At 38.6% G+C, this 124,818-nt stretch overlaps 2 protein-coding genes and 1 pseudogene across 19 annotated transcripts; 1 reads left to right on the plus strand and 2 right to left on the minus strand.

Moving 5' to 3' along the window:
- Positions 1-35,843: 35,843 nt before the first annotated feature.
- Positions 35,844-100,149, minus strand: BRD1 (bromodomain containing 1). 6 transcript variants are annotated; one of them, XM_087764567.1, is made up of 14 exons: positions 99,760-100,146; positions 96,201-96,287; positions 94,058-95,438; positions 80,532-80,688; positions 75,279-75,410; positions 71,431-71,559; positions 70,297-70,609; positions 69,211-69,471; positions 65,828-65,932; positions 50,527-50,662; positions 48,704-48,831; positions 42,367-42,476; positions 40,504-40,658; positions 35,844-37,749 (listed from the first exon to the last, which is right to left on the minus strand). In XM_087764567.1, the coding sequence occupies exons 2-14, from the start codon at positions 96,220-96,222 to the stop codon at positions 37,566-37,568; spliced, it is 3,213 nt and encodes a 1,070-aa protein (XP_087620693.1). In that variant the 5' UTR covers positions 96,223-96,287; positions 99,760-100,146; the 3' UTR covers positions 35,844-37,565. The 6 variants fall into 6 exon arrangements, with proteins under 6 accessions (XP_087620693.1, XP_087620691.1, XP_087620692.1 ...); XM_087764565.1 differs by having other exon boundaries at positions 65,828-66,316; XM_087764566.1 differs by lacking the exon at positions 96,201-96,287 and having other exon boundaries at positions 65,828-66,316.
- Positions 100,150-100,503: 354 nt separating this feature from the next.
- On the minus strand, positions 100,504-119,574 carry LOC148054520 (uncharacterized). 13 transcript variants are annotated; one of them, XR_015706923.1, is made up of 6 exons: positions 119,378-119,574; positions 113,196-113,290; positions 108,162-108,265; positions 107,485-107,684; positions 106,415-106,581; positions 100,504-104,867 (listed from the first exon to the last, which is right to left on the minus strand). XR_015706923.1 is itself a non-coding variant. In XM_087767643.1 (4 exons), the coding sequence occupies exons 1-4, from the start codon at positions 119,509-119,511 to the stop codon at positions 107,344-107,346; spliced, it is 432 nt and encodes a 143-aa protein (XP_087623769.1). In that variant the 5' UTR covers positions 119,512-119,527; the 3' UTR covers positions 106,600-107,343. The 13 variants fall into 13 exon arrangements, 1 of the variants encoding a protein (XP_087623769.1); XR_015706925.1 differs by having other exon boundaries at positions 107,485-108,416; positions 119,385-119,568; XR_015706924.1 differs by having other exon boundaries at positions 107,485-108,265; positions 119,385-119,566.
- Positions 116,237-118,637, plus strand: LOC148054521 (uncharacterized; annotated as a pseudogene).
- Positions 119,575-124,818: the final 5,244 nt, after the last annotated feature.

Below are 124,818 nucleotides of genomic sequence, written 5' to 3' on the forward strand. Positions count from 1 at the left end.
GCAATCTCCAGTCTAACTTTTCTACCCAATCTTGTATTCTGAACATGCACTTCAAGTATTTATTTTTCACTTTTTTTTACCAAATTACTTTCACCCATGTTCATGCTACATTGTTCTGCTTCCTCAGTTTTAATTCCAACAGACATTAGCAATGTACCACAAATTTGTTGTTAAGATGTCAACCATTGCCTTACTGAAAAAAAAAAAAAAACATTCTCAGATATGGAAGTCAAACATTTAGGATGATTAATATTCATGTTTTCAGCATGACAGAGCAACTGAGGGAAGGATCTTAAGCGTATCCTATTAAATATCAGCAATTTAGAAAAAAGATCGTATTCTTTACTTTTACATCTGTGCAACTGCTTGCTTTTCACTCAGTTCTCGATTTGCACATACATGACCTTGATGACTTCAAAAGATGCAGGTCTACACTGCGTATCAGTGCCCAACACGTAGCTCCCTGGTTTTACGGCGACTGCCACATTACAGTGAGGTGACAAGTGGGCAAAACAGCTCAGGTCTGGAAGCAGTAGAACTATGTCTGGGCAGTGCTACATCTGACTAAATAAGCCCCATCCTCCTTGCATGATTGAGCTACAGAATAATACAGTTACACTTCACTTCTTCTGGGTCCCAGGATCCCCTCTGTTCTCTCTGACACTGCTGGAAGGTTTACCTAAGCCAAGTGTCTCTATACCCATGATGCAATTAGGCTCTTAAAATGACAAAGGACAACCACTCTTGTGCTCTTCTTTGGCAGTGTGGCTGATGGGCTTTTGTAACCTGAAAAGAAGCAAATCTGAATCCATACCAATAGCATTGCTGTAATTTTGCAATATTTTAATAATATTTACTTAGGTGTTAAGTGTGTGTGTATATGTGTGTATATATATATATAATTTTTTTTTTACTATTGGTATGTAACATGGATTTCCAGGGACCTTGAGAAATATGTGAACCCTAAAATAAGAATGCCTGTATGACAAGGAATGTATCAGAACAAGGAATGTATCAGAACTGTATTGAATTCCACCTGGAAAAATATCACTGAGATGCCAAGGCTTAAAAAATGTCTTAAAGAATCTATAGCTGAAGAAAATTCACTGAGTTATCCTGATAAATACCTAAAAAGCTTTAGCTGTCTGTGAAAGGTTATCCACAGACAAGCAGCATTAATGCAGGCAAGAATCTTTGGTAACAAAAACAACTAACCATTCCGACAGCATAGGTGGAATCACCTCTGAGTTGCATATGCGGGATGCAACAAACATTGCAGAAATGTGCAGGGATCCCTTTTCTTCAAGAATTGATTACTGTATTGTGCTGTGCTGCACTGTACTGCTGCTTATGCTCAGTACTGTCTTATCATAAAAGGGAAATGTAATTCTCATATTTGGTATCCACTTTACTTTTATGTTCAGTCAGTCTGGTTATCATCTGTCCTTGAGGTTTAGCTGTAAAATTTTGATGCAGAAGACTGATCTCTTTCTGGATAATATTCAGACTTCTGTGCCTCAGCGTCAAGACTCATCAGCCCCATCCAAGGGAGGTAGTATTATTTGCAACATCCTTCTATGTCAGAAAGCTAATCTAGCACATCAAACACAGGACTACCTCCCACGCTTGTGCTCCACCACAGTGCTGACTATCATGTAGTGCCTATCCAAGCATAGTCTATGTGCTATGTCAACACAGTACTGCCCCACAGGACAGGAGAATATCCCTAATTCAGTACCGACTCACATAACAGCTGTTTCTTTTTTCACATAAAAGAAGCACAATCACATAAACATTCCTGTGTGTGGCAGACAACATGCAGCCTTGATCTATGTGAATCCACTATTCCTGTAATTACAGCACTTTGCAACCTCCACCTCATTGTTGTGGTGGATTGACCTTGGTGGGCTGCCAGATGCCCATCCAGCTGCTCTTACTCCCCTTCATCAACAGAAAGGGGAGAAAAATAAGATTAAAAAGCTCATGAGTCAAGATAAAGACAGGGAGATCCCTTATCAGTTACTCTCATGGGGAAAACAGACTTACCTTGGGGAAAATTAATTTCGTTTATTGACAGTTAAAATAGATTTGGATAGTGAGAAACAAAGACAAATTAAAACAACACCTTCCCTCCACCCCCAAACATTTTTCCCCAGGCTCAACTTCACTTCTTCATTGCCAACACTTGTACCCATCCCCAGCCCTCAAGTGGCACAGGGGAGATGGGGGGTTGTGGTCAGTCCATAAAGGCTCCTCTATGCTGCTCCTTCTTCCTCACACATCACCCCTGCTCCAATGTGGGTCCTTCCATGGGCTACAGACCTTCAGGATAAACCTGCTCCAGCGTCTCACAGTCTCCCCTGCTCCAGGGACTGCAGGGGAATCTCTGCTCTGGTGCCTGCAGCACCTCCTCCTTCTCTGACCTTGGTGCTCACGGGGCTGTTTCTCATGCTTTTTCCCTCAATCTGCACTGCTTGTGCAGCGTTTTGCCCTTTCTTAAATATGCTTTCCCCGAGGAGCCACCATCTTGGCTGAGGGGCTCAGCCGTGCCCTACCCTGGCTTGGTTGGAGCCAGCTGGAACCGGTTGTGTCCAGCACTGGGCAGCCCGGGCCTCTCCTCACAGGGGCCTCCCTGCAGCCCCCACTGCCAGCACCTGGGCACAGACACCCAGAACAATTTTTTTCATCGCATGAGCCCTGTGGTGGAGGAATGTGCCATTTGCTAATGTCTAGATTTGAAAACAAAGACACGGACAGGTTAAATGAGTTGCCCCACATCTTAACTTTAGAGTGTGACAGAGCAACCTCAGAAGGTGATTATAGCTTGTTGTTAGCCAGAAATTTCTGTAGGGTCTCTCAGATGATGTGATTTGTGCTAGCTATGGCTGTGGACTGTGAGCAGCAGCCACGTTAATTCAGGGTTATGCACAAACACAGCTGAGCAGAATTTTCTTGACATTTATTTAAGCATCTTTAGATGTTTTTGTCATTTTGCCCATGACCACAGAGAGATATACTTATTATTTGAAATGTTGCATTTTTTACATTTTCATCCCTTTGATTTGTTTAGCTCGCTACAAGGTCAGTACAATGTTTTAGCTCAGTCCTGTTTCTTAGATCAAAAATACGCCATGGCATATTCTGACAAATGTACCACCAAAATTCTTGCAGCTTTCCTTACTGTAATATCCAAATGCCTTACAGTAGTGATGGCATTTATATTTTGATACAGGCCATACAGTTTTAGATGCTTTTAACAATGTTTTAGGGACTGTATTATGTAGATCCCGAAGGAATCTGATCTGCAGAGGTTAAGAGGTATCTGTAGTGGGTCCATGCATATCAATGCATTCTTCAACAGCTCTGACTTCAGTAAATGTTTCACTTCAGGTGCTCACATGAAGAATTAGCATAATAAGTCAAGGACAAAAAAGAAAAAGAAAAAATAGAAATGCATTTAGATGAGTTGAAGAGAAAATGAGACAGGGAGGAGAGGAGAGGAGAGGAGAGGAGAGGAGAGGAGAGGAGAGGAGAGGAGAGGAGAGGAGAGGAGAGGAGAGGAGAGGAGAGGAGAGGAGAGGAGAGGAGAGGAGAGGAGAGGAGAGGAGAGGAGAGGAGAGGAGAGGAGAGGAGAGGAGAGGAGAGGAGAGGAGAGGAGAGGAGAGGAGAGGAGAGGAGAGGAGAGAGGAACAGAAGAGAAGAAAGACAAAATACAAAAGACCTGCTGACTGTGTTGGGAATTCATAGAAGAGGAGGAGAGCAACTGAAATGACCACTTACCCAATCAGAAGAAAATCCTCAATTATAACAAAAATCAGCTTTTTGTGTATAAAAAAAGTTTCATTATTCATCTGTTGTGCATAGGTATATCAGGTGGAAAGTGAGTTAGGTGTGCAACAGATCATCAAAGTTGCCCCTGGTCTTCGCGGAAAAAGGTGGGATGAGGATGACTTTAGACCTCCACAAGCATCTTTGACCAATGGCTGCCACAGGGACACAGAGAAGTTAATACAATGTAAAGCAACTTTACCCCTAATTTGCACCACTTGGTACTAGCCCGTCCTCTGGATTGTAGGACCAGCCAGGGACTGGAAAGTACTATACCATCCTGATACACTTTCTTTGTACTCCGCCAGATCACCCCTGCCACAGCAAACTCTCAGGTACCTACATAACAGAACATTTTGTCCCTTTGAACTGCTCTGAGAAAAGACCAAAAGCTAATCTAGACTATTCAAAAATGTATATTTGCTTGTCCTCTGAAACTAGCATCAGGCACATGAAGTCACTTAGTCATAGAGGTATTTGCACAGTACTAGAATGGTTCAGAAATGTATTGTGGGTGAAATAAGTTATAAACTCCTTGTGACTGAATATATTCAAGAGTGATGTACTATAGGTTCTTCAGTGGACTGCACCGATGATAACAATGATCTTGAATGTAGGAACTATAACTTTCTAGAGCTATGCAGCTGCCATTTCAAATATTTTAGTTTGTTTTCCTCATCTAAGATTTACAAAAAGCATCAAAAAAAAAAAAAACCCAAAACGAAAACCAAATAGAATCCTTGAGTAGGTTTCCACTGCTGAAGTTCTTTGACTAAATCTGAATATTGGGTTAGATGCCATTCACTTCCAAAGGATTGCAAAAGGTCTTCTCTGAATATAGCAACCTTCAAATGTCTGTATAATACTTAAACTACCCTTAATTTAGTAGCTGGACTGAACTAATTATCACGAACATCAAAAGGTTTCCAGAAATACAGTCATTAAATATTTTTCCTTTTCCTAGCATTAAAAAGCAACTCCTGGCTTTATTAGCATAAGTTTTCTCTTTAATTGGGTGCTAATGATGGTGCTTTTTCAAGGATTTTTGTGGCTAGTACCTTGGGGTAAGTAAACATATAAATAGGTCTGGTAAGCTTTGGGGCTGAAATCTCAGGTTAACAGCATCATTATAAAGAGGATATACAGTTACAACACTAAGTATTTCCTTAAATTAGCTTTGGCGCTTTACATTTTAAAATGACTCATAACATGACCAAAGTCATTAATATATGCCCAACCGTTAAAAAAAAAAATAGTGATTTTTCTTACAGCTTGAGTCAACCCTTAAACAACCATTTACTAAATTTCAGTGATGCATTATTTAACAGTATCCTTGTTCACTTTTTTTGCTTTAAAGTGAACTCAAAATGGGGAAGACTCCACTAGCAGCAGGAAAACGCCTCTCAAGCAACTGGAATGTGAAGAAACAGGATCTCAGAGCAACATTCTTAATACACATTTTGTTTTTCCAGATATTTAATTAAAGACCATTTGCTCACTGTAGTCACAACTGGTGTTTATTGGTACCTTGAGTCCTTCTATAATTTACATTACATGCTACTTTGTGCCCAAAGATTTCAGGGATCTGAAAAAGCTCAAGCTTCATTCCTTCTTCATGATTCAAATGAGTTCAGGCCAAGGCTCTTTCTTTTATCTTTTCATTCTGGTAGTGCAGGAGGGTATGGAGGAGTGAAGGCTGTCACTGATGACATTTGAGGTGTGAGCTTTGTCAGTGATGGAGCGCCATAAACCCCGGTCCTACCCTCTCTCGGTCTAATGGTAACACAAGTGATTATTCTTTAGAAAACCCATAACAGCCTGCTGTCACCAACCTCCAGTGTGCAAAAGCACTGTCTTACACCAGAGATGGTCGCTATTCCTGTTCTCAAAACACAATGACTTCTGCTTTGAGATTCTGGGAAAAGAACAAATCAAAATATTATTAATGATGTGTTTTATGCACTGACCTTAGCAGTAATGACTTTAGCTGGAAAAATATTACTTTTTAGTAAATATTCTTTCCTACAAAAATGTTTCATTCTGTGTAGCAGAATTAAACCTTCCCCCAATCAGACAAGGAAGAATAGAAACTGGCTGCAAGTGAGCTATAATTCAGCTATTCTCCAGACTTTCTAGGTCAAATTTCCCTTTACCTGAGATTTTAAAATGCAAAATAACTGCCATTCACATGAACTGGAAACTCTATTCTGCAGGAATTCTGATATTTTGATCAAGATGATAAACTGATTAGCCTAGAACAGGGAAAAAATAAAATAGAAAAGTTAATATTGAATAAGTTCATCTTCAAATGTTGTATTTGTTTATAGTATTTTATGGTCTGCTTAAAGTATTTAACATTTTCCTCATTTAATGAAAAATTGAGGATAATTCTTCTTTTATTTCTCATCAAAAACTTCACTGAAAGAAATAAATTCATCTGAAGCATCTGAGAGAGATGACTGTTGTCTCTGAACACATCATTAGTTGTTAAGAGTCAGTGGAGTACCCAGTGTGTACATGGACTGAAATAAAGGCAGCCTTCATCAGAAAAAAGCAGAATGAGACTTTCTCTGCACTGTGGTGTCTTGGCATTTCCAAGGCCACTGCAGAATATTTCCTATGCTATTGAATCACAGAAATGGTATGCAAACTTATTCCCTGTCCCATGCAACCTTTTTCATTTTTTTACTCTGTAAGACATACATATAAATTTAGCTTCTGAACATAATTATTGCAGGTCATTTTCCTAGCATTCCTGTGGAACTACTAACAGTATTACCCCCCCAGTGCTGAAAATCTTCCCATTCTAAAGACAAAAAAAATCACAAATTCTAATGATTTCACTAAACAAATTCACGTTGTTTTTTTTTTAGTATTGAAACAAGGCAACATTTCATTGTGACTGAAAAAATCTACTTCTAACAGATTTCCCTCTATCTTTCAAAAAGGTGCAACTATAACAATTTGATATGCCTGACGGAGACCTGGACCTTATTCTTTACAACTGAAAAGTTTGCTCACTAGTGTCTTTGTGCTTTTAGCTATACGAATGCATCACCTTCTTTAACAATGCCCTCTGGTCAGTTGGGTTTCTGCACTAGGCATTCAGCTCCAGACAGATGTGGGGAATATTAATCATGCCAGTGTTTTACCTCCTACTGCCCTGACCTTCACTGGGGAAAGAGAAGATCTCAGAAATAGAATATCTGAAAGAGCAGATTAATTTGGGATGTCCTCTTCATTTTGTGCCAGATCCCAAGCCAGAATCAATCTAAAGACTCTGCTGAAGCCAACAGAATTATGTTATTGAAACCAGTTGAATACCTTTTGCCACAGCAAACTCTGTACCCCTCAGGAGAAATTTTTTCAGTTGATCCTAGGCTGCCTGAACTATTAAAAACACTAAAGTAAGTATATCCATATTATATGTAAATGGTCTACTTTAGATTCTTTGGGAGCCAAACTAGAACTATCATGATTGGCAACTTGCTAATTTCTGTATAAATAATAATTAATTTCATTCTTTCAGGCTATTTCTTATAGCTTTGCAGGCTATCTTCTTCTGATAATTGCTGGATTTTTTTTCAGCACCTTACTAGTACAGTATTATGAATATATGAAAATATTCAGTCTTGATTTCCTATTTTCAAAGATGGTTCTAGCCTTCAAAGCTACAGCAAAAGGCAAAAAAATATGTCTCCAATACTTGAATGGCATAAAAAGTCTACACAGTAAATTAATTTAAAAAAAAAAAACAAAACAATGACAAAACCTCTGAATATTGAAAACTGGTAATACTCTGGAACACTGTTCATCATAATTCAGCTTTTGAGACTAGCAATGCAGCTGTTAGTCCCATTTCACAAATGAAGAAACTGAAGTAGGGTTTTGGATGAATTGGGGTGAGCCGCTTTTGAAAAATGAGCCAAGTGTTAGGGTTCAGAGGCAGCAGGGAGCACTAAGGTTCCCAAAAGCCCCAGGTAAAAGCTCAGACTGTATTCATCTACCTATTAGACCGTGCCATCATGTAATGAGCTAAGGCCTCAGAGAAAACTAATCAATCCTTGTCCTTTCAGGGTAATCGTAGTGACAGGCTCTGTTTTGGAAAGCCAGAGACCCTAGCTTCAAACCTGCATGTAGTTCTCCAGGCTATGTAACCCAGTGCAACATCAGAGCAACTGTTGATTAGGCAAATTTATATGAAAGTAATATCATTTATTGCAGTGTAAATAATGTAACAAATCCTCACAGATTATTTAACTAAGCGTGATACTGGCAGTTGGCAAGAAGCATTTCTGAGAGGGGGGGGGGAAATCTTTTAATTGGAAAGTGTATTAATGGCCTCTATTTTTAACAAGGAATAAAGTTCATGAGATCTACCACGTCAATAATTCATAACTTCCTCCAAAAGCAGCCACAGCTGGGGCAGGAGCTGAACAAGCTACCCCACTAATGACACCAAGCCCTGTTTTGAAGAAATAGCAATGCCAGTGACAGGAGGTCGATACAACTCTGACATATGGGATGGGAGAGGGGCTGCATGACCAACCAACCGTAGTCACTTCTCAAGACGGAGGAACACTTACCCTCTAGGGCAAACTCACGCACTGGCATGAGCTAACACTTGCCATCGGAGGGTCTCTGGTGTGCCAGGAGCCCATGGCCCAGGAGCAGCTCCCACGCTGCTTGGGAGTACAAGGAGTGCCAGATTCTACCCTCCCTGTTTGATGAGATCTTGTCACCAGATCCTGACTCAGCCATGGTCCTGAAAGGGAGCTGCTCCACCATTTCCATATGGTGAACACATCAGATGATACACATTTACACTCTCCAGGGTTTGCAGATTATTAGAAACAAGAATACCGAACTTGGGTAAGGTAACTCCTTCTGCAGGGGTAGCTCAGCTCTGCGGGATGAGATGAATTGCAGGAAAGGTTTGGAAACCAGAAGTACCACAGCCCTCAGGGTCTGTGTGCTGCTGTGGGTGCCACCATGGGGGGCTGACAGCTCCCTAGCGAAAGTCACTGTCAGGACGGCACAAGTGCAGGTTTCCTGTGGGCTCAGCCCCGGCCCTGCCTGGGAGTCACAGTGGGGGCACACGCATGGGCAGTGTGCCCTCTCCTTACCAGGCACACCATTTCGGCAACTGTGCAGCACCCATCCGGCAAACACAAATGAGCCAGGCACCAGCAAGGTTTTGGACAGAGCCTAGAAGAATGATAATCACTTATTAACATTTTTTCTTTGTTTTACTTTGTGAAGACAAATGCAATAAGCTTTGAGAGAAAAAAAATAGATAACTAAATGTTCTTTTTTTTCCCCCTTCCTCCTTGCCTAGTGAAACATCCCACTGCTTAACAGTGGGAACTAAGGTCCTGTAGGGAAGAACCGCCAAGAGGTGCTTTGAAGCAGCAGCGCAGTATGATTATCCAACTGCATCCAACTCTGCTTCCCTCAAAGTAAAACAAAGTGGTATTACAGTTTGAGTTTAGAAGAACAAATGATTTCCATGTTGTTCTTATACAAATCGCAGTTTGCAATACGATGGTTTTTTTACACAGTAATTAATTTTAGAAAAGGTTTTTTTCTTTTTTTTTTTTAAATTATAATGCTTTCTGTAACAGTTTTTTTGTGATAACCTACAAATCCAGTCAGTTAGGAAGTTCATGCCCTCTGAAGTGATTTCTCTTTTAGTGTGTTTTTATTTTAAGGATAATTTATCTTATGCTTCTTTGTGTATGCAATAAATGAAAAGGTAATCTTGATCATGCATGTGTTTACTGCAGAGAAATATTCTTCCTTTAATTATTCTGCAAATAATACAGCTTCATTTGTAGAAATACAGACTAGCAGTGTACACAAAGTTATCAGAAATGGTAGAAGAAGAGATGAAACTCAGCTCATGTATACACACTATAATGTTTCTTCAGGCAGTTTGGATTAAAAAAGAGCTCCTGCTGGAACATTTTAAGAATAAAAGCAATTAACACAAATAACTGTTGACTGTTTATATTCTCAAGACCTGATGTCTCTCTTATTAAAAGCAATTGAAAAACTCCCCACTACATAACAAGACTTAAATGAGACCTTTAATTTTTCTGTCACTTTCTACACTGTTAAGTGTGTTGTTTTTTTGCTATCACTAGAGATAAAATGAGAAATTACATGGGTAGGTTTTCTTAGTGTTTAGATTACCTTTTTTATGAGCTTTATACACAGGATCAGGTCTAACCTTCCTACTAGTATTTCTGGATCAGACCTTTCTTTAATAAGCATGAGATACTAAGGGAGAATTATTGTAGACTATTCTAAATTCATTTCACAATCAACTCTGTCAGTGAAACACACTATAATTCAGTAATATTACATTCTAGTAAGCTTTTTTTTTTTTTCCCAGAAATACTAACTGAAATGTGCAAAATACAATTTTTCTTATACATGCATGATCAAAAAAATATTGCAGGTCATGAATAGAGGTGAGATAGATTTATTAAAACACTTTGTATAGTGTTTCATAAAACCTTAATATCTCCAAAATTAACTTCAATTGGAATAGTAATAAAGACAATAGTACAAAGTGGAAACTATCTGAATAGCCATAAATACACATCAGTGATAAATATCAAAGTTTTGATTTGTGGACAAAAGTATTGAAGATCAAGTTTTGTTTAAAATTTCCCTGTCAGATCTGGAAAGTAGGAGTAAAACATGATGCTAATAGAAGGAAGTTTGAGAAATAAAACAAAGATATCAATGGAAATTAGAAATGTGATTTCAAAAAGTGGTACAGCTTAAGGAAATACAGCCTCATACCTGTGAGTAAGACTAATGTAGATCAAAACTTGAAAAGAGGAGAAGCCAGGAAAGCAATTACATCAGAGGGGGTCAGGCTGATGGCAATTTCCTATAGCTATGTGATAGCATCAGCTCCTGCCAAGCTGCGTACACCACTATTTTCTGGACAAAGCCTAGACTACAGCTGCCCAGATGAGCTCTTGTCCATTTGCACAGAGGAAGAGCACAGGGTCAGAGGAAGGCCTCAGCTAGTACAGTTCTCTATGGCTACCTTAGCTTTCGTCTCTTTTCTGAAGGACATGGAAGTCCATGTATACATAAAATCAAATGCAAGAAAAGAGAAAGTTGTTGATCTTATTTTTCTTGGCTTTCTCCCAGATAATTTCCTTTTTATACTTAATTCTGGGATTTTTTCATTTCCATATCCCAAATTCAAGCCTTGACAAGTTGAGATGCCCTGAACAGTAATGCGTAGATACAGCTTTTTCATTGAATGAATGCAAATAAATTACAAAATGAATTTTTTTTTCACTAAGGCTAGTAAATGAGAGTTTGTCATTCTCCAGGTTTTGAAATCATATTTTAAGCTGGAGGAAACAACTAGACAACCAGAACTCCAGGGATGATACATGACTGTGACACTCATGCTCTGCATGGCCTCCTCCAAAAACCTTCTCAGCGTCTTCCGCTGCCCATTTGTGAAACCATTTGCAGAAAGGCTGAACTATCACCTAGGACTACACTAACATCTACACCGTGTTAAATAGTCTAATATTCAAATTGGCATAATGCCTTTAAATCTTTGAGTGCCCCATGAGATGGCAACTTGTTCCAGGGTGTACACCACGGTGATTATGCTGAATTGAGTCAAGCCACGCTAGTTCACAAAGTTGACAAGCAGCAACTGTGGTGACTTGCTAATACCAATGGTCTTATGTTAAGTCAGTACAGCTCTACTGCAGACTCTTACAGCTCTGGTTACTCCAAAAGTGCATCCTAAGTGAAGCTGTGGTGGGAGTTAGATACTTTAATCCATGTTTCCTCATTCTGTGAAGTGTTAGGTACCTAACAACAGTGGGCAACCATGCTGCTGTTTATGCTGCAGAGCTGTACCCAGTGCAGAGCCATCTGAATGATACAGCAGTCTGCAGTATAAAAATCCCTGAATATCTTGTCTGTGAAGAGTATTATATACCTGAATTGATGTTTCTGACTACTCTTCAGCCATTTTCACAAGACTAGAAGGGCTGCCTGCCACCAGGGCAGTGACTTGTCAGGTGTTTCTTCCCTTACATCCTTGGAGAAGCATGGCTGGACAAGCGGACCCGTACACGATGAAAGTCTGCAAGGAACCTCTGTCCATATGGGTCTCTCCTAAGCTTTCCTGAGAAAGAAAGACCACTTGTAAAAACAAGCAACAGTACTTCCAAGTTCATAACTTGCTGAGAGGATACATGTTTTCAAATAGATTGACAGAAGTTCTAATGCTGTGGTAGGAACAGGGTGCGGAAACATTTACATCCAGCTGTTAATGTACAGTATATGGTTTTGTTTGAGGCTTTTGTTTGCATTAAATGTACAGAAGCCATTAAGAGGTATTCACACTACTAAACAGCCTCTATACTTTTAAACAGTTTATTTCAAAACTGGCTGCTTGAATTAGAGTGAGTATCACTGGAACCTGGTTAGAGCAAAGGAGCATGTTTTTGCATTACTTGAGCTGCCAGTTTTGAGGATACTGAGGCCCAAGTGCCTCGGGGTTGCTTGCAGTACAGCACCAGCCATGAACACAGCACAGCACGCTTCAAACCTGCTCCCAAAGTTGGAAACAGCAGCAAGACTATTAACAGAATAATTTGTGGAGGCACTCTCAGTCCAAGATTGCCATCTTGTGGACTGCAATTGGAGAAGAAAGTTTTTAAAATCTAGGCTTGCCATCCTGTGATCAGTGATGAAGAGAAATTTTGTATACCTCATTTATTGCACTCCAAAAAAACTGATTATTTTTTTAAAGACTCTTTAATGAATCTTTAAGAGCAAAGTAAGGATGTTAAGTACTCCTGAAACAATCAGAGAAATTGCAGTTTACAAAAAAATTAATAATATCTAATAATAAATATTTTACAGCTGCAATGTTTTACAATTACAGGGAACAGTTTTATGTGCAAGAATTTTCAATATAATTTAATGGTTTATAAATTCAGACATAAAAATTTAATTAAATCTTTTAGAGAGAGAGTGGCTTGGTAGAGAAATCTGCTTTCCCAACAGACGTTAGCTAGGAAAGCAGCTTTAATATAGGAAAACTTCTCTCTTACTGAGTTACCCAGATAAATGTGGTTTCTTTGAAGAGGTTAGTGGGCATAAAGTATTTTACTTACTCAATATTTTGATCTAAAATATTTTAATATATCTGCATCTTAGTTAAAAATATTTTAGAAAGCTGATTTTTTTAAAAAAACATTCAGTGTTGAAAGACAGACAAGCGTAATAAGGGAAAATTTTAAGCACCATTGTCTGGATCAGAGAGCATATATCCAATATATATGATGCAGCACTGTGTGTATGATTTACTTAGTTTTACCATTGCCACACTTTTTCAAACTGCCTGCTTTGTAAGCACAGTGTCCTCCTGGAGTCTGATTGCTGGGCTTGGAAATCTCAGGCAATCAGATGCTCCCAACAGCAGGGCACATCTGGAGAACGCAGGTTCATTATGGGGAACGATGAGCCCTGCTCCCTGCTCTGTCATCTGCTATCAAGGAGACTATTTCATCCAAAGATAAAAGCTAAGAGCATTGTTTTATGTTTTCCAAAGCCCTGCAGTATGTGTGGCTCCTTCTTTGTACTGTTAATATGCAGCTTACTATGAGACCTCAAAATGCCAAATTCATTTGAGAACTCAATGAGCACATGTTGAAAGCGCTCCTTGATCAATATTAACAATATATTGGAGATACGTGACATAGAGGGTATCAAACTGGGGCATTAATAAAGACATACTATTTTTCTTTAAACATTTTGCATTTTAGTTCGGACATACAAATGAAAAACAATAAGAAGTCTGAAATCTAATCACATAGTAGCAATCCATTAATCAATTACTATCGGCCTGCTTTGCATTTCATTTACAGGTTCATTTTCTTAAATGGAAACTTTCCTTTAGTATTTTGTACTGTATTGCAGTCATTTTAAAAGATGGGTTAAATAGATAATATCAGCTAGTTAACTCTAAGAGTGTTCTGGTGCAATTTTCTATAATATTTTATATAATAATCACTCATTCTCACTTAACTTTGTCTCTGCTCTATTTAATCTGCTATTTATTTGGTGTAGTAATACATGGAGGACACTCTAAGTTAACACACACAACTTCTATCACAGAAGTTGAAAAAATGCAAATGTGTTCAACCATTTGTGTCCATAATAAGCAGATTAATTTTAACAGTGAACATTCGTTTTGACTTTCCAAGTTGAAATTATTCATACCTGATTTTCAGAAGCTCTTAACTTTCTCCTGTCTAAATTAAATGAATAGAAATGTTGCTCCACTTTTGAAAAAAGAATCCTGAATGTCTTGAATGGGGCATGTAGACCCATTGTATTTGAAAACATACAACATAATGCCTCAGTGAACATCAGTGCATGTCTAAAAGGCTCAGGTCTATAATGGCACTCTCTAGAGCAAAGAACAGGGTAGAATATTTCAGCCCTTTAAAACAAGACAGACAAGCAAACAGGCCAGCTCCCTTCCACCAGACACTAAGGTGTGGATTTGGCTAACAAAAGGCATTCCCATGCTAACATAATCATATCTCAGAAGAATAAAAGTCACAGACCTCCACTCAGCTGTTACTGATGCTGTAAACACAGAATAGAAATGCCATAAGCAGAGATAAGACAAAACCAACACCCATCTCTTTTTGGTGTTTGCTGTTACAGTAAGCTTGTCAGTTTTATTACTCGATCTTTTTTTCAAATTCTGCAACTTTGCAACTTTTTACTGTCATCAAATTTCTCATATGAAGTATGGGAGTAGAAACATATTTTGAGTCACAACAATAACAAATATACATCTCCTCATGTGATATATTTTTATGTGTTTACATTATCACCTTTCTGTTAAATCGCAATTTTGAAGAAAACATCAGATGTGACACCAGACATCATAAAAAGGAAAATATAATTGTACCTATAGAAAATAACTGAATATAGATAGCTAAAAAGTCCATCTACTCTTTAATGTCCCTGGATATATCAGCTGACAAAATCCAAAATTTTAAAAGTGACTTCTAACACTACAGACACAAGCATTTAATCTGCTCCAGTGCTAATCACTATTGTATCAAAATGGACATAGGCATAGAAAATTCTACGCTAATGAAAATGGTGGCCCTTTTGCCTGGTGCTGCAAAGAGAAATATGTAAGGAATCCTGCTGTGGACCACACTTAATAGTTTCTCAATTAAATTAATAGGAAAATGAGGGCAGAATTACTGTTTGTACATGTGAAAAGTAATTGGCAAATGTCAAAAGTTTAAACTATTACTAGAAAACAATTTAGGCGGTTTTTAGTCCTTTGGAAAAAATCAAACATCAATAGAAATTAGACATGTGTATCTTGGTCATCAACAGCATACACCTATGGTATTTTACCTTTCAAGCAAGGGCTAAACTTCTCCAGGCTGAAATCAATAACGTTAATTCTAAGGCTGTGCACATCAACAGTTACAGCTTTCTAGGGCTAACATACTTTATTCATGCAAATTGATCTTTTTAAAAAACTGATTTTAGCATAGTTTAGAACCTTGTGCTCACTGGGAGTCATTTTCATCTATCAAAGCAATAGGGATTTCTTGGGAAATTCTGTATGCACATATTAATCACCTGCTGGTCCATGTTTGCTGCAGCCATATGCTGAAATTCACTTTAAAATTTCCTTTGATTAAAAAGAGTCACAGCCATTTCTCAGAAATCTACTTTTCTGGAAAGACAAACTTAGTCTGCTTCATTTTTAGTTTAACAGAGCCCCTGTATTCACAAGGACACTGAGCCATCATTGTGCAGAAGCCAGTGGAGCAAAATCTCTTTGCAAACCAGCTTTAAGGTGTAGTGGTTTTAGAACAGGCTTGAAAAGACATTTCTATACCAGAATACAAGATCTAAAGAGCTAAAGGCTGTGATGTATCCACACATGCCTATGAAGAAACGTATTTTCAGTCTCTCTCTCTCTTATGATGAAAATTGAGCTCAGATATTTTTGTACCTACATTCTCTATCTATACAAGTAGATAATCCTGGTGGAAATACAGAGGTAATTTTAAGCAATGCAACAAAATGAGCCTTGCTGTTATTACCCACAGGTCTACCACATTATGGGAATTCTCCATAACCCAAAGATGAAAAGATGTTAATCCTGCATGATGATATACATTCTTTGTACTTTGTTGCTAGACATTCTTATGACTCATTTGCTGGGCTTTTCTGGGGAAACAAGATTTTGGTCTCCTCTCAATTGCTGTAAGTCACTTCACAGAGAAAAGAAGTTAAAGCTGTGAGTGTTATTTTCCATCATCCTTTTGGGGCCAATAATATGAGTAAGCTGACCAGAGCCCTAAGGCAAGTGATTTCTGTCATAGCAATGGTTATCAGCTGCATTCCCACAGAATTAACTGTTACGGGAAGCCTGCTCCCATAGACCCCATTTCTGATGAAGGGAGGAGCTGAAGGATGAGGAACTGCTACAGTGTCTGTGAAAGACTGCATGAAACGGCAAGGTGTGACTACAGCATCGGCCCAGCAGCAAAGCACATGTGCCTCTGCCAGAGAAACACAGCTGAAATGGAGGGATTTGCTGTCGCTGTGTCAATGCTGCTGCAGAAGAGACCTCTGCAGGTCTGCTTCTCTTTGTCTGTGTTCTGTTCACGATGGATACCCACATCATACAACATGCTCAAACAGCAGCAACTTTGCAGAAACTTTCAGGCAGTGAGTCAGTTGTACAAGGACCACTTCAGCAGTGCCCGAGATGTCTCCAGAAAAAAGGTAGATATGTGTAATGTAATGTGATTAAATTCTGCTGTTTTTCCCCTAAAAAACCTAAGTTCTGTCCTCAGCACTTTGTATTCATTTTTCCTTGAAAAAGGAAATTAATTTCAAAGTCCCAAGTAAACCATCTTTGGAAGGTGGATAGTGGCTTTGCACCCAAAGAGCCCATAGTTCCATCTTAAAATCACGTAAATATTTCAAACCAACAGACATATTCAGAGATCTCTGAGAAGAGCTGACCACCTGTCAGGAATAAGAAGAAATCCCTCCAGATCTTATTTTGGACAGGAGGCTGTGTTAACCACCTGTCTGTACATATGTCTATAGGGACATTTGGGACCAGCTCAGTATGACCTCCGTGTTCTTTTAGATTTATTTTAACACCAATATGTTATGTTAAAACAAAACTGTCCCTGTGGCATCATCCATCAAAGAGAATATCTGCAGCATAAAAAGCAAGCCTTCATGGGGGAAAACACACAATTCTTTTCAAAGTTGACAATATTCTTTTTATTCAAATAATAGTTGGAATTTTCTCCGGGTAAAAGTTGGGTGCAATTAGAATGGGCATGTTCATTAAAAGGATTAAAATAGGATTTGGATGTGAAGTTAAATCAAGACTGACACAGGAAGAAAACCACAAATTATTACATTGTGCTGATTTCTGATACAAAACAGAGGAACCTCCTGGTTTTAAGATATGGATGTTAAGATGTAAGAAATTTCCTACAAAGGAAAAGGTTTGATAAGGTTTTGGTGATGCCTAAACTAGATTTGTAGGACATTTTGGCTCGCCTTTGTCTGTAAGCCTCCAACATGTTTCTGGGCACATTTTTTATCACATTTATAATCAGAATTACAGTATCAAGTGAGGATAAAAAGACTTACACCTCAACCACTCACAGCTTTCCTGTTCACAGCACTTTTATGAGAGTTCAGATGATAGCAAACCCATAATAAAGAAATAATTTTCTATTAAAGTTATAATAGAGTGCGCTACACAATGCTACGGTAGAACAAAGATGTTCTTAAAGTTTCAACTACTCTATTAGTTCCAGTATTGTTAATTCTAATATTGATAATGTAATTTTAAATGTCAGTACTGTTAAGTATTTCACATTTAAAAGACTAAGAAATGTGATGAGACTCATTATAAATACTTATACCAATATTATAAATATGGATAACATCAGGCACATGCAAAAATTGTTCAAGTTAAAATGTATTTGTGTTTAATAAGTCACATGAAACATCTTGAGCATGAATAAATGCAGTTTCAATAGACTAATTTAGCTTTTCTGGTTTCATTTTTTTTAACACAAACAAAAAACCCAGGAAAAATAAGAAAACTACTTGTTTGTGTAACTCTCCACTGATTACTGAAATGTTGATAACGATTTCATCTCATAAAATGGTTTGTCTTTTTTTTTTTACAACAAAAATATTTGTGAACTCATATAGACTGAAATTTCAGCTGGAAAATTTTAAGAACTTTGAATCACTTTTAATGTGTGCCATTTCAGTTTTCCACTTGGAAACATTTTACTTCAGAAACTGTTATGCTTATTTTTAACTCCCTGCAAGTGGAAAAATATAAAAATGGTTTACATCACAGGTAAAAGTTTTAATCACAATGAAATTTGCAGAAAAAGGGGATTAAAATATTGTTGTACAAAAAGAAAAAAAGAAAAATCCATCCTGAAATAGTTTAAATTAATTTCTCTGTTAAGATAGAAAATTACAAAAATTCCACAAAATCCATCAGCTGTCTAAACCTGAGCTGTGAAATTATTACTATTAGGGAGCTTTTTCCCCAATGTCAAACCTAAACCATCCTGACTGCTATTAAAACCCATTATTTCTTTTCCTACAAAAAAGTTTTTGCGGAAAGAAGCTCCCTTTTTTAGCTACTTTTTACATGTTGAAGGCTCACTTTTCCCTTCTCGGAATTAAACACCACCAGCAGCACGTACTACTAGACATTTCTCTTTAAGTTGAAAATGAAATCCGTCCTGTTGTCTGAAAATAGAGCCAGCTTCACCCTGCCTGAAACTTCCCGAACAATGAAGGTGCTTTGTCTTTTCTGTTGCAGATGTTAGAAGAATTAAGAGCAGGAAAGGGACAAGAAAGAAATGACTAGATGAGTAACATCACGAGAGGAAAATAGTCTTTGGACCCTTCTGGGGTCCAAACGTTTCTCACCCACTTGTTACTAAAAATGTATGTGCTAAGCATGTACCTTTTGTTTTTGTAAATCTTATTTACATGAGCCTGAATCCTGCAGTCAGACTTGTCCTGTAATCACATTGCAAGAGTAGGACCACGGCCATCATCCAGACCAGCAGCGTCAAAACCCTGCAAAAATTGTCAGGTGTATGCAGAAGTCTTAGTAGAGCATGAAATGATTAAACTATTCCTTGCTGGCTTTTCTCTGTAGCTTTGTGTCTTAATACACACTTCCTTACTGCAATGTGCAAGGAGGATAGGGAACAGCAGCAATGCTTCAGCCTCATTTAAGGGTCCTGGGACATGGCTAGAGATTGCCTGAATCATTTGTTAACTTTGACAGACTTCAGATGCCTGTGCAACATAAAGAGCACTTAGAATGAATGAATGGTCCCTGTGTGAACTGGATTACATTATACAGGTTTACCTATACATGTATACAGACACATAGAAGCTGAATTGTACAGCTGGACTCATCATAATGTTTCCTGTAATTAATTAGATACTGTTTCTTATTCCTCGACCTCAATGAACTGTTTTAATTCTTTGCTGCAGACTCATATCAACAGAAGAGCTGCAAATAATTGCAAAAAACTGTATTGTATAGATTCATTTGGTATATACTCTAAAGATATCTGAAATTGTTGCTTGTTCTGTGCCCTTTGAAGTAGGAATCATTTTTACACTACCTATTTCTGTAGCCTTGTGACTCCAACTGATTATTCAAATACAAAAGAGAAGCTGTACTTTTTTGAATCTGATGAAACAGTCACTGCTCATCCTTTGAGGTTTGCTGTCACTTTAAAGCACTCATTAACAGTAAAACAACTGTCTTAAAATACCTGTTTTAGCATCAGATTCCTCTAAATTGTGCTATGTTGGTCATATATACTCCAGACTGATGGATCTGCAGCCCATCACCCCAGCAAATACTGATTTAATGGAAAGTCACTCAATAATTTCAGTAAATGTTAGAAGAAACTCTAGCCAATGTATTTTGATATGTTGGACAGGCAGTGATGAATCAGCATGTAGAAAGAGCAGCTTAATGATCAGGAATCAGGGAAAATGAGAAGTTAGTTCTAGCTAGTCAGATTGTGGACAGCAGGGAATAATAGCGCTCTGCAAATGGTCTAAACAAAAGAAATTTGGAAAACACACAAAAAAGTTACTAAATAGCATCCTCAAACTATGCTAATTCTGCAACAGGAGTGATCCAGCAGGGATGAAAATATACCATAGCATTTAGGTAACTGGCTGTACATTTAAGGTGTAGCAGCTTAGAGTGTTAGATTCTAATACTTTCATAGATACCTGGACGGGACTTCTGTTGCAGGGAAAATGACAGTTAGGAAGAAAACTAACATTTTTAAAATAAATAAATTTAGTTATTTCAGAAGAAGATTGAAATCTTTAATCTGAGATAAAAATTGCCTTTTAGTTATTTACTCCAAGACTCTGGAAAATGTAAAAGAAATGAAAACAATGAACATGTCTAAATTACATGTTTGATTTAAACCCAAGTTTTTCACCTGAAGTCCCTTAAAATCTATAGAGTTAATTGCTTAGCTGGAGCCACGCTCACCCTGGAAACCCTCAGAAGGTCTGCAAGGAGACCTGTCCATTCTCAGCATGCTTTAGGCTCTCCAGTATACAATACATCACATAAAATAAGGACTGAAAGACAGAAACGAACAGCATTTGCCAGCTGAGCAGAGGATCTGTCTGGGTCAGCACTGCTGCCTTGTTCCAAAGCAAAGTCACACAGCTAAGCTTAAATCATCATGGTTAACTATTTTGCCTATAGGTCTTTCTCACTGCTGCTGAAGCTATCCGATTTTAAATAAGCAACTGAATATTTATCAGGCAGGGAATCTGAATCCAGACATCTTATATCTCATGTTTGTTCCCTGGCCTATAGAGTGAGCCTTTGCAGAAACAATTTAAAATTTGCCAGATTTGAGCAGCTCCACCAGAAAACCAAACCAAAACTATCTGCTTGCACTATAGCCATGAAGTCAGCGGTGAAGACATCTGCAGTAGATGCAGCACAACTGCATTCAGATTCCTCAGCAAACTCAAGCAGGGCACAGAGTTGATGTCACATATCCATCCTGGATTGTTACTGCCAGCCCACTGGGACCACAGGAGTTGCTTCCTTGATCGGTGTGGTGGGTTGACCTTGGCTAGATGCCAGGTGCCCACAAAGCTGCTCTATCACCCCCCTCCTCAGCTGGACAGGGGAGAGAAAATATAGTGAAAATCTCATGGGTTGAGATAAGGACAGGGAGAGATCACTCACCAATTACTGTCACGGGAAAAACAGACTCAGCTTGGGGAAATTAGCTTAATTTATTACCAATCAAATCAGAGTAGGGTAATGAGAAATAAAACTGCATTTTAAAAAACACCTTTCTCCACGCCTCCCTTCTTCCCAGGCTCAGCTTCACTCCAGATTTTCTCTACCTCCTCCCCCCGAGCAGTGCAGGGGGACAGGGAATGGGGGTTGTGGTCAGTTCATCACACATTGTCTCTGCCGCTCCTTCCTCCTCGCTCTCTTCCCCTGCTCCAGTGTGGTGTCCCTCCCACAGGAGACAGTCCTCTATGAACTTCTCTAATGTGAGTCCTTCCCACGGGCTGCAGTTCTTCATGAACTGCTCCAGCGTGGGTCCCTTCCACAGGGTCACAAGTCCTGCCAGCAAACCTGCTCCAGCGTGGGCTCCTCTCTCCACAGGTCCACAGGTCCTGCCAGAAGCCTGCTCCAGTGCAGGCTTCCCACAGGGTCACAGACTCCTTCAGGCATCCACCTGCTCCGGTGTGGGGTCCTCCATGGGCTGCAGGTGGATATCTGCTCCAGCATTAGCCTCCATGGGCTGCAGGGAGACAGCCTGCCTCAGCATGGTCTGCACCACGGGCTGCAGGGGAATCTCTGCTCCTGCACCTGGAGCACCTCCTCCCCCTCCTTCTTCCCTGACCTTGGTGTCTGCAGAGTTGTTTCTCTCACTTATTCTCAATCCTCTCCTCTGGCTGCTGTTGCACAGCAGATTTTCCCTTCTTAGATATGTTATCACAGAGGTGCTATCGCTGTTGCTGATGGGCTCGGCCTTGGCCAGCGATGGGTCTATCTTGGAGCCGGCTGGCTTTGGCTCTATTGGACACAGGGGAAGCTTCTGGCATCTTCCCACAGAAGCCACCCCTGTAGCCTCCTGCTACCAAAACCTTGCTACACAAACCCAATACAATAAGTTAACTAAAAAGTCTGTCTTGGACTTCAGAATATTCATTTACAAAACCAGTGTTAAAATTTCTCATGGAAGTTTGAGGTTCAGAAAATTGACCTTTTTGGATAAAATAAACTTTTTTAAATGGAAAAGTTGTTTAATACTTAGGCCCTAAAGACTTATCCTTTGCCAGCGTATCTTCCTTGGAGCACAAGTCAGGATTTAATTCCGTCACACCCTAGGGCTTCCCATGATCTTCTAAATAGTTAACTTTCATAACTTAGTCTTAGAACATTACCAGCTTTCTCTGCCAAAGGCCTATAGACATTGCTATTATCTATATGATTCTTAGACATCGTTAGCAGTAAGTCCACTCTGTGATTTCAGTTAAAGTTGAAGGACACTGCAAACTGCCTCTCATTTCTGGACTGCGTGAATTAAACCATGGCAAATAGTAATAAGTTGAGTGAAAGACAACTGGTTTTACATAATATAGTATTTTCATACAAGTGTTCCATAATCCAAAAAGAGCTGTTAATCTAAAAAACCAAATTTACCAAAACAAATTGAACATGAAACTGTTCTACTTTGAAGATTGCAGGCATATTTACTGAATAATAAAATGTTTTAATTACCTTTATGTTATTTGTGTATATATGTTGTGTTTGAACTCATAGTTGTAGTATATTGTCTGGAAATCAGCATCTTTCCAGCCTAGTATTTGTCTGTAATATTTTTTAAAAAGTTAATACAAGAAATCCAATCAAACTGCTACTTTAAAACTTCTTATTTGATATGTATTTTCATGCAGTTGTAAATGCCTTAATACAAGAAATCCAATCAAACTGCTACTTTAAAACTTCTTATTTGATATGTATTTTCATGCAGTTGTAAATGCCTTAGGGTTAGTCTTAAAAATTAAGACCTCTTACTTCAGCAGGCCTGTTGTGGTGTACAAAGTAGGATCTAGCTAAACTGTCTCTTGTGCACCTTCTTAATCTCACATTGTGTAATGGCAAAAGTCCCATGCTGAAGATTTGCTCAGTTTGTTCACCTCCCTCGGAGTTAACATTTTCATTTCCTCTCTCAAAGTGGAGAAGAAGAAAGAAAATCAACCAAAGCAAAAACTGAAAATGCTGGACACTTAAAGAGAGACCCATAAGAGATCTAGAAGATTTAGGAAGATAGACAAAATGGATTCTTTTCATGTCCCTCTCTAGGCAGTTACCTTTCACTTCCACTCTTGAGAAAGACTGTCAGAAATTATAAGGGATGAGAGGAGGGAGGGGGAGCAAGATCATATATAACCTATGTCCAGACCAATCTTCATCTTCAGGCCTGGGGAAGTGTGATAACAGCAGGCATTGGAGCAGCCCAGCAGTGGCTCTGTTTACCTGAGAGCATCTCCACAGTTCAGTTCACTTATATCAAGCAAACTGGCTGAGAACAAGTTTCCCGTGCTTGTATTTCCGCAACTACTGTAAAACAAGCAAACAAACAAGTAAACAACCTTAACAGAGTAAAAGAGTTAGATTTAGTCTTTTGTTGTCAAAAATTTTGGTCCATGGCTGTAATTTTTCAGTACTAATATATGAATTTTAGTCTAAACCTTAAGTTTGGGCAAAATTCAGACCATGAAGGTATTTATATCTTACATCTGAGGGAGAACTATTTAACTAAGGTTGTACTCATTTAGTGAAAATTAATTATGTTTGTGAAAGACATATAAGCAGTTTATAATTTTACTATGTTTTCACAATAAGCTGGTCTTAATGAGAAAAGTTTTCCACAAGAAAAATTATGCCTCCCATAGTTCTCCTACGTCTTTGTAATATATTTGTACTAAATGAGCAGCTCATCCATCAGGATGAAGTATTCAAATCCCTTAAAGACCACTGTGCTAATTTAGTGCTATCATTTGATTAATACTCAGTGTCTCCACTTTTCCAAAATAAGGCTTTTTTTTTTCTCTTTTTACTACTTTAGCATACATTTCGGGAATCATACTTAACAACCTGCCATCTTTTTGTGTACAGATCTAGCAGTATAAAATGAACTTACACAGAAAGCTAAAACATTCATATTTCAATCAGCAGGTAAAGAAATGGAAATAAAGTTTCTAAATGAAGCAGCAGAGAAGAGTAAAACCCCATAATTTTAAACACAGCACAGATGAATTTAAACTCTTTAACTACATGAACAAATTATGTGTTTTGGTAGTCCCCAAATGCATTCCCAGGAAGCACAGTAGAACTACTCTTTATTTCAATCCCGTCATGGCATACCTGTATAGATTGTATACTGGGGACTGCTAATACCAATAGTCAATATAGTAGTAAATAGATTAGGATCAATTGGTATCTGTTTTATAAAAAATGTTTTATATTGTGCCTCACATCTGCAGCACAGGAGTAGAGATTAGGTAGAGTCAAGATTTATGGGTAGATAAGAGGCTGACATAAATAATTATACTGATGAGAAGCTTTTCGATAAAAGTATTAAGCTACTTTTTGTAACAATTTTAATTTTTCATAGAAGCATATTCATTTCAACCAGGCTTTTTTAGAAGGCTTCCCATTTACAGGATGGATAGTTGGGGTCACAAGAGCCCAAGTTCAGTGTCCGCAGGATGCGCATGGGACACAGGATTCACAGGTAAGTACCTGTGCCAAGTTCAAAGCGGGGCCTTAAATCTGAGTGTCCCATATCCGATGGTGTTGCTCTAACTACAGCACTATTGACTATTCTGACAGGAGGTTAGAGGACTTCTGCCTTAAAAATAAATTTAAAAAGTTGTCATGACAAGACCTTTGATGCTGATGTAAGATGAAACCAAACTGAAAAACCTCAAACTTTTTGTACTGGGTCTGGCTGGAATGGAGTTAAGTTTCTTCACAGCAGCCCGTATTGTGCTGTGTTTTGGGTTTGTGACTAAACCAGTGCCGAACACACCAGTGTTTTGGCTATTGATGAGCAGTGATTGCACAGTGTCAAGGCCGCCTCTGTCTTTCACTCTGTCCCTCCAAGTGAGTAGGCTGGGGCTGGGCAAGAGGCTGGGAAGTGACATAGCCAAGACTGCTGACATGAACTGGCCAAAGGCATATCCCATATTCACTTATTAAACTGTCTTTATCTCAACCCATGAGTTTTCTCACTTTTGCTCTTCCTATGCCCTCCCCCATCCCGCTGGGAGCAGGGAGTGACCGAGCAGCTGTGCAGGTGCTTCGCCACTGGCCAGGGTCAGCCCACCACACTTCTTTTTCTAACAAAATTCACTGAGCAGCTGAGATAGTGATTAAGTTCCAAATTTACCAGCTGATTAAAAAAGAAGGCATAATTTGGCAGTTGAGGCAGAAGTGTGTTCAGTTCAACTCCTAGCTCTGTCCCAGGCTTCCTCTGTGGCCTTAGACAAGTCACTGAATTTCTGCTGTCCTTGGACAACTCACTGAATTTCTGCTTCACTCCCTTATCTGTTAGCCAGAGATAACAACACTTCCTGTTATGTTCTTCTCTCACATCTAAATTACAGCCAAGCCCCCAGAAGGGTGTTGGTCATGGTACAATACCAGATCAAACACAAGCAAGAGATCAGAAGATGAAGCAGAAGGGTAAGCAATACCATATATAACTGAACACAAGCAGTGGAAGTGCATTTCCCTTCATTAAATCATTAAAAGTACCTTCATAATACACACATATTTGTCTATGCACACATCAAGTATACATGATACTCTATTGATTAGTTCTGCATACGTGACTCAAGTATGGGGCCATCCCAGCCAGTAATTTTTGTGGCAGACTTACATACACAATGTAAAGAGAATTTCACCTGTGCTGTCAGCTACAGGCAGTATTCATAGGTTGTTGCACAGTTCTATATGTGGCCAACATGTGGCCATGTGATCCCAATTAGGAGGCTTTTTTCATAAGTTTTTTTCTTCCCATCCTGTGAGATGCAGATTTTCCCTCAATCCTTTAAACTAAATAGTTTTCTACCAACAGGAGGTTTCTATTTTTACCAAAACTTAATGTCAGCAGCAGCACCAAGCCATGTATTGCTTTTGTCTTTCCCTAGAACTGGTTTCCCTCCTGTTTGCATTCAAATTAATAAGTGGTCATGTAAGCTTATAGCCATACAGTCTCTGGCTTCATTTTATAACAGATCCTATGAAGACTGGAAAAGATAGTGGTAATTTGATTATGTGTGCTTGAGTGGACTAACATCTACTGCAAAGATTTCACATGTTCTCTCACTGCAAACACGACGGCTAAGCCGGCTCATCTTCAGCTTTGTAACTGTTTTTTGACTTCCCAAGGCCGTTTGTTCTTTAGCTGGTAATTGTACGCATATGGCTAACGTTAAAGAGACAGTTGAATACAAGAGCTAATATGAACTTCAGACTGTCCCCAAAACTAATTTTAGACAGACAGTTAATAAAACAGACTTGTATAGTTCATTAACTACACCTAACCCTAGGACTGATTGAGTATATCACTGTCAGCTCTAGTAACCTTGGACATAGAAGATAGTGTCACACTAACTAAGATTAACGAAAATACTGAATGTTAAATATAAAACAAGACCAGAGTTTTCAAAGCCAAAACTTTTTATTGCTGAGGTGTTAAAATGTTAATGGTTTATTTTTACGTTAGTAGCGGATATAAAGCATGGAAGATTTGATAGGCACTTTGAGCAATTGCAATAATAAGACAGCAGCATGAGCAGGGTCCCTGGCGTACAAGGCTCTGGAAGAGGTGTCATGCGACTATCCACTGCTGCTATTGTCTTTGACCTTATTTATTTTTATTCCGACTTTAAATTGAGAACTCTGCCCTCATTTTCTATGCAGCCTTCTTTGCCGTGCCTAGAAGTTAGGACTTGATTAAATAACAACTGTTCTATTGTTGTCAAATTCAGTTTTATTTGTCTTTTTTTTACTTTCTGGTTGACAGACATCATCTCTGATAAATCAAATAATTCATTAACATATCTAACTGCTAACAGTTCTCTTTTACTGCTTATTTTGATGAGAAGTCTTCTTCACTCTGTTCCAGAAGATCTTCTGGAAAACAGAAAAAAACACAATATTGACTTATACACTTTTATTTACCTAAAATATCATTATCTTTAATAAATTAGAGCTTTTGTACCTTTTAATGATATGCCTTGTATAAACACCGCTGCAACCACCCTTGGAAGAATGCACAATATTATGAAGTAAATAACAAAATGAACGTGAGAGTAAATAAACAAAAAGGAGAGCAAAAAAACCAGCATGTTTGCATTTCTCATCTTGGGAACATTAATTCTGATGACTTATTCTGGCTTTATTTTAACATATGAATTGGGGGAGAGGGTGAAAATCTTTCACAGTAGAATTAGACTTATGAAAATTAGCTAAAAAGCCAAAACCAAATCATATTTACCTGTCATGGGGCAGCTTAACAATTAGGAAGTAGCAACAAAGCCTTAAAGAGACCTTCTGGGCCATCAAGGGCAATCATCTGATATTGCAAGCAATTGAGTTGCATAATTCCTGTCACAAAATTATTAAGCTACCTTTTTTGTTGATTTGCCCGGTTCAATTTTAATACTCAGTTGCCTCTAGCCTACTGCTTCAATGGCCGCATGTCAAATCCATTGTATAAACCTTTTCTTTCTTTGCCCATGCGTTAATGCACTGCGTGAATCCACACTGCTGCACAGAGCACCTTGATAGCAGTTGTCCAAACCCCAGGATGTCTACCCTCTTCTGTGTAACATCTTGTGATTTGCTCTGTTTTCAAGCTTCCTAACATATATTGGTTTGCTATTATAATACTCATTGTCAGTGAAAGAGAAACAGCTGAGGAAGAACAGATTTTGATGGTAGCATTAAAAATCAGAATTATTGTAAAAGAAAAACTTGTGGTAAATAAAGCTGGCCCCTTTTTTTTTTTTCTTTTTAAGTGATCTTTGCTTTAAAAAATAAAATTATATTATCTGTCTTAATGATTTTCATTATAAAATGGTACATACAAATGTGCTAAAGAAAACCTTTAGAAGCAGCACTTTAGGAACACCATCATAATCTTTAATTAATTTTTTAAATGAGTGCTAAGAAAAGAACAGAAGACATGATTGGTTTCCTCACAACTTCCTACCCTCCCCAAGGTGCCTCATAATTTATACTAATCTAAAGTGTTACAAAACCTCTGCGAACTCTGCACACCGAAAAATGAGATGATCTTCAGGAAGGAGGCTAACTGTATCCTGGGCTGCATTAACCAAGTATTGCCAACAGGTCGAGGGAGGTGGTCCTTCCCCTCTACTCAGTGCTGGTGAAGCCACACCTGGAGTACTGGGTCCAGTTCTGGGCTTCCCACTACAAGAGAGTCATGGACATACTGGAGAGAGTCCAACAAAGGGCCATAAGAATGATTAAGGGACTGGAGCATCTCTCCTATGAGGAAAACCTGAGAGAGCTGGGACTGTTCAACCTGGAAAAGAGAAGGTTCAGGGGGATCTATCAATGTATACTCATACTTGAAGGGAGGGTGCAAAGAAGGCAGAGCCAGGCTCTTTCCAGTGGTGCCCCATGACAGGACCAAAGGCAACGGGCACAAACTGAAATACAGGAGGTTCTGCTTGAACATCAGAAAACACGTTTTCACTGTGAGGGTGACCAAGCACTGGCACAGGTTGCCCAGGGACGCTGTGGAGTCTCCAACCTTGGAGATATTCAAAAGCCATCTAGATGTGGTCCTGGGCAATTCGCTCTAAGTGGCCCTGCTTGAGGAGAGGGGTTGGACCAGACACCTCCAGAGGTCCCTTCCAACCTCAACTGTTCTATGATTCCGTGACATCACAAGCACCTACCATGTTTTTAGCAGTACAACACAATCCTCCACTTATCATACATAAAACCCTCAGAGTCAACAACCCAGGCTCCAAGAAACAGGACTAATCTTGTGCACACTAATATGTAATATCCAGGAATTTAAATCTGCTCTACAGAGGTCCATCCTTCACTGCCAGATCAACCCTCTGTCAAAGGCCAAAAATGAAACATTGTTAGTGTAACTACTTAGTACTAGGTGCCTCAAATTTGCCTTTCATAGAATCATAGAATGCTTTGGGATGGAAGGAACCTTTAAAGGCCATCTAGTCCATCCCCCCTGCAATTGGCAGGGACATCTACAACTAGATCAGGTTGCTCAGAGCCCCGTCCAGCCTGGCCTTTAATGTTTCCAAGCATGGGGCATCTACCCCCTCTCTGGGCAACCTGTTCCAATGTTTCACTGCCCTCACTGTAAAAAATTTCTTCCTTCTCTCTAGTCTGAATCTACCCTCTTTTAGTTTTAAACCATTACGCCTTGTCCTATCACTATTGGCCCTGCTAAAAAGTCTGTCCACATCTTTCTTCTGAGCCCTCTTTAGGTATTGAAAGGCTGAAATAAGGTCTCCCTGGAGCATTCTCTTCTCCAGGCTGAACAACCCCAGCTCCTTCAGCCTTTCCTCATAGCAGAGGTGTTCCATCCCTCTGATCATTTTTGTGGCCTTTCCTTACTTTACATTGCTCACTTCCCACAGTCAGGGAAGTGGATTGAATAGCAATTATCATGGGCATGATTTGGAAATTTGATGGTCAGCAGAGGATTGTAAAAAAGCCTTCGTAATCATCAGAGTATGTATGGTGGCAGACAAAATGAAAAGAGGTAAAGGCTCAGCAGTGCTGTCTGTCAACAAACTAGAGCTATGAAATATAACATTATGCTCAGAAGATTTTGAGAAGGAGCCTATTCTGACCCAGATTAATTTGCCAGCTGAATAAGATCTGAGAATGCTTAAGAAAAATGAAGAAGTCTGGGATAGGTTCACTTAAGAGATGCCTTTATGCATTCTCTTGGATGAAAGTATTACTCTTTTCCCCAAAACAACTACCAAAGAATATGGATGAAACCTATTGTGGTACAGGAAGCCATGCACAGGGCTGCTCGATCCTACTCAGTACCAAAGACTAGGAACGTCTTATTACCTATTAAAGACCAACTAAGCCTATAATTTATTTACATACACTTCAACACTTTTATGTCAGTTGAAGTATTAAAACCAAATAACTAGTAATAAATCACACTCAAACACAGGAATTTTAAGAGATCTTATGGTACAAAGTAAGTTGTTTTAATGATCTTTGATTGAAAAGGGAGTAATGGAAACTCAGGAAAAAATATACCAATTCGTGAGTTTCAAGACCACCACACAGAATGTATACGTACATTTCTTCTTCTGGTCAGACACTACAAAAAGCCTTTTTTCTACACTGCTGAAATCCCCTTTTAGAGCAACATTTTCCTTAAAAGTTAGGACTATTTTCTAATGTAATCAACAATGCAACCAAGACCCATATTTTTCTCAGCTGGAAACACCTTCTGACAAGTACTGTATTAGCCATTTTCAGAAGAAATGAACATCTGTGGAAAGAAGCAGACAATTATGCAGCAAATTAGATTAGCTTGGTTCAAATTATTTGATGAAGCTGATCCGAAAAATTGATCTTCATGGTTCATCAGCATCTTACTGGCATCTTGTATACATTATCCCCATGATCAACATCTGGCAGAAGTGCAGAGGAGTAACTTCAATTTCACTTTTCTTCTAAAATGTAGAAATTAAAAATTACTTAGTTTCACCATCATAAATATGGAAGTTACAGAAAAGGCATAAAATTTAGATTGCCAGTTAAGTTCATGTACAACCTGACTGTAGTTTTACTTGCTTTCTGTTTATCTTGTAAGAGTCATTTTCCTTGTGCACAGACAGCTATTTCCACCGAAAGGAAAAAGAAAGATGACACCTTTAATACCAGTCTTAATTTTACTTTCTAAAGGAACTGCTGCCCAAATACATCATCTTGTCCTGGTTTGGACAAATAACACTTCTTTAATTCCAAGTCCCCCCTGTGCTGGGAGAAAAAAACCCTACTGGTATTCAAGCGCTACATTTATGGCTCATTCAGTGAAGTCTACATATCAGTCTGTAAAGAAACTAATTCTGGGACATACATATCATATGTAGAAAAGCCACACCAAGTAGGAAGCAAAGTATGTTCCAAAGAACTACTGAAGTTCATTCAAAACATAGATGTAGATAAAAAAAAAAAAATCTGGACTAGCACTTTAGAGTTTTGCAGTGCTATTTAGCATGAAAGTATTAAATACTATTCACTAATGTGCAGACCCAAAAGGCAGACTACTGAAAACGTTCCCCCAGTTTCGCATCAAACCATTGACAATTACTTTGTGAACTGCTGCAGTTTTTCAAAAACTTGTTTGTTCTAGGTGATATTTTTCTTATACGCCTAAGAAAATATGATGAAGAACATCAAAAGCATTGGTGAGGTCAAAAGTAATTCCAACTGTTACCTCCCCTTTTATCCACCATTAAGACTGTTATCCTATCCTACACAAGTAATAAAAATTTTTTAATTAACTAAAAATTAATTAAGTTCTCCATATCCTTTAACTGCTTGTAAATCCACATAAATTGTATCTTCGTAAGTAGGAAAGTAGGAAAATACTGTTGCACTCTTTCTGCCCATCTCTCAGCTATTACCTTTCCACCTAAAATCCAGCCACCATTGCTTTTCTCACCATGTCCTTGCAGTGGCTTTATCTTTCAGCAAGACTGGTGGACAACACTCCAAATCTCCCTTTTTAAATGAAGACACTACTTTAGCACTTCTCTAGTTATTCAGAAAGCCCAAAAGTCCTTCATAAGTTCACGATGCAAATTGCTAATATTTTTCCTGTAGTTCCCCATTGTCTTATTGACAAAAATTGCTAATATTCTTCCTGTAGTTCCCCATCTACTTGAGCATGAGCATCAAGCTCCTACAACCCTAAAGAAGAGTCAAGGAAGATATTCTCAATTTCTTTTTATCAAGGACTAGGAGTATGAAAAAATGAACTCTCATGATCTCAAAAGAACTCTTTGTGAAGAATGAAGCAAAGAAATCAATCAAAACAACTCCAATCCTTCATCATCTTTGCATCATCTATTAGCAACTGTTTTCCCATTAAAATGACAGGCGTAGAATTTCCTTTGCCCTCCTTGTATTTTCCATGTATTTAGATAAGCTTTTCCTGTTTTGTTTTATGCTATAGAAATGTGAAAATTCCCATCCTCATAGAGCCAAGTATGGCGGAGTGAAGGACATGATAACTGAACATAGATGAGAAAGACGTGTGAGCTCTCCTAGCCCATCTTCTTAGGCTAAACCAAATTTTTATTATTTTGGGCTGTTGCCAGGCAAGCTGAACAGAGAATTCAGTTAGGCTTCCCTTGGGTTCACAGTAGAGAATAGCTCAAGACAGCTTAAGTAAGACCGAAAACGTGCCAAAATGCAGATTAATGGGGGAAATGGGAAAAGTAGTGTTAATACTTAGGCTCATTGTATAAAGAAGAGCAACCAAAGACTGGACATGGAAACATTACCACAGACCTCTGTACATCCAGACATTAGCCCAGGGAGCTGAGACTTGCCTGTTTTGCTGGCAGTGCTGACTTGCTGCAGTGGAGACATCAAAACAGACGAACAAAAAACCAGCGGAGCTTGGAGGAACTCTGCAAACAATCAACACAGGCAACAAAGCAGCAGTTTGACCAGAGGACTGTTTTCTAAGAGATGTGATCACACTGGGATTAATTTTAAAATTTTAAAGAATAATTAAATTTAAATTTAAAAAAACCCACAAAGTTAAATTTTCCTTATTCTGTCTCCTCTCTCCATGTAGTATTAGCAGAAGATAGAACGAGGTGACTGCAGTGTTAGATTTTTAAAACTACGGAAACAATCTAAGAGAAAAGGATCCCGAATAACCTTAAAGTACAGCTGCTGAGATCTTGCATTTTCCTCCCTGACCAGTAGAGATTTGATAGCAGTTTCTGTGCAGAGGCAATGAAAACAAGGTGAATAAAGTAGGCAGATAAAAATAAATTTACAGCCCCCTCCCATCAAATACCAATCTCCAAAAAAGTTTTTAAAAAGCTTATTTATCAATTTCATGCTATTCTAAAAGAATATTTTCAACTTTATAAACTTTCATTAACTTGAATTTGCTCTTTTTCTACCTTGTAAGAGAAGTTTTAGAGGAAATAAATCTTTCAAGGAAGAACTTAAAAAATAGGTAAGTCATAATAACTGAATGATGCTATACAAAAATGTGAACAAGATAACCAAAAGGTGTTAAGTAGAATGCTTCCTCCATTTACATTTAACTTCTATATTTGTGTTATAGACTTACAAGTCAAAAAAAAAAAAAAAGTATTTTCCTTCTATAGATAACAACCTTTACCCACACGATCACACATCAGAGCTAAGTTTATTGAATTCCCTTGCGAATATCCTCACGACAACCTTCCTTCGCCCGCCTGCAGGACAGAGCAATTGTCTCATCTCGCACCTTCACCTCCAAACTCGAATATTCTTACTGGTGACTGCAGCATGTTTTACTTGTACTGTGTTACTAGCAGCAAGCAGCTCTGAGACATTTTCTGTTTGTAACACTACAGAATGCACCCGCAGCAATACACCTGTGAAAAGAAAATCAACAGCTAAATAAAACACAGTGTAAGAAGTAATTCGCCTCTCACTAGCAATTAGACAGAAAGAGAGCCAGAAAATCCAGAGTTGTTGTTCTATGTACTAGCTCTACAATTAAAAATAAGCATTCCCAAAACAGCCCACTTGCAGCAAGAAGTTTTAATAGGAGCATTTTGAAAATAAAATATTAATTTTGTGAATGTTGATGGTCTGTGTGTGTATTGCTCCCTCTAGTGTAAAAAATACAAAATCACAATCAACAAACATTCAAAAAAATCACTGAGTTTGGTAACTGTTTTTTAAAAAAAGTCATTCTCTATCCACATTTTTTCCCTAAATATTTATAACATGATTTCTCACATTGTAATACAAGAGAAGAAACATTTTAATTTAGTTTCAGCTCCTGATCCGGGATTCTCACACTTTATTAGCAGGAAATTATCACAGCAGAATGGAGTAGGGAATACGCAAATCTACACTCTGTATTTACTGCAGTAATGCTCCGCAAGAAATAACTAAGATACGTGGTGTTCCCTTTTTTGTCCCCTCCACTAAAAAAGTAATTTCCAATCTATGATTATGTTATAGTTATTAATGGTGCCATAGAAGAACTTGGTCTGAAATGTGGTGAAGCAGATTCTGAAATACACAGTCATATAACAGTCAGATGACTGCTGTACCTGGTTAGGCCCTAGAATTTGGAAATAAAGCAGTTTTAGAGCTCAAACTTCCTTTCTTAAATAGGTATGAAATCCCTTAGAAACACACAAGTTGCACTGAAGACTGACAAGTGTGAGAAATTATTTTAGACTTTAACCCAATCTGAAGAGCCACCGGATGATCCTTGACTTCAGCATAAGAGAGTATGGTAACAGCCGTAGCCACTGCTGCAGCCTCCTCTCTGACAGAACCTGGGAAGAATTCCCGGGACAGTTTCCATCACATTCACAAAACAACGTAGCCTTTCGTGCTAGTTTCATCAAAAGAATATGTGGTGTGGTTCGCTAGGATGCTTAACAGGTCTCTTTTAATCAGTAAAGTTTTCCAGCTCAGAATTTTTCTTAAGTGCATACAGACACCTGTGGGATCAAGGCAGTACATCTACCTTCTCCAAGAACTGATGGAGCAGTCTCTGAAGATAAAAGCCAGAAAATGAAACTTTGAAGCCTGAGCAAAACTCAAACTAAAGCTTTCACTGAAGACATGATCAAACAATTTGTTACAGAATAATGAAATTAATGCTCTGCTCTTATTTTCAAGAAGGGAGCTCTTTTTTCCCCCTCCTATGCTGCTACCATCAGAAGCAGTTGAGGACTTGGGAAGCCTTCCAATGAATAATTTTGCAACTGTGTGTATACTTTTTTTTTTACTGAGACTTCATACTTTACAGAGATCAAAATTCTTATTGTACAAGTACCCAATTATCATCTTCCTACTCCTATTGTAACTGCAATTTCAGCTCTCCAAGGTCTGACAGATCCAAAAAAAACATTTTCTCTGCTTGCCACAGTGAGGCTGTGAATCATTATCCAGTTCCACACACACCAAATTTGAGTATATTTGGTGGAACAAGTCTGAAATACAATCTGATGCAGGCTATTTTTTTGAAGACTCTTAATAGGCATTCCTAACAGATCACAAGTGGTTCTACTGTCTCAACTGCACAAATTAAGCTACATCCCCTTCAAAGATGAGCATGGTTATATTCCAGATCCTTCAAGTCATTACACAAAAGTTCTATTTAAGGCAACCAACCAAATTTTCGTTTTATTTTTCTGCCTGATGTAGCTGTTTCTATCACAGCAGCACACCTCAGTGACAGTCCTTACAGGACACCTGCCATCACTACTCCCCACAAAGCTGTATTTACTGCCAAGACTGAGAAAACTATTTGCATGATCATTTGTGAAATTTATCAAACTAATCTTTGTAATTATTAGAGTCCATTATAGGCAACTGGTCTCAGCTAGCGTGACATAACTAGAATACCTACCTTGCAGAGTGCTCAGTAAGGATGATACTGCATGCCACAGCAAGAAAACCACCAGGTTCTTGAACTAGCGCCTCTGTAACAGCTCAGTCATGGAGTTAAGAAAATGGGCACTACAGCAAAATCTCAGGGGCTGAATTCAGGACAAAATTAACAGTTGAGAAAGAAATTTTATTTCAAGCTTCTAAGGGGGTATTACAAACAATAGAGAATAAAAACATTAAAAACTATTTAAAAAGTAATTGTCCCTTTAAAATAAAGATTCAAGCAGGTTTAACAATGAAGTATGCTATTCAATGAAGTTTTAAAAAAAGGTTTTAAAAGTATTGGTTTTGCTGTATTTGCTAATCCTTTATAAAAAAGCTGGGCATAAATACTTCGTGCATTCATATGCATTATTTGGTGTTTCATATTATATAACTTGGTACAGTATTTAAGATATCACTGCAAAAGAGTTCAAACACAGTGCATTTATAAATAATGGAGTCATTATAAATCACATTGCAAACATACCTTGCCATTTTCATTGTTACAAATTCAGTAATCTCAGTGAAGGTAGGAATAAAGTAGCTACAACAATCATTATCTTGACTTTATTTTTTTTCTTTTTAATATAAAAATGCAGTTCTGGAAACCCACCCTCCTTCTTCCCCCTGCCCAAACATAATGCTTTACTTCTTAAAAATAAAAATAAAGTACTAATTCTATATACATCACATGTACCATACAAAAATGTATCCAAAGTTTCTATTGCTACCAAAGTGTTCTAAATTAAAAGTTACATAAATCCCCTCATTGGAAACAAAAGATTACAAGTTACAAAAAAATCAAATTACACACAAACCATCAAGTTATTTTATACAATTTCCAATACATTTTTCTCCCAAAGCAAGTTGTCTTCTCATGTGCCTGTATAAAAATGCATATCAATATATTTGTCAATTTTATTTTTCATTATAAAGCAAATTAATACATTTTCTACAATAAATAAAACACGGGAGGCACACACATCAACAAAATTAAATCAATGGGAGATAAATGGGATATGGTTTTGAAAGAAATAATGTGCTTGCAGGCTTTAAAAGCCAGGTTTGTTTAAAACAAAAACAATCTTAAGTTATTTTGGGCAACAATGGAGTGTTTTTGGTGATTTGCAAGTGATGTACATAGTATAATTTTTTTTCTTGATGTCTTTCTCACAAAGTACCCTCCAAAATAATGCAACTTCCTTTCTTAAAATACATATTTGTAATTGTAAATTTACATCAATCTTAAATATGTGGTACTTTGTGCAAAGAGCAACGATTTACACAAACATTCAGAAGTCTTCTTCAGAAGCTACAGACCAAGGAAGAAATGATACAAGCAGCACCATATTGTATATGATTTAGGCAAACATATATTTGATGCCATTTTGATATTAGGCTTTAAGATCCGCTAAACACCTTAAGCTGGAAGATGGTGCTTAGGTAACTTAACCTCAAAAAGAAAGAAAGAAAAAAAAAAAAGTAAAAAGCATGGAAACAAAAACCAACTCCCTCCCCAGCAAAATTATAAAAGGAATTAAGGAGCTACTTCTAAAATCAGAATAAGTTAAGTGTTGAATATACATTTATGTACAACTATGAACACTATGAACAAGACATTTTAACAGGTTTAGTGGAAAATCCTCCAAACTACAACACGATAAAATCATTAATCAATATGGCAATGGTGATTTAGAAGAATTGCTCAGCTATTTCAAGTTTGCAGAACTCAGCCACTGAATCAACAATTAAGGGGTTGTATCTTCAATACATTCTTTTAGACAAAGAGGTTCATTAGTAGAGTTCAAGTCTGTGTGGTATTTTTCATGCCTTGGTAGAATCTCTGTTAGTCAATATCACTGAAGTCACTGACTGGTTCTCCATGGACTCGACTCAGGTGATTCATAGCACGATCAAAAGCAATTCTTACTGCTTTTCGTATGCTTGAGTTACGGCCTTCCATCATTTTTAACTTGTCTATGGTCTCATCTATCCCAAGGGGAACCATTTTGGATTTGGGAAGCCACTGCCTGTAAGAAAGGGTAAAATAAGTATGTTAAATACAGAATAAAATCAAGAAGTTTGTCCAGAAATGACAGGGTTGCTATAGTGTTTCTCATATAGCAGATCAGATTTACCGTCTTAAATAAAGTGACAAAATGCCTTTTAAGATAGTACTTACTTGCCTTAAGTATTTTAAGAACATGAAATATTAAGAAAGCCTCTTCCACAAAACAAAGAATACACTCCAGTTCAATGATACTTATTTAATGACTGGTATTAAGTATCAACTGAAAAAATTTTGCATGAAATACTGATACAGTTTAGTTTAAGAATAGGCAGCAGCAACTAACAGTGAATGTGACTTGAGATTCACTTGACACAGCATTGTTTCACTTCGTTCTTTCCTTTCCGCTATTACAAAGAATTTGAAGATGGTGAATTTTCGTCTTACATTTAAGACATCTCATCTTGGTCTTTAGGGGAAAAGCTAAACTGTCAAGGAAGTTCTGCTTAGTATGCTTTTACCCTGCAGTATGAAATCCCATGAACTCTGTATTCAGAGTACTTTTCCATTTTAAGCTCCATGAATGTCATTAATTGCTGGGCACAGAGGAGTGATAATGAAAAAAGCTCTAACTCCATTTTTCTAGTTAAAGGAAAAGCATTCTAAATATTTAATTAAAAAAGTATGAAGTAAATTTACTTTATTTCCACAAATGTTTATCTTAATCCTGTTTTCTTAAGTTACAGGTATTAAGGAAAATAAAAATTAGGTAAACTAATTAATATCTATTAAAGTATGTTATCGTAGTCTGCAATCCCAGCCCTGCAAGTGGCAGAAGCCATGCTTCTGTTTAAAAACTTCAGTTTGGCAGCCCATTTGGAGCCAAACCAACTGCAAATCAGTCAGTAAAGTATGATATCAAACATTTTCATCAATTTTTTTTTAACCGAATAAAATTGTCTCTTGAAACATTTTTTATTAAAGCACTCTAAACCACAACCCCATTGTACTGAGCACACACACTGAAATTAAAAAAAAAAAAAATTTGTAAAAAGTCAGTACAAGGATACAGACAAAACAGTAAAGAATAGTAACATCAGTGACCAGCATGATAAGCAGCAGTCTAACCATTATCAGATGGATACAGATGAGAGGGAAGTTTTAAGAAGGTATTTTAACAGAAAGCTTGCCAAGTTCTCCAGATGCAAGCGGCGAAGGAGAAGAAACAAATGTGACTATTTGAAAAGGCAATCTATAGGTGATAGAAGCTGGTATCAAAGACTGAAGATGACATATACCCTGCGAGTGAATGAAAATTATAGATATGAGTTCAGGAGTAACCCAGACAAAAGTGTGTGATGAGTGCCAAAATAATCAGGATAAAAGAACCATTACCAAAAAGGGGGGGGAGGGGGCTGGCAAATATGTAGCCTTTCCTGTTCACTTATGCAGACTATCCATTAGAGGCAGCTTTGGATAATATTTGTAAGGTTTAGGACCACCTGCATCTGGTGATGAATCAGAAAGGTTTAGCTGCAGAGGACTCCCAAGATCAAGAAGCAAATCCCAGCAATTATTAAGAAAGTGGCTAGACAGAGCATGCATTACACTTGTGATTCCAATGAGAGAAAAAAGAGAAATAGAATACTGAATATGTTTAAATTTGGATGTTCTCCACGAACAAACGCAGAAGAATGCAAGATCTCATGAAATCCTGCTCAACTGAACAAAGATGATTATGAAGAAGTACCAATTAATTATGAAAAGAATCGAAGAACAGAGAGAGCAAGCCAAAGAACCGTGATTACGCCAAAGGATCTACAGGGACAGAAAAGCAAACACCAATTCTAAATTTCAGGCAAGAAGTTATTTAGGTGATAGTATACTGGGACAGAGAGAGAGAGTGAGGAGAATGGCAGCATTTCTAGACATCATGTTTAATCAGCTAAAAAGGAAAATTATATCTGAAAGTGTAAGCAAATTCAAGAGTAAAATAGAGATATAAGAAGATTTAAAGCTAGCTTGACCTGTGTGGAAATCCGGAGAGAAGAAGGATTAAGAACAACACAGGAAAGAAATACATAACTTGCTGAAAGGAAGAGAGAGGTAGATGAAAAGCTTCCATATCTGGCAAAATAATAACCCAACCAAACAAAAATACACTAAAAAAACCTAACAACAACAACAAAAAAAGAACAGCTAGTGGAAGGGGAAGAGAATGTTTTATTACGTGACTTATCCCTTCAGGCTTCACACAGCATATTGCTGATACTGAAAGAAATGGAAAAAGGGAAGGTTTCATGAAAAAAAAATATAGAAAGGGCTAAGAACTAAATGAGAGTATTAATAAAGCATTTAACTAGAGAGGATAAAAATTTAAAGAAAATGTCCTGGAGCAGACTGGGGAAAAAAAGTGTTGTCATTTGGAAAGCAATGATGAAGGCTGATACAAATAAAGACTATTACCTTTAAAAAAATCTGTTTAACCAAAGAAGCAATTTTATCAGGTCAATAAATGAAACCAGCTTGTAAATCAAACCAAAAGACTATTTAGAAACTTATATTATTTTCTTCCAAATTGACCATAAGTACCTTCCAACGATGATACACACTGGTCCAAGAATAGACTAAAATATGAAATTTTAATATTACAGTTTATACTTTCATAGTAAAGATATCAGTGGAACTATAATGTTTCAACTTTCTTTTAGACTAAAGGTACAGGCTTTTAAAATTTTAAGTCACTGCCATCAAACAATACATTTCGGTAACATACCAACTTCTTTTATTGTCAAAAAATAGCACTAAGAATAGTTTCTCGTCTGATTTGGTCTGCATTTGTTCTCCAATTTTCAGTACATCCAGAGGCGGCACTGGTATAGTAACACCGTTGTGATGGCCAGCAACACGAGGCATCTTAGGGTCAATAATCTGTAAAAGAGAAGAAAGGACAGTTCCCAATTTTTAAAACTACATGATTTATTTTAAGGAGGTATTACAAATAAAGTTAATGGGAAAAGAATCATAAATTTAACAGCCACTGTGTATAAACTGGCTTTGTGTTACACACTTACATAACTTCTTGACATAAGCTGAATAGGCAGAATGGAGGCATGGTGGTAAATTTAACTGAAAAAAAACTATCCCTAGAGCATTTTTTCACCCATATCAGTTCTTCTTAAAGTCACAGCTTTGCAGACTGACAAGCAGGTTTCAGAATGAGAAAGTTGAACCAGGATTTCTAAAAGTAACTACTCATAACTGGCCTCAAATTCTGGGTTTTGAATTTCAGATACCTTAAAGAAACAACCTCTATTAAGGTATGAATATTTGCTTCTGCAAAATACAAGCCCCACACCCAAAATCTGAAGCAAAACACCCTCTAAACAAGCAAAAACCAACAAAACAGAAAAAAAAATCCTTCCTAAACAAAGGTTGGAGGAGGGGGGAAGATGCTGCTAACATTAAACTCATCAGGCTGATGGAAAAACTCCTTTGTAGGCAGATCACAGGATTATCAAGTGCTCAGCTTCCACCAAAGAGGGGTTATGTTATTCCATGTCTGTTCCACCCATCTCCTACCCTACAAACTCCTGTTGTTTTTCTAGCATCCACGCTGGCACCAATCTTAATCCACAGTACACTGATTATGGCAACTAAATCAACAGAAAGCTAACACTGTGGGGAGTTTGTAGAAATCAGGAGAACAACTTTCTTCTCTTGACTGAGGTTTAATTCCTCAATCAACTCATCACACACTCAGAGAAACACCAGTGCTGACATAAAGGAGGGGGCAGAGAAGGAGCCCTTTGGTCATGATCATCTTAAATGTAACACTAAAGTGCTAACACCATTCAAGAGACAAGCAAATCATTAAATTTTCAGCATCTGACCCAAGAGTGTTTGGGTCACCCACTGAGGGCACTTAAACTCAAGTGCTCTGAATCTCACCTCCACAGGTTTTAACCTGACTCTCCATGATTACGTTTCCTGATCTCCCTAGTGACATATATTAAAACAGTCATGATTATCCAGTCTATTACATAAATCAAGCCATAGAGTATGAACTGTTTCTATAACCCCAATTGCCTGAAGCCAAACACTTTACCAACAACATTTTCTCTGCAAGCTTTGATTTAAGTAGAAATGTGTGTATTTCTCCTAAAATAACATGGGCACAACAGCTTTCAGTTTCCAGTACATCATTCACAACTGGATACAATCATTCAATTTATTCCAACTCTACCAAGATTTTTGTTTCTTTAATGAACCGCAGAATCAGAATATCCTTATACTCATTTTGCAGCAAAAAATATTTTATAGTTCCAACACTAACAAGATGTCTGTTAAATGCTTTGATTGTTAAATGTTGATCCTTTGAACAATAATATATGTTATAGAAACAAAGACTACTGAGACAGGTGTTGCACATATAAAAGATGGGTAGGGTAGTAGAGATTATTGACTCAACATCTGATATTGCAATAATTTTACAAACTGGACACATGGTAAAAAGGGCAGAATAATCCACCTTTATTCAACCGGAATGGAAATTTATCAGTTACCTTAAGTTCACGCACCAATATTCTCAGACCAGAGACAGTATCGCTAGTGTACTGGTGGGAAGCGGTGTACTTACCAGAGCTGGGTAAGAGGGATATCCACTGCATTTGGCCCATACTACTTTTAGAGGCTCAAGAACAGATGTTGCAGCATCAGTTGAAATCCACATACTGCTATGCCCAACTTCTAAGAACAAATAATAATTAAATATAAAATTAATATGTTAAAGAATGAAACCTCAGACAAATCTTCTGCAGTTCTTCGTTTCCTCATCAATATCTCATGATCACTGGAATCCAAATACCAATACCACCTTTCATGCACATCGCAATAAAAAGCAGGCAATGTTCATAACAGCTCTTTAAATGATACTAGTACTTTAATCAAAGCCTACAGATAAAGAACAAGTTTTTAGACACTTCTAGAAACAGCGTGCCTTAAAACACCTTAATTCTCAGAAAGCAAGTGTTTGCCAAATTCTAATAATCCTTTCCCTTTGAAAAAGCTCAAAAGAAAACATAAAATTATGGTACTCCAAATAACCAGTTTCTTTTGAAACTACGACAACAATCCTGTCAAGGAGGTGATGGTATTAAAGATGCAAGTTGCATGGATGTTTCCAAAGTGTTGGATATAACATAGTAGAATTAGTACCTGACAACTTACAACGCTTGTCTGGTATACCTTTCTATTCTTATGCGTAAGTTCTAATCTGCATTTTAATTTCCATTTATTTATTTATTTATAATCAGCCCTCTTGGTCTCTCTGCCCAGCCCTTTCCTGCAGCAAAGTTCAAAAAGACCAAAAGGGTTCAAGGAAGCAGCTGCAATAGTGGTTTTTTTCCTTCTCAGGAGGCAGCATAACAGAAAACGGAGTTTATGTTACTGCTTGGTTCTACCAGAATCCTCTGTTGTCTTCTTTGTTGCTCACCACTGGACTGAAGCATGAGACAGGTTTAAGCCTTTCAGTCAACCAGAATCACAACTGACCCCCTAGACACACAGGGATATGATCAAGAGACTGGGCAGAAGACAGTGAGTTATCCCCTCAAGATAGAACTGGGGGTGAAAAAAGGAGGAAGAAGGTAATGAAAGTTCACAAGCTGTGAAGATGAGGAGGCACTTCTTGTATGGGAAATGTGGTACCGTAAGACAGTTCAGAGGTTGCAGCTGCACTTTCTTTTAGCACCAAAGCAATACTTGATAGAAGTAGCTCTCTACTTGCCAAAATATAATTTATTCCTCAGTTCTTCTCCCATTTAAAATAGGTAATGCTTATTGATAATCAGACGTGGTGTGCAGATATACGTTCCATCTCAACATCACAAAAAGTACTGGGAAAAAAATGGTTTCAAACCTTGTAAGAGTAGAAATAGCAAGGGAAAAGTGTTTAAGGTGATCACAAAAAAAAAGGGGGGGGGGGCAATTGTTCTCCACAATATATTCTAGGTCAATTTTCAGCCATAGGCTATTCATTCAATTATAATTCATTTTTAATCTATAATGCTATCAACATTTCAAGAAAATACTTCATTGGGAAGTCTAACTTTAGAGAGTCACAACTATGTAACATCAGTTATCAAAATGCAATAGTTCATAATAACTTGCCATCACAGCATAATGAAGAAATTAGATGTTTTTGGAGCTGGAAGTTGTTACAGGTTCTATTATAGGTGTGGGTAACATAAAAGAAAGAGAAACAAATGCAATTTTTCCAGTGTCTTTAAGACCTAGAACAAGTCTTCTAAAGAAAACAGAGATCTTTGCCATCAGTCCCAGCAGGCTTTACAGAGGAGATCTTTAACCAGTGGATTCCATTATACAAAACCATGAAAATAATTTAAATCTTATTTACATTATTTCTTACTGAACTACATAACCTTGGAAGAACAGTTACTAAATCTATTTACTGGTTTATTTGTTTGTTCCTTTCTGTATATTTTTAGAGAGGTCATTTTAGGACTTTCTTCACTTTCTCATTAAAAGCCGTAATAATATTCTTCAGATTTATAAATATAAAATACACACAGACATAATACATACAGGCATTCTTATACTTCTAAGAGTATAGCTGAATACATACAATACTGGATATTGTGGAAAGACATGTTAAATTCAGAGGAATCATTTTGGTAGTATCTCAAAATAAAACAAACAGAGCAACTGCTAACACAACAGAAAAAGCAATATGGGCAACTTCTTTATTTCTCTGCTCTGCTAATACCAGTATGTTAAGTCTTCACACATCAGTTATAAAGAGTCATGAAGGTTTAGATTAATGTATCCTTCATATACAGACTATTTTGAAATATATATATAGAACTGGATCTGGTACATAAAACCCATACAAGTCCTCTTCTTCAGGGGAGCTAACAAGAAAGAAAAGAAACCTACATTATTCTCAGCTGCAGAGCTGATACGAAACAAAGAAAATGATATTTTAATGCTGAGTAGAAGGTCATATACAATCTGACAGGATGCATGCAGCCAGACTCCCTCAGAGACTTCTCAGGTGTATACGTAGTAGAGAAAAGTTCCAGAATTTTCCCTCATGAGAATTTATTCCATGTGGTGACAGGGGGTTAATACACTAGCACGTATGGTTAGTAGTTTTCTTTTACAACATAAAACCCCCTTTACTTCCTCAAGCTATGAAAGACAATGAATTTGAGCTAGCAGTCAGGACAACATACTGCTTAAGATTTTAAATAACAGTACTCCCACTAGCTGAAAACCAACAGTAACAAAATACCACAAACCAGACTTAAGATTCTACATAGTTTAGGGTAAAGATGTCTCACCTTTTCTCCCCTTACAGACTTTTCACTTCTTACAATATTTTTAAAACAACTAGTGCTTTTTTCAGTATCATTCTCATAGTAAAGTCAACATGTTTAATTTTTTGTGCGAAGTTGAGCAAAACACCCATTAGGTGCCAGCGTCACAAACCTCAAAACTTTAAGGCCCTTCTATCTTCAAAAACAGAGCTAAGAACTTCAAACCCAGTATCTGCATAGTTTTCAGCAAGAAATGTGAGTGTTGCAGAAGTCACTTTCTAGCTCAAATAGAATCCAATACATAGCGTTAGCAGCAAGGCCTGTTGAAGACTTAAACTGCAAGCTGTGAACTTTCACTTAGATACGCTGACAGGATGCTGAATTCCCACATAGCTACATGAAGGAAGGCCCTGAAACTGGTGCAAACCAGAAAGATAAGGTAGCCACATCTGTCAGCAGAAGATGCAACTATTAAGATAAGAAAAGGAATATCCTGCCTGGAGACAGAGAAAGGATCCAATAAGGAACAAGAAGACCCCAGACCCAAATATTACTATTGAACCAAACCGTTGTGTGAGGGGAAGGGAATTTAAATTGTAAGGGGTATAATTGCCCAGGGATTTCTTTGTTCAGGGTCCCTCTCCAGAAGCACTGAGCTCAAGCTGTTTTTCACCACTGTACCACACAATAAATTCATCTGGTATATGTCGTGTTGGAGACTCTGCTTCAGGGAAACCTAGGGTCAAGCCTGAGGGCAGAGAAAGTGCCCGAGAGTGAGTATGTGTGTGAGCGAGGAGTTGGAAAGGGGCACCTATCAGCTCAATGGAGCTGCCCATTGCGAAAGGACTCTGGTCCTTGGAGTTGAAGTCTCAGGTGGGGTGTGTGTGACTCCCTGAATGGTGTGTGAATGCTCGGGCAGCTGCTGCTCCTTTAACAGTGAGCTCTTCATAGGCTAATTTTATTTTAAACCAGAAACTTCAGCCACAAACAGGAAAGTCTGTTTTACTGAAAGATGACCAGATTACAATGTACAGTGTTGTTTTCTTCTTTTTTTTTTTTTTTTCTTTTCTTTTTTAATTACATAGAGGAAACTTTACCACCTAAATCTGCAGACAAATCCACTGACGCTAAGCATATTAAAGCTCCAAAACTACTATCATCCAAGAAGTAGTTGTGCTATCAGCAGAGTACATGGATCATTCTTTAGCACAAATGATAAATTGAGACTTTGCTTTTACTGTGTAACTCTTGGCTGGACAAAGTGTTCTCTCTGCTGTCAACATTACCTGTTGAAATTAAGACCAGGTGGAGGGGAAAGCTATGTGAGTCAACTGTAGCAAAATGTTCCCCTACAACCTTCCCCCTACCCACACTTGCTCACCAATCTGATGTGACTGAAGGAAAAGACAGCATCTAGATGCTGCTGGAAAAAAATACCGTCACTAAGGTTTACTGAGAAAAAAAAAAAAATCTGAGAAGAAGGTGGAGCAACTGACTGCACAAAGATGGGGACAAAGAATTGAAAACTGGGACAAAAAGCATGAGAGAGTATAGAACAGGAGAGCTAGACAAGAATCTTGGATCAAGGAACAAGGAATAGCCAGGCGAAAGGATTGGGGCAAGGCTCAGGACAGGCAGAAGAACACATTGCCACTTTGGCACAGCAACTTCCTGACCCTATAAAGGAATCCAAGACCTACAAACCTTAGCACATCTCTGTATACAACAGTTATTAATAAAAACCACTCATAGTACATGTCTATTCAACTTCCAGTGCCCTTGCACACCAAGGACAACAAGCTGTTACATACAGATAATTCTACTTGAAAACCAAGAAAACCATATTAAGCCTACAAGTCCCAGCCCCAAAAGTTAGACAGAATTCTGAGTCACTTTTGAAACTTTAATTCATCCTCTGTATTTATATCTCAGTATAATCTTCGTATTTCAATATAGAACATATTTTTCCATAATAGTCTTAACTTGTCCAGTACACTAAGTGGACCTGGTTCTAAAGCATACCTCAGTCTCCCAAGTCAAAAATGCTGAACATGGCAGCAGTGTTACAGAAAACAGCATGCCCCAACTTGCGCACTTGGTTTTGCGATTTCAATAGCACTCTTGTAACATTGTTTGCATTTGAACTACCATGTTTCAGTGTGTGTGCGTTACAATGATTACATCTATTAATCAGTGAAAAACTGCATCCTATCATAATTGCAGTATTACAACATACCTTACCACAGGTTCTGAGACAGCATCTTGTAAATAGAAACAAGATATTCCTTGGACCTAAAGAAAGCGTAACTAAGCACTGTGTGTGTTTCTAAAGCACATATACTCTGTCAAACAGAACTGTTTGAAACATTTTGCCAAGAATGAACAACCGTTTATTTTAGTTTCTTTGTAAAATCCGGGATTTTACTAATAAAAGTAAATAATGATAAAGTTCCAGTTATGCACAGAATGTAAGCAGGAGATTTCACTTCACTCCTATGTATTTCCTCTTCTTGATCTGCTGAGGTAACAGGGTGCAGAAGGCAGCCAAAAGAGCTCCATTAGACAGAATGTATAGTAATATATAAAATAATGCTGTTAAATGTCATTTGCTCCTCCTTTTAGGCAGCTGTAGAATGTATCTGAGAACAGAGATGGAATTAAGAGAGAACAAGAAGACTTCTGAAAAAACAGGTACAGGAATTCTAAGTGGAAAGTGTTGAATATAAGACTACCCAGGACAGAGTCAGAAAAGCAAACGAAAAAGGTTCAGTCCTGTATAAGAGGTTACCATGCAGATAATAAAGTTACTAAACCCGAGAGTAATGAAGCCATAGCTGAAAACAGATTAGGTGCAAGAAAGAAGAACAAAAAACTGATCATACGGGGAGGAAAGAACAGACTAAGGGAAACAAAGAGTCAGATAAAAGCACTAGAAAGACAAGAGCGAGCCCTCGACAAGGAACACCCAGGACGAGGGGACAAAGAGTTGCAAGGTCAGAAACTAAAGACAGGCCTGCTAGACACTGCAAGGCCGATGCCTAACATCAGTGTGGGAGCGCTGCACTACACAAACACAGTTCTACTTACAGAAGAGATGACCTACTTAAATCTTGTAACGCAATTAAAATATTGAAACAGGTGGAAAACTTATGCCCAGAACATAGTTATTTCCTTAAAATTTGGTAAGTTATTATCCTCTACATTCCTAGAAATTTCCACTTCTTTCCAATTTAAAATTTTTCCTGAATCAAAGCAGACCGTGTCTTACCTGTTTGTCAACATGTTTATGCATAACAGTATACAAGGAGTAAACCCTAAACCAAAAAGCCCAACAAAATATTGACAGAACCATAAACAGTACTTCAGTCCAAGTTTTGCTTGTATTACTAGATTAGCTTGATCACTTTAAACACCACTTTTTAATCAAAAAAACCCAAATCAGGTACTATGCTTTTCTCTTCGAAGTCTTTAAAGAGTCAAAAGCAGAAACCAGTAGTTTCTGCAATGCTATCAACACCACTTTCAGAACGCTTAGGCGTATTTCAGCAGCAAAAATAAGAATGTGTTAGACTGTCAAATAAATGGACAAAATTATAGTTATGCAATATTATTAAGAATACAATTATTTATAGTTACCAGCTGCAATTCTTGCTGCTTTGGCATAGTTTCCATTTTCAATGCATGATATCAATTCGCTTCGGTCTTCCAGTGTGTGTCTTCGTATAAGTGCTGGTTTACCTTTACCACACTTCGGTAGGCTGAAACTACAAAAGCATTAATATTAAAACCATTACTTGATAATTAACATTGTTCACTCTAAATCAAGACTTTAAAAAAAGAATTTAAAATTCATCAGTACATAGTAAAATCAGAGCAGCAAGCTCTAACAGATTTTATATAACTAGATAAAAGCTAAAACCCCAGATTATTTTCATGCACGGAATTTCCTGGTTATCAGCAAAAGACAAACAGTATGCAACTGCACCTCAACTGCTGTACCGGTTATACATGCACAAATGAGAGAAGCTGCTTTGTCTCCAGTGTTACAGTGGATACTGGCCAAATAGAAACATGTTCCCTCTGCTCCAACAGTTCCATTACACAGGAAACACAATTATTTTCTCTTTCATTTTTCACTACAAATTCAAGTCTTTCAATTGTGGAATGCTTATACACAAAATGGGAAATTTGTTCCCTGCACACTTGAGTTTTCTTTAAGAGATCAAAGAATCTGAACAGCATTTATTCCAGATCAAATCCTCAATATATCACATTTACAAGAGATGCAATATTAAATTCTCTTTGTTTCTGAAGGCCTGTTTGGCATGGGTGCATTAACACCATTCCCTTACACAGTTTAATACAAATCTTGAACACATGAATAAAGCCTTTTTTTAAAAAACCAAACAAACAAAAAAACAACAACAAAACCACCCATATTTACCCTATGCTCCTGTATGCCCCACCCTCATAGCCCAGGACTGGAGACAGCTACCTTTTACCCAGAGATTAGTGTGCTTTTGGAAGATGTGCACCATTGGTGATGGAGAAATACTTACCAATGGTGGCAGAGGTAACCATTCTGACAGTCCCACCTTCCACAGAATCATAGAATCATTGAGCTTGGAAAAGACCCTTAAGATCATTGAGTCCAACCATTACCCTATCACTGCAAAGTCCACCACTAAACCATGTCCTCGAGCACCACTTCTACCCTTCTTTTAAATATCTCCAGGGATGGAGACTCAACCACTTCCCTGGGCAGCCTGTTCCAGTGCCTGACTACCCTTTTGGTGAAGAAGTTTTTCCTAATATCCAACCTAAACTTCCCCTGGTGCAGCTTGAGGCCGTTTCCTCTCGTCCTATTGCTTGTCACTAGGGAGAAGAGACCGACCCCCACCTCGCTACAACCTCCTTTCAGGTAGTTGTAGAGAGCAATAAGGTCTCCCCTCAGCCTTTAACAACAGACTTCACAAAGAGAAAGTCAATAGTTGGTACAGAGGTACTATCATCACTGCAGTAACTAGCCACTAATCCAAATCACAGACTGATAATCTAGAGTTTCACAGCTACTGAATTTACCTTCCCTGTGTATAAGACTCTGCTTTGGAAATTGCTTCTCTCCTCCCCTCACCAAGAATAAAAACACCCATTTTTAGTGTTCAGGATAGGATGGTAATTAAAACAAGATAACACACACACAAACATGTGTATGTATCTATACAGAGTAAGAGAAGCATAGTCAAGTATAAAGTGTAACTGCTCAGATCTGCAATAACCTGAATTCAACAAAAGAATACGAGCAAACCTGAAAGGTGTCTCAGATTTGACACAGAACTGAGAAAACTGAAATATACTCTTTTTTCTAAAATATATGCAATCCTCCGATGTAGGTCACAAGCAGTATAGAAAACTGATATATTCAATCTCAAATACATATTTCAGATTTACAGTTTTACCTTGAGTTACACAAAAGACTGTTACTAGATGAAATACTAGATTCTGATGCACAGCGACGACGAGGTTCAACTTTTCTTCCCGGAGCATCATCTAATGCTCTCTCTTTACTTCCATCTCCAAAACCATTTGACAGACCTACAGCATAACACAAAAATAAACTGCATCAAACTGGAAACCACATCATTTTCATTAACAACTTTTTATATTCACACATTGTATCATTATTGTTCTGTACTTCAAGTATTTTGATGTGAAGAAAAAGGAAGAACATGAACATTAACAAAGTATTTCATTTCAAAACACAGTATTATAAATAGGAGGTTCCTGTAGCCCAGATTTTAAAAGATAGGATGGAAATTTAATTTAGGTAACATAAAAAAAGGTGAAGATTATAATATGGGAAATGCCAAATGGAATATCAAATAAATCTCTGTATGTAACATTTCCAACTATTAAGGCAGTCAGGCTGCAGAAGCTGGGTAGAAAAAAACAAGGGGGGGGGGGACGGACCCAAACGTTACAAACCAGGCAGATTTACCAAGTCAACACAAGACTCATTTGAATACAATGTTACAACCATAAGTCAGGAAATACTGAAAATCCTTTTCAAGCACTGGAAGAGTGGTAGGGATTCCCTCCTGATGCTATCTGGTTCTTCCTGAAAGTCTCTCCATTTTAGTAAATTCAGACTGACAACATCATATCTGTTTTCTGGGATCAACAATCAATAATATGCACACTACTATTTTTGACTATGCTTCCCCGGCACAAGTATATATGTTCAAGGCTATTATATTTTAATTTCATAATTGTAATGAAAACATAACAGAAGGCTTTTATATTACAAGCTACTGGTTTGATGGGCTGCCACCAATCCTGCTCTGGGTTTGCTAATTCACAAACAGCGTAGTTCTTATTAAGCCATTTCCATATTTGATTAAAGATACAAACAAAGAGGTTTAAGATAGCATTCTTAAGACTATCCCAAAGAGGGGGGTGGGTGAGAAATTACGACTGAAAAAGAAGGAATGCAACACAGATTCCAGAGTATCAACAGAAATGAACTGGCTAAAGACAATGGTACTAGCCTGCAATCAGCTACTGCAAGCTGTAGACTGAAAAGAGAACAAAATTTTAACACAAATTCAATTCTGAGCACACTTACTTCCTTACAGTAAATTAAAGTTTTTACTTAAGTAATGTGTTTAAGTACTTTACTTAAGTAATGACCAGCATGCTTCTCATAATGCAAGAAAGAGTTACCCTTCCCAGCCATCCTATTATCAGAGTCTTAAAGGTCATCATGATCTTTGATCATTCAGACATAGTCAAACAAGCTTAGGTAACTTCACGTGCCTCTCCACAGAGCATTATACCATAAGACAACTATGGCAGAACTCCCTTTCTAATTCTAAGAATTAGAATTCTAAGAATTTCTAATTCTAAGTTCCAATTCTTCCAGTCTGTCTGCTACAAAGACCTCTGCAAAGAAGGCTGACAACTAAGGAACTTGAGCTTAGCAAGTTATTTTGTACGATCCAGTCGTATTTCAAGGCATTTCCATACAGTGATTTAAGGGATTTCCTCCTCCACCTGCAGGAGACCTTCCATTTGGATTATCAACACAATTTTATATTTTTAAGAGAAAAAGGAGAATTTATTCGATTCAGTGGTCTGAAAGATTTAGATATAAGCATTCTCTTTCATAGTCATTTAGTTAACATTGTAGAACATTCATTTAAGAGTGTCTGTTTTGTAACTCCTATATTTGCCTTTGATTTCCTATACAAGGAAAAAAAAAGATAAAGGTAGCATTGTCTTGAGTGTTCAAGCACCAAACTACATGCTATTTATTAATCTTTTTCTCATTCTCAGCAAGTCAGTACAAATGGCCAGAGATTAAGTAGGAGTTCGGTTCTAGACTATGCTGAAAGACCTGTCAAAAAAGAGTATCCTTTATGAGAAAGCTTAAATTCCCATAGAAACTATCACAGTACTTCACATAGCATCTGAAATGAAAAGCTGAAAAAACATTCTGCGAAGATAAAAAGGAGATCTCTTAGGTCTCTGCAAATAACTATTTTTCTTTCTTAGATACCCTGTCAGACCTATTTTTCAAGTAAGGTGTCGAAATTGTTTTGTTTTCATCCTGCCACAAGCCAGAGATACATTTCTCAATTATCATTCAGGCATCTAGCTAATATAAATCAGCTATCAGCAGAAACAAATCAGATCACAGATTAAATTTTAAATTTAAAGACAGATCAAGTAAATATTTCTACCAGAACCAGAGCACCATTCAGGTTCCCAATGGACTGAGAAAGTGAAAGGAAATATCTGTTTATTCTTGTAAGAGTATGCATAAAACGTTTAACCGCATGTATGCCAAATATGACTTGGCTATGTATCTCTACGTACATGGGTTCCGTATGTATATGTATACCCAGGACAAAAAAAAGTAGGGAGTAGCTTCACATTTTGATTGCTTCAATCGGTTTATGATTGTGCTACTGCTGAAACGGACATTTTGGCTCTCAGTCCCTTGCAATGGTTTCTGCTCATCATCACCATGTCAGTACCAAGAAATATGTAGTCACGTAATGAAGTAGTTTTCAGCCATGCACTGGGCAAAGCAACCATACGATTGCCTGACTGATGGATGTTGAGAAACAAGGGAAGCAACAGAAATGTGTAACTACAGCAATGGAAACTGCTCTCTGCAGTGGTAGTCCAGTCTTATACTAGTTTACACATAACCCACATTATGAGTTTAATGACTCATTTAATTCACTAATTTACAATAAGCAAAGTTTTTTCAATCTGTAGAATGGTCACTACACTAACAGTAAAAAAAAACAAAAACCAAAAAACAACCCAACCTTTTTCTGACAAATAAGGAATATTAAAGTGCAAAAAAATTTAGAGCTTCTCAGACACATTTCCTTCTTGCTTGTGGAAGTATGAAAAACAAAGAACACGCAGGCTATAAGCAGGAGCAATTTTCCTGAATGACATGAGCTTACACAGTCCATGAGACTCAGTTTATACAGTCCACTTCCAGAAATTATAAGTAATAGGCATTATTTTAAGAAAGGAAGAGACCTCAATGCTTATTTTAAACAAAACACACTCATATCTAGTCACAGATGCAACAGTTCCCAAGTGACCTCATTACTCGACAGAAAAATCCAGGCAATAAAATGTAAGTGCTTTATGATATCACTGATGTGCAAAAAATAAAGAGATATAAAACATTTACATGCTATAACTCGGAATTTGTTTTTTTAGATCATTACAAAACTCTTTCTCCCATGAATTAAGAAACACACAATCTCCTGTAGCTACTAGAATAAGTGAGATTAAAGAAGATCCCCATCTGCTTTAAGGAATTTGCTTTTTATTGGCTCAAAAGATATTACTAAGAAGGTCAAATAAAAAAAATCCATGGGAGAAGTAACTCATCCTGCTTTTGCGGCTTAGTAGCCTGCAACAAAGCTATATGAGCCATTTACATTTTCCAAATGCTCATGATTTTGTTAGATAAACTGAGCTTTCTCTACAGTCATGGAGAGAAACTTCATCAGGTCACGTTCTGAACTTCTTACACATACCCCCTCACCAACACCCTTGACTGAGAAAACCTCCATCCCCACCCCCAAAATCCCAAACATCAAACTAAAACTTTTCATTAGTGGATGATTCCTTTTTATTTTCCCCCCTGTTCTTAAGTTTCTTCTTTCTGAAGAGAAGACTGCTTTTTGCAGTCCACTCTCAGAGGCAGAACTCAACTTTTTTTCACTTAAAGAAAAAAAAAAGGAATTCACAAATAGTGAAGCCTGCTATCAATCTTAAATGCAGGGCTACTGCCATTTCCAATCTTCAGCTCTAGACTTCAATTTACATAGAAAGTTTCCTGCCATGTCATTCATGGCATATAACACATGTAACCATTTTAAAAATAAAGAAATGCTAACAAACAACTGTAAACTAAGAAAGAAAAAAAAAAAAGTAAGCCAAAGATGATCAGCTTGATACTTTTTCACAGGTTTCTCACTGCCCTGAAAATTGTATTTATCAGGGAAAGTTTCAACTTTTTCTCAACAGTAGCAGTTTGTTTTTAAACTGCAAGTAGAACTTTCACGGACTACCTACATCAAGCAAGTTAGAATCCTGTTGCCCATACCAAATTAATGGAAGCAGGAAAAGGTAACTCTGGAAAGACAGCAGAAGTTTGGAAAAAATGAAAGAGGAACAAAACTCAGGATAGTCCAAGGAGCAGCATGCTCCATGAATGTACAAATGCTGCCACAGAATACAGAATTGTGCATTTCAGACTGTAATCGCATCTTGCAGTTCTGCTGAAACAAAAATAAAGAAGCAGAACTCGTGTAAAATTATTCTAAAGCAATTAAAACTTTATTATGCATAGCTTGATGCAAAACCAAGCACATCCAAATGTAAAGTGAAGTGCTGTATTAAAACTACAGCTGAAGAGCTGAGAAATAATGAAAACTGTTAAATAATTTCAACCACTAAAAAAGTGGGAGCATTCAAAAAACAACTGCACATGGCACACCAGCACTTACATAACGCTATTTAGGTTCATTTTACCAAGCAAGGGCTAATCAAGTCCTGACTTGTGCACTTACCCAGCACCAGTGACATTAGTGTTCATTAAAATATATATATATATATAAAAGAAAATTGTGTATTTTATTAAAAGTACATAAATGCACAAAAATAGGTAAAACATTTTTTTGTACACTTCTCCAAGGAATATTAGACTGTTTTTTGGGGAAGGGAAGAGGATGGAGATGGAGCACTCTTAACTAATCTGCTCTCACAGAGCATGTTCTGGGAATAAGAACGCTGGGACTGGTAAAAATCTGCGACCAATTTGTGTCACATATACTACAACATGTACAACTTTATAACTTACGGAAATGGGGCAATATATTGAATGAAGAGCATAGTTTCATATATGTCAAAGACTTCCTCCAACAGTGTTCATATTTTTTTTTGTTTTAAGGATGGCTGGTGTCTCCAACATGATCCAAAATAATTACTTCAAATGTAATTGTCTTTCTGCGTTCCAAAATGATCATTTAATTGAATTCCATTCCATGTTGAGGATAACAGAAAATAATTAGGATCCAAAGAGATAAATACCCAGCATGATATTAGTTAATATGAGAACCTGGAAGACAGTGAAAAAGCCATTAAGTCTCTCTGAAAGGAAACAGAGCTTTCAAATAAATAAGCCATCCTTACAGCAGTGTCCAGAGACAGTGAGAATGATACAAGTGTTCCATGTATTCTAACACTAATACTCAGCTAAAGTTTCAAAAGGGGCAGAACTAGATTAAAAGTTTCACTTTGATTCAGTCCTCTTTCTTGAAAAAGAAAATATATGCAAGTCATTGAAAGCATAGAATACAACTTCCACATGCATGATATGCATCAAGAACATGGTTTTGAAATGTATCTGAAAGTCCCTCCAGTAAGAGTAAGAAGGGGGATGACCCTAATTTAAGAGGATTTATATATACAGGTATGCACAGACAGGATAAAGGAATACTTTAAGGTAATAAATAATCAGAAGTTATTGTATTCTTAAATACGCAAATCTTGAAAATGGGCGTATTGCAGCAATAGGAAGGCATCCACGAAGTTTTTTAAAAAGTGAACCTTAGACTAACCCTATAAATGTCTGCTTCCAACAGTAAATTCTGAAGTGTAGTAAGAATATTAGACACAATCCTTTACAGAATACACAGACGAATATCTGAGCACATCAAAGTTTACAGTTCTTAAAACAGCCTTCAGTATGCAGACAACATGGGAGCCAGTTACCCACAAAGACGATAAAGTTTGGTGTGAAGAGTCTCCTTGGAAATAAAGCTTTTAAAACTTGCTTAAAATTTGGTCAAGGCCAAAGAGAGCAAAGAAAGCTCAGTGTGAGCCCATGACATGGCACCTACGCGCTGAACAGCAGCAGCTTTCAAGATCCTAAACAGAAAAATTTCGTCTTTGTCCATTTAAGTAACACATAACGAATACAGTCTGGTGGCTCACCGAATAGTCAAAGTTTGATATGGTTCAAAAGAATGCTTAAGAATTCATCCTGTAACTACTAATTTTCTTTGAAATCTGGAAATAAGAAGTGTCTATGGCTAATCAGATGAGAGTCTGCTAAAACAGCTGAATCTGAATTGCACAACAGAAAGGAAAACTAATCAACATTTAATAACTACAACTTCCACAAGATAAGGATTGTCTGTTGCTCTGTGCACTACAACAATAGAATCGTTGTATTGTAGGACGATTGTTCAAGACATATTAAAATATATAAGTAGGAGGCAACACTAGTGGAGGAGTTTGAAAACATTCCAGAAAAATCTGAAAGGAAAAAAAAGAGCATACAAGCAGAAATGTTTCTCAAAAAAACGTTTTACAACTTCTTCTAGAGAGTACCAGCTGTTCCAGTGGTATGGAAAAGACTGATGACAGTAATAGTATAGTAGAAAATGCTATTAAAAAGTGGAAGCACAAAACTTGAAGAATTTAAAACTAACTTTACAAATTGAATTCTTTAGTCAGGTCTAGTTTATATGATTTATGACATGTAAAACACACACAGATGATTGTAAAATACAAGATTTAAGTGCCCGAGTCACACATGGATCAATGGTATGTCATTCAGGATCCAAGAAATATGACTATAGAAAGTCAGTAATATTTAGGACCATTTGCTTCTAATTATCTTGGCAAAGACTACTTATGAGTGTTTAAGATCAGAATCTTTTTTCCAAACATTTTTTCTGAATTATGCAGTAAAGCTAACAGTAAAGACCCTTTGGAAAAAATACTTTCTTACACATTTTCCATTTGAAGATTTCTATTTTCTCACCTACTAAATCCTGATATAAATTAAAAGAAAACTTAGGAGTTATTAAAAAGTTAAATCAATAAAGATTATTTTCGTTCTCAACTTCTATCATGAAAAAGCATGATAATTATCTATCAATATATTGCATCAAAAACCTAGTGCCTAGCAGTCTTTCAGAGCAGCCCCGCAGGACCTACAAAGGCAGGCTATTCCATTTCCTAAATGGAACTAACTTCTTTTTCTTAAATTACTATCTAAAGGATGTTATACAGAGCTTTTACCAACACATTTTTTTTTTCTTCTTTGAAAGTAAATGTTTCCCTGTAATTGTGAGAATACAACTGCTGGGCATGGTATCCAAAGAAAAGGCAACAGGTGGACAGGTGAACTTCAGGGCTCTCTTATGTAAGCATGTCCAGCAATCCTACTCTATTAAAAAGGAAACAAATAATTTACCATTTATTTGCCTTTTACAGCTATTTAGAAAAATCAGTTCTTAATTTGTGCCCCATTCTAAGACAGGGAACAGAAACTGAAACTGAAATTGCCATCTGAAATGATGAAGGTAGAAATATTTACCAGAGATCTGCCACTCCTGAAATGACACACAGGACAACACCGTAAACTGCATGTCTTTGAATTAGCTAGTTACTTAATTAAGTTACACGGCTGCATTTTTGGACCTAATTTTCCAGGCTTTTTGTACCTTGAGAGGTATTTCACACAGGGAGATGAACACTTCAAGTGATTCAGTATAAAAGACCCAGTGCATACTAAAGGCATGCAACAGCCTCCTTCTATGATAGCTTGTACTGTACTTGAGGAAGAGCATGATCTGAATCCTTTTAGAGACCATAATATCACACTAAAAATTTATTCCAGCCTAGCAAAAATTAACAGTGCTTGCAATCCTAAGAGTGTCTTCCTGGCTTCAACAAAAGGAGCTGCAGAGACAAAACAAGATGCTTCACTGCTCATGCAGTCAAGCTGACAGCACTTGAAGTGTCAGTCAAGTGAAGATAATCAAGGGCTGTTAAACACCAACCCAGCTTTGTTATTTTTAGGCAGCACTGAACACAAAGAGTTAAAATAAAGCTGACTTGCATATTCACATCTTTGTATCTAATCAGATGAATCTATAGTAAGTTTTTTCCCCCCCTCAGAACTGAAATACTTTTATCTTCAACAAAAAAAAATATTTTTATAGAACTCAGAAGTACTTAGCCATTCTTACCAGCCGACGGTTAGTTCTCAACATCTGCTTTCGTCTCCATTTTTTTCCAATGACATGTTGTTAGAAAGTCATTGCTGAGTGACAGCTGTATTATTACAGCTTTGGAGGGACGGGAAAAGGGAAAAGTAAAGGAAGAAAAGATGAAAAAAAGGAAGAAGGAGAGAAAGGAAAATGAAAGTGGGGGAGCATTACCATGTTACGATAGCATGGCCTCACAAAGTCCAAGTGACAGTATGACAAATGAACACTGTTTTGGTACCAACAAAATAAAAGCAACTACTTTTCAAGTATTTTACCTATTCTTGAGTAATACATGTTTCTTTGTATAGGATACCTTCTTATGTGTACACTTCTACACACACCAAAGAAACTATGTCTGTGTACTACAATGGGAAACAGAAGAAAGCTATCAATTAAAAATGTCCCAAATTATTGGACTGCATGTATGATACAGTAAAAGAGTACACACTCCCGTAATTGTTCTTTATGGAGGACCTCCCTCTATGCATGAAACTACATAATCTATTCTCATCTAGGGGGAAAAGGGGGGGGGGGGGGGGGGGAGAGAAAACATAAACAAACCCCCCCATAAACCTTTTCTGAGAGACATTCACCTTGCAGTCAATCCTATTGTGGAAACTGTCTCCCTCTCTCTCCACTCACAGAAGAATGAGCCCTAAGTCACCTGTATTTTTGACTTCCACCTTTAGTGCCTGAAGTTAGTGCTGGAGTCACTGGATTCATTTTTATGACCATCCATCTCTTAAATCAGACCTGTAGGTGAGTATGTGGGGGTTGGTCTTGATGACCTTTAAAGGTCTCTTCCAACCCAAACTATTCTATGATTCTGTGATGTTCCAAACAGGTCAAATGCAATGGTGATTTGATCAACTCTGGTACCTTATGAACCTGATACAAGGGACTTCACGGTATCTAAGCCTGTGAATTTGAAGGTAGGTCATCTATACTTAGCCCCAACACCATGGCAAGTGTGTTCTTATTTATAAGCATAGTATGGATCTCCAAATTCACTATTTTTTTAATACCTTCAATAAATTCCACAGTTCTCTGTTCATCATCTGCACCACACAGAAAAATTAGTGTTAAATGCCATAGATTAAGCACATAGGGGACTATGACATTTTATTTTTTAGAAAGCCAAACCTGGGCCAAGAAATGAGCTAAGCATTCCAAAAAAATGAAATGCCAGAATACAGTTAAAGGCTCCACAATTCCTACAGCATCAAGAAAAACAGAAGGACATCTAGAAATATTTTTTTATTATTACAGAAGATTCAGTTATACTGATCTTAGAAAACACAGCAATTGTAAGCTAGGTGCTAATAATGAATATCTTAAAAATAACCCTAAAGATAGTACTTTCAAAGAAATTAAGAGGTTTAAGACCCAAGAAAAATTTCTGAAACATTAATGTATATTATATCTTATGCATGCACACACTTGACAAGCCTTGAAAAAGAACAAAACCCCCATTTACCTAGCTGTTCATCAAGCCCCATCGTTCTTGACTATGTTGCTCAAAACTCCCTCTGTTCTAATAATATAAATCAAGAAATAAGCGAAGGATTTTTAATGGTGAGGAAGTTAATACTATGGTTCTTTAGATGAAATAAAACAAAAAGGAACATTTATTCTCTTAAATGTCATTGCAATTGCTGACTGGTATAAAATAGATTTCTGCCCCTTCTTTCTGCTTTATGCACTTATTTTATTCCACATGTATTACAAAAATCCTCAGTATTTCTCAAATTTTTTCCAGAAATTAAATTGGCAAAAATTTTAGTAGCGCTGCCAGAATTCCTGTCTAAAGCTTGAGCGGGCCAAATACAAATAGAGAAACACAGAATTCTTTTTTTTTTTTTCAAATTGCTCTCCTTAATTTTCCTGATTTTCTTAGCAAATGGTCAAAGTTTCTCAATGGCCTATCGTCCCAATAAAAACCAAACCAAACCAAAAACCAACCAAACTTGTCAAAAACAAGCAAAAATGCACTATTTTTTTGGTAGTGTTCTATCCAACCTTCATTTTCTCAGCCTCTTCGGTGCTTACGGGCTACTGTGCAGCCTGCTGTTATCCTGACAACTCAGCAGTCGAGCTCCTGTAGTCCCCGTGTGTCTATACTGACAAATTTAACAAGCCAGAGGATAATTCCTTTTAGGCCTTCACAATCTCCATTGCTTTGTTTGTTTGCACATGCACCTTAAAATGTTTTATGTTTTGAAACTTCCTGAAGGAAGGCATGCAGCTGAAGTTTTCAGACATCGCTAAGTGCTTAAATAACTAAATTTCACATCAGATTCTACAGGAAACAATCACTATGCATCTAAAGAAAAAAGAAAACAAAAAAATAGTTTTAATTCAAAGTATAAGAACTCCAGATCTGTCAGTCGATTTAGTCAAATTACTGCATTTTACTCGTGAATATATGTATATGCTATCATTCCTGTCTTGTATTAACCAGAGGAGTGATTATGCCAATTTGTTTTTTCACTGAGCAACCTCTAGTTTAGTTTGTTATTTACTTAGAGGACATAAGTTATGTCCTTAGATATGCATGTTTTACTTTCATTTTTTCCATTTAGAGAATGGTAATTGAATGCTGGACATATTAAGCTTAACTTTTAATCAAACTGGCCTCTGCTGCAGAAAGCCAAATATTTATTAGACCCCAGATATAATGTCTGTCCTTATCACACCAAATAAAATTAAGCAAAAGTGGTCATCGCTACAATATTAAATTATATCAAATGCAAGTGGAATTCACATACAGGTTACTTGCGGACAGTTCTTAAGTGTCGCCAAACATTTTGTAGTGATCAGGGAGAAACGAGGTCAGCCCAACATTTACTGATAGATTTAATAAAGTATAATTACATTTGTTGTATATTGACAACTGCATGCAAAGTATATATTAGGAAATGATAAATTCCCCTGCCTCCCAAAAAACCCTGTGCTTTTTATTGTATTCAATACTCTAATTCAGTGATCCATGTTATAAATATTTGTTTACATCCATTTCAGTGCCTGGAGAAAATCTGTGTAGCTGGAAGCAAGAAGAATATTAAGCAAATGATATGTTTCACTGAAATTTTCTATTACTGCTATCTAGCTAAGAAACAACAGAAAACCAACACACTGCACTATAATAATCACTATCTGCAATCCTAATTCTATGATAAGTTGAAGTGATTGCTCTAGGATAGTGTATTCTAAATACTTAGTTTCTAATTAAAATAGAGGGTACCAACACAGTAACTGTGAATTACTACCCTAAATTTATGAAAGCTTAAAGGTGACTGATAAAACCAAGAACAACATGAAAATTTAATCTGAACCTAGTCTAGTATTTTGCAATGCTCAAAAGGTTCTTAAAACAGTCATTTGTTCCAGGAGTTTATCTTACCTATACACAACTGATAGAGGCAAATTTTTAAAAGGTCGGTAAAATCTACCTTCTATCCATTAATCAGCTTTATTTTTCTCAGATGTAATAACTGCACCAACTAATTTCCTGACAAAAAAGGATTAATCTTTGTAACAAAAGAGCAAGGTAAGTATACGATGGATATTTTTAAAAGGTCATTGAACTTGTTGCAGTTAAGATTTGACATGCCTGAACTTCAAGAATCATACATCAATCTCTGATGTGACCAAAAGTAAAAACAACCTATCTTCTTTTTGAAATTGCTAGATACCATATGAAGCAAAACCAGGATACATCAAATATCTATAGGAAATTTTTAAACTTGTCTCTCCACTATGTAGTTGTCAGTTTCCACATAGCAAGTATGGAGAAAGATGTGCTATATATGTAAGTCATAATGCCCTAGTAGAACACTATGAAATTAAAATTTAAGGTTACATTACACTATTGCTTCCTATTTTTTAAACGAAGATTCACATATGAAGGGAGGTCAGAGTATTAAAGTGAACTGCTTTCAGTCCTCTTCGAAGGTTAAGTCATGCTGTGCAACAGTCCCCTATTTCTGATAAAAGTTAGTATTTCAGCAATTATTTTCTGTATGAAAACCAACAATATATGGGACACCATACTTACAAAGCAGTGTGCCAATGGATTCTGTATGTGTCTGTCTTGAAACTAACTGGCAAACACACCAATCTCAAACGTAATTCAAGAGAGCATAATAAAAGGCGGTCTATGAGAATAATGAAACATCAGACAAAGTAGGTGTGGTTTTACTTAACTAGGTAAGCTTAGAGTCTTTCTTTGAACTTCTTCATATAACAATACATATGAGTGACATGAAAGGGAGAAACATTGAGGAGACTGAGTAAGGTGAAGGACAAAATAACAACGCATCCATAAGTAACGGCAGAAAACCCATATTGGTTATGAATAGCTAAGGAAGAAAAAAAAGATGTGACAGCCAGCTCTCAACCACTTAAAAATTTCAATGCTTTGTGTATTAAGCAAAGTCCCTTTTAATAACTTTTTTCTTATACCCACTAGAATTGAGGATATTTAACATTCATACCAGTCAAAGAAAACTGTGCCATAATAATTCATTTTCAATTACAGTGATTGCTCATGAAGTTGCTAACTCACAAGAACGCGTGTAAGAAGCCTAAAGCATGACTTTTCTACCATGGTATGGCTTTGGAGGGAAAATCTCATGCCTGCTGAATTCTTTTGAATAAAAACACTTTTACCATCAGCATGAAATTAAAATTTTGTGAAAAATATCCAAATAGAAAAAAAAAAATATCTATATTACTGTATACCTCATCTCATTTATTTTTATCAGAACACAGACATCTGCATGAATCGTCACCAGCTTGCATATCCAAAAGTAAAACAATTAAACTCATTTTAAACCTTGGAAAGCATCTGAGGTTTGTGCTGGTTTCCTGCTGAATCGTAGCTCAAAACAGCTGCCAATTGCAAATTGCTTAAATTAGTTCAAACACAAGTTTGAAAATAACACGAGGAGTAAAATTTCCAACGTGAAAGCAAAATGTTTGGTTGCAAATATAAAAAGAATCACAGGAATAAGATTTGATAAGCTGACACATCTGTATGAACCATATATGCTTAAAAAAATACACACTATTAAAGAACAACTGGAACACCTTCAGGTGAATTTAATTTGGCTAAAACACTTCAATTCACATACACAGTCTCTTCTTGAACAAACAAATAAAAAGTTTAAATATAAAAGCCCCCTAAGTATTAGTTCCACATAAGTTTAACTCTATGCATATCTTCATTAGCTTCAGGAAGAAGCTACAGAATTTTACTTTTAAATTTTACTTTAAAATTATTCTTAAAAATATTTCTTTTAACTTCAGATTTTATTCCTGTTATTAACCTACACATTACATTAAAAAAAAAAAAAAACAAAACCCACACCTAGAAATTCTGAAATGGGAAAAGTACTGAAATTAGAAGAAACTATTCGTAATTGTTTGGGTTGTTGGGGTTTTTTTTTGTTTTGATGATAATCAAAAGCATATTTGCCCCACATACACCTAATTCCACAGAGAAAAAAAGGAACAAAATGACAGATTTTAAACATATTCAGAAATCTGCTGGTGGTTGGTTTTTTTTTTTTGGTCAAGAACTAAGTCAGTTTTCCTATATAATAAAAACATTTTTTCCCCAAAGAATCAATTCACAATGCTTAAGATAAAAATTTCAAGGAATTAGTACTAATTCCTGGTGTGATCTAGCACAAAATGACTCACTGTGCATGTGATAAAATGCAATCTGGATAAAGGTACATCATGAAATTATCTAGATTAAAGACTGGTAAATTGGAATATTTGGAACCCAAAGCTTTTGACATCATTAATGAAGATTAAGTCATTCCTATCATCATACTACCTTCACACAATTCCTACCTCAGAACGAAAGTACCAGATCAAACCTACGTGCTCTTTCCAAGCTGTTATGAAAAGGAATGGAAACTGGGGCTTTCCAAAGCAGCAAAACAAAGAAATAAAAATACGAACGAAAGACATCCCCCCCCATACCAAATCTTACTTATCATTTTCTTATGCTATGATTCCAGCATTAGAATAATTTTCCTCCTCACTTGATCATTCAAGAAAAAAACCACACACCCAAAAAAACAACCAAACAACAACAACAAAAAGCCAATCAACCCTCCTCCCCCCTCAAACTGCAAAAAAAACCCCACCAAAACCACAAACAGCTTTTGGAACACATCTTCATAATAAATGTTTAAATGAAATTCCTGTATCTTTCATTCAAAAACTCAAAAACCCATATGCTGTTTTCATACCTGCATATGGGTTATCAACATGACAATGAAACAGAGTATTTATTTCAAAGGCAATATAAAACTCATAGCAACGGCCATGAATAATGTTAAGGAAATACACTTAAGTAATTTTCTTATGCTACTGTTCTTCCTCAAAGAGGGTTTTATTCAAACTTCTCCAATAAATAGAACTTCGCTAAGAAAAGGTGTAATTAACGTGTACTGCATACTGTAATGCACCAATGTATCAAGATAACATTTTTTTAAAATGTTCTTTAGAGAAGTCTCATTAAGAGCGTAATCTTACACTTAGATTCTTCAACTTTATTTAAAGTACACAGACTAAAGAAAAGAAACACAGGAAATGTAATTATACTTTGGGATTTTAACACCTCCGTAACATACATGTGTATACAAAGCACCTCATACACAGTCATCAATGTGAAAATATGCTTGGAGTAACACTACAGCAAAATGAAGTCATACATAGAACATGTATCTTCCATGCTCCTCCTTATAAAAGTTCTAGTTTTGGCACCATTTATGAAGTTTCCATGTAATTTAACAGGGAATTTCCAAAAAAGCAGCTGATTCACCTTTCCTATTGGTTGCCACAAAATAGAAAACATCTTAAAAAAAAAAAAAAATCACCCACCCATACATGTAAACTTGAAGATTCCACTGCTAAAGTGAAAACTGTGAAAAAAGTAAAACTTGGTTCACTAAGTCTAATTCTATAGGGCCAACACAAAAATGAATCAGTAATTTTCTGAACTCTAACTGCTCAACTATGAGAAAAAAACTGTTCAAGTGCTAAAATCTAAAGATTAACAATTACAAGTATGTCAAAAAATTAACAGGTATGTTAACTTTCGAGATGCATCCATTCAAATAAGTTTTGTAACATTTACCTGTATCCAAGCGCTTTACAGGGGACTCATCATCAACCTCAGAATCTCCACATGCACTCCTTGATCTTTTCCTTGGGTGCAGAAGTGTCTCCAACCTTGGAAGGACTACAGACAAAAAGGTTTTGGTCCCTAGCTGTGGAGAAGTTGGCTGGGTTTCAGTGTTCTTTGCAGACTTTTGGGGGCTTATACTTTTCGATTTGCAGAAGAGAATGGATGTACGTCTGTTTACATCAGTTGATGACTCAGCTACAGAAGAAACAGTCGACTCATTGAGATTACTGTCAAGTAAGTGTTCTGGAGTGTGTCCATTTATTTCTTTCTGAATGGAAGTGCTATATAATTCATTATCAAATTTTACTCTTTTGTAAAGCTTACTCTGCTCTGGATTGAGTTCTACTGGTTTGAGGGTTGGTGGTTCTGAATTAGTCTCCAAGTTTGAAGGAAGAGGTAATGCATCTGATGGTTCAAGTTTAGGGGGAGATTTATCTCCTGAAAAAATTATAAATAGAGTGTGATTTTTGAAAACCTGTAGTTATAAAGTCTATTATAAAACTCACTATAAATGTGCAGCCCACCAAATAAATTGTTGTTTGGAAACAAAGCATAACATTTTAAAAACAAACCTTGTCTAGCAACAATCTGTCCTAGTTAGTAGTTCCTACTTTTATACTGGGAATGTAACAGGGATAGAAAAGTAGGTGTTTATAGTTGGTGTTAACAATTTACACCTGGATAAATACTTTTTACTTTTCATGCAGTTAGGTTAGTTTCATTAACTAAAAACTAAGAAATCTATTTTTTTAAAATAGAAATTTGGGGTGGTGGATGATTATCTGTTAAATGCAATTGCACTGCCATTCAAGTAAAATTTTTGATAATATACATTTTTATGTATTTCACCTTATCAATATTCACCTTATTTGCCTAAGACAAATTTTATCAGATAAGCATTAAAAAAAAAAAAAGTATTTGTAACCTGATCTGCTAAAGTCAGCTAAAATGTGTTATAAAATTTACAGAAAGGCAAGATTTGCAAATCTGTTTTACAGTTGTGGCTAGAAGTTTTATCTATCAAAAAGAAATAAAGAAAGGGGAGAAAAAAAACACCACCCCCAAATTCTTGCAGCTTGATTAGTCACTAATTGGCCAATACACACTTGACAATGAAGACTTGTTAGGAGAAATCAGAAAAACCACCCTCTAACATTTTTTCTTCCTTCCCCCTCCCCCTTTTTTACAATTTCTTTAGTTAATTTTTCTATGCCACCTGAAAAAAAGGTGTAAAAATCCCAAGGGTTTAAACCCAGTATCTGTAGTGGATTAAATATTATCTCTACATTGTTTTGGTTTTCGCTTAGCAATGCTTACTTGAAAATCAATGACTTCTAAGTGCAGAAAAATATCTGCCCCATTGTTTAAGGTTTAATCAAACAATAGCATAGTTGATATTAAAAATACATTGTTAAAATAAAGTGTGACTATGCTCACATACTTTGAAGGTATATAAGTATTACAACTCGTAAATAATATTGCAGGAAGACATTTAGAATGAAATTTACAGTCAGATAAGCACATTTGAAGTACTACCAATTAAAAAAGCCAGTAGTTTAGAATGTCCAAGGTGACTGTTCTTTGTGAACAAATTCTGATTTTCTTACAATTGATTGGAAAATATTCACAAAAAGATTTAAGCACAGAAAAACACCTGAGAACCATTTAGACACCAAAACCTAAATTTCACAGTGTTATTCTGGTACCATATATTTCACATGATCAGAAACTGAAAACAGAATTGCAAGGGGGTAATTCACAGCTCTTCTAAAGCCAGCTCCTGTAGAGATCCTGGGCACAGGATTCTACTACTTTCCTCATCCTTTTTGGCAATTTGTTGTCTTTACTCCTCTAAGTGCCTTCCATTTCAGAATGGGAATTTGAACTAAGGACTACTACTCTTCACTAGATTAGAATTGTAACAACAATGCCAATCGACTCTGGATCATGCTCTTCATTATGCTTCTTTTAAAAAGCGTACTGTAAATATAAAAAAACAGCTACTGCTTACTTTTGGACTATTTTTTGCACAACAGCTGCAGTGAAAGGCTGTGTCATAAACATGTTAAGCTACAAGTAAAAAAAGTTAGTGTATTCATTATCTGCCAGAAACTACCTTCCTAAAGAACTATATTCAGCATCATCCCTTGAAAATTAAAAAATAAAAAAACCCTCCCAAATTTAAAAAAAATCTCTGAACGTTTTAAGAATACTTAACAGCGTCAGAACAAGCATGCTGATTCATGTACACTTTTTCTGCTATTGTCGTTCAAATCTCAAGCAAGTTATATGTTTAAAAAGCATTCTCTTAGTCACACTAAAAAATTAAACACCAAGTTCTGTTTGAATGGCAGTTAAGGGCAGTCATTTTATTGACTTCAAATTTCAAAAATTTTGATAGCATCAAGCTGCAGCAGACACAGACTGTTGTATTTATTACCATGCTTCCACTTTCCCTTGAGCTCTTTACTCCTCCCATTCAATGCACTTATTCAAAATGAAACATGTCTCTAACTCTCCTAAAGAAAAACAGGTTAGCTTTTTAGAGAAGAGCTGATCATGAAGCAAACTCAATAGAACTTTTTTTGGGTTTTTTTTTAGAGACTAGATTTTCTTTGCATCATTTAAAAATGAGCAATAAAGACCTCAGTCACTGATTTAAAAGCTAAAAAAGTAAATACAATATTCAACTGAAATATAAAGTTAGGTCTTTCTAGTATATTGCTCTCATTGAAATCAATAGGAACTAGCTAAGAGTACATGGAGTTCCGAGACCAATGTTTTGAGGAGGAAGAGAAGAGCAAGGGGAAGGGCTGGTTAGATACAGCTGACTTGATTCTACAACATGAAGTTTGTTAAGTCCTATCAATAGTTAGCTTTATTTAAAAAAAAAAAGAAACCCAACCCAAAGCTACCCTCCACCCTCCCCAAAGTCTGGAGCAGAGATTAAGAAAAAGTTAGGAAAGACAATGCAACAGCCAGTTTTCAGCACCATTGACCTAGGCTCACATGATCCCTAATACATATTTTGGCATTTAAGTGGATTTCCAAAAGTACAAAGATCTTTTCCACTCAGGCATTTCCGATTCCTTTTTGTATGAGATTGATTGTACTTTCATAAGTCTTGCTACTGTGAAAAATAATGGAGCGAGGTTTTGTTTTAAAAGATCTTTCTCATATTCTTAAAATATTTGTTGTGATTTAAGTGACTATTTGTCCATTTAAAAATTAAATATAATACTCACTTATTACACTCTTTAATTCAGATGATTAAAGCACCTGACTGAAGAGGTTCAGAACAGTACTGATTTAAACATGGTTTAAAATCTTACCTTCTTCTTCTCCATCTTGTTCTAATGTCGCACTTTCTTCTTCAAAACTTCCAATACCTGATTCTATTTGAGGAGCTTGGTTGTGTTGCTGACTTAGTTTGTTGCGAATAATGCTGATTTCTTTCTTTAACAGCTTTGCTCTTTTGCTCCTTGACCCACTGGATTTCATTGCACAGGTGAGATCAAGTTTTTCTAGCAACTCTCTCAGCTGTTCTTCCAAAGACATATGCGCTCTGTTTGCAGGATTCAGTAACCGATCCACTGAAGTCAAAATACATATAATGGAAAAATGTGTTAATGTTTCCCAGAATATTTCCCATAATAATAATACCAACAGGAGGAAAAAAAAAAAAAATTCACTTGCCAGAATTAAAACATGTCATCAAAAAGCTACTTAGATTACAGTCTTAGTAGCTTCACCATTACCAGCGAAGAAATGTTGAAACACATTCCTACTATATAATTACCATTCTTCTTCATCAGAATTTTGCTCAAGAAAACTAAGTAGTAGAGCAAAGAATTAAAAGGTCAGAAGGAAGACATAATTAATCCTTCCCATCCTAACACATGATTTCCTTCTTGTCAAAGAGAAGGGCAAGATCATGGTTATAAAAGAAACGTGTTAATTATTCTCCTTTACTGGCAAAACCTCAGAAAACTGATATGTATGTCTAAAGTCATCATTTTAATTCCTAGTATTACAAACTCACTTGATTTTTTAATTCAGTAGGTTATTTAAGAATGTGCTTAAGTTTATGCGCACTGGTAGTCATTTTCCATGACTTACAAGCATACACAATCATGTGAAAGAAAGCACTCCATTTAAAAACCTTTTTCATGTAGCTTGTTAAATTAGGCTCCAGCATTGTCAAAATCAGAATCTGGCTAACACTGTTTTCTAATGACAGATCTAGTAGAATAGAAACACTTGAATCTTTCAAGCAATGTTCTTAATGGGGGGGGTGGGGGGTGGGGGCAGATCTAGTCAGAAAAATGAACAGCAACAATCTTAAACATCTGTATGGAACGTACACACCGTATGTAATGTCAAATGCAACTTTTAAAAATAATCCAAAAACTTCTTACCATCTTCCCAAGAGAAAGGCTGGGGTGCCTCAAGTTTAGGCCGTTCAGGTAAGTGCATTCCAGTTTCATTATTATAACCGATTCCTTCAGCATCTCGCCTAGCTTGCCTGAGAACTACACCTCCTTGATCTCTTAACCGCACTGCAGCTCTATAGAATATTGTATCTTTTGCATTGTATTTCATACAGTTATCTATGATAAGATTGAAGTCTTCTTCAAACTCACTGAGGTTTTTATAGCCTTGAGCATCTAACCGTTTTCGCATGGTAGAGAAATCCATAGGATGTTTAATATGATCCAAATAGTCTGGAACCTTTGAATAAATATTTAAAACATGAATGGGTAAAATTACTTTACTACAGACAAAGTAACATTACTATTAACTGATCCACATTTTCTAACATATTTTGTAACACCTCAATCGAGAACTTCAAAATGTAGCTTAGAATTGCGCATCTTGATATTGCAAACGTTTGCATGCCAACAGAAGTTTACATATTACAAGATTCTGCATCTTGGGTAACAAGTTGGAGCTCTATTAACAGATGCTGAAACTACATGTTTTTTAGAATTCTGTGTTTTTATATACATATTATATGTGTATTTATGCATACTTCTAAATGTACGTATTTATACCTATGTACACATATGTATAATATATACATGTGTATGTAGTATACACACACGTATATAATTTATCTAGACATGTATACATGTCTATTTATTCTTTATACACATGTATAGATGTGTTATATATGTATGTATGCACACATACACGCACACTCTAAGTTCATCTGGTTTCCCACTGAATGAAAAAGAACTTCACCTTCAAGTAGGAAGACAGTATCTGCATTTCAATTTTTAAGACACCCTTCGAGTTTGCTTTATCAAATAATCTTATAACAAAAGATCAATATGTACCCATGTGATTCCATACAAGTACTTCCCAGAAATTATTTTGGTATATCAGCATAAATAGACTTTCATAGCAGTAAGTCATAACTCATAACGTAAATTATCAGAACAGAGATTAAAAGGTAATGCTGCTCCCAACTCTGCATGTAACAATTTGTTTTTGTACTTAAGTGCCATCAAGTCATACCTAAACATAAGGAAATACAGCTTAAAACATACCTCTTTGAGGTTCACTGGCTGAGCAAATATACGAGCAGAATCCTTTTCCTGCAGCTGATCCAGAACTGATCGCAGAAGTACAGTGAATGGAGTAAGCTGAAGTTCCATAGCAACCTGCTCAATCTTGACCTAAAGAAGTAGTAATTATCCAATTGAGCATTTTTCATTAACATACTGTTTTAAAGTTGTTTTGTAGCAATAGTGAAGTACTTTCTGTAAATGTCCTATGTGTTTCATACCTAGTTACCAACATTGAAACAGTCTTGTTATGGCAAAAATGAATTCTTAATGACACATTAATGGTGTGTGTATATACATAAAATATAAACATGTAAACAAAGTATACACATACAAACACACACACACACACAAAACAAAGTATAGACACACACACATGTGTATAAATAATAATACATAATACATGTGTATAGCAAGTGATACGTGAGTGTACAGGAATGATGCATGGAATTCCAGAAAGCACCGAAGAACTACAAACTATTAGCTTGCAATGAATGTTCACAGCTTGCAAAAAGTGAAAATGGAATGGTGTTTTCATAAATAAGGACAATTAAAGACTCGTAAGTACAAACATTTTGTTTTCATAGTTTTCATATAAAATGTTATGTCTGCATTATCACTTCCTCAAATCTCTTTTCCCAGCAATGTTATCTCTAGCATGTTGTAGGACTTAGATGCAGCTTTTTTTTGTTTTCTCTTTTTGGTGACAGAAGTGCAAAAGTGCTCCTCAATATAGGCACATGTATGCAGAAAACCTGAAGAGATCAAAGTTTCTACAGTTCTTCAGAAACCAATTGTCTTTGCAAGTCTAACAGAATGGCTTGTTAAATAATTTCTCTACACCGATGCACACAGCATGGGCAACAAACAGGAGGAGTTGGAAGCCACCATGCTGCTAGAAAGCTGTGACCTACTTGCCATTACTGAAACTTGGTGGGACAAATCCCATGAGTGGAGTGTGGCTGTCAAGGGCTACAGGCTGTTCAGAAGGGACAGGCGAGGAAGGGGGGGCAGAAGCATTGCCCTCTGCATCAAGAAATGGATACAGTGTGAAGAGCTGTCTCTGCAGAATAGCCACGAGCAGGTTGAAAGCTTATGAATAAGAATTAGAGACCAAGGCAACAAAGGGAACCTTGTGGCTGGTGTCTACTACAGGCTGCCTGATCAAGGGGAGCCTATTGACAAAACCTTCTTACTCCAGCTACAGGAGGCATCGTGCTCACAGGCTCTCGTCCTCTTGGAGCACTTCAACCATCCCGACATCTGCTGGAAAAGTAGCACAGCAAGCTATAGGCAATCCAAGAGACTCCTGGAGTGCATTGGGGATAACTTCTTAAGCCAGGTAATAGACAGCCCTACCAGAGGGGATGTGATACTAGACCTGTTCGTCACCAATGCAAGCGAGCTGATCGGTGACATCAAGGCTGGAGACAGCCTGGGCTGCAGTCATCATGCACTCGTGGATTTCACAGTCCTGAGGGATATGGGTCAGGTGAAGAATAAAGTCAGGACCCTGAATTTTAGGAAAGCAAAATTCCAGCTCTTCAAGGAGTTAGTCATTATGAACCCCTCGGAAACTGCCCTCAGGAACAAGGGAGCAGAACAGAGCTGGCAGATCTTTAAGGATGCCTTCCATAAAGCACAAGAGCTCTTGATACCCAGGTGTAAAAAATCAGGGAAGGAAGGCAAGAGACAAGCATGGATGAGTCGAGACCTGCTGGTCAAACTAAAGGGCAAGAAAGAAACGCACAGGCAGTGGAAGCAGGGACAGGTATCCTGGGAAGAGTATAGGGATGCTGCCTGGTTGTGTCGGGATGAGGTCAGGAAGACCAAGGCGCAGCTGGAGCTGAACTTGGCAAGGGATGCAAAGAATAATAAGGGCTTCTACAGGTATGTCAGCAAGAAAAGGAAGGTCAAAGAAAGCCTACCCCTGCAATGAATGTGACTGGCAAGCTGGTAACAATGGACGAGGAGAAGGCTGAGGTAATCAACAACTTTTGTGCCTCAGTCTTCACTGGCAACCTCTCTTCCCACACCTCTCAAGTGGATGGACTGAAAGATAGGGACTGGGGGAGCAAAGTCCCTCCCACTGTACGAGAAGATCAGGTCCGTGACCACTTGAGGAACCTGAACATATATAAGTCTATGGGACCTGATGAGACGCATCCCAGAGTCCTGAGGGAATTGGCTGATGTAGTTGCCAAGCCACTCTCCATGATATTTCAAAAGTCAGGGTGAAGCCCCTGGGGACTGGAAAAAGGGAAACATTGCAGCCATTTTTAAAAAGGGCAGAAAGGAGGACCCTAGGAACTACCAACCTGTCAGCCTTACCTCTGTGCCTGGGAAGATCATTGACAGATCTTCCTAGAAGCTACGCTAAGGCATATGGAGGACAGGGAGGTGATTTGGGACAGCCAGCATGGCTTCACCAAGGGCAAGTCCTGCCTGACCAACCTAGTGGCCTTCTATGATGGAGTAACTACATCAGTGGACAAGGGAAGAGGTACAGATGTCATCTATCTGGACTTCTGTAAGACCTTTGACACTGTCCCCCACAACATCCTTCTCTCTAAATTGGAGAGATAGGGATTTGATGGGTGGACTGTTCAGTGGATGAGGAATTGGCTGGATGGTCACATCCAGAGGGTAGTGCTCAACGGCTCAATGTCCAGATGGAGAACAGTGACAAGTGGTGTCCCTCAAGGGTCCATATTGGACCAGTACTGTTTAATATCTTCATCAATGACATAGACAGAGGGATTGAGTGCACCCTCAGCAAATTTGCAGACAACACAAAGCTGAGTGGTGCGGTTGACATGCCTGAGGGACGGGATGCCATCCAGAGGGACCTGGCAAGCTCGAGAAGTGGGCCCATGTGAATCTCATGAGGTTCAACAAGGCCAAGTGCAGGGTCCTGCACATGGGTGGGGGCAACCCCCAGTATCAATACAGGCTGGGGGATGAAGGGATTGAGAGCAGCCCTGAGGAGAAGGACTTGGGGGTACTGACAGACGAAAAGCTGGACATGAGCCAGCAACATGCACTCACAGCCCAGAAAGCCAACCGCATCCTGGGCTGCATCAAAAGAAGAGTGGCCAGCAGGTCAAGGGAGGTGATTCTCCCCCTCTACTCCCCTCTGGTGAGACCCCATTCTGGAGTCCTCAGCACAGGGAAGACATGGACCTCTTGGAGCAGGTCCAGAGGAGGGCCACAAAAATCATCACAGGGATGGAACACCTCTCCTATAAAGAAATGCTGAGAGAGTTGGGGTTGTTCAGCCTGGAGAAGAGAAGGCTGCGGGGAGACCTTACTGCAGCCTTTCAATACTTAAAGGGGCCTATAAGAAAGATGCGGACAGACTCTTTAGCAAGGCCAATAGTGATAGGACAAGGGGTAATGGTTTTAAACTAAAAGAGGGTAGATTCAGAATAGATATAAGGAAGAAATTTTTTACAATGAGGGTGGTGAAACACTACAACAGGTTGCCCAGAGAGGTGGTAGACGCCCCATGCTTGGAAACATTCAAGGACAGGCTGGACGGGGCTCTGAAGAACCTGGTCTAGTTGAAGATGTCCCTGCTCACTGCAGGGGCGTTGGATTAGATGGCCTTTAAAGATCCCCTCCAAAGCAAACCATTCTATGATTCTATGATAATTTTATATATTTTAAACAGTTTGCTTGAGTGCATGCATGCACATATGTTTCTTGATCCTACATGAGGATTAAAAGACAAACATTGCAGTCTTTCTATTGCAAAAACTGTGTATGAGAATACTTAAACTATCTTTCTTTCAGAAAAGTCTCACCAAATTAAAAGGTACTCCATTTACCTGTTCTCTTTTTAATTTTTCACGCTTACGTATAAGCTCAATCAACAAACGCGCTCTTTCAAGATCATGGCGCAGCCTTTGCCAGTACTTCAATTTTTCTTTTAAGGCTTGCATTTCTTCATCATCTTCTCTCTAAGAAAAGAATCAAATGTTTTCATGAAATGAAAAACACTAACCTCTTTTTATAAGCTAGTTTTATGCAATTACAGAACATATTCACAGGAAAGGAGAAACTACTGTCTTACAGTTACAGCACTTGGTCATAAGCGTCATACTGCAACAAAAGAAAAACTCTGGTCAGGGTATCTTCTAGAATTTATCAACTGTCTAGCTGAAAAAAAAAATAAATCTATAAACTGGAAAGCAGTCCTATGGTGAAGGCTATTTACATCAGAAAAAGCATTATAGCAAACAGCAACCTAGCAGTATAACAAGCTGCAAAATAAGATTCAGTATTTTCACATCAAAACCCAAAGCAGGAGAACATCATCAGCTTCTTCAGAAACTCAAGCCTGATAGAAACAAATTCTTGTTGTGCTTAACACAGTCTACCTCCCCAGCACCCAGCAGAATTAGGACACATTTGTAACCAAACAAAATCATTATCACTTCTGAGGACAGGAAACGAAAAGCAGTTTATTAAATAATATAGTAACTTCAAATGGTACTGCAAATGGGTAATGCAATAATACAACCTGTCAGTGAATGGATGAAATAATTTAATTCACACATTTTTAGAAAGAAGTAGTGTTTAAACACTTGCAGTATTTAGTTTGATTTGTACATACAGAAAACAGAGCCTTTCTTGTTTGTTTTTACTATTTTTCATAAGGAAAAGAAGGATATTGGAATACTACCTATAGTATTCAAATGGTTTGGCAAGAACACCATTTTTATGGCCAGAAACAAGGCCATAAAAGTCCTGATACTAGTACCAAGTACACAGAAGAGACATCTGCATTGGAAAATTATTACATTTAAAATTAATATTTTATAAAAGAATCTGAGAAAGATATCCAAAGCTTTGTATGCTTGCCTGTAACTAGCATAATGCAATATACACTTGATAAGTAATGGTCATGTTTTTGTTTTTACTAAAACAAACAATTGATAAATTTTATAAGTTATAAAAAATAGAAGACTAAATAAAAATAAATAAATAAATAAAAACCTAACTAAGCAGATTAACAATAACGAACATTACAAATTGTTACACTCAAAGCAAAAACCTCCTTAACAGAAGGACAATTTAGAAATATCATAGGTCCTCTAAATGAAGCTTGTGCAATTTTTCAGACAGAAGGTTCTAAAAATAGAATTGCAAAAATTGGAAGTTTAAAAAAAAATCTAATAGATTTGCAAGTGCTACGATTCTATGATCTGCATCATATTTTCTTGCTTTATACACTTTGTAGGCAAGTACCTGTGCAAGCTATGAAGTTAGTTTTATTCAAATCTCTGACTTCACTGAAGTTTTGAAAATCCTTAACTATCAACTATCGCTGTATTACAATACAGCAATCTGGAAACAACAGTTCGTTCCTCTTTTAAAAAAAAACACCCACAAAAAAAGATCAAAAAATTGTCGCTAGAAACTTCTAGTTCCCTTTCCTAATGACTATTACTACTGACAGTTATAATTTCTTTTAAAGGAGTTAAGTCTTGACTTAGACACACAGTAATTTAACTATTGAGGGTCAGAATAGTTCAAAGTAAATTTTGACAGAACAAATATTAATATGCACATCTTCAATTCCTTAAAATTCTCAGAGACTCACTGAATTATAAAGTCTACACTGCCACTAATTGCAGTTCTCCTACACCCCTTCATCCTGGAGTACAGATCCCATGTGTGGAAAAGCAACCTAACTGTTCACTGACATAGCTATACAATTTTTTCACAGTTACACTGTTTTTCAGGACCAAAATTAAATTGTGGCTATTGCTAAAAGTGGAAGGCTTGTCCTCCCTTTGCTTGCAGCCATTCAAAGTCTGCTCTTTTGCCCTATGTAATTGCATAGTTCATGGAACTGGGGAACTAACCCTGCTGAAAGCTAAGTCAACAAAACCATACCAGTTTTAAGGTGGGCCAGGAAACTTAAATACAGCAAGAAAAAAAACATTAATTTGTTACATCAGGTCTTGAGGTAGTTCATCAGAGACTTAAGTATTTGGCTAAATCTGAAGGTGCAGTTGCACTTTTAAAAAAAAAAATTATTATTCTTTTAGTTGAACCAGTTGTTTGACAAATTTCATTGCGTAAAATAGGCAGATAGGTGTAAATATGCAGATGTGACCCGAAGTATCAAAAGCAGCTTGTTTGCTTTTTTTTGTGCACACACACACTTCCTTCTTGAACATCACACTGTCTTGGGGATTAATAGCAAGCCTCCAATTTTTTGACACTTCTGTACAAAGTAATGTTGGCAGACATGATTATAATAGCTAAGATATGACCTGCTCGGTTGACATGGGGAGAGTGATCGACATTGTCTACTTGGACTTCTCCAAGGCCTTCGCTACGGTTCCCCATGGCCTCCTCCTGGACAAAATGATGTGTTATGGCCTGGACAAGTGGTCAGTGCAGTGTGTGAGGAATTGGCTGATGGGCCGCACCCGAAGAGTGGTGGTAAATGGCTCTTTTTCAAACTGGCAACCCGTCACAAGTGGGGTCCCCCCAGGGATCGATACTGGGCCCAATGCTATTCAATATCTTCATTAAGTGATCTGGATAACAGGATCAAGCGTAGCCTGATGAAGTTCGCAGATGACACCAAATTGAGTGGGGAAGTAGACACTCTGGAAAGGAGAGCCACCCTGCAGGAAGATCTGGACAGGCTGGAAGAGTGGGCTAACAAGAACCTTATGAAGTTCAACAAGGACAAGTGTAAGGTCTTGCACCTGGGAAAACATAATCCAGGAGTGCAGCTCACACTGGGATCCACCTGGCTAGAGAGGAGCTCTGTGGAAAGGGACCTGGGGGTTTTGGTGGACAGGAAGTTCAATATGAGTGAACAGTGTGCTGCTGCAGCCAAGAAGGCCAATAGGATGCTGGGTTGCATCAACAAGGGCATCACCAGCAGAGATAAAGAAGTCATTATCCCACTCTACTTGGCGCTTGTCACCTCTGTACAGTTCTGGTCCCCGTTATACAAAAAAAGATGTGGACAGGCTGGAGGGGGTCCAGAGAAGGGCCACCAAGATGATCAAGGGTCTGGGAAGGCTGCCATATGAGGATAGGCTGAGAGAGTTGGGTTTGTTCAGCCTTAAGAAAAGAAGGCTTGGAGGTGATCTCATCACCATGTACCAGTACTTAAAGGGGAGCTACAAAGAAGATGGAGACTCCCTTTTCACAAGGAGTCACATGGTGAGGACAAGGGGTAACGGTTACAAGTTACTCCCAGGGAGACTCCGGTTGGACACGAGAGGAAAATTTTTCACAATGAGAACAGTCAAGCATTGGAATAATCTCCCCAGGGAAGTGGTTGACTCCGCTACGCTGAACACATTTAAGACTCAGCTGGACATGGTGCTGGGCCATCTCGTCTAGATTGTGCTAGAAAGGTTGGACCAGATGATCCTTGAAGTCCCTTCCAACCTGGTATTCTATGATTCTATGAATACCTGAAGGGAGGGTGCAAAGATGACCAAGCCAGGCTCTTCTCAGTGGTGCCCTGTAACAGCACCAGAAGCAATGGACACAAACTGAAACACAGGAGGCTCTGAACATCAAGGAAACACATTTTCACTGTGAGGGTGACTGAGCACAGGCACAGGTTGCCCAGGGATGCTGTCGAGTCTCCACCCTTGGAGATATTCAAAAGCTGTCTGGACATGGTCCTGGGCAACTGGCTCTAGGTGGCCCTGCTTGAGCAGTGGGGTTGGACCAGATGACCTCCAGAGGTCCCTTTCAACCTCAACTGTTCTGGGAATTACTAATTAGTTTGTTTTTTTTTCATGAAAAGCTCAAAATAGAAACACATACAAAACACACAGATCAAATAATAGGAAGCAGTATTGACCACGATATTTTTATGACTACATCAATTAATGAATTAATCAGCAAATAGCAATGCAATTCAAACAAAAATAATAGTTCAGCTTTAAAGGGAAAAAAAATTCAATTTAATACAAGTAAATGACTATAAAATGCATTCTTAAGTTCTAGAGGCTATTTTACAGGAACAATTCCACTGGAAGTCAAACACCTGTAGAATGGAAAGAACACAGCCATCTACATTTTCAGTTCAGTTAAAAAAAGGTAACTGAGATGCAGTAATAATTTCCATATAATGATGCTTCACAGCATTTCAAGGTCTACACAGAGGGATCAATATACAGAATACAGAAAAGAAATTTTAATTATTTTCAAAGCTACCCAGTGACTTGAAACCAAAACAACAAAAGACTGCCAAAATTTCTTATGTCACTGAAGAGCTGTTAATATTACAAAAATGGTAAGCAGTGTCCGCATTACAAAAACGGGAAGCAGAAGAGTACCGCTTTCTGAATCTGATACATATCTGGAGTGACTATTTTTCTGTTTTTCAGCAATTCTGACTGGTAAATGTGTACAACTTCAACCAACCTAGATGTATTTTAGACAGGATGAGTTTTACTGGAACAAAATATCAGCATAAATTTATGCTTGTCTACAATCCCACTTAACTATGGCAAAAGTGAAACTAAAAGTTGAAACAGGTCTTTGAACTTCATCAACAACTTGCTCTTTGTTCTGTTATTACTGAACAAGGTGGGCAATAAGGACCTGAATTTGAAAACTGTAAACTAGCATGGTCTAACCTTTACTCTATAAAAATCCCTGTTTTTCTCAGTTGTAAGTGTCGAAGACAACATTTGCTTTCCATCTTTTGATGAATTTAAAATCAAATTTATTTTCTGTCTTACTAACTCATAGCACATTGAGGAATGAGTTCCTCACAAAAGACACAATACTAGTCAATGAACAATGGTATTAGGATAGTTTTGGTGACAGGATTTTTGTGAAACATTTAAGCGAAACAAAAGAAGAATCTACACAAATACACGTTTTTTTCATACCTCACAAATTAAAAAGGATTAGATAATGCCCAATTGCCAATACAGGTCATATTACTTAGGAATAAGGAAAAGAATTTACTCAGTGCTGAATAAGAGAAAGTTTTTACTCCATGCTATGTTTCCTGGTTAATTTTTTACTCTATAAAATAGATGTTCTGATTTCTTCTTATAAATAAAAAGTGCGTCACATACCTGTTGTGTGTTTCTTTGTGACTGTAAACTGGACTGCAGCCTTCTCAACAGAGGAACACCATTCCTAGACAGTCTTTTAAGCAACCAGTAACTGTGCACTCGTTCAACAAACTGCTTCTTCCGCTGAATGGCCACCTGATTCATAATCTTATTTAATCTAAAATACGGAAAAACTGATATTGTATTTTTCACAGCAAAGCATAAAACGTATTTGTCTATGGAAGTTAAACATCAGATATATATGAATGTATAACATAACAACAGCAGTGATCACCATATTACTGTTTTCTTTCAATGACATCCCTTTTGGTACAATTATTTCTGAGCAGTAGGTTACAATCAAACACAGCTGCTTGACACCGTAGTTTCTACCAAATACCTTAAGGTACTTTATAAAGCTAAAGGGCATCAATTTTTTCATGATCATTACCTCAAGAGCAATCCCAGATTAGGGCTGAGAATAAAGCTTTATGTGCATTTTAGAATAATTTTCCTGTTGAAAATAAAATCAGAAATAAAGCTGTAAATCCCTACAAAAGTTTTCAGATTGTTTGTTGCCATCTTCACACAGAATTAGTTGTTTATTTTAAAGACAATATACCTTCAAACTTTTTACATAAAAACACACAACAAAAAGCTTGTATTACTCATCTACTAATATTAAATTTTTGGTAAACAAAGCAAACAAAAAATGTAAAACAGAAGAACACTTATGATTTTACACCACACATACGATGAAAATATCCACACAGGAAAGATGCAAGAAAGGACAATACAAACAGTTAAGCACAATATGTTGATTAAATAAATAGTATTTTCTCCAAACTTATTTTTTTACAGGTGCAAATACTGTTTACGTATACTCTGTTTACAAATACTCTAGGAAAGTGCTATATGAACATCACATGTAACAAACCTGACTACTATTTTTTTAAATGACGACACATTAAAATGTCCAAGTCTCACACACAACACTAACCTCCCAAAACTTACATTCAAAAAAAGGTTTTGTCTTTGTATGGTATTGCAGGGATTTGTCACTCGTGGCAGCCCTTGCAAAATTAACACAAGGTGCCCCAAGGCACCAGCCACCTGTATTGTTAAGGGGTTTGTTCATTTGTTTGGGGGCAGTGGTGAGCTGGAGAGAGAGAAAAGGATTTCCCCGAGCTGGACATAAGACAGAGTTAGAGAAAGGATAATATCAATGAACAGAAACCTGTTAGTTCTTCACTCAGTATATTAGTACCCATAGAAAAACTCTACAATGGATAGTAGGAGGTTTATCAGAGATTTGCCAATAAAATTTAATACCAAAATAGGCAAAATTAAATTCAAGAAGTGCCTGATTTGTAGACAACCACCGTGAGACGTTTAAATAAAAATCAGGAACATATATACATATTAGTATTCTTTTGCTTTTTCCCTTTTAATATTAGGAATAAAGCAGTTTCTCAGGCAAGTGGTAGAAGAAAAGTAGTCAAATATACCTAAACAAAATGTAAAGCTATAAGTAAACCTTGGTTAGAATAATTGTTAAGAGTAGCTGGAAAACATGAATGATCTTTTTCAGACAGACATACAAGTGGTTTTACAAGTGAGTTCACCAAAGGTCATCTCTCCCTGGTTGTTTTTTCAGGGCTGCGTAGAAGGTAAGGTGCAACAGGTCTACTCAGTGATACGCTAACTGTAGCTACAGAGCTTTCAGTCATCACGGGGTAAAGGCAGAGCAAACACAGTTTCTTTCCAAAATACAGTGCCATTGTGTCCTTTGGTTCTTCAGTGACATTGTTTTTCAATGAATAACTAAGCCAGTTAGATATTCTTGAAAAATTTTACCTTAACTTAAAGCTTAGAAAGTCTGCAGATGGACTTAGGACTGTCTCGTAAGTCTTTCACTGAAGGGCAGAGGCAGGCTCCACAAAGACTTACTCAATGCAGAACAGGCCTTAATGTGACCATATTAAACTTCAAACACAACAGAATTACAATTAATCATAGAACGCAATCACAATCAATTAATTACTTTCACATCTCTCTCTTGGAAAGAACAAAACCTACTGAACAGAGTCAAAAAGAGCAAGGCCAAATATATACCTATTTGAAAAGATGAGAGAATCATAACTTAACATGAAGAAAGGTATCTTGGCTTCATGCCCATCAGATGTGGCAAGACTAAGCAAACATCTTTAATTACAGCTTTAAGTACATTTGCCCATTCACATAACAAACCATTCTATTCATAGATAATTGTAATAGCAAAGTGCTAGAATAAGCTTAGGAAAGATGTTCACAGAAGATATTCTCCACCTTTAAAAACACAAATAAACAGAAGGTAATTTGGAGTGCAGAAACTACCTAACAAGGGGTAGGAATCTACTCCTCTCTGCCTTCCCTCCAAATAAAACCAAACAAATATTGGCTACTCATATTTCATTTAGACACCAGACTTCGGTAGCGGCAATATACCACCAATCACCCCCCCTTAATTTCTCAAAATACAGAGGTCAGAGGCTCTTCACATGGCAGATATCTACAGAGCCCCTACACCAGGAGCTTATTGATATAATGATGTTACACCTGCTGTTAGACCCTAAGAACCCACTAACCATAGCACAATTCTTTGATCATCGTTTTGCTTAGTCAGATACTCCCAGGTAGACTGTTACTGTCCAAAACACTTTAAACTTTGACAGACAAAGTTCAAACCAGAATTTTGAAATTCTTTGAGGTCTTAAAGGAGCTTGCTGCATATTGCACTTCCTTTTTTTCAATAGAGAGATGTACTTCAAAAGAAATCACTGAAGAGTAAAAAAGTAATTTATATATTTGAGGCAGGTAAGGGAGAGCTGTTTGAAGACTTTATAATTCTGCAATCCAGGATCTGACTTGCACAAGACAGGATTAACTGCTACACTACACTGACAAATCCCCCACGCAGAGGCAAGGCTTACAGAACTTAGGTCACCACCCAGAACTACACAAAACACCTCAGCAAAGGCATTTTTTTGCTAAGGTATCGGTCCACCCTAGAACTTTTTCCATGTATAAGAGTATCACGAAAGAACAGCTTTCTGTAGTGTTTTATTTTCTAATGGCAAGTCAAGCATAGTAAGTACCAGGAGAAACAAAATATCAGATATTTGAAATGCACATTAAACACAAACGTATCAATTAAACCTGTGCTTTCTCTTCAGAAAAAATAGACCAATCTCATTACTTAATAATTTTTCATATCTCTGTTAAGATTGCCAAGTAAGTGCGAGACTACTATTGAAGACAGCTTACAAAGAAGAGAATGTAGGAACATACATCTGGAAGATACTACCAGAGTTACTGTCTTCCCTATCACAATTGACTTTAGATATGCTGGGGAGGAAAAAAAGCCACAACTACAGCGACTACAGAAAGCAAGCAGGGAGACGAGAAGTGTTCTTGCTGTCCAGGAACAGAGAATTTGTTAAGACAAAATTTCCAAGGAACATACTGAAATGGACCATGTTAAGTGCTAAATGTTTTTCTCAGAACATTTAAACAATTAACACAATTAAGCTAAACCCAGAGCAGAACAGTTCTTACACTCTAACTTGCTGCAGCCTGACCCACTGTTCTGAGCCCTTAAGAAGAGCTCGTGTGGCTCACAGTATGTTGTTTTTCCCTCAACTTACCAGTTATTTAAAATAAAGTACATTGAAAGAAGAATTTGAAAATTCTTAAAAAGGTGGCTGCGTTCCCATGCAATTCAGTAGCTGCTGTTATATAACGGGGCCCAAAAAAGAAGCATTAGTTTTCAATCTGATGACCACTGCAGCCTTTTGATGTTTTGGCACCACCCGTCATACACCCTCTTGTTTTTTCCTTTTTTTTGGGCTACATTCCAAGACTACACAGATGTCAAAACATTTTTCAGAACTGTTTTATTTGTGCCACAGGCAACTGGGAAAGCCAGTACTACTTCCCTTCCCCATCCCCACTTGTATCCGACTGTAAAACACTGTGACATGCACTGCAAACATGATATAGAGGTATCATGCAATTCCCTGCTTGTCTTTAAAAGAGGGAAAGATCACTTTTCAACTGAAGCTTTCAAACAGCACCTGCAGTTCCCAGCCTGAAACCATACTTTAGGCTGAAGTGTAAATTATGGCATTAAAAATACGCTGCATTTACAAAAGCAACAAAAGGATGAGGAGAGGAAACTGGTTTGTTTTGAAAGGTTAAGACAGACTCAAATAATTTAATTTAAAATGAAAGTTAATATACAACAGCTTTGATGAGAAACCGTAATTTATCAGCTGATCTACACCAACCCTCTCCTCACACAGAGAGCATTTGATGGATAATCTACCCCACAAAGGGCGATACTCTTAATGGCAAAGCATTCAGAGAAAGCTGAATGTTACTCAGTCCTGTGTTTCCTCATCTTTTAGATAAATGCATAAAATAATTTTCGTCAACATAAGACATGTGCTCTTGTCATATCAGCAATCTCACAGCTTCCTTCTTCCTATTCATGACTGCCTTCCTCTCCCAGTTTGTTACATGTCACTGTGGCAACTATGGCAACTGGTTACAAGAAAAAAGTGAAAACAGTATTTTTTGTGACTAACTATGCAGCCATTTAACATAAGAAAGCCAATGAGAGAGAATCAGCCACTTTTCTATTAATCATCACTAACCCCTCCACAGACCATACATGCTTTTTAACCCCACAGGTATCATTTTAGTATCATAATATATGAAGACTTCTACAGCTTCTTTCCATTCTCAAGTTTTCAAAATACAAACTGGAGAGAAAATTTCCTTAAGCAAGTATGTGATTTTGCCAGTATTGCTACAGTAACTCAGGCAGAAGGAACTTAATATGAAAACCTGTAAGATTAAGTAAGATCAAATACCCACTAAAAACCAATCAATTTTTAAACATGAACTAAACCTAGTATTTTAATTACTATACTTGTTCTGAGCACCTGTTTCATCAATTTGATATTTTGAATCTTCCTTTATCCAACATAGCTGTAATTAAGGTACATGCAAAAGACTAGCAAAACTGAATTATACTCTGTAAAATTGTATTTAGTATCACTAAAATCCCAGTTTCTTTTGACCTACAGTAATACCCATAAACAATCAAATGATGTTCCACTTTACTGGGCAAATAAAATACCTCTATTTTCCAACACAAAGACTGTAGATATGTTTCTAAAACCTGTCAGGACAAAACATAAAAAAATCTAAATTGAACAAATTGTAACAAAGTAAACTGAGTTTCAAGAACATTTGAATTTTCAAGTCTCGCTCAGCAAAGTTCCACAGAACACACCGAGACTCTTAGGAAGCAGGAATGACACAAAAATTACCTACAGACAATTATAGTAATTCCATTGACACTAACTGGAAGAGAATTAGCAGAAAAACAGAATGAAAAGCTATGAAAGCGTCTATTTTGGGAACTGGAATTAATTCTGAGGCCTTGCCAACTATTCCTCCTAGCTCCGTATCCAAAAACTTCAGCTTTCAAAGATGAGAAAGCGTGCTTGGACAGATGAAACCCTACTCTTCCCACACAGAACCTCTGGCAGCAGCTGCCTATCAACCAGTGTTTGTAAAACTTGCCTTTCAATATACATTTTTTTTCTTTTTTTTAAAACACAGTGGAGAGAGAAAGTTTTGTTGCTGTGTCTGTATGTTATCCCTTCCCTCAATAAAAAGTTCAAGTTACTGTATGATTTCTTAAGTAAAAAGAAAAAACAAACAAACAGTTTTGATCAGCTTTAAAGACAACACAGGTAAGATGAATAACTATGCAAAAACTGGAGTCCATTCGCACGTCTTTATTTCCTTTTGAAAAAGGATAAGGATAAGGTTTCTTTTGTAACTAGAGAAGTCAGCTATGTATCCAACAGGGTATATATCAAATCCTGAAAAGACTAACAACTATTTCATTTAAACTTTTGTGCGACACAAGTCTGCAGAATCCCCATGTGGCAAATACACACTTTCCTAATTACAACTACTTCCCAGCTTTTGCATTGAAGATTTGAAGAAACCGGAATGTCCTGTTCACGAATCACTGCCCTTACTAGTCTAACACAGTGTTTAATCATCTTCACAGTTATTCATTTTTGTCTGTATGTTTTAAAATTCTAGCTACTGAATTTGCCTTTCTCTGCTAGGTTGAGAATCTAACAGTGTATCTACTGATACACCTTCTGAAGCCCAAACGTTTCTCCAGGTTCCTATTCTTTATTCTACATTTATTAGTATTTAAATAATATTTCATTTTGACTGAACATGTAGGTAGCGCATGACTGTGAAACCAAGCATCTATTTTTCTACTTGACCAAACAGCTTGTAAAATTTTTCTTGGACAGGAAAGTAGAACGTTGAACTTAATAGTTCAGAAAACGTTATGTTATTTCAATCAATTCTCCATTAGTTGTAACAGGTTACTTCATACCTATTCTAACAATTAAGTTTGTGATCTTCCAAACCTCTGAATAAGGAAAAAAAAACAATCAAAAAACCCCCACCCTGCCATACTGGAAAACCTCCTTAGTCTTCTCAGAAAACTCACATGCATAGATTTACTTATGCTACTTCCTATACATAATACTGAGTCATGACTTTTCCTTAAAATTATCCAAAATATTTTTCTGTGCTTCTTTTCTTTGTAGTAGTCAGAACCATAACACATGTGACTTTGAAATCTAATCTCAAAAGGCTAAATTCACATCAGCAGAAGATAAAGTATTGATCAAAAAATCACCTTTTTATCTGTAACAGAAGAAATATCAGAATTTATCTACTCATTTTTGTGCACTCTGTGACTTGACTATTGAATAAAAAACTGCTGGGAGACAGTTCTTCAGACAATGTGTTCTGAAAATCATGTTTTTGTACGGCACTTACAAGATGCAACACCCTCTAATTGCCACCAAAAAAATCTAATGAAAGTTCACATAACTGGTGAAACTCAGAAGTACTGAGAAATAAAAACACAGGAATTTTCATCTTCATAACTTCATTATCACATATATAATCATTGTGGACTGAAACCCTTAGAGGATGCACAGAATACTATGATGCACCTTATAGAAATATCTAACATATTAATTTCTGTTTTATTGTTCTTTGCCCTGTACATGCAAAATAAACAGAAAACAGAAAAGAAAAAAAAAAATTATGTACACCACATACCTATACCCATTTTGTAAAAAGGGCATATTTAAATACGAGACAGCACTTCCATCCTCTGGATTTTTAGGGGGGTGAATCACTCCTCGGACATCAATCAACATGGCTTTTAATACCAGGTATACAAGTATCTTCCCCATTATTTTTACTCAAAACCAAAATCCACTTTTACAACTTATTTAATAAGTCACATTTTCTCAAACACATTAATTATTCTTATTTAGTAAGTCAACCAGAGTCAAGATGAACTCGCTTGAAAATAAAGCTCTAAGTTACCTTATTTTTTTAAATACCACTGAGGCAAAGCTAGTGAACACTGTAGTAGCTTTTTGTTTGATTTAGGCAATATTTTTTTTTTATTTAAGCAAAGCAGTTAGGATGACATCAGCAGTGGTTTCCACATGTATGAGAAAGTTTCAAAGTTGATCAATCTCACAAGAATCATCAGTGAACAATGACTGCGAGCATCCCCTTCCACTTTACCTAGGTGATTCCATCATCTAATTATTAGGTACAGCCATAAGGCATACCTACATAATGCTCTCCTGTAATTAAAATAAGTATTTCTACATGATTGTGTGGAAGTATACATACATGTATATTCAAGGATAAACAGCTAACAAACATTAGTCTGGATGTATTCAGCTTTCAATTTTTTTTGCAACACTAGCTCTAGTAGTATGTTTCAATGGCTTTTTTTATGCTGAATTTTAAGCAGCATTTCTTATTATTTTCCCTCACTTAAAAAACTTCCTGAAGGTATTAAAAAAAAAAAATCCAGTACCCTAAAAAACCATTAAAACAAAAGAAACCCACAAGCCACATGTATGATTAAGAAGCATCATCTGTGAATGCACACTAACAGTGTCTCAAAGGCCCTGTAAATGTTCCTTTCTGCTTATATTGCGTTTCATCACTTTCTGTTCACTTATTTTTCTGGTCCATACTTCATTTTAGAGACAATCAAGATTCCTGTGTCGAGATAACAAGACTACATTTAATTATTTGATAAGACAATTCAGGATAGATCAATTGGATAAATAATAAAACAAAAGAAAACACTGGTTCTACCCTGAGACATACAGTAACAGAAATACAGATTTACCACCAGAAGCAATACACTTTCTAATAAAAGCAAAGGTCAATATAGAAAAATCAATTAATTTGCAGCACATAAATGTTGATTTCTAAAGACAGCTGAAAATATTTAAGTCTCAGCAATTTTTGCTCTCAGTTATCTGCCCACTACTTATCTACTTTTATAAGGATCTTTTAATTCTCTTTCAATAATATGACGCAAAACAACTGATCCATACAACATGGAAAACAAGGATAACACCTCATTCCTACTTATTATGAAAGTGGGGCCTTTTTTGCTTATTTTCTGCTCTCTGTACAAGTATTGTACTTCAAATGCTTTCTTAATTTCAGACACTACAAATATACCATGTACAAACCAAAACTAAACATGAAAGAAAATATTTATATACTTCAAAATATCTGTTTCCACTTAATAGAGCAATACTTGCATGAATGGTATTTTAATAAAGCAGATTACATTGTATCTCAGTGTATATTTTGAAAATATTTAAGATTAAATACTTTATATCACATTCAATTTCCCACCAAGTGTATAGCCACAATATCCTAGTTTCACAACATTTTTTAAGAACACGAATATTGACTGGCTTTGCTTTTCATCAAGCAATCACATTTTAAATGCCTCTTTTTGACACACAAGATCAAGAGACTACACCAAAACGATATTTGTAGTAAAGAATCAAGCACTCAAAAGTAAGAGAAATCAGATAGTTTTCACAGCTAACACTGCAACTCTTCTCCTTTGTTTATCCACCCTACTCCCTTACAAAGGACAAGGATGAACAGCAACAGGGGGGAAAAAAAGATCCACAAGAAATGGAGCACAGAGCCAGTACAAGATAACTCACATGGACAAGAAGCTAGATTTAGATTGCCAAGTCAGCCCTAAAAGTTAGGATTTCCTAACTTGGAAAATGTGGACCTGCAATCTAAATAAAATATTTCTAGTGTTTTATTAGGAAAAAAATAATTGTTCATCTACTAAGCAAAATTTGACCATCACACATCATCAGTGGAGTACGAACACTGCAAGAACAAATTTGCCACTGTCTTCAGACAAACTAGCTGGTGGCAGTGGGAGGCCACTTTTCTGACGACCGTTTGCCAACAGGTGCAGGTACTGCCTGTCCCTCTCATATGGAGGTACAGTTTGAGGGAGCATCCTTCCCCACTCGCCCCCCCACGTAACACAGCTGCTCCAACACTTCCCAGAAACATGTGACTTGTAGACTAAGCTCATTTCTGCCTTTTCAACAACAACAACAAAAAGCTGATGAATGTAAGCGGTACAACGTAAGCAACAATCTTCAACAGTTCTATACTTCAAGAAAAATTGAATGGAATTTCCTAGTAAAGAGACACCACACTTCTGTAGCCAGAAGGCCTGATGCAAATCATACACACATAAGAGGTTCCCCAGTGGTCCCATACACTATTCCCAGTGCTAAGCAAGTTACTAAGAAGTCAGCACTGAAAACTGAAGTCATCTTAAGGTTCTAACATGACCTACTGCACCTTTGGAAGCGCATACTTAGGTACAGACTTTCTAAAATACCTAGGCAACAGGACAGATAGATGCTCAGCATTACTAAAAAAAGGAAAAAAAAAAAAAAGAGACAGGGGAAGCAAGCATTCACCTCCTACCATCAATGGTTAAAACCTTGTGATCCCACACCCTTAAATCAGTAGTTCACAGATGATAGTCTGAGAGGTCATATAATTAGATTACAAATGACCTACAGAATGACACTATGTATGTAATTTAACAGCAAAAGCTTGCAGTATGACATCTGTGAAAGAAATTCTGGTAACTGAAAAGTGTTCAGCTCTAAAAATCATTCAAAGCAGTAGTGTAGAAACCTGACCTGCAGGTAAGATGAAATTCATGAGCTACAGAGAGTAGAAATTATGAAGTATGTTGTTCTACACCAGTCTCTTTAACATATCCTGTACATTAAGATAGGTGTTTCAGAAAACAGAATTATTACAAATGGTGTTATTAAAATGCCCAGCCTTTAATATACACTCACTATCCAGGTAAGGAAACAGCATAAAATCCTTCCGCCTTAAGCTAAACATAAATGGCAAGAGGGTTTTCCTCAAGCTTCAGCAGGTGTGCTCAGGGGCTACATCCACCAAGTATTTTCCCCCTCCCTATCATCTTCATATTTCTGTATTCTCCAGCTACCAACTCTAAAGAACCAGCCATATGCCAAGGAGACATATATTCTAGTTATTAATGATTAAGAAAGTACACCAAACCAAACATCTCCACATGTGCCTCAATTTCCAGAGATGCTGAAAACATGTTCATTTCAAATTCTTCAGGCGAAAAGCACTAGTGTTTAAACACTAAGCATATATGTTTCTTCTCTGCTAATTTAAATAGCTTAATTACTCTTCCTCGAGATCTCTGGAAAGGCAAATCATGTTTCAGCTCCAAGGGAAAAAAGTGCATTAAAAAACAGATTAGAGGAAAGGGATCATTTAAATGAAGAATGCTGCGAAATGATCCACATCATTCATTATTACTTTATGGGTATGTATTTAACTCAAACACACGAGTTCTTCTAAAGGGCGGGGGGGGAAGAATAGCAAAAGACTATTAGACAACTGGGATTTGGGTCTGCAGTATAATCACTTTTCCTCAGTTCTGTTTTAATTCAGGTATTAGTTTTCTAGGACTAAGGACATTCACATTACAAACAGTACTTAAGCAAGAGTCTCCCTTAGATGAAGACAAGCAATTTTATTTACAATTTTATTTAGTTAGTTAGTTATTTTATTTTTATTGTAAATTTTATTTACAATAAAGCTCAACTTCAAAATAGTTTTGAACTGTGTGCATTTTTTACACTTCTGACATATAGGAACTATACTTGTGTCCATGAACATGAAACTGAGGACAAACAGAAGAAAGCTGAATCTCTCTACAGTCTTGAGAAGAAATTTAGTAGTTGTTTAAAAAAAAACCAACCAAAAAAAACCTCTTTGTACTCCTGTTCCTGGCATCTAATGACATTGTTAAAAAAAAAATATCTGACAACAATATCCTTTTAGGGTCTGGCTTTTATGAAAGTTATCAATGGAAAGAATTGACAGAGGTACAACTGAGAACATTCATTCTAATCCTCAGCTCTCACTTAGTTCATGTTCTTTCTTACTTTGTCTTAAAAAACTAAAACACACTATACCACCAATCAGGATTGTCCTAATTAAGACAAAGCCAAATTCTTTTATATGAACTCCCCCCTCCCATAGACAACAGTACCTGTTTAAATAACAGTATTAGTTGCTTATTGCCAACTTAACCTTTTCTGCAGCGCATCACTAAACAAAAATACCATTTTACCAAGCAAATCATAACAGAAACAGTGCAATCAATCTGATGTTTGTGAACACCACACAGGAGCTAAAGGCTGTTTGTCAAAGTCAGTCAATAAGTAGCTACTTGCATTAAGAAAACTTATTACGGGAAAGGACTGCAGTCTCAAAACATGTATTTATTTACATTAATTTAACCAGCCTTAATTGTCCACTACCTGAGATCTGGGAGTCAGCTTTCAAAAAAGCATGGTTTATTTGTATTATTTAAGAGCCCTCACTGTCCTGAGCATTCAGAGTCCTGTCACAGTACAAACCATGAATCAGCACATGGAAGTGGTGCCTGTTCTGAGAAACTTTCTAAACTACTGTTGTTAAATTAGTAAGAATTTAATTCAAGGGGTAAACAAACATATTGATGTTGTAAATGCTAGAAACAAAACAAACACTCCATAAAGACAAACTTAGTTTTAGTCCCAACAGTCCAATTTTGCATTTCTCAGCCCAGAATGTTATGCCTCAAAGGTTCAGCAAAGCCAAAACTGTACCTTTCCACCCCAGAGCTTTCTGTTATTGCTCGAATTCCAGAAATGAATTATTTCCATTGTTGAAATGCATTATAACTCAGTTTAACTGGAAGAAATCTGAAAAGAGGTGCTACTGTTCTAAGCTAACTCAAGTTCATGCTGAGGTTTTGAACTCCTGAAATAGCAATATTAAAAATCTCTGTTTTGTTCCAATTCTGTTATTACTTATGAAAATACCACTTGAAACACCCCTGCTTTCTGACACGCCACTACACTAGTCTCACTAGATCTAGAGCCATCTGCCAGCCCCCCCCCCCCCCGATCGCCACTGTTAAAATAGAAAAATATGGCATGTTAAATGTAAAGAGCAGTTTCAGTTCTGGTGTTCATGCTTTATATTTGCACTCACATAACAAAAGCTCCTGCAAGAACTGCAAAACACACACTAATACAAAAATCAGCTTAAAAAGACTTCTTACAAAGTATAAATTCATAGGCAAAGACAAGATTAGGATTACAATTCTTTGTCGCACGCATTAGTTCATATTTGTTCAAACACAAACATTTTACTGAAGTTACAGGATAGATATTTCATAGCACCATTGAACGGGAGGGCACATCCATTTCAGGTTCCATGACTAAGAATATATTAACCAGCTAACTTACCATCACTTACTTGCTAACTTTTCTAAAAAATGTCTGCAAGGTACCAAATTCATCCAGGCCTTGATAAACGCTATTGCATTTGCAAAAGGAAAAATGCAAATTTAGGAACAGCCTCCTGAAAAGTTACTACGCCCCATAAGGACAACATTTCCTGGAGCGTTTTTTGTACTAGTTACATAGATCTTACAGTACGAGTTTATACTTAATTTAGGAGAGATGAACAAGATTCAAATCTTATATATGAAAATGTAGTTTTCATTTTGTGGGTCTTAAAATTTGGAAAAGAAGTTTAGATTCCCAAACTATGAATACAGTTAACTGTGAGCTTAGCTGTTTTTTTTTAATATGAAGTTCAACCACATATGCTATTCTGAATTCAGTGGTTCATTCTCAAAAGTACAGTGAATGACAACAACTGAGCACACCATGTGATTTGGTCTGACAAAATAAAAAAAAAATGAAAGAAAAGGTTTCTGAAGACAAGACAGACCATTTGACCACTTACTAATTTTTCTGGGGAGTTACTGCATTTTTAACGCAGTTTCACAAAAGCACCATGTACATAATTTACATTAATCCTCTGAGTATGGCCTTTAAGGAAAGCATGTAAGAAATGCACAAAAAACCAAAAAACAAGTCGGCATCTAAAAGCATTGGTTTAAAATTAAACAGATAATTAAGTAAAGGTTTCTCTCACTTGCATAGTTTGCTTACCTCTGTGGGGGGATATAAGGAGCAGATACTGTTGGCATAACTGTACAGGGTTCAACCACTGTTTTCTTGGCCTTTTTTGTCTTTTTTCTGACTTTTGATGTAGACCTAGCAGTTCTGACTGATCCCTCCTTTCTACAAACACCATTTTTGATTTCAGCTTCTCCATAAATATTTAGAGGTCTCCGTGTACAACCTGGTGGAGTATGTACATCGCAATAGGCAGTCTTTTTTACAGAGAATGTTGTCCCACTGCCAGTTAGCTCTTTCACAGGTTCCATCTTCATATATAGACCGGCCTTTTGAGCACACGTCACATGGAATGCAGTATAGCAGTTTGCTTTGTGGCACTGGATGCAGGCACCAACACCCTTCTGTTTACAGAGGTAGCATGTTAACTTCCATCTGGCTGGGGGAATGTTCCTGACACCATCAATTGGCTCAATAAAAACTGTATTGGCAAATCCAACTTCTGGAATCCACAAAGCACACACCACGTGTCCCCAACGATCATCATCAGTCTTTTTAAAGGCACCTCCCTTGTTTGGGCACAGCACACAGTCTACAGGCCGAGAACGGGACTGCAGACAGTGTCTGCAGAGCCACTGGCCCTCAGGTATATATGGCACCCCATAGCATTCCTGATGTACTGCTAAATTACACATATCACAAAACAGGATTACATTGCTGTTCTGACATTCACCATCCATGCATATACAACACACTGCATCTTCATCAATTAAAGACTGATGATCACCCTGTTTTTGGTTCTCACAGTAAGACTCTTTTTCAAACCTATCCATAAGGAATTCAAACATATTTTGTGAAACAACTGACACTCCATCACTTTTCCGCTTCTCATTTATTATTTCTAACCATGCATAATCTTCTTCATCCATATCATACTCAACTTCGTTATCAAGTTCTTCTGCTGACTTCTCAATGAATTTGTAATAAACTGGAGGTCTCCGAGGAGCTGAAGGGGGACTGTATTCAACAATCCGTACTTTTGGTTCTGGAAGAGGAGTTGTTGTAGCAGGTATACCATGTGAGCTCGGCAGAGCTTCATTTTTCTTTTTCACTTTGTTATTTTTATGCCGTTTGCTTCTTAGACAAACTGGTGGTCTTTCACTATTTTCTTTATTGCTGTTGCATTCACTCATTTCCTGGGCTGTAAGATCATCTTCTAATATAATCTCTAAAGGATCAAAGATACTGATCCTATGCAGGCGACCTTCAATTTCTATTTCAACCATTCTTTGAGCTTGAGCGTATGTCAAGGTTTCTCGTGTGGGGGAGTGCTTAATACTGCATGGGGAAGAAGAATGCCTTGCTGCCGATACTCGATGACATCTTCCTTTTCTCCTCATTTGGTAATGTTTACCTAAAATTAGAGCAACAGTTAATATTATGAACTCCAAACATTCATATTAAAATATTAGTTTTATTATAGCAAGAAAAAAAACATCAGTTCTATAGCCCCCAAGCTATCTACTCCATTTAAAAAAAAAAATAAAAAAGCCTGTCACCCTTACCTAATAGGACTGCTCACACTGTTTTCCACAAATTTAACCTAATGACAAATACATCTCCTAAATAGCAGCTTCTCTAAGTAAACACAGCTATACAAAATTCTTAATACAAAAATCCTACAGAAAAGCTATCTGTAAGACCTCTGCATGAGAAAAAAAAACATTTCAGAAGTGCCACAAAAAAAAATTACACCTGTTATATTGTATTAAAGGTTTTCTTACAATGTCTCCTAATACCTTAAGGGTGTCTGCAGTTTCAATTTTTTTTCAACAGCTACAGATTACTTTCGCCAGATCTGCCCCCGAAAGAACTAACATAATTGTGACAGAAAAACAAGTTTCCCCGCAATTTCTTCCAGTGCAAACTGAAACAGTCATGTTAACAAGTCAATTATTACACCTATACTTAAAGCTAGAAAAACAGGCATACTTCCAAATTTGGCAAGTATGCTGTTTGACAGCCCTTTACTTTTTTACTTCTCTCTTCTCAATTCTTAGTGAGCCTATTATTCTTTACAAAATGACAAGGACACAACTGAACTTGCAATGCTCGATATGGTACAGTACAGACTACAACTAGGAAATATTCCACCTGTGAAGCAGATTTGACTTACAGCGAAAACATGCTCCCTGCATGTAAGTGTGAGTGTATGCACATCCTTTTCCCTCAACAGATTCTTCAAGAGTTGTTCTCAGAGCAACTGGGGTAGATAAAAAAATTTCCCTGTCTTTAAATCCAATCCTAAGCTCTTTAACATAATTTTCAAGTTTATCACTTACTGGAAAAAGATTGTTCCGCATACTGTACAAAGATAGCTCTCCCCCCCCCCCCGCCCCCAAGCACCATGACTAGGACAAGCATGCATTTTGATCACAACATTTCTAATTAAAAGCTTCCATACTTATGCCTTTTGACATTTTAATGTTGGGGTTGTTTTCCTATGAGGGTTGAAAATATTACAAAACCAACTGATAACTTCAAGTTTAAAAGTTCTATCCCCCTCCTTCCTTCTTCCTAATAAATCATTAATAAATAGCAAAATTCAACCTCAGCTACAGAAAAACTCTTGATCTTTAATCACTGGCTTAAAGTATTATCAGGCCTCACTGTTGCAATTCTGACCAATCAGAAATTCTGCACTTCACGTCAGTGCTGTGTATTAGTTAAAATAATGCAACTAGTGTTAGCACGTACTGCCAAAATAGCAGAGAACTATAGAGATCAAAACACAATTATCGTTAAAGACTGGTATATTTATTTCATGAAGAAAATAGGAAGGACTGAAACAATCACATAAACTACTCCATGTAGCCTGCCTTTTGCTGAGTCTATGATGCCTATCTCTAAAGGTGCACCTTCAAAGTACTGAAGGAACTCCTTTTACAGGAAGACTAAATAATTTAAGCAGCTAGCGTTAAAACTAGTTCTTGAGAGGGTCTGATCTATCTGCTCTCACAAACTGTCCTTGTTTTCCCAGAGAAATCACAAAGACGAAACTAAGCTGATTTTATTATTCATGCAAGAATTGCGTTGCTCCTAGATCTGACTTTTACACAAATAATCCTTAACTCTTATTACTTCTTTTTATAGCGCAAGCACAAGACCAGACAGTCAGTGTTTAATCATGACAGACCTCTGATCTATATAAACAGATGAATAAAAAAGGCTCCACCTCTTCAAAAAAGTTTGGAAGAAATATTTAATCATTTAATTCTGTAAAACAACATAGGATTAAATCAACTCATTTCTTAACTGCAGGAAAAGTTTAAACCATTAATACTGCTATAGAAGGTCCAATAACTAGAAACAAAGACATACTGATAATTTAACTGAAATTAAAAGTTAGTTCCCAGTTTCACAATAGTTTTTATAATTCAGAGGCCAAAGATAACACAATGGCCCCCATTTCTGTTTATTATTGTGAACAAATAATGAGGGATTCTTCAGCTAAAACACACTGGTGTGTCAACGTACAGCAACCTACTACACATCAGAATGGTTTCTTTTTTTTTTTTTAATATGTCTTTCATTTAGTCACCAATCAAGAAAAAAAAGATCATTTACGTTATGTTTACCTCATATAATCGCACTTCAATTCTGCCTAAATGTAAAAATCTGGGGTTTTTTTGGTTTTGTTTTTTTTTTTTTTTAAATATCCCTTCCTACATCTTGGCTGGTTGTGTATTTGTTCATAGTGGCTCATGAGGATAGTGACTGTTTGGGACAAAATACTGGGGGAGGGATGAGAGGTAGCCTTCAGATATCAAAAAAACCTGCAACTTGTCCACACTTTGCTAACTTAACCCAGTACCACAGAAGAACACATTAATGCTAGGTTTCCAAGCTCTCCATCCCCCTCTGTTCCTGAGATTCTTAACCATGGCTGCAAGCAGGCAATAAGAACAAGAAGAAAATATTCAAAAGCACAAGCGTTCTTGCTTTAAGATTTAGGACTACTGTCGTGAAAGTCGAATACACTGTACAAACCAGAACGATTGAGCTAACATCTGAGCATCTTCCCTGCAATATTCAACTGCAAATAAAGCTAAATTAAGAAGCAAATTACAGTCTCAGTTAAATGCAGAATGGATACCCTACAAATACAATGCAAGGAACACAGAATTGGAACTGGTAGTACTCTGGCCAAATTTCATAGAAACTTAGTGTGAATAACTTAAATGCTCCAGAAGCCAAAACAGTGTTTTGTTTTGTTTTGTTTCTCCAAAACTCTTCTGTTTGCAAATGTCCTATAAATATTCTGGAGGAAGACCAGATTTCTGCATAGCAAATTCATGACTGGCAATTGGTTTGCTTTTCCTAGTCAATTATTGGACATCTTTCTTCCCTGCCCCCCCCCCAGTAGATTCATAGGAATGAAGACCATGGACCTAAATTTAGAAAAGAGTAAACAACAACAGTTTTTATTCAATATTAATAGAGATACCACACCAACAGGAAAATGAAATTACTTTAACGTACTTCTGTTAGCACTTTTCTGTCTCTTACAACAACTCAAAGGCTGCAGGAGATAAAACAGGAAAGTTATCCACAGCTTTCCTCTCTTGGAATTACATCAGCTGCTTGGGAAGAAAGTCACCAGCAGACGCTTTCCCTCACCACAACAAAAGCACACGAAGTCAGCTGTTTGTGTGGAATGCACGGTATGAGGGAAAAATACTTTTTATCGAAGTGCAGGATAGCTAAAACCAACAGGAAAAGTACGATAACATATATACTTTTTGACTGCAAATTCCTTTTATAATCTCTGTCCTAGTTAACTTCCTCCTCTTCAAATAAATTGCCTTTGGTCCCTGGATCCCCTGCTCAATGGAAAAGGGAATTCTATTCTCAATGGACACTTTCATGCAGACCATTAAAAAGAGAAAGACACAGGAATGCTCTTTAGCCCTAGACAATGAGGCAGGGTAAGCAAACAGTGCTTACACGCACACGGGGCGGACACCGCCCACAACTTCAGCTGTGGAGCAGGAGCAATCCCTTCAGGGGAATGCAAAGAACGGGGGTTCAGGTCGCGCAGCGAACCGGCCAGCGGACGGCTGACCGACGCGGGGTCACCAGAGCCGCTCTCCCCCGCGCCGCCGGCAGCGCCTGCCGCCCCCCCCCCGGCGCCGCGCCCCCCCGGGATCCCGCAGCCGCCCCCGCCGCCCCGCGCACCGGGCCTGCCCACGCCCACGGGCCCTGCCCACGCCCACGGGCCCGCCCTCGCCGGTTCTGCGCGAACACTTCCTGCCCACGCCCAGGGAGCCTCCAGCATGCACACACCCCTCCGCGCCGATGGTTCCTGCCCGGCCCCGGCATTCCCCCCTCCCGGCCCCCGGGAGGATGGTTCCTGCCCAGGCCCATCATCTCCAGCCCTTCCCAACAGTCGCCTCCCTCCCCTCCGCGAAAATACTCGGCCCACAAATATGGCGGCTGACAAAACAGCTCGAGCGGCGCCCTCCCCCAGACCGCCGCGCTCGGCTCCCCCCCGCGCAGCCTCCCCGCCCGCCCGCCTCGCCCCCGGCCGCCTCTCCCCGCCGCGCCCTTCCCCGCTGCCGTGCTCAGCCCACCCTGCCCTGCCCTTCCCCCCGCCGGTCTCCGTCTCGCCGCGGCGGGACCCGCCGGTTCCCGGCCCCGCCGCCGGCCCCCGCCGCCCGCCCGGCCTCACTCACGCTGTGGGAGCCGCCGAAGCGCGGCTGACAGACCTCCCGCTCCGCCTCTGCGGCCGACGCTGCGGCCGGTTTAATGGCGGAGGTCCCGCCGGTGCTGCCGCCTGGCCCCGCGTCCGGCAGCCGCGGGCGGGCGAGCGGGCGCTGAGAGGGCCGCGCTGCCCGCGGCGGCGGCGACCCGGCGCTGGGTGCGGGGCTGCTGCTGCAGCCGGGCGCGGCGCATTCGTGAGGCGCGGCGCAGGTCGCCGTCCGGCTGCGGGCTCGGCGCTCAGCTCCCGGGGCTGAGAGGCTCCCCTCCCCCCTCGGCACAAACAATGCGGCTTCACCACAGCGCTGCGCCGGCGGGGGGAGGCGGGAGGGAGGGAGGGAGCGAGGGGAAGGGACGGGAGGGCGCCAGGCACCGCCCAGACCCGCCGCTGCCGCCGCGCCGCGGGGCGGGGCCTGCGCGCCGCCGCTCCCCCCGCCCCCGCAGGGCCGGGCGGCCTGGCACCAGCCGGCACGGGGCGCTGCGGCGGGCAGGGCCGCGCCTCGGGGGACAGGGCGGGAAGGCGGCGGCCGGAGCAGCGCCTTCCCGCCCAGGGCTGGCCGGGCACGGCGGCCACCAGGCGGGCAGGCCGGCGGGCCACCGAGCCTCGCCGCGGCCCCCTCAGCGAGAGCATTTCAACGCTCCAGCGCGGGGTGAACGGAGCGGGGGAGGAGGGGGAACGGGGGCGGGACGCGGCTTGTTACAAAACCAAGGCTCGGAACTACAAGCGAGTGGTATTTATTATTTCTCTGGGGGAAGTCCAAGCTCGAGATTCGTACGTAGAAAATCTGCTTGAAGGTTAGCTCTTGCGTGGTCTCCGGGTCAGGCTGCTGCTTGTAAATTAACTGATCAGAGCCTTACATTTTGACAAAGCAAAAGCAAGTTATTTCTGGCTCTCCCTGCGAAGGACACCCTTTGTTATGTATTATTTTTAGACCGCCATTACAGCCGTATTTGAGATCTGGAGGATTTCACTGCAATACATTTCTGCGAGGCAGCTGCGCCCACATGCTTAAAAAACAACTTTTAGCTAGCCCAGCCCGAGACAAACCCTTGCCTTCGCTGATCATACAGAACACGTCCTACGTGTAGTAAGAAGCAAACAGTCAAGAGTAGGTACGATCCTCTTTGCCCATCTGTAGCAACCATCCACTGAGCAAATCTTTCTTCAAAAATGACTTGTCAATTAATTTTTACGTTTTCTCTAGTACTACTCTATTTGCTTGCCTTCAAACAGCAGTCAGTCCTACAATACGTTCATGACTAGGAAGTCAGAAACAGATACACCTGTCATTACTTACGTGTAGAAAGTGAATTAAGGTCCAGAGAGCTTAAGTAACTTTGCTAAGGAAATCCTGTAGAATAGGCAAAGGACTTTCCAACTCCTTTTTCCCTCCATCAGGTACCATGCAGCACGCTGAACTCTTAACAAAATAGAAACTATTCAAACAGCTAACATTTGTGCAGTGCACTCGGTGTAGAAATAGATCTTTAGGATCAGATAGGTCCAGTTAACTTCAATTTCTAATACGAAAAAGAAAAAAAAGATTGTATGAGCTATAGAGGCCATCTGGTCATTTGTGTACTTGCCTGTGAGGAATTACTCTGGTTATATTGCTTAGGCGAGCCTACCATCAGTCTCAGAAGTCTTACAACATGCTGATTTAAGGTAACGTTGTTGCACTGGAGTTCAGCTTGTGAGGAAAAGATATTAAAGAGGGAGTAGCATACTAAATCATATACATTAGTGCACAAAGTATAAAAATGACTAGAAATGATAAATATTGTCAAGAAACTAATAATAAGTATAATAAAATCTCATTTATGATAGAAAACATGTTGTTTTATCTTTTAAGTGATAATCCACATGTGTATCTGCCCTGCAGCTGTACAAATGCTTTATAACTGGAAACAAGTTTTCCGCAGAGAACTTGATGGTGTCCGTACTCTCACATGTCTGATTCACAAGTCAGTCTGGCACTTTTCCAGTTTCTTTTTTCTGCCAGGTGGACTACAGCATTCCGCAGCTGGACATCCCTTCAACAATGCAGTGTTCCTTACTGGTGTTTGTATCATTTAACCATCTTTGTTAAACTCAAGCTTTATTCTCTCTAGTAAGCTCTACTCACATGACTTTTTTTTGAGATTCATCTTCCAGCTCTGCCTGCCCTGTGCACTGGGCACATTTGGTAAAAACACTCCATCCATAAGGCGTAAGGTCTTAAACTTCACACTGACAAAAACAGGAAGTGGCAGTTCCAAATGATTTCATTAAAATGACAGCAGCAGCAGCATTGATTCCCACAACCTATTGACCAAGGACTCATAGCACAGCCTGAATCAATCACGACAGCATGCTATGGTGCCAGGATCTGATCTCCTAACAGATTTGAAATGAAAAGCTTCTGATCCACTTTAGCCTAATGCAGAAAGGCGTCCCTGCTCCTCAGATTCTCTACAGAATTTCAAAGAACTGCTGAGCTTCATTTCCTCGTCCCCACACTGAAGACAGTGTCTCTACCTCAAATTACTAAGACGCAGGCAGGGCTCAGCAGTGTTCTAGATCCTCTCAGTTCCTCTCAGTAAGAAGGTACGAGGAGTTTTTGCTATGGACTGTCCAGGCTGTGGCACAGAATGCATGCCATTCATTGCTATGGTACTTCAGAGCAACGGCACAAAGATCAGGGCAGGCTCAACACATAGTTCAGTATTAGGAGCCTTACACTTTCAAATCCTCTCTCATTGACCTTATGACAGTCTTCCAGATCAGAATCCTCAAACCCTCCATGTTAAATATTAGTATGTTAGCCTATATTATTTCAAAATGCAACAGTATGTAGTATTGTCTGAGGCATTTGACCAGTCCTCAGCACACACTTCTATAATCTCAAAGATGTGTTTCCTGTGCCTTTTCCATCTCACCAGTGAGACTTGGTGCCTCAAAATAGTATTCTTTCTATTTTTGGACAAGGAAAAAACAATTCTACTGGGATACCGTACCATTTCAAGAAAAAAAACCTGGCCCTCTGAACCATAGTTTGATGGCAACAGGACCCTCACCACCTTTTTTGGCACCAGCTCAACATGTGCATGGGGCTGCGGTCCCAGTCCATCCGAATCTTCACACCCCTACTTGGCAGCATCAAGTTTTTATTCAAGTTGCCACTGCTGACTCACCCTGCATGGAAGACTTTCACAGAACGAATATCTTCTGTCTACCAGCTTTCACCTGCACTAGTTATAATTCTCAAGAGAAACATTTGAAAAAGAAAGGATCATGTAAACAAACACAAATGCTATTCATCTGCTTTGGCATCCTCCTTCCTTGCAGAATCAAACTTCACGAGACACATTTCTACATTGCTAAAGTGTATCACTGACATAGTATCATCTTTATTTTACAGATTACTAAAGATCAACTCAGACTTGCTGCAGCACTTCGATATTGACAGTGGTGCTGATCTTCCCTGATTAGAACTCTGTATCCCTGGCCCAGTCTGAAGAGCTGGCTGGTGAAAGGACAAGCAAGAGGCAGAGCCCACATCACATGTTCTTTACAACCTGCAAGAATCTTTCCATTTCAAGATAGGTTTTAGACTGCCGTCCCATGCGTGTGTGGGTCTTCTTCCTATCACGAAGACAAATCTGCCTAACCTTGCTAAGTCATGTGATGCCTCCGTATGATGCCTCAAGCCAATCTATCCCTATAAAGTTTTCAAGTCTCGCTTCCCAACTATACGGTTTACACCTTCAGACTCATCTATGCATGATGAATATTCCCCTCCCAGAATATGGTCTCATAAGATACAACATTACTATGGTCCTCGCATCCTGCAAGGGAGTGCTTTTTGATCTCACTTACCTCATCAGTCATGGTATATGGTGCTGGCAAAGTACTTGCAGGCATGACTGTGCAAGGCTGGTTGTTCTCAAAAGAAAGGTTGTTCCCAAACCTCACAGAAGCCAGAACAGCACGCATCTTCAGTCTGTGAGGTGGTGTAGTGTCCCTCCACCTCTTCTGGCTCATCTTTGCGAACTACTACATTTAAAGACAATGCCACATACGGCTGATCCATCTCCTAGTTATCGTTAATACTTTGTCAGAAAGGCTGACTTCTTTTTCATACTAGACTGAGTGGGATATATGGTCCAAAGTCCTAGATGACAATTCCAGAATGGGAATCAACCTTTTCGCTTCAAATATGGAAGAAAAGTGTTGGCCTTTTTTACCCCTACATGTTTAATGAATATCTTCCTTGTTCTCTGGTTAGGAAGAATTGTCTGCATTTTCCTTTTCATTCCTCTGATCCTGAAGTTTTAGCCATATTATGACAAAAGGGTGAGTAAAGATGAAATAATATTGGTGTTCATCCACGTTCACCAACTGCTAAGGAATCAAACTTTTTTGCTTCTTTTGGCCTCACTAACTGTTACTTCCTGCACATACCATCTTTCTCATCTTCAGAATCAAAGGGGTTCTCTATTTATAAAATTGGTGAGAAGACCCTTTAGATCTCCAGAACAGTTCATGTTGGTCCAAAAAAATGATCTTCACCAAAATATGAGTTTTAAAACAGACTGGAGGGTGTCACAATGCCTTTTACGGTACTGATAAAGACAGAGTCCTTTTATCATCACAGCTCCACCAGAACTCAAGCTACATCAGCGTGCTTGCTAAGTAATACCTCTGTGAGTTGTATCTGCTAAGCAGTCCTATGGAATGTTATCTATAGATAATACTTAAAGACTATTTGACAGAGTGGTCTTTAAGCTGTACAGCTGCTATGCAAAGGCCCTTACCCCATTTCCATTTAAGCATTTGTGGGAACTACTGCTTGGAGTCACCTACTGCAAGAAGAGGTATGTAGACTGTCACTTGCAGACTGAAAGACATGTTAAGCAGTTCGTTGAGATACACAATTGACAGCGAAACCTGCTTCCTGCCTTACTTACCCTTCCACTAGCTAGCCTGAATCCTTTAACATTGTGTACCTTTGGGATTTTGCAGTTATAAGGCGCTCTCTACCATATGTCCTCATAATTGTTGCATGATGGAAGGTGGGGCTTGAGCTCACCCCTACAGACACTGCAAAGATTAAAAAAAAATCTTCAGTATTAGGATATACATGAAACCCTATGTAAACTATACTTCAACTAAAAAAAAAAATTCCCCAAATTACAAAATGCTGCACCAAAAGCACAAAGCTTGCCCATCTACTCACCTCTAGATCTTCTAAATAGCAAAACTACTATCTACTGGAGACTATTTTATTGAGCACAAACCTTTGGAGCAGAGTTATTTGCACTCTTATGTATAATAATATTGTTGTTTACAGAAGAGCAGACAGAGCCATGAACAAGGAAATAGTATTCCCCTTCTCTCCCGTCATTGCCTCTCTGGCATTAATTATTCAATTCCTAGTGTTTACAGTTTGGCACCTTTATTATGTTCTGCATAGTAACTCCACCTGCAAAGGTCTTTATGGGAAGCTATTCCTGCCAAATGGTAACTGCCATCAGAACAGCCCTTCATAAACAAGTCACCGATTTTCTATTTAGCTCCCAGAACTGCCTCGCTGCATGATCAGATGGAAAAGATTGCCAGAGCAAGGGAGGCAGCAGGAAAGTAAATCCAGGGTTTGGGAGTGCCCCTTCAGCATCCCTAGTTACTAGCCATCAAAAGAAGCTGCATGTTTAGAATTGGAGTGTCTGTCAATTCACATAGCATAACTAACTGAGCCAAGTTACGGGCAAAGACAAAATGTCAGTGGTAATGGGTAGGACTCAAAAAGCAAAACAATAATTGCTATGTGAAAAGTTCTAAAAATATCATACTTGCATAGCAAAGAATTGCCAAACACTGTGGCTAAACAATTTACATTGGATTTTGACTTCTTTTTTTTGCAAGACATGCTGAGGAAACCTCAGTAGCAGATGAAGACAGAATTCATCGAAAGTTAATGCAACAAAAGAGCACCTATTTGAACTGAAGATTTTTGTCAAAGGCAGCCACAGCAAAAGGAAAACAGTGCTCTCCACACAAATATTTCATACACAATATATTTCTCAAATCACACATCATTTTCAGTACTTCCATTTCTAATTTCTCTCTGTGGTTGTTCTCCTCATCTGGTTTGGATTTCAGAAGGTACTTCATTTAGCACAAACACAGGTAACTGCTTAAGCCAGCATAACCCATGTAAACAATATTACTACAAATACATTACCACTTTCTCTCATAACCCTTTCCTACTCCCTGATCCTTTCCCCTGCCCTGGAAACAGCCTTCATCCAAACAAAGAAAAGTTACTCACTGCCTTCATAAAGTTTAATAATATATAAAGATTATTTTATTTATTAAATCCCTTAAAGTGACTTCTCTATTCTCAATTCCTTGCTGTCAGTATCAAAACTTGGAAATGTAATATGTGATGAAGTATAAACTCTGAGTGAAGTTGTTTTCCTTAGTTAGGTCACTCACAAGCATGTATCTCCAAGAAACAATCTCCAATGTTTACAATGAGTTAATACTTCAGCCTTAGTATAATTAAGTTAAAATTCAATCAGCAATGAGACACAAATCCAGTCTTAATTACTTTACTACCTCTTCCTCATTCATTCTAGAGGACAAACCTGGTCTGCAGATGATTAAGATGGTATGCAATGGAGGAAGCTTTGCTGTTAGAATCCCTAGTCATTTATTGCAGAAGAAATCCCAAAATAGATGGACTCATTCAGAATTACAACGTTGTCTCCTCATTTACATGGGGAAGAACTACAAAGCAAGATGACATCAAAATCTGGGGAGGAAAAATAAAGTGAAAAAAATAAGTCAGAAGCAAGACTTAATACATGACATCCACAAAAAAACCCCAAACAAACAAGAGAATCAGACATGGCTCATAGCCTCCCCTGTTCAGAGAAACCCAACTCATATGTATCATTTAACAAATAGTAATGAGCCCTATGCAGGTTTTCTTTGCTTTGTCTCAGACATGCCTACCACCTTGGCCAGTACCTGATGCTGGCTAATGAAGAGATTTTCCAAAGTCATGCATATATAAATCAGTTCTGATATATAATATGGCTTCATAAAGCAGACAGAATCTCAGTAGGCTCGAAAAAAATGCTAGAATAAGAACTTCAAATTGAGCACTCCTGAAAGATAAATTCCAGCACCATCCTCACTCCACATAAAGGGTAAGTATGAAAAAATCCTGTGAACATCCTATCATATGCTCAACTCCAAGTCAAAAATCACTGACGTACACCTCTGATGTGCTATAAATCCAGGACGATAAAGAAATTAGACAGTTGTGTTTGTAACAAATGAAGTAATTCATATAAAAGCACAAAGGCATCATGGTTTTGGCAGTGAATGCTGCTTAAAGTTGCTCACAACTACTGTGTAATTGCTCATTCTTTATTTTCTGAGCACCCAACTTGACACGTTGGATCTGATAAGCAGAGCCAAGTGCCTGCTGAAGTTAATGGGGTATGTATGCTAAATATATAAGTACTCCCCTATGTTAAGTGTTCTTAGAAATCGTACCCTTGTGATACTAAATTGGACATCCAAATTTAGTACTTCTGACCTGTACTTTAAGGTTTTGATCATTAAGTTGGCACTGTCTAGACAGGGTCCTGGAAGAGGCTGGAGTCTATACGAGGAGGAAAAGAGATAATTTTATTCAATATGTTACCTCAGTGCATACAAAAGGCAGCAATTCTTTGTGCTTGACTTAAGAACTGTTATTTCCTGATGTAGCCTTCATGATTTCATATGGAAAATGCATCACTGACGCAGAAGTTCCTCGGGGTGAAGCCAAAGGTTTGAGTGATTCAGTAAGGAAAATAATCTTATCAGAGCAGGTTTGGAGATCAATACATTAACTGCCCAATTCTGCCAGAACAAGGTAACAGCAGCAAAATGGTTAACACTCCCAACACTGGAATTATCAATATGCTGTTGTAACACTTAATGTTTCCAAAGGTATACAAATTCAGACAGACAGAACTACATCAATTTATCATTGCAGTATCAATGTTATCTTTACTACCAACAAAGAAATGGGTGGAAGGAAGGAAAAAATCAGATTAAGATGAACAACTCAGTGTCTGGAGAGACTCTGGGATCACAGAACACAAAGCTCTGTTTGTAGCACCTGAACATCTACAGTTGTCTAATAACATGTAACAAAATACTGACAGAGAAATAGGTATATTTAAGGCATACTTTAAATTCTGTCACAGTAGGAAGGGACACAAGGATTTCACCTAGTTTCCAACTGGTTTTAGGCTCTTGTTAGAGTCTCCCTGGGAGCTTTCCGAGTTCAACGTGCACCCCAATATTTAGAATGACAGAGAGCTGGTTACTTACGGTTACTGCAGTGACATTTCCTTCTTCTCTGGACCTGTAACACCTATTCTCCAGAGAATCCAAACAGTTTCTTTGGGAGCATGCTCTCTTACCTTTCTGATATTCTACAAAACATAATGGGGAACCAGGTACTTGCAGTCTGCTCCAAGGACTGGAGTGAGAAATGACTTTTTTTATATTCATTTAATATCAGATCACTTTTAATTCATGCCAGGTTCACTTAAACATGCAAATAAAGATGTTTATTCACAATATCTGAAACAGATAACAAGTTTATAAAGGCATAAATGGGGGAAAATGGAAAAGAAAAAAAACCAAAAACCTCTTCTTCAGTTAAATAAGAAAAGTTTTTGTTTCTTCCTGTCAAGATGTCTTGTGCAGACTTTTCTTGTATTCATCTTGCCAAATTATTATCTTCTTTCACATACTTACACCTCAGACTGCATGCTTTATGGACAATCTCTGTCTTTAGACTATCACTACACCAGTGCTGCTACATTCACCACAAGCCGGCAGTCTGGAGCCTTCTCTAGAACTGCAGTTACTTTTTCTTTCCTTTGCAGTCATGTCACCAGATCACCATCCTCTCGTTGTTTTATTCTTGGGTGTTTGTGACAAGACTTTCTGGCCCCAGCTTTGCTCAGATTTTTAAGACCTACTTTCTTAAGTTTCCGGTGTATATTTGTAAAACAGAAAGAAGTTTCAGCTATTTCACTCAATCTGTGATATACATCTATAAGTTATATACTCAATCACTGATTGGTTCTCAAGCCACTTAGAAAATAATTTAAAGAAATAACCAACTTTCATCAATCTCATCTTTCACTAACCCTTACAGAAATTTTCAGAATAGGATGTATGAAAAAAATGAAGAGGTACAGAGAGATGCATACAGAAAGAGCAACATGCAGTAGGAAAGCAAAGTGAATTTCCAGTCCTTTTTTAATTTACTGTACAATTTTTTACTATAAATTGGGAAACTCTTCAAAGTCATAGCTGTTTCAAAAAAACAAAAAACAAAAAAGGCAGTTAAAAGAGCCAGATATTCTAATATTATGGTGTGGTGAGTCTAACTATGTAATTCCGAGTAAAATTCAACATACCTGTTACAATTCTACAGTTCTCTAAAAGATGCTTTATGTGATTATATATTTCTACTTATTATTATTATTGCATGTGGAACAGTCACCGTAATTACCTGTCAACTGGTGATAGAGGCTTCTTAGCTAAGCTCTCACACCTCTATTACTGAGTCTAGTTGGCAGATCCGGACAAGGCCAAACTTCATTTTTAAGTAGTTGTATTCATATAAATGCACTTTTGTAACAGTGGAAATTGGGCAAGTCAAAGTAACTTCACCTCAAATCACTTTGGCCTCAGTTACTTGGCCTCAATCATCTATAGTAGCAGTTCAACTGTATCAGTAAAAATACACTGCAAGTTACAAAGTTATGATATGGAACTAAGAAGGACTGCCAGCACACAATGTAATAGCTATTTTGTTGTGATTTTGAGTAGCATATGAATGAAAAAAAAAAAAAGAAATCTTCCAAAGGAAACACTAACTGTAATGGATCATTTACTTTCCTGACTGGCACCATCCATTTCGAAGACCGCACCAGTACTATAGAAGTACAAACATAAAAGTACTATAGAAGAATGTTCAAGAGCTCCACTATTTCAAATCAGAAAGTGATCAACTGATTTCTTCATATACTGCCATATATACACCAAAACATTTTTTGACTAAATCTGTCAATTAAAGAAAATAAAAACAAAAAAAACCCAGTCAACTGATGAAAACAACTAAGATCAAAAAACAAGTACTTGCTTAAGCACTATTTTTCTCTCTAAACACTGTCTTAATCTAAAACTTCGCATTACTTTCAAACCAGTGCTGTTAACGTTTTTCTCCTGCTTCCACTCCCAAAGGTAAGATGCAAGATGTTCTGACCAGAGACACTGAAGTCTAAGAAGCAGAAATCTATTACTGCCGCTGGGAATTTGACAACAAATGTCAAAGTCTCACCCGATCATCTCTTTACCCAGCTCTCTGTAGAAACAACATACATCAAAAAACCCCAACAAACCACCCTGCTTCACCCCCACCCCACCCGAAAAACCTGGATCCCTCAGTCCACTTGACAAACTTGACTAATCTTTCTCAATCACAAAAAACAACCAGTGACTGACAACTGAACACCAAAACTGGAGGAGCTTTACCCAGAAAAATTCCAAGATATCAACCATATAGCAGGCCACCACTTCGCTGAACCAACACAACGCTGCGGTGATGCACTCCCCCCCTGCCTCTCCTGGACCACTTTACGACCACAGGAATTCCCATCACGACTTGACCTTTGTGCAATGAGTTCGGCAGTTAAACATCCCTTGACCGCACCAGGAACTCCTGCGTGGCTAAGGTGAGAGTAGCACTAGCCGTAACCAGGAACTCCGGTTGTCTGGCCAAGGTGGGGAACAAGAGGGGGAATAATCAGCCATCCCCTGACAGCCTTGCAATATACCATTGCGGATCATAACTCAGGCGGATCTGTACGGGAGGATCGTACCAGCATTACTGGAATTTTTGAGAACTCCAGTAATTAACTGACCCGAATTGAGGCCAGGATGGAAATTTACTGATGCCTAAAGTCAATCATCTCGCGACCCTACAAACAGTGGTACCAAGGGAGACCCTTTGAGCTCTCCTGGACCGCAGCGGCCTGCTCCCACCATCTCCCTCCAAGTGCGACGCTTCTCAGAGTCTGCAAACTCTCCAGCTTGTGAAGTTCAGAGGCCTGGCGACAGGACCTGGGCTGAACTCCAGGGGCCTCCTCACTCCTTGAGGCTCAACCTTCACCCGTTCAGACAATCCTTTCAAGTGAGTATTTCACTTAGCTCGAGGGGAATTTTTGACAGGTACCTTTATATGCATATTATATGTGTGTGTGTGAATTGATTCAAATATTGTAGTAAGTCCTATTTAATCCCTTTGTAAAGGCAAAATTAACCAATGACTAACTGCTGCTAAATTCCTGTGAGTCTCTCTTTAACTGTGAAAAAACCTTAAACTGTTGCTAGACACATATACTCCTCAGACATAAACCGCTGATAAAGTCTCAGGCGAAGTCTCGATCCAGCCGCACCTAGGCTCCTCTCTGAGAAGGAGTTTAGAAAGCAAGCTCCCAATTCCCCTGACATTGTACAGGTTCGGAAATTAATTTTATCCCCTGAAGAATGGGCAACTGTAAATCATGTCATGCTAAAACCATTAATTAAAGGAGCCCCTGCTATACTCAAACCCTGCCTCACTGCTAAACAAGATGAAATTAGGAAAGACAAAGATTTCAATGCCCTTTTGGCCATAAGAGAAGTTGCTGATGACCACAAAGAAGTCCCGGTACACAGAAATCTCCCCACCTGGGCAACATTAATGCACGACATCATAAATCATGGGTGAGAAATGGGATGGGATAATCTATCTAATGAAACCAAAAATGCAAGCCATAACATTAGACAAATTAAACAATTATCCCAAAATAATTCCCAGGAACCAGAACCCACTGATCACCAATCCTAAACTCAGAGGGGGAGGGAACTATATAATCGAGCAGTAACATTAGGCATTCTGAGAGCTGTAATTCAGAGACAACCTGCCAGTATTATCCAGCGTCTAATTCATGCATTTCAGAGACACAATCAGAGAGAAAACATTCCAGACATTCCAAACACTCAGATACTATCACCAACTTGGAGAGGAGATAATAACCCTTTCCTTCCCCAAAATTCAAGATCAGAAAATGAATAGTGCCTGGATGACAACTGGGTCTTTCTGTCTGGCAAACAGAATCCCATCAATGGATAAATAATAATAGCCTATATATTTTAATCCTAGTTGGACCTTGACAACAATTAACAAAATTTCTAATAGATACAGGAGTACAAATTTCAATATTAACATAACAGGATGCTGAGAAGCTGGGTATATGACCCGGATGGCAAAGAGTTAAGATTACCGGAGTAAACAGAGCAAGTATTATTTGCCAAACTGAAAAAGTTAATTTATGGCTCCCTGGTGAGAAGCCTATGTCATCTACTGCTTTGCAGTTAAAGATCACAATGCAAACATTTTAAGATTCAATGTTTGAAATGGTCGAACCTGGTGCTTGTGAACGGCAGCCTGTGGTCCTTGGGTTCAAATATCAATCCTAACCCAAACAAACATCGGGAGGCTACAGTGCGTTTACTCTGCACAGCTCCAGCACTCCCCGATTCAAAGATTACCATTGTCCCACAGTATCCAATTTCTGCTGTGGCACAAGCTGGAATTTCTGAAGTAACAGCTGATTTGGAAAAATGACAAATCATTTCCAGAACCCACTCCGCATATAATTCACCGGTTTGGCCAGCCAGAAAACCTGATGGGAGATGGCAATTAACAATTGATTGCCAGCGTTTAAACGCCAACGCAGCCCCACTAACAGCTGCAGTACCTAATATTGCAACTTTAACTGCCACACTACAAGCAGCTGTACACCCATGGATGGCAACATTAGATATAAAAGATATGTTTTTTATGGTCCCATTACAGGAAAAAGATAAAGAAAAATTTGCTTTCACTTGGGAACGTGTACAATATACCTTCAACGGACTCCCACAGGGATATAAGCATTCACCTACAATTGCTCATGCTGCGCTTGCTGAAATTCTACAGTGTCACTTCCTCAAGATGTAAAACTGTATCAATATACGAATACATAGATGATATTCTAATCGGAGGGACCTCTCCTGAAAAGGTGGGGGAAGTGGCAGCAGCAGTGTGGCAAGCATTACACAAAGCAGAAGTTGAAATCCCACCTGAAAAATGTCAAGGACCAAGCAAAGAAGTAAAATTTTTAGGTACCTGGTGGATTGCAGGTAGTGCAGCAATTCCACTAGACACCCTAAGTAAAACAGAACAATTACAAATGCCCCAATCTAGGAAAGAATTACAACAGCTTATGGGTACTTTAGGATATTGGAGAAAACACGTACCTGGATTTTCTATCGTTCCTCGTCCACTGTACTCACTTTTACAAAAGGGAAAACCATGGAAATGGAATTCAGAGCATGAGGAGGCGGTCAAGACCCTAATACAAGAATTAAAAACATATCACTCATTGGGACCAGTACACCCCCGCAATCCTATTATAATGGAATGGGGTTTTGCGGAACATGGTACTTATCGTAATTTATTTCAAACCGGCCCTGATGGACCAAAGAGACCGCTATTATTCAGTTCAACTGCATTTAAAGACACAGAACAGAGATACTCTGAATGGGAAAAAGGACTTCCATCTTTAGTCCGAGCAGTTAAACAAGTTGAGAAAATACACCAGGGACAACCTGTACCAGCCAGAGGTCCATTTAATTTACTAGAAACAGTCCTAAAAGGAACCGCTCCTCCTGAAGGAATTGCATAGAAACCCACCATCAGGAAATGGTGTGCCCACCTGGTGGGAGTAGCAGATGAAATGCAATTGACTGAAGGACATACAAAACTTTCCAAATTTCAGATGCCTATAAATGCAGACTCACTAGCACTAAACCAGCCATTTAAACCTTCACCGATTCTAGATGCACCCCCCTTCACTGAAGAAATCCTGACTGAGGGCATTTAGTTTACCAACACCTCAGCAAAAATGGTAAATGGCAGGTGGCAATACAAAGCTGTCGCATTAGAAATTAACACTGACAAACAAGTAATAGAAGAAGGGGAAGGCAGTGCACAAGTAGGACAATTAAGGGCAGTTGTTCCAGCAGCACAAAATGGAGCAAAATTTATCTATGTATGTCGATTTCTATACTGTATGGGCAGGTGCTACCCAATGGTTCTGTCAATGGGAAGCCCTAAATTGGGAAATAAATAGATCTCCAATTTGGAGAACTGAAGATTGGCAATTATTGCTAAATGTATCTAGAAAAACACCGCTTAAGATGGGATGGGTGAAAGTATGTGGCAAAAACAACAAACTAGCCACAAACTGGAACGAAAAGGTAGATGAATTAGAATTAGGGGAATAAAAACAGAGAATATACTAGACCCTGAATGGTATTGGTTAAGGGAATGGTTACATCAGAAATTAGGTCACACAGGCCAAGAAGCACTTTTCTTTGCAGCCCAAAGCTGAGGTTGGCCTCTAAACAGGAAAACTTGTGAAACTATTCTTACAGAATGTCCCCAATGTAAATTGAAATTGCAAACATATCACCCTGCTAAAGCACCACCTCTACATATCAATCAAGGAAAACCTTTGTGGTCTACATGGCAAATTGATTATATCTGACCACTTAAATCCTCTGCAAGATATCAATATATCCTCACAGGAGTAGAAGTAGTTTCTGGCTTGCTTATGGCAACTAAGTGTCGGAAAGCTGATGGATGAAATACAATGTGAGGGCTGTCATCTTGGTTTTCAAGCCTGCCTACTCCTGGTCTCATCCAAAGTGACAATGGCTTGTATCTTACATGTAAGGAAGTGCAAGAATGGGCAAAGCAGGAAGAAACTGAATGGGTGTTTCATACCCCCTACTATCCTCAATCAAATGGAATAGTAGAGAGAGCTAATGGCTTATTAAAAAGAAGCCTTAAACCACACAAGACACAGTGGGACACTCAACTTTCCAAAGTATTTCACCAACTGAATATTCCATATGAACCCACCGGGAGCCCTGTAAGCCAAGCATTCTTTGCAAAAACTGGGCCTTGTGCTCCCCCTTCTGATGAAAGAAAATGTCCACTAACATTACAACCAGAAAAACCTGTTGTGGTAAGCTTACCACAAATTGGGAATGTGCCTATGACTCTAACTAACCCTTGTGGCCCACTTGCTTGGGAAGCTACTGATAGCAGTGGTACCAAACACAGAATAACTACTAGGTGGATTTATCCTATACCATAAAGGTGTCACTTGTTCGGCTTTCCCCACTGAAACTTTTCTTTCTTTTCTTTTACAGACCATCTACGTTGATACTCTGAATCTACACTGATGGCGACAGTGACAACTGCAGTGTATCCCCACCTTGTTCTTACTCTGAATTGGGATAAGTATAACCCTTCCAGTGCAAACACAAAATCCTTGGACAGTTCACACATAAGACTATTGGGACCATGCGCTAGTAAATTATACTGGAAATGCTGGGATCCCACCAAAAGATAAGGCAAACCTAAACCTTGCTACTGTAGTTACACACGGAGACAAGGCATACCTAAAGGAAGAATGGAAATGGGAAACATTACACAATTCAGGAATTGGAATATCTCACAATAACAATGACATTCATCAAATACCGCTTCAGGCCACACCAGGGGAAGAAGTAAAAATAGGGTGCCGGGCAATCAATGGATCTACCCATGGAAACCCCACTGAAATTAAAATACACTATACCAATTTTTCTAAACCAAGAAACAATGAGAAATCTTGCTATAAGATACCAGAAGCAGATTGCTGGTACAATTTCACTTTCACACAACCTATACTCTCATTGTGCCTCTGGGGTAAACATGGTGTTGAACTATTGTTTGACGTCATGATTACCGAGGGCAAGATGTGGAATTCATGTACAACGGGGTGGCCATGGGATGAAGCATATGTACTTTTCGACGTACCTACTCCCGATCTAAATTTGTCTGCAATAGTATTACACAATAACACCACCTTTCTTAGACAAGAATGGAGCATTAAAGGTGAAAGTAAAAATCAACAAATTCCATCTTTAAAGGGGACTAAAGGAGACACCATTTTGGTAGGTTGCCGAATTGAAAACAACACTAAATGCATGACAGCAACTTTACACATTGTTGTAAAGTATGTCGAGGGAAAACAACACATACATGCCTGTCCTTTCAAACACAAATGCTGGTATACTCTCACTATACCGCATCCAGCACACATAATGTGCCTTAGGACAGGTCTCAACTCTCGCTCCAGCTTCGGTTTTCAATTTAAAATTGATATTGAACAATTATATTCACCAACACAACCTCCTGTCAAACTGTCTCCTCATATTTATAACACTGGTCCCTACATAATTAAAAACATAGGGCAACAGCAAGTGTTGCCATATTGCACACACTAGGTGCAACCCAAATTAATGTCTCTCTCACTCTTAGCTGTATTCAAGCTCAACTGTGGGTACAATCTACTATGGCAACAACTATAAGAGAAGGTGAAGAAGGCACCTTACCCGCTGAAATTAAAGAAATCATTTGGGATAATGCAGCTATATTTGAAAGGGAATTCCAATCATGGTGGCAACTGGTTAATTTCACCTATGATCCCACTACCAGTAAAACCACAGCTTTTGTTTTGACAATAAACAATGCTTCGGTAGATACTATATACCTAATAATTGCACTGGAATTAAATCACAATGGAACTGTACTTTATCCATTAGAACTAAGACTATGGGCCCAACAAAAAAGGAACAAATGGCAAACTATCAATGTTGATGCATGCATTGTGCAGGCACAACAGCGATTTATTTGTAAAAGTAATATCATTAAGGCCCAAGACATTTGTCTTGACACTGAACAAAATATTTGTCACTTTGAGATACATCCTAACAAAACCCCTGAAACTATACTCATATATGTTGGAAATGGATGTATTTGCATGAGAACCCTCTGTGATTCTACATCTATAGACAACACCACTATAGATATATATATAAGCACTCAAATACCTGTATTTGTAATTTTACTAAAATTACAGGATGGGATTTCAACTATTCAGCTCCTGTCACAACTCAACAATTGCTGAAATCCAACTATGCATCATATCAAGATCTATCACCTACCCCTAACGGGATGAATCTCACATTGGTGAGAAAACTGTTACAACATGATGACCTGAATCAATTGCTGAAACAAATTCAGGATAATGGACAAAGAACCCTAATTACCGTCCAACATGATATGGCGAAGATACACCATGTTCTAGAAAGAGTGAAGAAGGATGGAGAGCATCACGGGTAGGATACCTTATTTGGATGGCCCCCAACAGCAAGTGGGACACTGAACCAGATGCTACACCCCACCGTGATTCTGTTGGCTCTCATTATATTATGCTTGTTGTTAAACATCCAGAGCCAACAGAATCACGGTGGGGTGTAGCAGACAAATAGCATTATTACAAAACCCTCCTCACATATATGAAATTGCTTAGTCACATTTAACAAAATCCTAATAATCAAGGGAACCAAACAAAAATGTCCCTCAAATTACAACTGGAGTATGACATTTATCTGTTCATAGACACACCGGCAAGAGGCAACCACACTGTCACTCTGTGGGAAAGAGATGGATTGACTTTAGTCACAGGGTGGATTGTGGTGGTGCATTTTCCCCCCCCGCCTCTCCTGGACCACTTTACGACCACAGGAATTCCCATCACGACTTGACCTTTGTGCAATGAGTTCGGCAGTTAAACATCCCTTGACCGCACCAGGAACTCCTGCGTGGCTAAGGTGAGAGTAGCACTAGCCATAACCAGGAACTCCGGTTGTCTGGCCAAGGTGGGGAACAAGAGGGGGAATAATCAGCCATCCCCTGACAGCCTTGCAATATACCATTGCGGATCATAACTCAGGCGGATCTGTACGGGAGGATCGTACCAGAATTACTGGAATTTTTGAGAACTCCAGTAATTAACTGACCCGAATTGAGGCCAGGATGGAAATTTACTGATGCCTAAAGTCAATCATCTCGCGACCCTACAAACAGTGGTACCAAGGGAGACCCTTTGAGCTCTCCTGGACCGCAGCGGCCTGCTCCCACCATCTCCCTCCAAGTGCGACGCTTCTCAGAGTCTGCAAACTCTCCAGCTTGTGAAGTTCAGAGGCCTGGCGACAGGACCTGGGCTGAACTCCAGGGGCCTCCTCACTCCTTGAGGCTCAACCTTCACCCGTTCAGACAATCCTTTCAAGTGAGTATTTCACTTAGCTCGAGGGGAATTTTTGACAGGTACCTTTATATGCATATTATATGTGTGTGTGTGAATTGATTCAAATATTGTAGTAAGTCCTATTTAATCCCTTTGTAAAGGCAAAATTAACCAACGACTAACTGCTGCTAAATTCCTGTGATTCTCTCTTTAACTGTGAAAAAACCTTAAACTGTTGCTAGACACATATACTCCTCAGACATAAACCGCTGATAAAGTCTCAGGCGAAGTCTCGATCCAGCCGCACCTAGGCTCCTCTCTGAGAAGGAGTTTAGAAAGCAAGGGGGTCCATTCTGAACCTTGTGACTCAACGGGAGGGCCTCCCTTACCCCCTTGTATTTTCAATCTCCGTATAAATCATTCTAATTCACATCTACCTCGGTTTTTTTTTTTTCTTTATATATATTCCATTCATTTAGTAAGTAAAAGAGTGAACCTTGCCATTGAACTTTGCTAAATCCCACTTTTATAAATTTCCATTAAAATCACTTTTTGCAAATACCTTTGACGGTAATTCTTTAAGCGACCTAACCACTCATCCGTGACAAACACATATCCTTCATCCGTGAACAGCCTTCCCTGTGATGGCTACACAGGAGATCAGACTGAAGTGTCAGGTAAAGTGCCCCTCCTGAGGCAGACAGTGGCTGTAAATACAGCGAAACAGAGCCCAGAAACAAGTCGAGCGTGCATTAGACCACAAATACGTATCAGGGTGGGTTTTCCTCAATACAATTACGCATAATAAAGATGAAATCCCTGAAAAGGTGAGGGCTGTGTTCAGGCTAGCGGCATCCCCGCGCTCCAGCGGAGCGATGCCCACGAAGGCCTCTCCTCGGGGTTTCGGCCGCGGAGGCTGCCGCCCTCCCTGAGGCCGGGGCCCTGCCTGCAGCCCGCTGCGAGCCCGCCGCTCGCCAGGCGCCAGCTCCCCGCGCTGCCCCGCCCGCCGGCCCCCGCTGCGAGGACGGGAACGGCCGCTTCGATCGCGGCCGGCCCGGGGCAGCTCGGGGCGCCCGCCCGCGGCCTCCCGGGGAAGGCGCGGACCGGCCGGGCAGAGGCCCCGGCAGCCCCCCGAGACCTGCGGCGCCGCAGGAACCCCCACGCCGGCGCCGCTCCGTCCCCACCGCCCTCGGAGCCGCGGCGGCCGCTCGTCTCCGCCCGCTTCGTTTCGGGGGCGGCTGAGGGGGGGGCGGCGGCGGCCGCCGCGGCTGCGCCTTTGCAGAGAAGGCTCACATCTCACCCCGGCCCCGCCGCGGGGGCGGCGCAGCAGGACACCCGGCTCCCTGCGGCCGCCGCCGCCCCGATCCGGATCTGGGCGCGGAGCCGCCCCACCGCCCCGTGGGCGTCACGGCCCCGGGGGCAGCCATTTTGCGGGCCCCGGCCCGGATGACATGTTGCGCGTCGTGCGTGCCGCCGCTCGGCCGCGGCACGGCACCGCCCCCCGCGCCTGGCGCCTGCGCACCGCGCCCCGTGGCGGCCGAGCCGGGGCAGCCTGCTCAGCGCCGCGGCGGCGGCGGCGGCCGGAGACAAAGCGCCCGGCTAATGAATGGGACGGTCCCGCCCGGCCCTTCCTTTTAACTCCTTCGGGCCCGGCCGGGCGGCGGCGGCGACCTCCGGCTTCTCCTGCGGCGGCCGCCCGGGGAGGTGAGTGGCACCGTTCCGGCACCGGGAGGGGGCCGGGCAAGGCGGTCCGGCTCGCCCTTCCCCGGCCCCCGCCGCCCCCCCCCTCGCCCCCCCCGCCGCCGCCGCCGGGTTTTGCCTCAGTGGCGCCGGTGCCTGCGCGGCCGGGGCCCCGCGCCCCGGGCCCGGCGGCGCCCCGTCCCGCCTGGGAGCGCCCGCAGGACAGCGCCGCCAGGCCGGGGAGGGGGCGTGTGGCGGCGGGGCGGCGCAGGAAGCCGGGGACTAGGCCCGCGGTGCTGGCTCCATTGTCTGCGAGGCCCCGGGAGGGGGCCTGGCGGGCGGGGGTCGCCGGTCCCCGGGGGCTCGGTGCTGGCCCGGACCGGCCGGCAGGCTCTGCTGCCCCCCCCGCCCGGGGAGGGGTGTCCGCCGAGCCTGCTGGCCGCGCCCCGAGCCCGCCCGGCATTGTGCGCGGGCCGGGCCGGGCCGGCGGGACGCGCTGGGGCTCCGCGCCCGCTCCCACCTGGCGGGGCCGCGCCGCCGGGAGGCCGCAGCAGCCGGGCCCGCGGAGGGAGCGGTGACCATGTGGCCGCTGCCATCCCGAGCTAAGATGGCCCGGGCAGCCCCGGGGGTGGAGAGCCCGCCGCCCCCCCGCAGCGGGCGGCCGCGGCTCCGCGCAGGGCGCACGGTGCGGGCCGGGGCTGCGCGGGGACCGGCGGGCGGGCGGGCTTCTCGGGCGCAGGCTTGGCAGCCGGGCGCCGGGGCTGAAAAGCCCAGGAAATCCTAAGAATCGTTCCCCCCCGAGAACACGGGACACGAGGGGGGCAGGCGCCCGCCAGCGGCTTCGGCCGTGGCGTAAACACCGCATCTCTTCCTGTGTGGGGTGAAGTTCCCAGCCCCGTCTGTCTTGGGCAGAGTCGCTGAAGAGAGGTGCATATGGAAAAGCTGTAGAATTTAACTGTCGTGTACTGCGTCTCTCGTTTTCTACTCGGGACGCGGTAATCTTGCTTAAAAATGTCTTCTGTAACTTCTAGATCTACGCTGAGACAGCTGCTGATGGTAGAGACCGGCTGTGTCACAATGCTTACTGGATTTCGGAGGGTGTCTGATACACTTAAAGTTGTCTGCTGCACGTGCAGTCTACTAAAAGTGTAAAAAGATTTATTAATGCAATGAAAGGTAAAAGACCTCTTTTGCATTAATAGTGATTCTAATTATCATTGCTTAGTTTAGTCATGTTTGGCTTTGCAGTGTAGAAAAAGGTCCTCTTTCCCCAATCCTTTTTCCCTGGTGCTTACATGTTAGAAGCAGTCGTGTCTTATTTCTGGGGGGTATCTTTGAGAGATTTCAATAATTTAGCATGAGGTGTTATGCTACGCCTATAATCCCAAGCAGAGAAAGTCTTTCAAGCCCCCATAACATAAACATACTTCTCAGGCTTTCCTTACGTGTTGTTGTCTGTATGGCCCACTATCTGTGTGCATGTGTTTTGCTTTTCAAGAGAGCGAGTGCAGTTCTTTTCTTCTAAAGGTTATCTTCAGTAATGCAACGTTTCACTTAAAGCGCAGACATGCACCCTTGGGAGGATGTTTGTGGAGAACATACTGGGGGTAGTGAAGTCTGGAAGACTTTATCTACTATCCGCAAGATACCACACTGCTACTAGAAAGCCTGTATTTGTACAAATACTGGGCAGGGGCATTCTAGTTATTATTTACTATGGAGATTGGTTTTGTGGAGGAAAAAAAATCTTACATCTCTTCATTGTATATTAAAAGCAGCAGAAATTGTTTTGTGGATTCTTAAGAAATTTGAGTGCTGTCTGCTAGGTATAAGACCAAGAGGCAAGGCGCTGCAAGTTTTTATATGGTTGGATGTCTATCTACTTTAGTACTTACAGTGTTGCTAGTATCTTCCAACTTTAACAGATGTTGAGGAATTTATTCCATAGAAGTTCTCCAGAGCAGACAAATGTAAGAATTGATTGAGAATAAATAAAATGAAAGTAAAATGAAATATCTAAACTAAGCATCTCAGAGAAAAGTTTTCTAAACATTTGTACTTTTGAATAACTGTAACTCTTTTACTGTTACTCTATATAAAGCAAAACTGTTGACAGGTACAGCATCCTCAATGATAATGTGAAAGGCGAAGTATGTAATAGCAGAAGGCTACACAGGTGATGAGTTTAGAATAATGCTTACTGTCTTTCTGTTACCTTGTCTGCTACAGCCTCTATGTTTGCTGTTTCCACCTATTCTGGCTCATTTTAAATCTAGACTGCAAATGTCCTGAGCAAGAATTGTGTTTGCAGAACAGCTAGTGTCATGGGGTCACTGGCGGTTAGTGCAGAGGGGGTCTACTTCAGTACACAATAATACATCCCTAAGGCTTATAACAGGTCCTTTGGAAATACAGGATGGCAACTGAATTTCACACATTTATTTAAAATTGTCTATCCCCGTAAAGTAGAATATCCTCCTATCAAAGTTTCTTGAGAGCTAGGTATTACAGAAGGAAGTCGTGGCAAACTCTTAGGTCATAGGGAATAGTTGCTGGTTTATGTGGCCTTTGAGCCTGTTGTATTTTTTTTTCCTTCCCGTTTTTCTTGGAATTTGTTCTCTTCTGGTTTTTAGAACCCTAAATACAGTAACTTCTTAGACATTTTTTGTGGCTCTGAGAAAGTTTGAATTAAGGAGTGCAGATGATGTATCTCCCAACACCTTACTGCATTTTACCACCGTTCACAGTGAATGTATAAGAGGATTTTGTAAATCCTGTCTTTTGAGGCTTGCTTTTAATTTGTAGAAGTTCTCATCTTCAAAATGAGCATGTTGTGCTATGGGGTTGCCACTGTAATGTACAGTTAAAATAATCAGTTTTATGCATATGGGTGTGATGATACATGTATATTAGCTTAGGTTTAGATAGAAGACAGTATTATAGATAGTTTAGTTGGGGGTTTTGCACAATGTAGACCATAGTGTTTAACTCATCATCATGACTGACAATTTTTTCCTAAGTAGGGACAATGTAGGTATTTTAGTAGTATCAATATTAATTAATGTAATTGACATAATATTATCTGTTCTAGTGTACACTTTCAAAACAGGCTTCACAAAAAAAGTGTTCTCTTGCATGGAGCAGATGTGCATTGTTTTCTGTACAGCTTTATTTTGCATTTGCTACTGGCATCATCAATATCTGTCAAATCACAACTATGAGATTGTTTGATTTTAACCAATTAGTGAAAAAATTGAGTAGTTTCTGTGGCGTAAAAATAGCTTTCAAGTGAAGCTTAGAGTTTAAATCACACACAACAAGAAGTAAGAACAACTAAAGCGTTTATAGGTTTGTTGGTTTTTTTTTTTTCCTGCCAAAGCGGAGGAACTTCTATGCTAAATTAGTGTGATATATAGTTTAACCATGGTAGTATTGTTTAGTATTGTTTTAACCATAGTAGTATTGTTTTGTTTCGGGTTTGTGTGTGTGTGTGTGTGATGAGACAGAGCATAATGTGTCTGTTAAAGCAACAACAGGGAAATAGCTTGATTTTTAAGGTCCTTATTTTCATTCAAGTATGATAATTCAGAACAAATTGTCATTTTTTTATATTGAACAACATATTGGAAAGTGAAGTATCAATCTTTCTATAACCCATGTAAGGCTGGTTTTCAGTGGGTGTTGACATAGGAAATATTATGATATTACCATAATCTTTATTTAAACTTGCAACCTGTGTGCTCTGTTTAACTATTACTGCACACTTACCTCCCTTCCATCTCTCACCTCTTTCCCTTCCCCCTTTGCTTTGTAATGACACGTAGGGCTGGACGATCTCTCTTTGAAGGTTTAGAGGGTTACTAGTTCACTGTTACAGCTGTCTGAAAACTTGTTGGATTTTTTTTTTTTTTGAGTCATGTCTGCTAGTTTACATTCACTAGTGTCATACATATATTTTTCCCTTGGTGTGTTAGAGTAATTTTTGCACTGAGTGCTTGGATTTTCCGTATGTTTAATACAAAAGCCAGTTCTGGATTTCAGTAGCCAATAGCTTGAAAATTATGGCTGAAAATAGGGTTGGTTAAACAGCTGTGACATATCTTAGCAATACTCTTGCAATTCTTTACAAAACGTATGGAAAAAGGTATTTAAGATTAATAATATATTTGTCTCATATGACAACGATCAAAGAATTTGTACCAATTTTGCCCCAAATAGGTTCACTTAATTAGCATTTCAATAATTATGCTGTTGTAATTCTGTATGCTATTTTCTGATGCAGTGTTTGCCTCTAAAGAAAATAAGCTCAGATCCAGCTAAAATGACTTTTTCTTTGTTATTCTTCTCACTAAAATAAACAATCGAGAAAACCCAAATATTAATTTGAATTGAATGAAATGTTTGGCCAGGCTTGAAACAATTTTATAGTCATCTTTAACAAATGAAAGAATGGGAAAATGGGAATGGAAGGGTTGTGGGGTTTTGGTGTAGCTTTTTGAAGACATCGTGGAGGATAAAGATGCATTATGTGTACACTGTCTTGCCTGTAGTCTGATGGCTCTGGCACTTGCAAGGAATGTGGGAGAGCCAGGTTCACTTCCCTGCTTTGCCTGAGGAGCTGAATCCACATCTCGGGAGAGTTCCCTAACTGCTCCTGCTGAGCACCCTGCGTGGGGTGGCTCTCTGTCTCCTTGGCTGACACCTTCCTCTTTGTATACATTATTTAAATGTTTGCTGTGGTAGGGACAGCTGAAGTGTCTCATTTTAACAGTCAAATTAGCCAGCCACACAGCTCTGGAGATGATTTCGCTTGCTTAAGAGGGAGTATGGAAGTATTTTTAAGTGAAAATGTCAGTAAAAGAAGTTACATGTAATTCATTCCATAATGCACAGTAAGCCAGCAATCAGGACTTTCCACTCTCTGAGAGGTTTTCCCCTTCTCAAGGGAAGAAAAAAAAGTGTGTGTGTATATATATGTGTGTATATATGTATACATATCAATCACTGTCTCACAGTCTGAATAAGAGCAGTAAGTACTGACTGATGGGGTGAAT

Source organism: Nipponia nippon, unplaced genomic scaffold, assembly GCF_047370975.1.
Source record: "Nipponia nippon isolate SJK-2023a ecotype South Korea unplaced genomic scaffold, ASM4737097v1 scaffold_3, whole genome shotgun sequence".
NCBI lineage: Eukaryota > Metazoa > Chordata > Aves > Pelecaniformes > Threskiornithidae > Nipponia > Nipponia nippon.

Bases quoted from the DNA above. Each gene is read 5' to 3' on its own strand.
- BRD1 (XM_087764565.1), bottom strand. From the start codon at position 96,222: ATGCAGGGAGCATGTTTTCGCT. The intron at 69,472-70,296 runs GTAAGAAGTTTT...TTTTGACTTCAG, and splicing joins GCCTTTCTCTTGGGAAGATG to TGGATCGGTTACTGAATCCT. The intron at 37,750-40,503 runs GTATGTTACCGA...CCTTTCTTACAG, and splicing joins TTTGACAATAAAAGAAGTTG to GCAGTGGCTTCCCAAATCCA.
- LOC148054520 (XM_087767643.1), bottom strand. From the start codon at position 119,511: ATGGCTGCCCCCGGGGCCGTGACGCCCACGGGGCGGTGGGGCGGCTCC. The intron at 108,266-113,195 runs GTACGTGTTTTC...TATGTTTTGTAG, and splicing joins AGGAACGATAGAAAATCCAG to AATATCAGAAAGGTAAGAGA. The intron at 107,443-108,161 runs GTAAGTAACCAG...CTCCTCGTATAG, and splicing joins GAAATGTCACTGCAGTAACC to ACTCCAGCCTCTTCCAGGAC.